The sequence below is a fragment of the Chroicocephalus ridibundus genome, chromosome 8 (assembly GCF_963924245.1).
Source record: "Chroicocephalus ridibundus chromosome 8, bChrRid1.1, whole genome shotgun sequence".
Lineage (NCBI taxonomy): Eukaryota > Metazoa > Chordata > Aves > Charadriiformes > Laridae > Chroicocephalus > Chroicocephalus ridibundus.
Window position 1 is genome coordinate 48,088,771 of NC_086291.1, and position 116,331 is coordinate 48,205,101.

A 116,331-nucleotide genomic window follows, 5' to 3' on the forward strand; every position below is an offset into this window, starting at 1 on the left:
ACAGCATACAAAGGGTTTGAAGGCAAACAAAAGTATGTGAATTCAGGCAACGGTTGAATCATTTTAGTATCAGCTGAAGCTTTGAAAGTGTGATTAGCATATAGTTAGGTGACACTTCTCCTTTGCATCTAAAAATACCGTGCCAGTTCTGGAAGAGAGCAGCCACCAGCAGAGCAAAAGGGTTGCAGAAGCCGCTTTGTGCCATTGTCTACGAGGAGCAAAAGGGCCCCAGGTGCTTCTTGGTGTTGTGGGAAATAGCAGATAGTTTATCGAACAGTTTGATTTTTATGACACTTACCGCAACAAATCCGTCCATGTCAGCCTGAAATTAGTCACAAAACATAGGTATTCACACCACACATCAGCATCCTTTGATAAAAGGCTGTGCATCTCCTGTAGCACTTAAAAACTGATACCTATTTTTAAATGAAGGTGTCCAAATGACTGTTTAAACCCTGAAGTGGGAAACATTTAGAGCCCAGTTCTGTAGCTCTGATTTGCATGAGACCATGCTCCCTAACAGCAGGGACAATAATGAACTCCATGGGCTGCTCCCAATTCGGTTCAGCTGGCAGCGCTGCCTCTCTGAGCCATCACAGCCTGGTGGGGTTGGGATCTGTGCCAGCAGAAATCTTCCCTTCAGTTGTGCGAGCTTTGGATGAGGACTGACTTGCACAGACCTTTAATTGTGAGCTTCCGCAAGATTCACTGAGGAAGGCCGGTTCAGCACATACTGTCCATTAAAGGTCAGCAGGCCAGGGATGAGCTTCACCAGGCAGGAGCGGGCACTGGCCAGGATCAGCCATTATCCTCCAGATAGGCCATAAATTACTTTATCCTTCAGATCAGGTGCTAAAAGCAAGGACCTGAATGTCTGTTAAACTGAGAGGAACACCTGCAATCTGGATATTTCTCAAGTCTAGGCAGGGTCTCTTCCCACCTCTTCCTTCATGGCTGAGTGCTGGCGTGGCACCAGCCCCACTGCAGCCCCACACTCAGCCCCAGTCCCTGCACCCCCATGTGCTTCCCATATAATCTTAGTTGTTGTTCTAGGCAGACGGCTCTGTTTTTACTTAAGGCAATTCTATGCCTTTCATTGTGTTTTTAATTTTCATTTCACCGAGATTCACTCCCACGACTATGCTTTCTGCCTTCTTCCAGCTTTTGTCCTTTATTTTAACGGCTGGAGTCAGAGATGATTATCTCCAAGAAAGAGATTTCAGCTGCATTATGTTGATGGTAAGTGCTGTTTTTCCTGCCCTGTCTAATTTTCCATGCAAGATGCTTTTCGTATAGCTTTAAGTGTTTTATTATTTGCAAATTGGTTGCCACGTCTCCAAGTTTCCCTTTCCCTGCTGCGGTAAGTGCCAGCATTGCTGTAAGGAGGAACTGCAGCCTCTGGGAGGCCCAAAGAAGCAATCAGTTGAACCTAGGAGAGGACCACAAAAACCTCCCACAAATGCAGGCTGCTCTTGGGGCACCGTGACCTCCCTCGGTGGAACCATGGTGGATCTGAGCATCTCTGTCTGCATGCCCCTGGCAGCAGAGACCTTCTTATGCCAGGGCATGGTTCACTGAGAGGCAGGATCACAGGCTTCCCAGCAGCCAGCACATTTGGGTGCTGGTGCGCAAGCTGTGACACCTCCATCCTTGACAGCACATTCTACAGTGTGACATGGAGATCCTCAAACCATCAGTTCTGCTGCCAGCACTTGGAGATGCTCAGGCAGCAGGGAAGCACTGCTGAAGTCCAGGACTGAAGACAGATCCCGATGTCACACAAAGTTGGTACAGGCTGGGGCTGGCCAAGACTGTCTTTCTAGAGCATCGTCTTCTCCATGACAGGAGGCTTCTGAAGATGCCACATGAATCTCCAACCATGACTAAGGTCTCCAGAGAAGCACCTTTCCCCCTCCTTTTAGGGAGAGCAGATCTGCCCTCCCCGGCCTCTCCAGCAGTGCTCTGCATTAGTCTTCCCCACATTTCCTTCCCAGCACTGTTGCTGCCTGCTCATACTTCGGACCGTAAGTTCTCAGCTGCTTATTTGGCCATCTTTCACAGGTCCACAGCAGCCCCACTGGTCCTACAGACCTGTTACACAGGGCCTGGCGATGCCATAAACACTCTCACATCACTTACTGTGCTGGCGCCCAAAGCTAGAGGAGCAGACAACCCTGTAAGGGAAGGCAAGAACATTAGAACAGTGTCCCCACATTACCACAGGCCACCAGCAGCCACAAAATATCCATCAAGGTTCTTGTCCCCCCAGCTGGCTGTGCTTCCCACACACTATGGTGGAAACTTGTCTGACTTCAGCCAAGTCAGTGCTGTAACCTCAGCGTCTGTGGTTTTTCCTCCCTGCCTACTTGTTGGGTCCCTCTATTGCCATAAACTACCTCCTCATCTCTCAGCTCTGAAATACCTCCCAGCGTGCTGAAAACCAGCAGGTCCATGCCCTCACACCATAAACCATCTCATAAGCTTGGGAAATAATATATAGTCAGAGCCATACAATAGAGCAAGCACTACTGAAAGCCACTGCTGGCTCAGCATTTTTATTTTCAATCAAAGCAGCATTTTTTATTTTTTGTAATAGTTTTTCCCCCTTTGGCAATTTCATTAGAAGACCAACAGGAAAAAAAAAACAAAAAACCCCCACAAAAAACTCAACAATCCCTGAGTGAAAGTTATAAGCGGCCTGACACCTGGTAATGAGATATTTCAAGCTATGGCCTGGCACTTTTATGGTGTTTCTAAACCAAGCACTCAATCAAGCAAACTTAGAAAGAATGGAAAGTTTGTTACTCCCAGGCATATGGCTTAAGGTTTTACATCTTACATTTCAGCAATGGAAGAGCACAGTACAAATAAGGCAGGCAAATACCTGGCAAGTAAATACTTTTGCCACAGTATAATTTTTCCCCTCAACAAAAAGGCTTCAAAGACAGCTCCTGAGACAGTACTCAGTGTTCACAATTGACCTGAGAAGCTCTTGGCTCCTCTCATTTGAAATGCCTCATGATTTTTCCTAAAGAAACAGAGCTCAGACAGTCCCTTTGTGTGTCCACCCCGTTGTCTTGTCTTCGCTAGGCAGCTCTGCAACCCACCAGCCAATTTCACTCAAATCTTAAACAGGACAGTAAAGGTCCAAGATTGTCCATTTCCACACGTTCTTACATTAAAACGTATGCAGAACAGATGAGAAATCCTACCACTGTTGCAAAGTAGCATCTAAAAGGCAATGCTGACTAAACCACACAAGTGCTAAGAGTCCAGCAGCTGTTGCAAGGGAGCCCTTCGCCCCACGCTGCCTGGCAGCCAGCATCTGCCCGACACACAGACCCATCACAAAGTTTTCCTTCCCTCACTCCAGAAACGTGGGGAAGAAACAGCAACTCTAGTGGGAAGCCCTCATTGAGCTGGACAATGCTTTTAAAATTCCTGCAGGCTCTCGCTCTCTAAGGGCGAGAAACCTCAGCCCCCATGAGATGAGAAGGGGCAGGGCAGCAGTGTCACCGCCAGACCCCGATGAAGCTGGCAGGACGCAGCAGGCTCTACGCAAGCGAGTAACAAGCACCTTCTTGCACAGCCTCCCACACCGCTCCCAGCTACAAGCACCAGGGATGGGGGCACCTGAAACCATCCAGCGCACAAGCACAGAAAAGCAAGACAAGGATAAGATGAGGAGGTTCACATCAGCAGAAAGGCAGGCAACCTGCACATTCAAGCAACCAACCTTATCTCCATCGCCAATCTCCACTTGGAGCACCCAACTCCTCGGAAGACAATAAAGCTTTCACTGGGCCACCCACACGTCTGCAATTAAATTCCTGTGAGATAATCAGGATGTTTCCACTCCCCTCCTGCTCCAGCCACAGCTCAAGTTAAGATTGTTGGCTTCGGCCAGGCTGCCAGGAGTCCCAGGGGGGCTGGTGAGGGGTGTCTCGCCCTTGCAGGAGCATCTCGCCCTTGTAGGAGCATCTCACCCTCACAGAAGCTCTGCAGCACCCAAAAGCAGAGCAGAGCTGCCGCTGGCAGGCAGCTCTCTGGCACGGAGACGGGGGAGAAGCACCGGCCTCTTCTGCTGTTGTCTCACGTCTCCTGTTTGACACAAGGAAGGGAAGGTTTTCTCAAAGCACAGCCATGCTCAGGCCACTCGCTCATCTCCCACAACAAATGATGCCATCCAAACGTCGGCGCTAATTGCAGAGACAGGAAAATCATCTGCATTCTACCCATAACAATCCATTGTTATTTTTACACACGCACACACAGACGCGAGTAAAGAACCCTTCTCATTTCAAGCTGTGCTATTATGCTAACTACGGAGAAATAAATACGCCACACTGTAGCTAATAAGTGTCATTCACATCAGTATTTATTCCAAACATGTTTCCCCCATCACGTCTGTTCTGCCTGGAACTGCTCATCACTAAAGAGGAGACCTTTATTTCTAGTGATTTAAGCAGACAGGAGTGAGTTAGCAATTAAAGCACACTTTTGTACAGTTTAATTCTTTTTATTTCAGCTATCAGGGAGTGTTATCTGCTATCACTGTATCCTTCTATTTCTGGAGCTGCCACCTACCACCGTTGGGTTTGTATTTCGACAATTTGCAAGCTGGGTTCTCCCACGTGGGCATGGGAACAGGGCTGAGTCCTGACATACAATGGCTGGCGGTTCTCAGCCCTATGCCCCGCACTATAGGCCCGGGTCTCTATCAAGAAAATGGGCTCAGAGTCATTTTTATTCAAACTCCGACACATTCCTGCACTCCAGCTCCCTGCCACCCCGCGTGCATTTGGCTCTCGCCCAGTGCCTGCCGTTAGGTGATGTCTGCGGACGGACGCTGCACCGGGAACTGCCCCACTGCTCCCACGGCCACGCCGGGACCTGCCGGCAGCCAAGTCCAGGTCCAGGCACCCTCGGTTTCCCTTGAGGGATTATTTCTCTGCTCATCAAAGACTGACGAGGACTAAATGTCATTCAAGAAAAGTATTTCAGAGCTAAAAATAGTGTCCTGATTTTTGCTTACCTCCTACAGCAAATGTCTGCCTGGCAGGTAGCAGATGAATTCAGTGGTCCCACCACGCACATCTCATCTTTCTCCTGACAATGCTTCACAAACACGGTAAGCAAGGCATCAAACCAAACTCAGAAACTCCCGCTACCTGGGATGAACTATAATTATTTTTCACATTAAACTGAAAATAGAACCGAGTCAGAAACCCTCCACCGGTCGTGGAAAACAAGCAAGGCTTTGACTTCTGCCCAAGAGGGACAGGTGACCTGCCCATCCGCACCCGGGCAAACACAGGCCTTCGCACAAACACAAGCGACGTGTGCAGTCGGCTCCGGGACCCACAGCCTTCCCGAGTGAGGTAAAAATGATTTCAAACGTGAGGAGCACAGATGCTTACTTAAGTGAGGGGCTAATGTTGCTGCCCTAAGGAATGAATCCCAAGGACTGAATGAGGGCCAGCGCTAATTACCAGCCCACGCAGACTTGTGGATTATATGTCAAGGATCCTGTTATGCAAGAATACAGCTGGGCATGTTATTGCAAGTGAGGAGACGAGCATCCATGTGAACTGCAGAGGTGTAGGGAGAAAAGGAAAAAAAAAAACCAAAACAAAAAACTTTCATTTTCCCCCTGACTTTTTTCATTCTTACAGTTAAAGGCCTGATTTGTAAAGACACTAAAAACCTAAAGTTCTCATTGACGTTCCTTTGCTTTTCAAAACTGCACAGAACAGCGGACCAAACACCAATTAGGGTCCATCCGTAGAGCTGGGAAAGTAGCCCAGAGGTGGATTTCAGCAGCAGCTTTTCTTTTAACCCCATTTGTCACCCGCTTTTCTTCTCCTGCTCCCAGATATAATCCTTGCTCCTTCCTGCTTACAGCCTGCTCCAGCTGAAAGCACAATTTACTTGCATCAGTGGAAGACAACAAGAATGGTTATGCCACGTTTCTTCCCCACAATAGAAGGGGCAAATCCCACTCTAATCTAGCTGGTGAAGATGGAGGGGTGTTGCACATACATGTTCCTATCCAAGATCACGTACCAAGTGTTCTGCTGCTCCTGGCTTTTTCATATTTTCTTATACTGGGGCAAGAGAGACATCTAGAGATCACAGACTGGTACTGGTGATCGCAAGCTTCTGGAAAAACAGTTTTTCTGCAGAATGAGTAGCACGATGTGTTTGCAGAGTGGGAACAATAAATAAAATACAGGGAACAGCAATGGAATACAGAGTAGCAGGAACTCTCTCCATTTCCATGGCTTGCCCTCACCCACTGCTACCCCCAAACTGTGAAGAAAAGCAGCTCCTTGGCAGACAGAAAGTTTGGGGTGGGTCAAATACCCTGCCAGGGCACCCTATCCAAAGGCAGGCAATACTACAGGAATGCATAGGCAATGATTAAGTGCAGCACTAACTGATGAAACGCTCAACAGAATGTAACTAAGCTAAACCTGGAACTTGAATCCTGCCCTTTTAATCCCAAAGCAAAGGCCCACGTCCATCCCACCAGCACAAGTGCACCAACAGCATCACTATTCCCAACTCAGTCCAAGACTGATGAGATGGGGCGTCCCTGAGGATCAGGAAAATTACAGCCCAGAACAGGTAGAACAAGCCACCCATTTCATTAAAACATGCACCTGACCCATCTGCTTTTATAGAGCATTTGGCATCCACTTCAACAATGTTTTATGTCACTATAAAAAGTGTAAGTGGTGGTTGCTGGGTGGTTTCAGCTGGCTGATCTCAAGCGTCCTGCTGCATTGTGCTGTTGCATAGCACTAAAATATGATCAACTACAGCTGGGCGATGACTACTGCCCTGATGCCAACCAGGAACAAAACACACATCCCCGGAGGTTTTGCTTAGACAATTGAGTGTCACAACCAGCGTACAAGGATGGGGAACAGGGCTGTAGGACACGTAACGCAGTTGTAGCAGTCAGCTACATTCAGTCCACGGCAGGAAGCAGACATGAATTTCATTACCTTGTTAGACGGAGGCTTGCCACCGGCTCATCAGAGGTTTTGCAAAAGGAGCTTTAACTTGCTTGCTGAGAGCCATCATCCTTGCTTTGCCCCATTCGTACAGGCAGCTTCACCACTAGCATACCCTCCTGTTCTTGTTTGCTCCCTCACACCTGGAAAGAACTAAATGGGATGAAATTCAACAGGAATGAGGCCTGGGGCCTTTGTTATACCAAGGTGAGGGAAGAGAACCGAGTGTCTCTTCCGGACTTACTTCCCAGCTCAGATTTTAGAAGGTGGAACAATTGTCTTGGTGACACAAATATTATTCCGAAACCGTGGGTAACCACAAGGTAATGGTGGACAGCAGGACTACCCGATCACATTAAGAGTGGTCCTAGCAAAGGTCAAAACTCATTACCTACACCAGAACCACAATATTTCTTTGTACGTGTTCTCCTCTGTTTCTAGTGTTCTTAAGAGATTATTCCTACATATCTCTCAAAATACACCAGACTGGATCAACTTAAAACTAAGTGGAAAGCTTTATGCCTTCAGATATCCTCATTCGCTTTGTGTAAGAAGAGCAGGAGAAGGTCAATGGAATTTATTTTTTTTCCCCAGCAGAAGATGCATCTTTGCATACCAAGCAATAAAGTTTACCCAGTTATTCTTGTCATTTGCTATGTCAGCACTTCTCTCTCTGTAAAAATATTTGCAAACAAAGCCAGGCCGTGAGCTGGTAGTCAAAACAGAACGTACCAGAGCAAAGAGATGGTAAATAGCAGGAGAATGAAGAGGGAAAACAGATAATTCTCTGCGTGAGTAAAACGGCAGCACTTGAGCAGAGAAAGAGGCGTGAGTGAGAACAGAGGCCACCAGCTTTTGAAACTCCTTGGCTCTACTAGAATAGTCCTCTGGACTAAACTGTGGTTAAGTCCACCCAGATATTTACTCAGAGCCCAATATTTGCGTTAATTGGCAGTAAGACACTGAACAATATAGTCTTGTCTTTAATTAGCTAAAACAGCATTAGACAAAACACAAAAAATCTTGTCTTTTGAGATCATGTAATTTTAATTAAAAACCCCAAAATAATAGCTTTGGCAGTCCCGGATCCTTCAAAAATAAAGGATGTCTCCTATCCTCTGCTACCAGCCTCACCTGCCCACCTTGACGTGCGCATCACCATGCTCCCCGTTCCTGCGCCCACACCAGGGCCCCCAGGCCAGCCACGGCGACTTCTCCTTCTCTCACTGCTGTGAAACGACGACTCGGTGCCAAATCCACCGGCACGACTTCTAAAACCTCGCTCATCATCTCAACCCATTTTCTTTCCCTGCTTTCTGCTGCACCATCACGCACATCCTCATCTGTCGTTGCTGGCTTTGGCCTAGACTCCAGCAGGAGTGAAAGAGTCACTAGAATAACTGTTCAGACATTGGAGAACAAGCTTTAATTACAGCATGCGTTTCTGGTGCAAGTAATTGGCACGTGAGTTTGAGACAGAAAACACACGCCCCGCTCAGGGGAAGGGAGCTGATTGAATTACCTGCGGCAGAAAACAAACAAAAGGACGAGGAGGAGGAGAGGAGGAGGAAGCAGGTCTCCAGTGAAGCCACTCACGCACCAGGGTTTTTACCCTGTCGCTGTATTTTGAAGATCCGCGCTTATTCTCACCTCCCCTATTATCCTAAATCAGGCTCTATTGCATCAAAGACAGAAAAAATTATCCTTTAGGACCAGGGTACAGGAGAAGTCAGGATATTTAGCTCTGCAGAAGGAGCAGGGAGACCAGCGGCAATGCCAAAGCCCTCCTGGGACCCCTCTCACACAGTTGGCTCAGCCTCCAGGGATTCAAAGTCGGCTGCTGCCATCTGTTGACACCTTCCCACTGCAACAATAAATAGGTATTTCTCTTAATGCATGGCAGGCGGTTTGAACACGTTTTACCCTATTATTAAACAACAGCATAAGGCGCAATGGCAATCGGCACCTGGAAATACCAATCATGTATCTGACAGCAGAAGTGAGACCAGGCCGTACCCCCAGATGGGTCACCAACCCTCTCCCAGCTACTTCGGACTTGGTAATTTTCACAACTCAGATTTTAAGTTCTGACCCCATTTTACCACCTGTGACCGGGACCACTGATGCCCACCTTCTTGTGATCAGCGGAGCAGGTACGGAGGGACTACAGGCAGCGCAGCACTGCCGGACACTGTCCATACCATCCCCAGACATATCCGTACCGGCCTCTCTGCAGCACAGCAGCCGGGCAAGCGGCCACGCTCACACCGACCAGGTGTTCAGCTTTACTCAGCAAGTGGAAGCAGATCTCCAGCCAAAAGGCCAGGACTTCTCTACACCGGCGGGTACGGAGGTGACACAGCCACTTCCAGGCTCGTTCAGCATTAGACTGCGAGGTACCCAGGGCGACACCAGAGGTAAAGCTTGCCAAGTCAGGGGTTTGCAGCACAGACGCTTCCCTCTGGTGTCAGCCACTCTCCCAGTTTTCCCCACACGAAGGTCAGCTGTCTCTGTCCCATAGGGGGCTCCTCCGTCATTAGCATCCCCCTCTGCTCCACAGGTACCAAACACCTTCTCTAAACGAACACCTGGCCTCGACTGCCGGTTGCAACTTGTACTGGGCCTTTTTTCCACGCTTGCCTCTCCCTGTTAATCCCTTTATTACCCTACATGATAGTTAACTTTTACCTACAAACACTGCTTTCCCAAGGCATACCAGAAAACACCACTGAGGCTTAAAAAAAAAAATACCACTTTCACATTTTAAACGTCTAAGAATTTCTGCAAACCCGTTTAAAGCAGTTGCATTGCAGGGCACATCACAAGCCCATGTGTCAGCTCCGGAGTCCCACGTCAGGAGTTCCTTGGATCCCAGCCAGCAGCCATTGCCCAGGAGCAAAGCTCTCGTCAGCGAGGTGCAACCTCAGAGATCATCTTCTGAACTCGGATCAGCTACATCAGCTTCCACGTGCGGTAAGCCAGCGTGTAGTTACATGTGTTAGACACACCGCGGAAAAGGCGCATCTGCTGCTGCACGCTTCCCTCCAAGTCATTCTTCTTACGTTGGAGCTCTAATTTGCATTTAATAATTCTAAAAAAGTTGTCAGGCTGGCTTGTGAAATAAATTATCAGCCCGTCAACGGAGAATATCGGAAATTCTCTTACTTCAGAAGTCTCTGGGTAGTACAGGACATACAAACCGGTCCAGAAAACCCAAGTGTATGTGCGGGTCCTGTATAAAATTGGTTTAAAACATGAATGTCAAACTATCAGGGAACTTGAAGCCATAGTAAATTCATCTAAAGGAACCCATAAGCATCACTGACCTTCTTCCATCAGGCATCAGAAATGCGAGTTCTATTCTGGACTGATAAAACCCAATATTTTATAAAAAGGAACAGCGGAATCTTGGTGTATCGTCAGGGTTACTCTGAGCAAGAAATACAAAAGCTCGTGTGTGTATCAGTGCTTAGTACCGCAGAATTATGCCCAGTAAGGATAGAAAAAAACCCACCTGTAACAAAATAGCTTGATTTGACAATTTTTTAAAAAAGGGGTCAAGACAGACTACTTTTGACTTTGTAACTACTCCTTGTAATTCAGTGCACAGATATTTATCTTCAGCTAAGCAAATTTGTTTCAAATCAAACTGAGAGCCATACTGATCACATCTGAATGTTTTGATGCCTTCTGCGCCCCATACTTCGTGACCTTAAGCCATGCGTGACTGAGACAGAACAGGTAAACCAGCCTTTTTTATTATTCCCCCGCTCTTCTCAGTCAAGCTGCAAGCCTCTGTTACAGGATGCCAGCGTACACCACCAACCACATACTGTAAGCACTCCTCCATGGATCTGTTCCCAGCTTCTTGTTCCTCAGGGAACAGCCACCACATTCAGCGAGACTCTGCTGCCTGTCTACAAAAACTCAAGACCCTTTGCTTAGCAGTATCAAGGTCTTCTTTTCTCCATAAAAAGTAACAGCCTGAATGAAACAGTTATAAACTATGGAGTTTAAAGACTTCTTGCCTGAAGAGTCACTTCCATCCCAAGGCTCTCCAAAAAGCTTTGTGATGAAGTACCACCTTCAGGGTACAACACTTCTAACTACCTAGCAAGCACCAGGATGTATCACCAAGAAGTAGAACTGCTTCCAGCTGTTTGCATCAGGAGAACCACAAATTCAATAGTTTTAAAGCCTGTTGAAAGAAGTCTGCCACATTTCAATAGGCTCCTTCCTAACAAAGGCTCCAAACAAAGCAAAATAAGGCCAGGCATTTCAAGGACAACGCAGTCAGCCCAGAGGCTGGCTTCCATTCTCCACCACCTCACCGCAGCTCTTCAGCTGTAGTCACCCGCTCCGTGTACTGCTTTGAAAGACATCTGCTGGTTTTTCTGTATCATCAAGTACACGATGCTGTCATGCATCGGATGCCTGAAAAAAAGGCCAACAACTCATTCAATACTAAACATTCACTACCTGTAGGTTCAGATACCCTTATTTCCTTGCTACAAAAAGTAACTTAAAGAAATCCCAAGCAGTTACGTCTTCATGACAACATGTAAAGCAGCTGCACAGCAACTACCCTACCCAAAGCTGGTGTTCCAAAGACTTTCAACTAGAAATTTGATGGGGGAAAAAAAATAAAAATATTCACCTCTCTACCTCAGTTACTCCTTAACACTTTAAGATGTGAAATAAGTATGTGATCTGCAACGAAACTCCAACCATCTTAGTTATTTCCACAATCCCACATCTCCTAACTTTTTAAACCATAAACAGGAAATATCTTCTGGCAAGGCATCTGCTGTTGTTTAGCTAAATAGTCGCATACATGTAACTCTGGAGACACGCATATCTACCCAAGATGCGATCCCACCACATGACAGCCGAGTACGTAGTTGAACATTAGAGTTTCCCTGCTAAGGCTATTCCGTAGAGTGACCTGTAACTGTCATTCAAGTGGTAATTATTGAAAGTACGTTATATTATTAACAGAAATAAAAGTTGTGACCACAGATGGTGCGGAACCCGAACATTATTTACAGTAAAGATGGAACTTAAGCACTACTGAAGAGCCGTCTGTTACAAGCACTATCACAGGTAGCGTTAGAACTCATTAAAATACCGACTGGAAACACCAGAGTCCATTTGAACAATTTATTAGTATCCTCTTTTTTTACAAGTTTTAGAAAAAGAATCCCAGGATTTTGCCTCCTGTGTGTTTTCGCCTAGCCTCCTCATGGTCCATGATGCCAGCTGAGGTTGTCAGTACAATGTACCTGTAAAGAAAGAACAGATACTCAGTTTATCGTTTTGTCCTATGCTCGTGCAGAGTTGACAGCACTAACTTCAATTCTGTGTTACAACAGTACCACCTGTTTCTGTAAGAATGAGCCTAACACAACTAAGATCAGATTATTAGATGATGAAAAAGAAACTCCGTTCACGAGTACAGCCCTGCATCACCCAAAGGACATTTATAGGCTTCTGTTCCCCAAATATTTGCCTCAGTCTCAGCAAGAAGTTCTCCATCATGTTCCCACTGTAAAGTCAGTTTGGCTGTTGTAGCAGCAGCAACTCTATCTACACAAAGTCTGCGCCTATTTTAAGCAGACATTTTTCTTCAGAGCAGGTAGAGTTGCCATGGTGCCAGACAGCTCCTCACCTCGGAGCACTCCATCTCGGTGTTTTGAACGCTGCGCACAGATGCAGATAAGGATCTGGATCGACAACTGAAGCAGCCTTAGTCATTGCTAACGCCAACACTGGGATTCTCAGCACACTTCATCCACACAGCTTCGTGCCTGAGAACCTCTTGTCCCACCACCCTATAAATACTCTTAAAACTCGATATGACAACACACACTAGTAAGTTGTATCGGTACAGCTAAAGCAAGCGGCTCATCACTGGAGCTTTAAGAGCAGAAATGACAAGGAACTGTTCACCCTGCCTTTGATGGGACAGGCTGGCTGAGCCCCTGAAGACTCTTCCAGCTCTGTCATCCTGCTGCACTGAGATTTATTACTCTTGACTCAGTGAATTTTGGGAAGGAAAAACATACCGCACAGTAAGATTTTCTGTGTGTGCAGGTTTAACAGAGGCTCTGAGTCTCTCATCGCTTAATATCTAAACAACTCATACACAATCAGGACGTTTAAATTAAAGTAGTACGACCTACTTCTAGTGACCTTGTAACTACATGACTCCTCCCCATCTGTAAACGGACATTAATAAAATTAAAACAAGTAAGAGAAAAAGTCCTATTTTACAAGTAAACTGTAGATAGATATGGTGAAACCAGTATTTACCAAAGCCAAGCAAAAACAGGTCTTTGATTAGCAGTGCCCCTTTAAAACTGGTTAAAAGGGCATTTATATGGAAGATGGATTTTTAGACCTCCAGACTGATCAGAAAGGAAAGGCATCAGGCAAGTTAACTCAGGCAGTATGAAAGCGTAGTAAAAAACCCAACATTTTTACGTACAAGACAGATTTTACTCTTCTCCATACTTACCCAAACTGACGTGAAGGCAGTAGGTTGTTCTGCCACTTTTCCAAATCCTTCAGCTGAACATCAAATCTGGGACTGATCACACCACACTGTAAAACAGAATTCCATTACAAACTGAAGACCTTTATAAACAGGATTTGCACATTTGTCATTCCGATGTACTGGATGAGAAAATTTAACAACTGCAATTAATATAATTTTGGCAGCAAAAGATTGGAGTACCAAGAAGCACGCTCCATTACCCATAATAGGAAAGAGCGCTTCCTCTCAGGTAAGCCGAGATGCGCACACAGCTATTCAGCTGCTACTTCCTTAGCCTTGCCTCCTCCTCCTCGCCTAAACAGAGTGACTGACACTGCTGCTGAACCTAAACAAACTAACGGCTAGACCTGGGAGAGCACAAAAGCATACTATAAACATTATTAAGCATCCTTTATCATCAAAAATCCTGTGATTACTCAGGGACATTCTACTTCTAATCATCACACAGAGCTAGCAAAAAATACCTGTAGATTTTACACAAGGAAAAACTAACAAGCAGCAAGTCATTGAAGTTTTCAAGTTAATCCTATTACGTACTGACCATGACCACCACTACCACCCCCAGTTACCTCACTGGATCCAATCATCTTAATAAGTACCAAGAACAAAACAGCATACCTTGCTGCCGCTGACAGACATTTTTCTGAAACAATCAACTATTCCCTTATTTCAACTATTGAGAGAAACGTTATATCGAGCTGCACCCTGGAAGATCTGTGACAAAATCATCATAGAAGAGCTCAAGGAACACTACACTCATACCTGACATACAGTATTTTTATTACAGACACATAACACTAGTAATTTGGGTGGTGTCAGAATTCTCTGCCTACTACACTCAAGCAATTTTCAGCTGCAATATTTTTTCATTGTGGAGATACCACCCAACCTATTTTGACCAAGTAATTTTTTTATTTCTTTACTAAAGAGTCACCTCTCACTTGAACAGCTTAATTGGAAACAATGATGCATAACAAGTCATCACAGAACTACACAGCTCAGTATTTTGAGACAAAAGCGTTTTAAAAATGTCCAAAACACACATGAATACTTCCTAGGCCCCAGGAACTTAAAAATCACCAATTAACATAACATTCAGGTTTCCCTCAACCGCAAGTAAAGCCCATCTAGCGGCATGAGGTTTGTCTTCTCAACATTTACAGCTATTAAACATCAACTGGAAAGCAACTCAGTTTCTATCTTTAAGACAAGTCTTCCAGATAGCTTAAACATCAAAGAAACTGAGAAATCACCAGGTAGCCAGAAAGCTTTTAAAGAGAGAAACACGCAGCACTTGCAAGCAGACTTCCCTGAGAACGCGTCTTACATATTCAGAGTTTAAAAGAAATTTAATTAGTCAACTGTACCATTATCAATCCAGAAAAATTAGCAAACATTTGATAACCACTGATAACACCCACATTACTCCCATTTACATGGATCCCACAAATACCACCTTCTTTACTAGTAATTATTTCAGAAATGGAGTAAACATTAAAAAAAAAAAGTCTCATTTAAATACCTTTGTAAGGAACTGAATTCAGGAAGAGGAATCCTACCTTGTTGAGTCTGCCTGTGAGATTGACAACAATCTTCCCAGCTCTGTGATCGTCAATTATCTCAAATTCACCAATGTAACCTACAAAAGATTAGCAAACAGACAAATCAAATATATAATACTTAGCTACATTAATACAACTCAATTAACTATGTTGTACCGAATCAGTCCAAACCTCTTGATTTACTTTTAGTCACAAAACACCTTAACACAACAGCAGTCACAGAAACCATAAATGAGAAAAAAAGTCAGTGCTGTGCACTCCAGACTTACCGTGCTTCATCATCACAGTTAAAAACCGGACGATTACTTTGGAGCACGGCCTAATGAGAACTTGGCGTTTCCCACGTTTCTCTGCATTGTTGATGCTTTTGAGAGCATCGGCTAGAACATTCATGCGCACCATGGTGCCTGCAGGGAAAAGGAGAGGCAGTTACATACACCAGCTTTTCAGCACAGAAATATTGAGCAGTGCACTGTGTTTAAGTCTAATTTTAGACCTAAAAGCTCTGAAAATTACATCAAACCTTAAAAAAGCACTCTTAGGCTAAAAAGCAGATCAATCACATACTCAGGTATGCTCAAACGGATTCACAACTATACTGACAAGTCAGGAAGTCTGACACAGTGATTTAAACTTGGCTTTATCAACACACATACACAAATATTTAGACACCACCATCTAGACAACACTTCATCAGTGTGATGCCTTTTCCAGGTGAATCATTTTGAACCTTAAAACCCAATTACACAATATTAGCGCTCTTCAAGAACTAGGTCATAGATGGTATTAAACGTAACAGATACTGCCCAGTTTACTTATCTGCAAAAACCTGCAGGATGCAAGTGCAACACAGCACTCTGGAAAGGAAACTGGGCATCAGCTCTTGCATTGCAGGGATAAAGACACAAGCCCCCCAAGTACCACAAGGCATGACAACGCTCGGTACCGCGGCCCCACTTACTAACAGAGCCAGTGCTGGCGGACCCACACGGGAAGGTCCCCCGACCCGGGCCACAGGGCCACTCCCGAGCTGGACGCGTCCTGCGGCACACGAGGGCTGCTACCACTAAGCCGGGGACCCCCAACCGAGCAGGCCTGGGTAATTTCTGCCCGCGGGGGAAACGCGGACAGCGCCCCCCCGTCCCGAGGGCCGCCCCCTCGCCCAGGGCCCGGCCCACCACCCGCTCCCCGAGCCCTCCGCTACCTCCTCCCGGGCCGCGCCGCACGATCCTCACTCCCCGCAGTCCACAGACACCGCGACCCGGCTCCCCCGCGCCCTGCCCGGCCCAGCCTCCCACCGCACCGGCCCGGGCCCGGGCCCGGCCGCCGCGCCAGTCCGCGCCCCCGGCTCCCTCCTCGCATCTCTGTGGAGAGCGGAGCCACGGGCAGGAGGGCGCTTCCCCCACCCTGCACTCCGGAGGCTCCGGAGAACGCTAGGGGAGGCGCCGACGGCTCAAAACGAGCCAGGCCGGTCCGGTGCACCCTCAGGGCCCCGGCGAGGCGGCTGAAGGCGACGGCGGGGCGCGGATGGGGCCGGGAGGCGGCGGATGGCGGCTGGGACCCGCCGCACCCCTCAACTCACCGGTGCAGCAAGATGGCGGAAAAGGAAGAGGCCGGGCGCCCGCGCGGGATTATGGGAGGGCCATGGGCGCGAGGTGGCGCGCGGCGCCCCGACAGATCTCGCGAGACTTGGCGTCCCAGCCTTGGCCATCCCCATTGGCCGAGAGCCGCAGATCGCACTTCCGGAGCGACGGCCCGACCCGGGTTCCTATGGCAACAGAGACGCTGCGCAGCGCGCGGCCCTACGGCGCGGCGTGAGGGACATAAAGGAGGCGGCGCCTGAAAACGGGGTTCAGCGGAGGACAACGGAGGAATTCCTAATATCGCTGCTTTTCACCGGAGTTTTAACGGGGCCACGTACGCGGGAAAAGAGCGCGGCCACTCCGCACCGCGAGGGAGCGAGGTGAGCAAGGCCGCACCGCGCGGAGGGGCCGGGTTCATACCCAATCGTGACTTAAAGGAGGAGCGGCCGCGGGTGCCGCAGCACGGACGGGCGTCGGTGAGGGGCGGGGGGGCCGCGGGTGCCGCAGCACGGACGGGTATCGGTGAGGGGCGGGGGGGCCGGCTCTTCACACCCCGCATTTCTTCCCGCCAGCGACACGCCACCCCTAGCTCCCGCTCTCGACCGACACACGCATTTACGCAACTGTCTGTGCGTCCACAAAGAGCAAGACTTCATGAAGTTCCTCTTTAGTCTGTATTTACCTATTCGACAGTTACAATAGACACTGAAGAAAGTTCATTTTAAAACAGTAAACTTTTAAAATGCATTAACACAGGTTTCAGCTTTTTAAAGAAAAAAATTCAGTTTTTAAAAAAGAAGGGAGAAGTCATAGAAAAGCACAAACAATTCAGACAGGCTTATTTACAGAGACAAATCTAGCATATTCAAGGTGATTTTGTATACAGACAACAACATTCATAAAACCAAACGTGCTACATGGCTCCACGACAACAGCAGTTTTCAGAACAATCGGCTGTTAAGGTAACACATACCTTAACTCATTTTCTACAGTCTCAGTGCAATGAGTTGAAATTTATGCTACAGCTAAATAACTGAACTACAACTTTATATATTCCAGACCCCTAGTCAACAGATAATCTGGTATATGCAGCCAAAAAAAGCAAATGGATTCAGTGAGACAATGGGACCACCTTCTGCAGCGATTTCGGGTATGCACCCTCAGCCACGATCATTCTTATTCAGCCAATTGTCCTCCTTCCGCAAGGATCAGTAGTAATAAGCCTCCAAGAAGTGTAAGCTTTCAGAACTGCCTTTCATACTTGCTGTAGCTACAAATTAATGATCAGTGAAACTACCACAGTTACAGAAATGCTATCACGCATTACAATTCTGCTGTTCCTTGAGTCGGGGTATTTATTTACAGGGCCTCTTAGTTTGGCGAAGACACTTAATAAGCGCCGTACACCAAAGGTCAGGATCTTCCCTCTAAGCTCAGCATCTTCCCTCTAAGATCAGCTGCAGAACCTTAGTCAAGCACAGCCAGAGACACAAACCCACAGCAGTTGCTAGAGTGACATTTTCACTTCATCAGGGAGCCAATAAAAAAAAAAAAGCCAGTGAGCGATACAACTTCTATCATCTTAATTATATGTTAATTCTCAAAACTGTTCCCAAGGAAACCTTTTACAGGAGTGAACAGCAGTTAAGTCTTCATTCATTTTTCTTTTCCTTGTGCTTGAGAAGTTTGTTTATCTCCCTTTTCGCCATTCCAACATACTTTGTAATGATCCCGTGCTGGTTTAGTCCAGGAAACAGCAGCAAGAAACTTACTAGAGATTAAAAAAAAAAAGGGGGGGGGGGAAATTACTTAATATTCCTTTAACAAGCTTCTGTTACCTTGCAATTCCATGCTTCCCTTAAACCCCATTAACTGCTTGAAAACTGAAAAATAAACCCCTGCAAACCCTCATATCGTTTCAGGCAGCTAACAAAAAAATTACTTTTTTTGCATGCTGCATACTTACCAATAAGATAGGTCAGAAAGAGATTGTGAACTTGCTGTCCAATCCAGGCAACCACCGCAAGAGAGAAAAGCATGGTCATGAAGTACTGAAAAATGAAAAGGGAACAGTTATCACAGATCTGTTGGGAACTCTCCTCCTCCTCTTCCGTATCCAGCAACACTTCAACATTTAAAACTAACTTGAAATTTGCTGGCTCTTCCATGTGCGATACCTACGCATAGGCTTATTGAAATTGAGATTACAGAGTCTACAATTGTATGTTCTCATTTATTTTCAGACCACCAGTTTTACAGGATGGCAGTTCTTTTCTGTCCACATATCCCTTTGAGTCGCACTACGCCATCCCCATTGACACTTCAGCCTCGCACAGTACCTGAAGCTGTTTTCAGGACAGTAAACTCAGTAGTTCCTGTACCTGACACATTACTAAGATCTAGCTTTTCAGACAGTTTGTGTACACTGGAAAGAAGCTGTGTTTCCAAAAATTAACTTATCCAAAGAAACCGACTTTAGCTTTATCTTAATATCAAGGGTATGCTCCTAACTGCACTGTATTGCGAGTTTTAAGTCATGTATCTTGCCACTCCAGGTTTGAATAAGATGTGTGACTGGCACTAAGTCACAGCCAGAACCGATGGTTCTTGGTTTGGAATGCCAGTTTACTCAGACATGTGCCTTGCTAAAATACTTAAGACAAAACAAAACAAGTAAAATCTTAAGACGATTGAGATGAATTCCTGGAACTCAATACCATTTTAGGCTTCTCTTCCTTCAGTGTGAAGAGACGTTTCCACCAGCCAACAATTCGGCGACGAGATTTTACCAAGTTGCTGCAAATCTCATGAAATCTTTGCTGCTGTTCTGTAGTCCTTTTATTGAAGAAAAAAAGACAGAAATAAGAATTCAAGATTTCATCTAAAATTTAAAAAAATCTTCCACAGTATTTTTCCAGCAGTAAAAATTTATCCAGTACTTATCCTGGCAATTGCTTCGCTTAGTTTTAGACCTTATCTTTATTGAGCATTGTAATGCAATTGCCCATGTAATTTTTCTGTACGCTGACTCTCTTAAATTGATTCCTAAAGAGCAACCGCATCCAAACCAGAAGACCACTGATTTCAATCTGATACCAGTGTGATACACACAAGTCATACACACCCAATACCCACGTGTATTACTTTAGCTTTTATGTTGGTTCATTATTAGAGAACATTTATCCACTAGTCGTCTTAAAGCAGCTACACTAAAATTTACTTTTAACTCAAAATTTAGTTTAAATAAGGTTCTTCTCCAGCTTACTGTTTTTACATAAGCCTCACCCTTCTTCAAATCTGTTTCAATCACATTCCTATTCTCCGCATTACTCTTCTCCTTCACCGTATTTACTACTGCCACTCTTTCCGAACATATAATCCAATACCCTTCATAATTTTAGTTCTCGGTATCTATTACCCATTAATTACTAAAAACTAGTTCAGCAGAAATAACTAGCATCCTTAATGGAGAGTAAAGAATGTGCCTACTCCTTTGACAAAAATTTTATTTTTCTAGATGAGAAGGAATAATAAAGATATGTTGTAGTAGTAACATTTCAGAAAAAAAGAACGATGAAGGACATCTTACTAGTGTCCTCAATTCACATATTATAGATTGCCAATTTCTTAGTAAGAAACTAAGAAACTAAGTCACTTAGTAAGTGACTCTAAGAAGTAATCATTTTAAATTTACAAGTCAGATATCCATTTTGATAAAATTCATGATTTATTTACACTCAAGTAACTGTTTTAATTCAAGCTTTCCTCACCATTTATTAGAGCCAAAGATTCTAGGTGCAAGAGCAGGAACAAGATAATCAGCCAAACAGAGGAACATAACGAAACAGGAGACGCCTGAAAGAACTGATGGGTCCAAGTAGTAGATCATTCTGCAGAAAGAAGATAACAGAAATGAATTCTGGATGCTCAGACTCCAAAATAATAGACATATTTAGTTACCTCTTCAGATTGGCTCACGACTTCAAACAGTAGACCTACCCTCTTGCCCAACCTCAAAAAGATTTTCTATTTGCTCCTATTACTAATAAGAAGAGGTTTAAGTACTTCAACAACTATTACAAAGATATACAGATAAAAAAAATTCAATTTTCTTAACGTACTAGATAAGAAAATGCTACAACACAGCAAGCATAGTATGAAGTTCAGCAGAAGGAAAAATTCATTATTGCTCTCTCAGAAGCTGACATCTAGCAAACTTAACACTGACCGCAAGATGAGGATGAGTGAGTGAACATGTGAAATAACCAGGTAGGGTGAAAGCTCTAATCTTGTTGGTTCTTAAATAAGTCACAGCATTCAGATCCATATGGGCTGTCATTTGCTCTGCCTCACCTGTGAGAGCTAACCAAACCTGTTCTGGACAAGGAGCCGTAAACCTCCAATTAGGACAGTGTTGTGCTTTTACATACGAAGTGTGCCATCACTCAAATGCAGCAGTATGGGTACTGGACAAGAACTAGTTCATCTTTTAAGTGTCTGTTAATGCTCAGCTGTGCCCCGTGCTACTTATCTGCACTTAACAGAACTTCCTGAACATTGAAATAATAAAAAGTAAAGAAATGGCAGTCCATTGCAGGGCCAGTCTTTCTATACATCTGTCACAGTGGTACTGCGCTGAATGTCCAAGTTCATTTTTGATGAAGTACCAATTCAGAATCTGAAGTAGTTCTGTCTACTTCCTCAAAGTACTATTCAACACAAGGTCTTTCCTGCTGCAATAACAGAATTTATAACAGAATACGGTGAAGTTCATGCAATTACTTCTTTTAAAAGTTACTTTTCAGTTTCATTTGATTTCCATCCTCCTCACCTCCCTTGAAGACCATAAAATTTATACTATTCAGAAGACCAATCATCCCTACCTCACCTGGTTCAACGCTTATTTTGGTAACTCCCCTCTTCTCCTTACTCCAAAAACACATGCAACTGCCCAACTCCACAGCTGCCATGGACACTTATCTGTACAAGGCAGGCTGGGGTCATCTTGACTACTACCACGTTAGGTAAAAGCATGTACAAGTGCCTCCAGCAAGCCAGTTCTGTATCTCCAATCCAGAGACAGGCAACATCCTCCCATCCTGTTGACTGAAGGTTACCTGCAGTCTTTCCTTCTCCTCCTTTCTCAAAGGATGGCATAGAGAATGTAAAAAAAACAAGTTGTGCAAAACCCATTGAACTCATCCTAAACACCCCACCAGAGATGCAGAATAGGAAAGTTTGCCCTATGGAAACACATTTTCCAAAACAATATTACTGTTCGTTTGGGGAAAAAAGCCAAAGGAGATAACCGGACTTGACTAAGAAGCAGGATACAAAGGATGAGGGCAGAATATGAACACACCAATGAATAACATACAGCTGAGCACACTAAAAAGCCACAACAACCACTGCTGGCAAATAGCTTTTGCAGAAAGCACTTCTTCCCCTCTGAGCAGGATGTGACTCGTGTTACTTCCTGTACTTAAGGTTTTTGTTTTCAAGAAAGTTCACACACATTCAGAAACAGAACCTGGAGTAACAGCCTTCCTATTAGATTTTTAAAGACGTCTTACTAATTTATTTAACAGCTTTGCTACCTGCCATCAAAGTGCAGTGTTGTCCTAGGCTCCCTCCACAAGCTACTTACAGAAAAGAAAAGGAAACAACACTCATCAGCGCCAGAGGAAACCAGGCTCTCTCCCAGCGAAGAACTTTATCAGTCAGCAAAATCACTTCTCCCCATCCTTGCAACTGCTCTTCCAAGCTAGCAGTTTCTGAAGCCTAGAAAAAAAGAGGAGAAAACTCTTTAATTACTAACCGGAGTATCAAATGAATTCCCACAGTCAAAGTAGCTAAAAAAAAAGTGTCATAATTAAAGACCCCAGTCGCAAACCTTTCTGAGTAATTAGATTACTAATAATATTTTAAGTTTTATACTGAGTTATAAAACTGCAGCAGTGATACTTTAAAACAGTCAAGATCCTAACAAAGTAGCAGCATATGTTATTAGACCAAATGATACCTCCTCCTAGATTTTGCCAAGGTGTTTTCCCCTAATCTCACATTTATGATACTTCCTCCCCCCAGATTAGTAGAAAGTCAAGTTTTAAAGCCTCTCAAGCTTTCAGCATCAACATCTGGAAAACTGCAACATGAGAACTATTTAAAATATATGTATTTTCAAAGACAACTCTACTATCTTAAACTGAAGATTTCTAGTTGCTGTCCAATGCCAGTTTTTTATTACGTGGAAGATAGATAAGAACTCAGAATCCACAGTAGAGGAAAGTTACCCAACTGATCACATTTGGACAGCAAAGAAAGTTTTTCCACAGATTGCCCAAGACAGTGATCTGGTAGCCTTTAAACTCCTCTCCCTACATTATTCCTACATTCCTCCCTACCCATCTTCTGCAAGGTGGCCCTATCTGCTCTGGCATCAACTCACTAAGCAGTTCACCTGAGGTGTTCTACATTTAACATGGCTTAATAGTTTCCCCTCAGTGGGACAAGGGATCTCAGAAATGATAGAACTCAGGTAACCACGATCAGAACCGATCACTACTCAAGCAGTAAGAGGCGAAAAGTCATCAAGACCTGCATATGTGCTGTGCAGAGATAGCAGAGCAGGTTTCACTCTCAACTGCGTGCTACGCTTACCTCAAATCAGAAGCCTGACACCACTAGAATAACAAGGACAGCTAAGTAAAGCTACCATAGTAAAGACAATTTTCTCATACAATACCATTGGAAACTATTTGAAAACTACAGGTCAGGACAAAAAAAAAGGAGTAGAAAACTATCTAACATGCTGCTGAACACCTTCCAGTTATCCTATCTATTTCATGTTATAAACACAAACTGTCACCTGGAGAAAAAATAAGCAGTGTTTGTCCAGAATACATTTTATGGCAAACTGTTTTGCTTTATTACCTCTGGCTGTCTGCATTTAACATCATAACCAAGAGAAAATTTACTGGGAAAGAGACTGGACTATAACAGTGTTATTAACAGCAGCCTGTCTCTAGCAGCCTAGAAGACAACTATCATAAGTTGTTTTCCCCCTGGGCCAGGTAGAGAAAGCTTGAGTCAGCTTTTGTCAACACCACTGAATTCCAGAGCCCATCCATCAAAAGTGCTTTTTCATTAATCAAACAACATAAGCTTCCATAAACATGAACTTCTGCTCCGAAAGGGGCATCCCTCCCGAGCACTGCACTTGGTTTTAGCACTACAGTTCTGTGCACTTTTCTGCAGAAATCCGCACCTCCGCGCTATGGAGAGTTTGCGTCTCCCAGGCTGTACAGCCTCTTGCTGCAAGAAACAGCACCGATCAATAACGCATCCAAAAGCTTCCCTTCTTCAACCCCTTCACATGCTTTTACTCTGATTTTCCCATTTCTTACAGCAGCCGTTTAACATTACAGACATAAACATACATATGCTAGTATTTATTTAAGTTTTTAAGTATTCAAGCCCACCCTTGACATATCTGTTAGGCTAGGCTAATCGCCCAGCTCTTGCCATTTTCTTGCATCGTTGAAGCATTCGATAATACAGCCAAAGGCTGCTGAAACACAAAGACATGAATATTAAACGCGAGCCCTGCACATCAGGTAAAGCCAGACACTGTTATGAGCTCCGGCCTGCCAGCAGCAGCCGTGCCCGCTGCCAGGACGGCGCCTTCTCAGACCCAGCCCCCGCCGGGCCCTCAGGCATAAGCCGATCCCTACACGGGAACCTTTCAGAAGCAAAAGCGAGCGCAGGGAGGCCGTTCCCCCACGTTTCACAACCTCGGGGGGCGAGGCGGCCCTCGCCAGCCCCCGCCGCGAGCAGGCCCGGCTCCCCCGCTTCCCTCAGCCGCCCACAGGGCCGAGCGGCCGCCGGCCCTTCCTCATGCACCGGGAGGCAGAGCAGCTCCCCAGCGCCAGCCCCAGGAGGGGGTACTCGCCCGGTACCGTGCCACCCGCCCTCACCAGCTGGTAGACGCTGTTGTTGTCACCCTCCGCCATCTTGCACCGCCCTCACACCGCCGCCGGCCGCGCCCTCCCGCATCGCTCCGCCGGCCGCCCTTTATAGCCTCCGCGGCCCTTCTCGGCACCCTGATTGGCCTTCTCGAAACACAGCGCGGGCCAATCCCCGAGCTTTCGTCGCGCCCCATCGACAGCCGGTTGGCTGGTGAGATTCGAACAGCGACAGCCGACCAATCAGCGTGGGGCCTCCGCGCCGCCCCTCCCTCCTCCGTCGCAGTGCGGCGGCGGCAGGAGCGGCGGCGGCTGAGGCGGCATGGGCCGGGGCGGCGGCTGAGGCGGCGGCGGGCGGCCCTGGTGGGAGAGGGGCTGGCAGGCTGGGCCGAGCCGGGCCCGAGGCGAGCGTTGGCGGAGGTGTGGCGCCGGCTGTTGCCTGTCGGGCGGTGAGGAAGCCCGGCAGCGGACCGAGGAAGGCGAGCCGGCAACCCAGGCGTCGGCACAGGGATGGTAGCAGTCACTTCCCCACCAGGACTTATAAGGATAAGGCTTTTATTTGAAAAAGCCTGACCCGTATAAGCTGAACGTGTGATTATTAGGATGCAAACGTGATGTGCTGTCTAAAAAAATGTTACCTTGACATACACCGCGTGCATACGTGTCCTATGCTCTAGGCAGAGCCTTCTGATGGAGAATGTTTCAAGGCTACCAAGTAGCCCGTTAGTGCTGAAATAACATGGCACTGAAATAACATAGTCACTAACAAACTTCCTTTGCCTTAAAAGTTTTGCTGTTTTTCCAGCACAGGTATTTATTTATTGCATGCGACCGCTGGGAAGCAGACAGTGTGTCAGCTGTGGACAGCAGAATCGCAAATACAGGATTCCCCCATCACCACACAGGAAACAAGGCCAGGCTGGACGGGGCTTTCAGCAGCCTGGTCTAGCATGAGCTGTCGCTGCCCAGGGCAGGGGAGGTGGAACTGGATGGTCTTTAAGGTGCCTTCCAACCCAAACCATTCTGTAAGTCTATACTGATGAAACAACTCCTAACGTCACGGGAAGGTTCTCCAGCTCTGGACACCACCACTGTCTGACCTGCCTATGATAATCACCATCTGTCCAACAACTTGCTTTATTTTTTTCAGAAGCTGTAGCAGCATGGAAGTAAACACAGGAGAAAAACACTGGGATGTAAATATTTTTTCTGACTCAACTTCCTAAATATTTGTCACGTATGTTAAAGAGCTTAATCACAATCCCTAGAATGTAATGCAATTCCAAAATGAGGGCAAAGAAAATATCATTTCTGGCACCAAAACTGCAATAGTTTTCTAACCCACCTCAGCAGCTCGATGAGGAGGAAAAAGAGAAGCACTAAGGATGATACTGTAAAAGCAAAAGCATGTCCGTACTGAATTGTTTGATCTTTTACAGGGTGTTTTTCAGACTCATTCAAGATTGCATGTAAAGAATAGCTACTTTACTGAACACCTTTGAAGTTCATTTACACTTTGATAAAAGCTAAGAGTATTTCTGTGTGCTGCTTTTCACTTAAAAATGATGGAGTGCACCCTCAAAATCCATAATTGCACCACAGCAAAGCTCAAACAAAAACTAATTTCACAAAAAAGCAATACCAGCAATAATTCTGATTAGTCTTTTGAGAGGTACAGATACAGGCAGAAGGATGATGCATTGCTGTTCCTAGGAGTATTTGCAGTGTCCTGCAGAGGCCACCTCTGTGGCTATTTGACAGGATCAGCCTCCTCCTGGTTTCATCCATTTGTACGATTCTCACCGCAAAACCCCAAGCACTTACCAATGAAAAAAAGCAGGATTTCCATCATCTCCAGCTACCGGCAGATTCATTATCCTCCAGATAGTCTTGCAAATACCAGCTCCCAAGTCAGTCTACCCTTGGAGCTCTTCTCCCATCTTAGTGGGCCCACAGAGGTGCCATTTCCTCATGTGAGTTTCTCCAGAGCTCAGGGGGGAAAGAGGGAGACGCGAGCCCCACGGGACACCCTCATCGCCCAGAGATGCAAAAGGAGACTGGCCATCGCGCTGCAGGGAACAGGACAGCACGGGGCCCTGCCACGATACTCAACGGCCCCCTCCCTGAGCAGCCAGCCCTTCGGAGGCACAACGTGAAGTGAAACACAGATGTGTATGTATATATACATGTATAAATTTAGTTATTAAAATCAGAGTCCTAATGTAGAAAGCAGAGAATAGTAACAGCAGTAGCTCAGAGCGGAAAACCTATTCATCACCCCCCATACATTACCTGAGCTATAGGAAGCCAGTAGTTTTCTGTACGTTTCAGTGACGCAGCTCATGCTGCAACGTGTTGCATCCTTCCTAGGCTGAGATTCTCTCTTAGCAAATGCACAGCAACTTAAATGCCCAAGCTACCTTCAAAGCTCCTTTAAAAGGAGCAGTTTAATTGCTCTGTGCACTTCAGAGACAAATTTTCCATGTTAGGTATGATGAGTGGGTGGAGGCCTAATATAATAAATGCATCTCAAACTTTTTTCTTATGGTATTAATAAAAAATTAGTCTGATGGATGGCAAAATTGCTCTAATCAGCTATGCATTTAAGTACATACAACAGTAGTTTTATGTAATATCTGTGTTTACAATGAAATTCTTCAACTAAAATGTTAACAGTATACTCATGAATGACTATTTTCCACTAAAGAAAAAAAAATCTGCATGTGATAATTGGGTACTGTGTTAAGAAAGCAAAAGATGAATGGCAGGTGTCATCTTAAACTTTTTTCAGGGGTGCGTCTGCTAATTTTAGGAAAAGCTTGCAAAAAAGAAAGGGGAAAAAAAGCACAAAGAAACCTCTGAAGTACTTGAGTGTGCTCAAACAGGATGGCCAAATGTACTAGGCGCAGAACACACTGATGAATAATTGAGGCAAATTAACCTTAAGGACTACAGCATTTAGAGAAACGGAGCTTAAACCTCTCCAACCCCCTCCAGTATTTCTGAAGGAATACTTGTATAGGTGCTTTTCATTCAGATGTCACAAAGCACGAGCGTTAACTATCGCCAGTGCTTTTATAGATATCTCATTCTTTTTTCCTTGGAAAACTAGCTCCCTCCCTCTGATTTATATCTCATTTATACAAGAGACTTGAGGCTTTATGGATATTTGAAAAGTTACAGATAAAAAGTACTACTATTTAAATAGACTAATCACTGAAGGCAAAACTAATTGTTGCAAAGGAACAGATCATGAAGTCCCTACAAAGTACCAAAATAATTTTTTAACTGTGCGTCTGTTATTTCCATTTCAGTTATATTAATTTGACACTGCCGTTATTTTGCCGAAATAATCTAAGACACCACTAATGACTCCAGTTTAACACATCCCAGTGACCCGTCTGGTAGAGCAGTGCCCACATCCTGGCTTTACAGAGGGCAGCGGGCAAGCTAGTAACTGCGTCTTCAAAGGGCTAAGAACATCCCAACCACCAGCCCATGGAACTGGGAGGCCGCATCAACTTAAACTTGATGAACATAGTTTCAATTTGACTTTTAGAAATTAGTCTACAGCATGACGCTTGGTTAACACTTACTGCAGGTGAGCATCATGCAAAAAATTGCCACCAACTGAACAGTATGACTTCCATAGCTTCAGCTGATTATGTAGTTACAAAGACTCGATTCTTGATTTGCATTATTCTAGGTCTGTTTCACTGCAGAGAAAGTGTCTCAGTTTTACTGGAAAAAAATGAAGTAACCTTCTATCTTTATAAGAAACACATTATCTTTTAAAAGATAATGTAATTAATGCAGTCTTATTTAATCTGCATTATAGGTTTAACCAAGACTGTACGAATTTGCCGTATTTTCAACATTTACTGAGAAAAATGTACACAAAAGCACATTAGTTACACAAATTGAAGTCTCTGTAGAATCCTGCTCTAATTAGGTACTTGGTCTGTATTGGGCACTTTATTCTCCCCTGGAATTTTCACAACCAGAAGTAGTTTTGCATACAAGGAAATTATGAATACGTGTTCTTTTTTGTTTTTTTTAAAACTTTATTAAATTATGCAGTAAGAACCCATCTCCACACAAGTGTTTCATTTCTGGATAGCAGAGGTATAATACATGAGCCACAGGTGAGTGCGTTACCCCTCCCTTCCCCCCAGCTTCCAAGAAATAAAACAGCACGTCTAATACACTCTTGTCCCTATGGTGCTCCAAACAGGTTGTTCGTAAGGTTATTTTTTAACTGGAGAAAAAGAAAAAAGGACCAACAGTGTCAAGTGTCTTGTTCTGCGTATGAATGTTCTTCACTGCAACATTCAAACACCTTCTTCCTTGCAATGCACGGTGCGGCAGAGGGGTCAGGAAGCAATGGCAGTGGAATGCATTTGCACAGGTATCCTTAGATATAGAGCCTGGGACTTCCCTAGAGTTAATCAGGCAATCAGAATGCAAAAAAAGGCCGTGTGTCTGCTGAAAATTCTTACACTTCAAAGTGCATGTTCACGAAAAATTGGCAACAGAGGAGAAAGTGAATTCTAAGACCTACTGAGGAGGCAGAGCAGTTAGCATAGTGCAAATACTGAAAATAATACACGTTCTCCTATTACTTACGCCTGGTGTTAGTTTATGTTACCTGAAAATTATTAGCCAAGCTTTCTACTCAGATGAACTGCTGCAAACCCATTCAAGTCAATGAATTTTACGCCAGTAGTAAGCTTGGCTCAAATCCTTTAATACTTAAATTTGGATTGGAAAAATGCTGTATTTAAAGTGTGTTTTGACTCTGAAAAGTGACTAAAATGGCATGAAGGATCTTCCCCTGTTTATTGTTTTTCAGCAACTGTGCGTAATGAATTCACCAAGTTTATAGAAGAGAACCTTTTTATACATTTCTGCTTTAGCTATCAGCACCTGTAAGATCCTGTAGTTGTAACGGAATCGTGTCAGGTTTATTTGCTCTAAGAAAAGGAAGCTGCCTTTTCCTAAAGGTGTCCCACTTTAAAAAGGAAGGAAGAAGTCCTTTAGACAACCGAGACACAAGCAGGACATCGATCTAAGTAAGAAGATGCCATTTTTAAAGAGACTTTTCTGACCATAATCACACTTTGAGTGCAGAACTGATTGGAAAACAAAAAACCTTGTTGGAAGATTCACTATGGATGCATTATTGAACAACCATCTACAGAAGTAATACGGCAAAGGAAAGTTACTTTGCAGAAATCTTTACAGATCTAGTTGAACAAAAACTGGACAGTCCTTCATTTCTTGGATTATACGTATACCCCTGTGAACTGAAGCACTATAATTTACAAGTGTAAACTAAAAGTATTAGGAAAGTGAAGTAAAAAGCGTATCACTCTACCTCCACCAGAACATCACTTTATTGTTTATCTGTCATCAACAATGTAAAACTCTACTAGATACTCTATCCTGGTTTTTAAAAAGGTAAAGATTACATTGGATTAGCTACGTCGTACGAAAGAAACTACAGCAATCACAGTAGAATGAGATTGGAGGGACAATTTGAATTACAAAAAAGTGTACACTGCAAGCAGAGGGAAGTGCACATTAAATCAAATGCCTGTAGGATTCATTACTTTTAAATGCACAGTGACAATTTTGAGAAACTGTACATAATAGAATCACAGAAATGACTTTAAAATAACCAAAATTACATTGTGCATTTGACCATCCAACTCATAAGTAAATCATTGATGTTCTATATTTTCAGTGCTTTTGGAAAATTTTTTTACCAAACAAAATGTAAGTTGTTAATTTGACTAAACTGTGAAGTAGAAGGATTGAAATAAAAAGTATATTGGAAGTACGCCTAGCCTACAAGAATAAGCCAAGAGAGGTGTATGCAGGGAGAGGCTGGGAGGGAGGAGAGAAAGGAAAGAGGAAAGGAAGAAGAGAACAAAGGCTTTTTCTTCTATCTCAGAAGTTCTTCCAATGCAGCGTATATCTGATGTACAGCTCTTTGCTTTCAGTCCATTTCTGAAGTTTACATTTTGTAGCCTTTTTCCGTACTAACTGGTCGACTCAACCAGCGCTGTTGCCACGCAACAAGAGTAACAAGAATCTGAATGCATCAAATCTTCCCTTGCTGTGATTTCTTCATGGCCCCATTTTTTTCTGTTTTTCTTTGAACAGTGTTCGGTGTTTCCTGAATTGTTCACAGGGTCAGGTGGAATTGAGTTCCAAATCACTCTGCGGTTTGTAGCATCCCGATTTCTTTCTGCGGCTAACCCCCAGACACGTTTGCAGTTCTTCCGTAGCAGAAAGACAAACCGTGTTGCTCAAGCGGTGAGCTTTCACCCTTGACCGCGGGGGTTGCAGACCATTGTGTTTAGCGTATCCCTGAGTGCAGCTATCCTGCAGGATTCACTTCCCAGTGCACCGAGATTTCCTAGGTTTCCTCAGATTAAGCCCCAGTATGCATCACCACCGACTGTGGTGCGGCTACGGATGCCTGAGGCCGAGTTGATTCTAGTGGATGTCTGACCTCGCTGAACCAGACCGATCTGCTTTCGCCCTACTCATACCCAGGCAGTCCAACCTTCATACAGCTGAGCCAAGTTATCTAGATTAGTTGCTTCCTTAATCACAAAGTCAACCTATTAAAAAGGTCAAACAAGTAATTAAAAATAAGCTAGATTTTTTAAAGTGTTTAAGCGATCTTAAAATTTACCGTTGAATGTCACCTGCAAACGCAAAACTTCAGTCAAAAAATTCTATAGTAGCTGTAAATTTAACCTTACATCACGTTGTGTAGTCCGCATAAGAAATAGGAAATTGTACTGGAGGGGCAAAAAAAAAAAAAAAGTTGAAGCATGATCTCATTCATAGCCCCTTTCTTGAGAACAGACACCACAGTTTCCCAGAGGCAGGAGCATGGCTGCGTTACGCCAGCAAACACAGACAAGGTCTGTCCTTTAGACAGCTGCACAGATCTCGTGTTCTCCCTGGACATCAACAGCTGTGTAACAAATGTTAGCTTACCAGTATACAAAAGGCAATTTTATCCAATTTATGAGCTTAGATAAATCGATGACACAGAAAACAGCATTTGACAAAAAAAAAAAAATAAATGAATGCAGCAATACAAGGCAGCAGCATACCTTGACTTGCATTGCAAGATCAACGACAGAACTCAAAAGGGTTCCCCCATTCACAACAGGATTTCAGTCTTTCAGGCACACTTCAGCACGCTTACACACGCGCTTCCCACCAAAAGTCAAAGCAAGGACCGGTTTACTGGTACTTTACCATTTTCAACTCACCTGTTCAGCAACAGACATTCTCCTGTTGGGATCCACATCTCGGCCCTCTAACTTGGCTTTGACCCGCTTCCACACGCTAACTGCATATGAATTCCTTTCCTGCACGGCTAAGGGTACAAAAAATGAATTCAGTTTCACATTCTGGCACAGAAGCCCCCTGAGGTGTTTGGTTTGGTTTGTTGTTGTTGCTGTTGTCAGTGGTGGGTTTTTTGGTTGTTTTGCGTTTTTGTTTTTTAAGCCCCGCATTTACCTTTTCCTGTTTTAGGGTCCCTGGCTGTCTTTTTGGGACTACAGGCAACACTTTTGCCAGCTCCTGGGACTGTGCTTGGAGGAGTATCTGCTGATGTGGCGAGATTTTTCTGAATTAGCTTTCTTGCATTCTGCGACATCACCTCTGGCTGAGTTTTCTGCCCTGTATTGCTACGTACAGCTGTAAAGAAGGTTTAAAAGCAGTCAAAGTGGTCAAAATAATATATTATAGACACAAGAAAAGGCACAATTAAATGTGCATCAAATGCAGCTATCTACTTCACTACAAATGCATTTCAAACTTGTATTTCAAACTCTGCACCAGTTGTTCACTTCAATCTTTCTGTTTTCTAATTTCTTTCACTTCATAAACAAGAGGTTTTGTTCCATTGCAAAACATTTATTTACATGAAGCTGATTTTTATGGGCTCTCTTAACCTCTGATTCTCTCATTTTGTACAGCAGTTATAAAATACAATTCTTGTTCTTGAGAGAAATCAGGAACCTGTGCTTCGTCCAAATATTGACAGTAGAATAATCCTTTAAATTGAAAGAGATCCATACTCATAAGGAATTTTATTCATGTTTTGAACTGTAAAGTAATGAAAATTTTGCAAACATGAATGCATTTTAGGGGTTTCAGAATTAACTCCAAAGTCATCATAAATTTTAATACTAATTTCAACGGAAATTACAGTTCAGCTGATATACGTGACAATGCATTCCATGTATTCTGGGCTTTGTCGAGTGAATTCAGATCTCGAAGGCTATGACCAAGCAGTCATTTAGCATACAATGCAGCACACAGTGCTGAATGACTTGAATTTTATAGACATGTATAATCTTATACAGATCGTTTGTATTCCAAAGTTTAATAACAGTTATGATGACGTCTCTAATATCGATTCCCAATGTTTTAATGTTTGTATTTTTTCAAGTATTACCTGCAGCAAAGGTTGGCTGATATGTAGCAGCTGATGTTGGGCTTGAACATTCATTTGATGTATCCGTTACCAAGGGTGATGCAAAACCCACCAGATTATTGTAGACACTAGGAAATATAATGGAGTTGATAAACATTCATGCAACTACTTGAGTTATTTAAAAACTAAAATGAAAGTTAAGTCAAATTTTGCAGAGACTTCTGCATTCTACGATAACCACCACCAAAGGTGGTACGCCACGCTGTGCTTCTGCTATGTACAAGCAGACAAGCAAAACGCCTTCACCCGAGAGAAGGTGACTTTCTTACCTTTGGCTCTGAGTTTTTAGTTCTTTCAAGGTGGGAGTTATTTCCTGCAGCATTTCAACATGTTCCTGACTGCGGACTTGACCCATAACCTGAACTAATGTAAACAAAACTGTCTGAATATTATCTTGCCACGATTTATATTCGCCCAAGAACTGCCTAACGCTATTCTCATAGGGAACGTCTTCACCATCTGCCAAGGCCGCTTCTTCATCCTGTAACAAAGATGTGCAAAAAGGTTAACTACTCAATATATTTTGGCTAAGAGAATAAAGTTGAGCATTTCCTAGCCTTTTCAACCCTTCCATTTGTCATTTGACTACAAACAACCATCATTTTCAGTAGTTACATTTAAAGAAAATAAACTTGAAAAAGATCAAATGTTTTACTGATTAAAAACCACGAGGATTTGTAAAGACAAAGGAAACATTTCAACTGCCAAAATGAGAGCAAATGTTTAATTCAACCAAAGCCTGATTAGCCTAACTTAAGAAATAAAATAAAGAAATAAAGCTTTATGTGTTCTCAGAGGTGAATTTTGTCTTGAATTCCACATGCATAAACACATTTCACTGTTTCTAGATACTTTAAAAATCACAGTGTTATTTTTCTTAAACTATACTGTCAAGGCTTTGAGGAATAAATTTACCGAAGTTTTAGGCATACCTTTGCCATAGCTTTCAGTAGATGTTTGACATCTCCAAGTTGTCTGTTATGACCCGTGAGCACGGTTTTAATACTATCCACCAGGTTCTGGATTGTTTCACAAACTGTTTCTATTTGCTGTTCTCTTTCTGTTTGTACTGTTCTTTGTGTAGATATTTCCTGGGTCAACTGCTTGTGAGCCGAGTGAAGCCATTCAGAGCTGCCAATAGGATGTTCAAGACCAGTGCCCTAAAAATAACAGAAACACTTTTGTATCAGTATCTGGAGATAAAATTCAATTACTGTGTAGACGCTTCTGCCAAGGGTTTAGCAGCTGACGGAATAAACTCTGTAGATCCGCAACCCATTAGAAGGTGTGCATAACATTAATTTAGAATGAAAGACAAAATTGGGAACTCATGATCACAGCGATTTTGTGACATTACATATTTTGCTCTGACCTTTACTTACCACTCTCTGAAGCAGGCGAAGCTCCAGTTCGGAGACTGAACTGTTGAACTGCGATGCAAATGAGCACATTTGTTGACAGCGTTTGAGAAGTTCAAACAATGCAGCATCAAGATTTAAGGCTTCTGCTGTTCTAGTACGTAAACTTTCAAAGTGAATGATATTACTGCAGAGGAAAGTGACCTGAAAATCAAAGCAAGAATGAGAAAAGTTATTCCAATTAAACTGTCTGTTATACAAGCTACATTTGTTCCATACCCTTAGAAGGGAGAGTTTAAATACAGCAATAAAGCCGCTCTGTTACAGTAGCGGTATCATTTCAGGGTCATCCAACCCTGCAGCAATTCTCACAGAGATTATTCATATTGCTTTTAAAGTGGGATTCCTGGAAGGATTTGGCTATCTGTGTTTGCTCTTTAGATGCTGAGGAGAAAAACATAACTCTCAAGTAGGAAATGAAGAGTGAACACACTTCTCAAGTCAATAGCACCATCCTTAATGTATAGTACCTGACTTGCTCTCTGACTTTCTTTCAGTACAAGGTTTCTTCTTTCAGCAATAGTGGCATCAAAATCTTGCAAGACTGGTGCCAGCGCAGGATTAGCACCTCCTGCCCATTTTAAACGCTGCTCAATACTTGCTTCAAGTGCTGCTAGTTTCTCCTGCATTGTGGGGGGGGAAAAAAAAGGTACACAGATGTAGATAATCCATACTGATATATACCACCTTAAGCCTAACTTTAAAAAAGTTACAAGTACATAACACATGCAGACACATTCTTATATGCACATATATATATAAAAGAATGTGGTATTCGTGATTGACAAATGTTAGCTTATGCTGTTTAAAGGTTTATTTTCAGCACACGTCACAACTGTATTTGATTGTTATGGAAATAAAGCCACCTGTCTAGACATTAACCCACCAGAAAAAAAAAATTACAAAAGGAGGTTAAAAGTAATCACATTTCTAGACTAAAATGATACAAAACCATAGCAGTCCTGAATTATTTTACAAATAATCTTCAAAAAATGATTACAAATAGTACGTTCACAACTAAACAGGAAGTTAAAATTCAAGCAGCTAAGCAGTATTTATTTTAAACAATTAAACATTCTATATTACTGATACCCAAAACTCTAAAAAGCTGAGCCAAGCCGCAGCACACAGAAACCGTTAACACACAGGACAACTGATTTGCCCAGATCTACAAAGGAAGCTTCTGACACTTAGATCATCTGTCATTTTACTAGCTAAGTCAGACAAACTTAAAGAATAGAAGCATTATCAGCCTTCAGAATGAAAAGTACTTCCACATATTTGTATTTTCGCTCATGAAACAGATATACCGATATTCCAGAGGGAATATTTTGTGCAAAAATCAACCAACGTTACAGTACACACCAGACAGGCTGAGATCAATGAAAATACCACTAAATTTGTGCTTCGATAGCAAGAGAGATAACATAAGTGTGTGTCAGAGTCATATTCCAACATGCTGCTGAATAAACCCCCCAACAATAGTAGTACCTGGACTGTTGCAATTGAACCTTCAATCTGACTCAGCGTATGAAGTTTCTTTTTCATGCTGGCTAAAATTGCAGAACGAGGTGGAGGAGTCACAGAAATAGCTTGCGGGCGACTGATGAGGAGATCTTCATGCTGCCACTTTAAGATAGCAAGGGGAACACTTGATTATCAACATTGCTCAGCACAAAATACTTTGCTTCACAAACAGCAATTCTAGTGCTTTGGTACACTTTATAAGCAAGAGCACTTCAAAAGGTCTAGGTGTCAGAGGATGATGCCAGCACACTTACAAGTTCTAAATCATTAGAGTGTGTTAAATTCTGTAAGTAAACTATGTTTTGGTGACTTAAATATTTATACCATTAAATCAGTCATTAACTTACTGGAAGTGATCTACACACATTTCCTTGATCTAAAGGAAAACCCAGCAATATTCAGAAACAATTCACTTGTGATGCATTAAAATGACGACAATTTTGCTTACCAGTCTATGAAATGGTTTCATAACTGACATGGAGAAAGCCTGTAGCCTTAACCTACAAATCACTACCCAGTGAAGATCAATGATACAACAATACAACTGGACACCAGCATACAGTTCAAGGGCCACAATGGCATTTATCTAAAGCCTCAGAAGACCATTTTCAGGATTGATACTGCTGCTATTTATATTTTTCCATGAGGCAAACAGCTGAGCAAGGAGAGCTAGTGCATTAAAACTTGGAAGGAAAGGTACAAGATGACATTCAGCAACGCACAACTCTGTTTTAAGCAATCTCCTCCCTTAAATTCATAGTCTGTTTAAAAACAGGGGGAGAATGGGACAACATTGCTATTAAGAAAGCCAATGAACAGTGAATCACTTCTTTTCTAATAAATTATTTAATGGTTATTGAAAAAAGTTACGTGTATTACAAAAAAGAATGTACACGCTGCCACTGTTGCATCTTACAAGGCAGCTAGTCTTCAGAAGCTTGTACATTTATACTTTTCCCTTATACATTTTCAGAATAATTTAAAACCTAAATCAAGGTTTTTGATCGACTACTTTATCAAGTCCATTAAAATACTCTGAAGCTCATTCAACAAAAACAACAGTAACTAAAGTTCACTTTCCACAGACACAATTTGGAAAGAATTAACATGCAGTGCGGTCTTCGGTCTTACCTGGAACATGGCAATATGCAACTGTACTCGCTGAAGACTGGTCTTGCAAGATGAAATACTGGTTTCAAGTCTGCGCACTAGATCATGCTTCTTCCACGCCGTGTCGTAAGAACTAGCTAATACTGTTGCTCTGTTCATGACCAACTGCGAGAACTTGCCAATTTGGATATTGTGCTCCACAGCTTTCTTGCACAGGTCATCCACAGAAACTTTGCTTTCTGCTCCAAAGTCTTTAGCCTCTACCTGAGCAATGATATCCACACCCAAAGCACTGATGAAACTGCACAAAGTAAGTCCCAAAGCTTGATTTGGAAGGCCAATTAAAAGCTGTCTCACAAAGTCAGCTGTAAAAGCCTTGATTGGTTTGGCCATTTGGTCTTCACTAAAACAAGAGTTTCTGTACAGGGCTTTCACATTGACAATTTGAACGGGTCCATTTACCGCATTCTGGTCTTCAAGTGAACTGATTCCTTTAAAAGGAAAATAAATAGTATTTTTGCTATAGACAAAACACTTGATGCATCTAGAAAAATATTATCGACTTATAAACACAGCCACATTACAGGAATTAATTTTTAATTTCTGGATACTTGCCATATATGAAAGGTAAGTTATAGTACAAGTGACCATTTTACATTCTTCTCAAAAAGACACAGGATGAGAAGTAGACAAAGACACTGAATATTTGCTAACATTTATTTACCTGACAATGTTTTAGAAAAGGTACCACAGAGCCTGAAAAATTCTTTAATTGTTTGCAGTCTCTTCAGAAAGAAAATTTCCTCTAGAACCTGCCGATTGTTGTCATCATCAAAAAAGTTAACTTGGGTGCTGCGCGCTTCCCTAATTATGTCAATCTTACGCCAAGCAACAGGTATTTCCATCTTGTTTAGCTGAGCAATACAAAGGAAATAAATTAGGTTTGTTTTTATACAACTTCCACGTTCCTTACTCAGAGTACTCTGAAAAGAACAAATCCATACCTTTTCAATCAATAAACCAAATGCAGTTTCCACTTGAGCAAACATTCCATCAAAGGCTACCAAAAGCATCTGACCAGCTGACATTTTGGGAGTTTCATCAACTGAACCATTTCTTGGCTGAATCAGCTCACCATACTGAGCATGAAGTACTCTTAAAAAAAAAAAGTACACGTTTTTGCTTAGTCTACAGGAAATAAATAGGATTTTCTTAAATTGATTGATCGTACAGCCAGAGCAGATTGGCATTAAGTTGCACCTGAACAAGGTGATATTTTTGCAGGTTCTTCCTACCTGCTCCCCTGCCCTGCTTATTATGTGAATCCTAATGCTGGTCTCATACAAACAGCTAAGGATACCATGTAAGATGGGATCATCCTAAAGGACCAGCTACAAAATACAGATAGAGAATACCGACTGTAATTCCTATAAGCACAGTAAAAGGCTTATGAATAGTAAGTTTATTTTCCTTCCTTGAAAACCGGGTATTGATTTTATAACATATTCATATATAATTGACTGAATGGAGTATGGGGTTAAAAGGTAGAGGATGAGGTCTTGGGTTACGGCTGAGATGGTTTAACAGCTTGCTGCACCTGAAAGAGCAGTCTTATCCTCTCCCCTCCCTTATTTCACTTCTGACCCTCAACGAACAGGCTACGCAGGCTTGCCAGTGAGTAAAGCAGGAAGAAAATTAACCTAAAAGTAAGTTGTCTTCAACTGCTACAGCAGCCTTCATTGTACAACTGATGGGAGTCACCACAACTGGCCCAAGGGAAGCAGCAAGATCACTACTTCTACTCAGCAGGAAGCTTTGAATTGGCTCAGTCATCTACCAAGTGCTTCCCCAGGAAGGTACTGTCTCACATTACAAGATGCACAAGTCTTTCTTTGGTTGTGGTTCTGTTTGTTTGCGTTTCGTTTTTTTAATCAAGTCACTGATTCATTTTGCAAAAGCTGCTCATCAAACCTCCTGATGAGAGGAGTGCCGTGGTTACAAGTTCTCCCATTCACTGTTCCTCCCACAGACCAATGGACCAGTTCCTATTTTTAGCATTCCTTAATTTCGAACAAAATCACAACAACATATTTTAGAAAAAGTTGACTACCAAAAGTCAACTTTAAGCAGATGTAAATGTAAATTACCATAGCCCTGTATGTCTATGTATGTATGCAGATAAATGCTCAAACGCAGAGAGGAAACGTGCACACTTTAGACACTGCAGTCTGCTTAAGGCTATTCTTGGGCAAGAAAAGCCTGTACATCAAACAAATAATAAAATTTAGACAAACTAATGTTCTCCAGTCTTCATTGTCTCATACCTGAACTTAAAAAAAGTAGTGATTTACCTTGCAACATCAATGTAATGAGTGTGTGTTTCTTCCTCTAATCCCATAGCAGCATTTCGTAAGTAGGCCTGAAGAGATTCAACCAACGTTTGCAAAGGGACTCCATCAGTTGTTTGTTCAATAAGATTATCTAATTCATGGAGCATACTTTCTAAAGTATACTCTCCTTTCATTAAGCACCTAAGCGCTTCAGGAAAAATGATCTGTCGGAAGTTTGAGTTCAGTTCCTGTTGGGAAGTAAGTATGAAGACATAAGAAATTCTCCCCTCTCAAAAAGTATCATACACAACATCTTTCTCATTTTAGTATTACATCACCCTGCCATAGACGTTATCTAAAAGACAACATCATAGTGGTCAGCCAAGGGTCAAGATCTACTTTTTTTTTTTTTAAAGAAATCAGGAACACAGTAAGCCCTGTACAAACCCAAAGGTTTGACCTTTGCACAATGTGGCAACAGCTACCTCAATAGCGTCAGCAGCAATACCCTACAGCAACCCTCAGCAGAGGATTAGTGATACAGAGATCACACTTTGCAAATCAATTTCATCAAATTATGTAGCTTTTCTTTTCCATTAGGTAACTATGAGCGAGTTAAATTATTTACTGAATTTATGATTTGCTAAACTGATTGGACTAGGTAAGGGAAAAGAATCAAAAACGCGCCAGAAAGTGATTGTTTTGTTGGTCTCCTACTCACGCCACAGAAATCAGTGCAGGTAAGAAAAACAGTACCTTAAGTGGCATGAAGCAATTTTCCCCAGCAAATGGCATCAGGGGGCAAATACAGCTACAGAAAGAACCAACCAATGCATTCTGTCTCCAAAATTAGACAAGACACATCAAAAAGATTACTTATCTCGGCTCCTCCGTGAGTTACACATTTTACCTAAGAGCTCACAGAGAGGACAACAACGTGTAGGTGAAAGATCTCAGCTGCAATGCAATTAAATTGCATGCATGTTTCTGAAACGTTAATACTTTGAAGAGGGGAGACACAAAGTTACAAAAATCTCAGTGCACTTACACAGGTTGCTAGCAAATTATTTTGGGAATGCAAAATAGTGAACCAAAAGCCTCAAAAAGCTACTCACACCAGCCACAGTTCATAAACCCCTATGTCTTCAGCAGATATTTTACTCAAGCTGCCGCTAATGATTTTTTATTTGTTTTATTGAAGTGAAAACATTTCTGAAACACAAAATTAGAAGTGCATTTTTCTCCTTCCCAATCTTGGAGATAAGGGCCTGTAAAACAGGTTTTCATAGTTTCAAACTACTTATTTTCAGGTGAAAATAAGTAAGGCTTGGCAGGAACAGAAAGCACAGATTAAATGGTTTGGAAGTTGTTCTGGACTGCCAGCAACAGAATAAAAGAACGAAGGCAAGGCATGAAGCTGGTGTGTCTATAATCTGATACTAACTTCTTTCTCATGGTTACTTGACAGCAGTTTTTACAATTTGTCATGTACAGATGAACATGGTTTCTTTCAATCAATAAAAACGTAAATGGCAGAAGTAAATTCCTGTTCAGCTCAGCCAAATACAGCAACCAAGACCGAAGTCCAACAATAAAAAAAAAAATCTCAGCAGTATCATAAGCAAACATCTAGCTGTTTAAGGAAGAAGCTGTTAAGAATGGCTGAGCTAAAGCCCAAGGAGGATGGTGATGCGGAAATAAAACATAACTTAAATGTAAGTATCACCTGAAGTGAGATGTATACTCCATTAGCTAAGTGAACAGCTTCTGATGCCTCAATTGGGTTAGGAATATCTAAATCCTGGGGTACAAGATGGCACTGCTTCAGCAACTGCACAAGGCACGTAACATTCCCACTCATGCTGCAAAGCTCCTCCAAGAACCAAGCTCCATCTCTCGAAGTCAAATCAACCAGCTGCTCTCCAGCACTAGATGCTGCACCTTCCATCATGAGATTTCGCCTAGATGAATTATGACACTTAGTTAGACAACCTGCCTGCTATTGCATTCTCCACGTAATTATGTCACTTGAATACTCCTCTTATGTGGTCTCAAACATGAGCGCATCCAAAACAATTTCACAAGAGACAACTCACCTCGTCAGTGTACAAAGAGCAGAGATGATGACGCTTGCTAAGCTCAGTGAGCCCTCCTCTCCATTTTCGTGGAGGAAAACTTTTATGCAACGTTCAATTTCTTTCAGCTGCTCTTCACAAACAGGTACAGTAACTGCCTCCTGCTTCAAACGCTCCACCTGCCTGATAAGTCTGTTATTTATATCTGCTGCATAGCGCTGTAGAGTCATTTCTGTAGCGGTTATGAACTGACACATCGTTGGAGGTGGTTGAGGAGCATATTGCATTTCATACCTGTAAAGCAAAAGTACAATGACAAATTCTCCTTTCTCAAGCTCTAGCAAATTGCATTCTGCTCTGTGGGTAGGAAGAATGCTCTGCATTTGAACAGTTCCCACACCACCTACTGCATATCAACTCTGAAACACCTCAGCAGTTGACGGCTACCCTAATGACACTTTTCATGAAGTCCTAGAATGCACCATATTTCTTAACTATTTGCAAGGACAGAAAACAATCATAGTCCTTGAGGCAAAGACTGAATAGAAGGTCAGAAATAGGAAGGAAACAGGTTGCAGTGTAAATGCTTGTATATAATATAGATAGATAAACCAAGCAGTAATAATGCTGAAATGGGCTAACTTTGGAGGAAAAGAGATTTTAAAAAATTGCTTGACAATCTGCTTTAATAAAAAAAAAAAATCTTTAGCTGACTTAAGTGATTTTTAAATACTAGAAGTTTCTAAAGCCCCTAAATATCACTACCCTAAAGCCACAAACATGAGTCTTCATTTGTTCATTACAGGGCAACATTACTTGGTTTTCTTTCTGCAGTACACAGATTAAACTCTGGAACAATATTTTTGAAGCAGTTTTTCATATTTTTCTCCAAACTTCTGGAATTACGACTTAATTTGTCTTGGTTTATAATCAGATTGGTCCTCACAAAAGTATTAATTTTCATTAGAAAATTAAAATCCTGAAGTAGCTTGAAAACTAAGTTCTGCAAACAATTCATTATTCTGTCAACTTACTTCCTAAAGATATCCTGACAACGCTCTATCGTCATATTACAGATGAGTTCTTCCATCCAGGTTTTCCATTGCTCAATTCGGTGCTTCTGAAACACAGCTTTTGGATACTGAAGAGCTACTGTTGCATAGTTGTGCAATTGTTCAAGACAACCACGTAAAACAGATCTCCTCTGCTGGAGAAGAGCACCAACTTCCCCCTCCAGTTGCTCACACTGACTGATTAAATGTGCCTGGCCCGCATTTTGTAGAAACGCTGTTGCTGGTACATAACTTGGAGGACCTTTTAAGAAAGATGGTTAAAAATTAAGATTTACTCCTCTCTTAAGAACACATATTTTAGAGTATACAAATACTAGGCGTTAACATCTTTTCAAATATATTCTTTTACTTGTGATAAAGGAGGCATGGAGAATTCATATCGAGAATTTGAGCACAAGATAAGAGAATAATCTTGTGCCCAGATAGGGTAAAACAGGCAAGTTCCTTCAGACAGCCTGGCACAGAAACCTTGAAGTGCTCTAAATCACTCTTTGAAGATCCCCCTTTCATTTATTACATACAGGTATTTGCCTTTAAGTTACAGGATACTCACAGTGCCTCCTGATGTTAAACTCTAGTTATTTTCATCCCATTAAAAAAAAAAATACTATTTTATACCTAGATCCATTTGTGTGCTAATTTCTTGAAGAAGACTTGCAAGTTGCGTTGCCTCTAAGTTACTGAAAGCAGTTTGGTAATGTGTTATCCACTGCTCAAACTCATTCAGCTTCACCTGGATTGCTTCCTGGACCGCTCTTTGTTGAGACTGCAGCTGCGTGTGCTCAGAATACCTGGATTATTGATACCACAGAATCAAGTAAGTACTACAAGAAAAACAATACTTAACTATAATGAATACAAAACTATACTGAACAATACAACCACCTTGTTGACCAGAAAATGAATATATTCTCACAAATTACATAAAACCTTAACAATGTTTTGTTAATAATTAATTCGGCTTTCCTACAAAATAACAAATGCACATGCATATTCATGCAATTCTGAAATCCTTGATAAATTTCAAATAAACTTGAAAACATTTAAGAATTAGAAACTTAGATGAAGAGATTTTTGTGCTATTTATCAACAGCTGCATTATGTAGATTAATTTGATGGGACGCCACATTCAGTGCATTCTGTCTCTTGCCTTGGGTGTCAAAAGTGGAACATGGATGAGCTCGTGTTATATTGACTATGAAGCGTAGGATATAAATAAGATTATTCAGTAGGAAAATGGTTTCAACAGTTCTTCCGTACAAGGAGCGACTTGCTTACTGCAAGAACAGCTTTTACCCCGCTATTAATCTCCCTAAACCACACATTTTTAACATTTAACTCATAAGTATGTTACTAAACCACTGAATGTGTATATATATATATATCTGTGAGATTCCCGACAGAATTCCCAGCTCCTCTGTACCTGTGCTGAAGCGTATGGGAGGGATGATCCACTCCTTCTGCACCTTCCAGAAATTCTGTCTCCTCCAGTAGTTTTCCTTGCAATTTTTCTACATCTGTCAACTGCTCTTGCAGGTTCAGATACTCTTCTAAACTACTGTCCAATTTTGGCAGCACAGCAAGCATTTCATCTCTGTTCTTAAACCAGTTAACCTGTAACCAAGACACAGAGGTTATAGAACTGGACTTAATTCAAACAGGTAAGAGAAAGTAATACGTGGCAGCACTTAACCCTTCATTGATGTTCATCTAGGACTGCCTCCAGGGCTACAAGTGCTAAAGCGTTAACAGACAGTCTTTATTTAGACTGCTTTCTGCACCTCTATTTTTATTCCTCTAGCCCAGATTCAGGCAAAACATTATAACACGTTTTAGAACTAAACACACAGAAAGTGCAAATTAAACACTTGCAAGTTCCATATGAGCACTTCCCTCAATACAAACTCAATTTAGCTCAGTAAAATTTTTGAACTATTTTTAATAAATGACCACTTCTTCCACCACCAGCAAAAAGCAAATAAGTGAAGTGAAAACACAGGGCCTACTATGGTTTTAAAACAGAAAATTATTGTAATAAGCTCACCTTTATCTCAGCCACTCTTGAAGAAAAGAGACTACGCGTTATATCTCTTTCCATTTCTCTTTTGCTTTGCTTGTTCTCAGCCTGCTGCCCACCACCACCGTAGACAGCACCAGCAAATCCTGCTTCGCCTCCTGCTGTCCAGTCCACCAGAGGATCATAAACAAAAGCTTCAAGCAACGTAAGCAAAGTCTCTCTCCCACGCCGCATAATATGAAGGACCTGCACCGTATTTTAAACAGACTCATTCTGATCTTGCATTGTCCTTGCAGAATAGTGGAATTTTAAATGCAAAATACTGTATTTGCGTAGGTACAGACATATGTAACTTACGCCTAACCGGCACAAACACAGGAAGACCACCACAGTAGGTGCAAATGCAGCTAGCCTGTAGTAACATCACTAAAACAGAAGAGTGCATTCTAGCCTTCCACACAAACTCCATAAACTAACAGCAGCCACCTGAGGAAGAAACCTCTCCTTTGCTCAGAGCACTTTTTGTTTTAAAAACGCGCCTGTCATGTTTATAAAGGGCAAGTCCCGAAGAAAGAGGATAAGCAAAACTTCACAAAAAGCGCTTCACGGAAAACATAACATTTTACATCTGCAGCTACAAGTCCTCCTCCCCCCCAAATCATAGCTGTACCACTACCTGCATATGCATTTATCTGACTTTTTCACATTTCTTAAGGATCTGCTATAGGATGTAGTTAAAATAAGTCCAACTAAAATCACACCAGAAAAGATGAAGGCTTTATAAATCAACAGCGGAATGCGTAGAAGTTCTAAGAGAATGTTTGGTAAGTGATAGCCCTCAGTTTTTTTGCAGGTTCCTAACTTACCTGTTCACAAGAAAGCCTGAAAACCCCTTCTACTCCTGTCACTCCAAGTGCCGTTTCAATATTGTGCGTCATCCGGAACGGAACCTTTTCTGGTACCCTAAGGCTTTTCCCTTTAAGATAAAAATTTAAGTTGTTTCTTTTAATTGTCAAGAAGGGAAAACTTTTATTTGAATAACATATAGCATTTTTTAAATTACCTTTTTCAAAGCAAACATTATAATCTATGTGGACAACTTCTCCTGTAGTCATATCTATAAGAACATTATCCAGATGTCTGTCTCCAAGACCAATGATGTAGCCAACCATGGACATAACTGCAGTGGATCTTGCATACGACTTTAAAGAGAGTTTCAGGAAAAAATTATTTGTGGGAATCCTCTGCCAACACATTGGACTGACTACCATCTTAAAACATTATTTTAAGCGTAAGACAAATCAAAACCATCTTATTCCAAGCTGTATTCTATTTGTTGTCTGATGATATCTTACAAGAGTTTTCATGTTTTAGGCTGATAATTCTAGTTTAATAATGTAGTTATCAGGTGTATACCCATTTTTTTTATTCCAGGTGGTACAACCGCATCATTTCCTGCCAAATATTAACATTTCCTGTTACGTGAAACTTCAGCAGTCCTAGCTCACCTAACTCAGGAGTAGCATTGCTTGAACACACCCCAGGCATTTGTTGCCCCTCATCCCATTAAAATACACAATCTTTCAAAGGGAAAATATATTTGTTGTAACTCACCTGTGTAACTCTCCACCATTCATCCGGTGTAGTACATGATGACCAGAGCTCCTTAGCTAGGAGATTCGGGGGAGTTGCTTCCATCAGTTCTTCTAGAACTGCCCTCATGACATTCAAGGGCCAGTCACGACGTGACACATCAAGACTAAGCCCGACCGCTTTTAAAGCGGGTCCAATTTTACTGTAGTAAAGTTCACTGGGTCTAGGCACTATTCCAGGATTCTGAGGAGTCTGGTAAGAATCCTGAGCCTAGAAAAGGTACAAATGCTTGTTTACATATTGCAGCTCTCATTACCACAGAAAAGTATCCCAAATTCAGTTTTGGTGAGAATAACATGAAGTCAACTTCTCTACTGAGGATGACTTTTGAAAGAATTCTGAGCTGTAAAACTCAGTAATTACGAAAACCTGAAGAAACTGAAAACACATTGCTTTAGCCTAACTTTACTCTTATCAACATCAATTTAAAAAAAAAAAAAAACACAAAACAAAACTGTATTTAAAATGAAATGAGAAGGAGATGCAGAACTAAAATAATTTGAAGCAAGGTTAACTCTATTTGTTAAAAACAATTCTTTAATTATCATACCAAAACGGTATATTTATGTTACATACTGTAATAAATATAAATACATATATGCAATTTCATTAACATCTGGTGAAATTCCAAAAGATATGAATACACAGAACCATTCTGCATGATTATGAACAAAACACAATCCTTTAAAGCCTATGTTATTTAGAATGGAAAAGCAAATCAAAATAAATGTTTCCCTTCTGAATTGTGCTAGCTGGCATAAAACATAGTTGTTACCTTTTGTGCTTGTAGAGCAGCTTCTCGCTGTTGCCACCGCTTGTAAAGACCAAACAAAGGTGTAGCTCCATCCACCCACTGGATCAAGCCTGACCTTGTTCCCAGAGGTGTCACAGAGTAGTGCCTCGCGTGGAACCGCGGCGTCTCTTGACGGTTAATGGTAGCAAACATCGTGTTCACAATTGATAAGAACTGCATGATTCTTTCATCTAGATGCAAGTCTTCCAAACCTGCAATACAGTTATTTTGTTTAAAATTTAGTTTCTAGATGAAAAAAAAATTATTCCCTTAAAGCCCAAAACTCAGCGTTTTTTGAAATCCTACTTCATTTCAGACTATGAATAGCTTTATAGATTATGCAGATTAAGGATGAGGTGTTCAGACTATACCTAAATGTTTACATAGCATTTACCTACTAGAAGCACCAGTTTATGACAGGTGTCTGTGAGCAGTACACACAACAGTCACTAACATAATGAATAGGTCCTTCCCTCTCAGGGAAGGCATGAAGTCTCAAAAGTTCTCTTCTGGGTGCTACCTTAAGCTTCTGGAAAAGTGCATCCAGATAATCCTTTCAGTACGCAAGCAGAGCACTGTTTCTCATGCAACCCTTATACAGAAGGGATCTGAAATACCCCTGACTTACAGCTTCGCAATGCAAAAATCCTCAAAAATATACAGTGAGGTGGGGAGGAGAGGGAACAGATGTTCCAAACAGCACTTTCTCCATATCATACAGGCAGAGAGAGCAAAAGTTGCAATGATGCGTCTTCCCGACTTCCGTATAGTCTGATTTATAAGAGGAGACAGTAACTTGTTCAAGAAAACCTCAATTTCTTACCTTTGAACAGGTAGGGATAGTTCTTCCCATCTGAACCCAGGAAAAGCAGCTTTTTAGGTTTGGTTTTGGTCGGCAGAATTGTGATGGTGCTGCCCACACTATGAATTGTGACTGTGTCTCTGGTAGATACTTCTCCAGGAAGTGCTATTTCAGTGTTCATCATGGCAGCCAACCAAGGACTGATTTCTTCAAGCCGTAAAAGGTAACTAGCCCGCTTCTGTGCTCTTTGCTGCAAACTTAGCATAACCTATTCCAAAGAAATTTTTTGGTTTAGGTTGAGGTTGACATTAACAGCTAGCATTAAAAACACCAAAAACCAACACCAAACACCAAAACAGACTTAATGGTAGTCATCTTCCACAAAGGATGGAGATTTTTCTTAAACTACCTTTCATCCTTGCCACCCTACTAATCCACTTATAGCTTAGGATGAAGATAAAAAAATAATCTAAAAAGCACCCTTTATAGAGGAAATACACCCCACCTGGTGATAAGCACCAAAAAGTCACAACAAATCAAACTCCTCAGGAGGTTTGTTCCTGCATTTATAAATATTTGAGCTGTGGTCAAAAGCAGCAGCGTTCAGCAACCTCCTGTTTATGCATCTGCATGCTTACTTGTTCTGCAAAGCAAAAGGGGAACTACAAAAAAAAGTCTATTTGTGCGTAACACCTACGTTCTGTCTATTAGGACTTCTTTTAAAAACTAACAGGTTGGCTCTGGATAGCCAAGTGAATACATATTTTGTTTCTCCTTATACCCATAAAAAACTAGTAAGACAAGATCACATAATTGAAAAACAAGTGAATATTGGAATGGTTGATCATCTGAAGGCTACTGCACAGCCTGAGGACTACGCTTAGATAACCAGAGTATCAACTTGTTAGAATTCAAATCCACTAAACTCAAACGGCATAGAGTTTCAGAAAGACAGTGTTTAAAAAATTTAAAGCCCCCAAAACTGACAGGATCTCAGACAGCAGAAGATACAAGATTCGAAAAAAATAATTTCATTGGGTAGAAATGCAATAATGCAGACAGTCAGTAAGACTTGTTACAGAGTCAACAGTTACTTCGCTTTAGTGCCTAGCATGCCTGTGGTGATGCAGAGAACACAAAGTTTCAGGCCACAATTTTGATACGGCAAGAGAATACTACGGATAAGGTCAAGCACATGGTGCAGCAAGAGTCTCTACATTGTACTCTTAGTCTGTGCATATAATACCTCTTTAAATGGGAGCCAGCTGCTTCCAGGTTTAGCAGGATTCAAAGGATTCTTAAGTTTCTCTAGCGCATTTTCAATTGCATCTCCATAGTTATCCTGAAACCATTTCTCATGAGGAGTTTCTGCAGGAGCTGCAGTGATGCTCCGTACGTGTTCCAAAGCAAATACAATGGGCTTCATTAGAGCTGTATGCTTTTCACGCATGATTGCTATCTTCTCCTCTCTATTAAAAAAAATGAATTTCCTCTTAACTCCATAAAACAAAGTTACTTCATAAGCAGAGCATTAAAATAAGAGTGCAAATTCACAAAGTTTCTAAGAATTCACAAAAATGTTTACATCTCTAAAATGAGGTCTTCAAAGATGACTGCATTAAGAGTATTTCATTCCACACTGAATGCATGTTCCTCCGAATCATACTTTTTTTTTTTTAATTTGAAACATTTGAACTGGGCTCTTCACCACTGGAAACCCTAAGGAGAAGCTCAGAGAGCTCAAATCACCCTAAGCAACTGTTTTGTTTAATAAAAGAGTTCCTAAATACTACTTCCTAAGGGTACAACACACTATAAAGAAGGGGAAGAGTGCTATCTAGGTCACGACGTTCTCCCATTCCATGTAAGCCCTGACTTTAGAATTCAAAAGGTGGTGTTAAGTTTAGCCAGTGAATGGCTTTCATATTCCACAAATCCATTCACAACAGAACCCAGGTGAGAGCAAAAAAGGCTTGTGAACACTGAAAACCAAGAGCAGATAGAGACGTTCTGTTTACTCAAAAAATTCTGTGTTTACAGTAAACTCCAAATAGATTACACCCTTCAACATGCTTGTCCTCATTTCAGCTGACTTGTAAGAAAGATCTCGGAATGAAAAAATATATGATCTCATAATCCACAACTTCATATGCATTGGGTTCTAACGCATCGCTGCTGAGGAAACACCAACATGGATTCACAGGCAGACTGTCGTTGTTTCTCATTTGCTTAGAGTATTAGCTGTAGTGTCACAATGTTCTTGACATAAGGTCACTGGCTTACAAACAAGCAGCTAGGATAGTGCGAATTCAGGAGCAACAACACTGTTGATCAGTTTGACTGTATGCTTCCCCAAGAACAGACATTTGCTACAATTCTCACTTGAATTATTCAGGAAAGACATACTTCCGTAAAGTGTTGTTGTTTTGGACCCTCTTGACTTCATCTTCCAGCTGTTGAATCCTTCTGAGGACATACATGTGCTGTTGCAGTAAAACTCCCAACCAAAGTTCATCCCAAAGAACTGTAACTCTGCGCAGCTCAGCCACTAACATCTGAACCTGTATAAAATAAATTAAGATTCACTTACGTTTAAGAGTACTAGTATGAAGACTTATTCTTGAACAACTTGAAAAAAAGATGACAGCCTAACTGCAAAGGTGCACCAAACTTTCATTAGGCCTACCCACAAGATATACAAAGTACGTGTTTTGTGGTTCAAGTAAGAGCACAAGTAACATATATTTGGATTATTTACCTGCAGTACCATTGTTGGATTTGCAGCAGAGAGCTTCTCCACAATTTTGCTGTAACAATCTTGCATCATTGCTTGATCTTCATTTAATCCAACTTTTGTGTCATCTTTACTACTTTCTTGAGAAGTTGAGGGACTCCCTCCATCACATTCACCACCCAACAGTTCTTCTCCTTGGATATTACCTAGCAAAGTAGGGATGGCAGAAGGCAGCTTGTTCCCTAAATTAAAAGCAGATGTTAAAATGTTATTTACACTGTTCTGGCCTTGAAAAATACATCACTCAATACTACACTTAGCATCAGGTCCCCATATTACATTAAGTACTGACCAAGTATGTGATGATAAAATGGAAAAAACTAACTTATTTGCCAAACTGGTAAATCAAATGAAAGGTATCAGTGAGGTCCCATAATAAAAATGTTGTTAAGAAGCAGTATCAGAGTTACTGAAAAAAAATAAGAAAATCAACAACTTTTATCCGGTATATAAAATATATTAGCTAAAGTGTATTTGAACATTTATTTTTCCCTCCATACCTGAAGTCTGGGATTCACTGCTGAGTGAAATGGTACCCACTATTGCAGGATATAGTATGAGATGAGGAGAATCTTGAGCCACTCGACACAGTAAGTTGCAAATACTCTGACGAACATACACTTCTGGGTGATTCAGGCGGGAGAAAAGCTGAGGAATAATACCTTCAATAAAGAGGAAAAGAAAATGTGCCAATTCATTTCCACATACTTCAAATAAAGCAGAATTTTGTTTTATTTTTAAAAGCAGGCTGGTTTTGCATTAGGAGAACATAAATGTCTAGTTTCCCAATAAAAACTTCTTGTTTTAAATAACTGTCTTTCACTATACAGGCAATAGCTTATTTTCTTCTATTACTCACATACAGATAGCATCTGATGCAATATATAAATCCTTTAGTCAAGCACTAGGAATTGAGTTTTGCACATTGTATCTCTTATTTCATTTGTAAAAAATAAGGAGAGTCATGTTAATAGTTCTTGAAGTTAGCATAACTTGATGTTTCAAAAGAAGTTTTGCAATAGCTGGCCTCCTCTTCTGCTGCCCTCCACACTTTCACTCAATAACCTTTTGTGGGAAAGTCCCTAAACAACCAGAACCAGTAGTGACGAACAACTACTTCTGAGACATCTTTCTCTGAACTGTATTTCGAACTGCAGCTAGGAAAAAATCCCACCTCGTTATTTTAAGGTAGTAATGCAACATAGTACTTCAAAAACTACATCTCCCTTCAATATCTTTGGGCGGGGGAGGAAGGGGGGGTCAGAATCTGTGCTACTTTTCTATTCTAAGATTAAAATGCATGGTGGAGACTTGAACGCCTTTAATGAAATTATTCGTTAAAAACAGGCTCTCCTTTCATAAAATTTTTATTTAAGCATGATGGAAGTGCAATGAATACCTTTCTGCTTGCATTTAGAAAAAATGTGTCAAAATTAATTTTAACAACTAGATAACTTGTACTTACCTCTCCAAGGGGCAGTAGGTGTAGTTTCTAGCCCATGCTCTAGATACTGTCTGAGTTCTCCAGCATGTTTCACAAGCAAGCGTAGCAGTCTTAGGGTTGCCATCACAATAACATCATCAGTGCTTTGCTCAGAAGTATTTCTTAAGTGCAGCCTGGGATCATCTTCATCAAGTGGAACCTTGGAAAGAAAGAAATACTCCTCTAAGCTAAGTATGTAGTTCATATCATCATTTAGAAAAGTTTGTAACTGGATTTCCGCATCAGCACAAACACTAACCTGACCAGCATTGAGTTTGAGGAAAGTAAAATATGCACTGCAGGAGAGTTTATAGAGACTGAAGATTCTGTCCACAACTTTCCTCCAGACTTTAATTAACCCTTCTGTTGCATTTTCATCAAGATCCGAAAGCCAAGGACAACTTGTTAGTAATTGACGCCATATAACATCCACCATATCATCTTCTTCATTGTCTTCATTTTCAGTAATTTGTAGAGTCATATCCTCATCCTAAATGCAAATTAAGAGACAATAGATTACATTAAGTCCTCCAACTATTTCTACAAGCAGAATTGGTTCCTAATCCAGTTTTTGTCTAGGCAACTCATGAAATTGCATTACTTGCTCATATTCCTATAGGCCACAGAACAGGCATGTCACCACTTCACTAACACATGGTTGCTTAGAGAACTCTTGCATTACCCAAGTTAACTTCAAAAGATTTACAAGAGTTAGTATGAATCAGAAGTAGAGGAAAAGTTTCATGCTGAACTTCAACATTTTTTTAAAGCAAGCATATTTATACTTACTTGAATCCCAGCTGGACGACACACTGCCTGCCCAAGAATCCCATAGATTTTCTCTTTATCTTCCTCTGCAATGTTGTCTGGAAGCAAGTTCTGAACCTCAGATTTTTCCCGGGGCAGCAGACGAACACCTTCTCCCTGACTGTAACATTTAATGAATTATTGATCCCCAATATATTCATATTTGTAGAGTTACTGAACCCATTAACATTGTATATATAAAACTTCCCAAAGGAAGAAATCTTCACCCCTTTAACTCAGAATTAAACTCACTTCTTTTTAGAGAGCGCAAGAAGTTGAGAGAACATTCACAATTTTCTGCTCACACACAACTTCTGACCCCAAAGAAGAATAATCACAAATGCAAAGCTAGGGTTTATCTTAAGAAAGAAAACTAGTTGTGCCACACAAATTGAAACGTTAGGATGAATTTACCTGGCATTATCAACTACTTTCCGGCCCCATCTATAAGCCCAACTAGCCAGGGCCGCCCAAGACTTGGCTACTTCAGGTGCCTGTACCGAAGACAAGTGATACAGCTGTCCCAAGATGAAATCAGGTTCTCCAACTCCAATATTTACTGTGATGGGAGAAATAGAGCAGCACGTGTTATGATGTAAAACCTACTTGTAATTTCCTCAACCCACAAAATAACAGCAAAAGATGAGAAAAATGTGAAAGAAATGCAAAATATCATATTAAGGTGTTTGGGTTTTCAATTGTGTAGAGTAGCCTATCGCACAAATGCACACTGTCTACATTTGTAATAGTAAAATAAATACAAGAGTGATGGAGCACTTAAGACTTTATCAATATAATCGGTGCTATCCCTCAGTGGGATCATCAGTAACTAATTTAACAAAAAATGAGTAAGAAACACAACTCTACCTGTAGATTCACTTTCAATCCTAGGATATTCTTCTTCCAGGGTATTAACAGCTGGGAGATCAATCAAAGTATATATGTTTTTAGACAAGGTAGATAGACCAGTGTGATTCTGCTGCTGTCGAGCTCTATACACTTGTTTCAACTGTCCTGAAATCTCCTTCCATTCTGCTTGAATCCATTTAGCCAGAGTGAGAATAGATTTAGCAACTGCATATTCAGCCTTGGCAGATTTGCAAAAGGATATGGCACAAGAACTCAGCATTTCCATGGCATGCGTTGACTGACCTGCATATCATGAAAAGCATGTCCTCAGTAGTGTGTTAACCTTATTCAAAACATTTCTGAAATGCAACATATTCAGATATGGCTTGTAACAATATATATTTTTTACAAAGAAAAATATCTTTTGAAGTCAAAAATGACATGGAAGAAAAGACTTGTGAAAACACTTTCAGACTGAGACAACAGTTAATAGGATGAAATCAGTTCCTAATGATACTGTCCTATTACGATTTCTTTAAGGTCAGGGGAATTAGCCTGGTTATAAAGAAAAGACGCCCAAGTATCTACAACATAATTAGCAAATACTCACCTGCTGTGTATAACAATTTTGTTTTCTCAATATCAAGTTCAGGACCCCATTTTTCATCTATCTGACCAGGTGCAGACAATTTTTTAAAGTGCTGGACTAAGTCTTGTGCAGTGGTAGTTTTTCCTAGCTGAACCTCGCTGCACTGGGCAAGCAGTCGTGTAGCTAGGGCAATATTTCCTCGCTTCCGTGCAAATTTCGCTGCTGTTAAGCCCAGCTCCATTAGATGGCTTTTAATTGGGACTGTTGGTTCTGAAGAAGAAAGCAGAACATTCTAAACAAAATTATTAAACAAACAATAATTGCATCTGGGGTATGTAGCTAATTTCTACCCAATGTATTCTGTACATGGCCATCAGTAAAAAATTGCTCAGCTCTTTCCTATTTCCTAACAGAAATTCCTTCAGAAATTTAGATGACTTCATTTCTGCCTAGAATATTTATACATCCCATCTGAAATATATATCTGAAATATATCCATAGATTATCTGCTGGGCAAAAGAGTAATTTTTTCACTACAAGCATTCTTCGTAACTAAGGAATCTACTTATCCCCTAGCAGAACTACTTTTTCTCCCACTCTCATACCGCACATTTAAATGGCTGTGTTCAGGAACTAAAGTAGTTAAAAGTATGAAGAGATTAGCAAGTCAAGTGTGATTAGAAGACTGAGTATAGAACTGCATTTCAGAATAATTTTTTTTTCTTTTTGACACTGTCTAGATTACAGTAATAACTGAGACACCTAGTTGAACAGCAAGACACCTAAATAACCAAAACTTAGCTTTTAAGAAGTAATGCATCTAAATTAAAGAAAAAGACACAGCCACTGCTTTCAGCAGAAGATTTAAATTCAAATTCTGCATTTACTTTTCGTAATACTAAAATGAAAGCTTATTATACCTTTAAGTTTTTCCATCAATTGATTCTGGTACACTGTGTATCTCAGCGCATGCATCCATGGCCTTACATCATGCTGTTTGCATGACCTCAAAGCATCATTGAAGAGAGGTATGAGACAGTCCTGAAAGAGGCACAGAAGTTGCAGAGTTGTCATCAGAGACATCATCACTAAAATGTATTTTCCTTTACCAAAACCAAAGACCATTTTAGTGCAGAGTAAATATTCTTACTTGTACAGCAGCTACTCTTTATCGTTAACTAATAAAACACAAATATATTTTGTGCAACTCCAGAAAGACATGCTGATTTTGAGAAGATAACACTAGGAATAGCTCAAAATCAAGCAGAATTCTTTTCTGAATAATGTTATTAGAACTAGATCATTCATGCTGGTTGAAGTTTGACATTGAGTTTTTAACTGGGTTAAATAGACTGAGTTTTGATAAATATTTTAAAGTTAAAGCACCACATTACACGTGGGTGTTGTAGGACTAAGTATTACAATGTAGACATATATCAATGCTTCTCTAAAAAGCAACTACCAATGAAATTTTAAAAATGCTGTAACTAGTTGAAAGAGATAGTATATTTATAACTACAGAAAGAAGTCCAACTGAGATGTAAATTTAAAAAAAACATGGGTCAAGGCATGTTAGAAAACTAAATGAGGTCTTTTTACAGTAGAATTAACAACAGTCAAAACAATTAATGTACGTTCCGTAGTCAATACTTCATGACATGACATGGAGGAAAAAGATTAGTCCAATTTAGGTTTTAAACACAGACATACCTCTGATGTCAGCCTGTTGGATACAGTGTTTTCCAAAGCAGAAGAACAATACAACTGAAGAGTGCTCAACACTGGTAAAGACTGAGACACAGTGAGTGTGGAAAGTCTTAAAGGTCCAATAGCTATTCGTGATGTTTGCTTTAAGTATTTAATAAGATTTCTGAAATAAAAGAATCAGATCACTCATTTTTGTTAGACTTTAAAGAGTAATATCAAAATTATTGAAGAAAAAGCAAATTCAGCATCTTCAAAGAGATAAGAAAATCTTGCAATATCACATGCAAGTTATAGTATGATACTTCATTATTAAACTGACAAGAAGCAGTACTTTATCAGCTCAAAGAGCTACATAATCTCCAAATTAAACTTCATCTTATTTTTTCTCAGTGAGCTTATAACTCACAACAGCTGAAACTGGTAGCAAACTACCACAGGTGCTGAAGTACAAAGCAGAGTATGCTTTTCACAAAGTTATGTTTAACAAACTAGAACAGCTTTTCACAGTATATTACATTCATTCAAAGCACATTTCAACTTACTCAGATATTGACTGCCATTTTTGCTCCTGGTCTATGTGGCTTACAGCTGTTGCCAGACACACCGAACTTCTCAAAAGCTGCACTTCAACTGCTTTTTGAAGTTCTCTTGGATCAGGACTTAGCATATTAGGAAGGAGCTTCTTCATGTCTACATGGAGATTAAACAATTGAAACCAACTAGAACTGCCAAATTTTATCAAGTGTAACCATGTGAGAATGCATTTTTGAGAGCACGGAAGTTTGGAAAAAAGCCTTTTTTATATATATATAAAAATATATACAAATATAAAAATGTGTATGTATTCATATCAGAAATTGATGATAGATTACTTATAAACACACACATTAACTCCAGAAAAAACACTTGTATCAACATTTAGAATGACCACTGCCAATCATTTTGAATCTTGAGTCATAAAGGTTATGGTCAGTCCACTGAACACAGCAAACTGCATTCATAAGTTTCAGTCTGTCATTTAGAGAGGCAGACACATGAAGAGGTATTTACTTTTGTATTTGAAGTAATATGTTAACTTATGCATTTATACCTATTTTTTCTTTGGATCCCCCTGCAAGTAGGTTGATATTTTCTCCTGGTAATAATTCTAGTTGTTCAGTGCATTCAGTAAGTTGTCCAGACTCAAAGCTGCTCAAAGATCTGCAATTCAATGTTTATAGTTTTATTTTCCATATTTCTCACTGCATTCCAGTTGCTAAATATCTTACACAGTAAAAAAGAAAGACTCAAGTCTAACTTAAAATGTTACAGAGCACTTATGATTAATTCTAAGCAAAAAATCCCTATTTCCACATAGGTCAATAAAAGGCAATAGTACTGCACCAAATGGATAAATTCAATATCAAAGTGAAAGGAAAAAACACCTCTCCAGCTATGAAGCTTTTCATATTATCATCACACTACATATAATACTCTTCTACCATAGTCAGGAAGGAAAAGGCTGACTTTGGAAGAGTTTAAAAATAAACAAAGAAAACACCAAAACTTTTTTCTCCCCTCTGTACACAGGAAAGTAAGTTTTGGGGCAGAACGTCATGACGCTGTGGTTTCAACTCCGCAGTTTACTTGAAACCAAAATTCCAGAAATACTGGACTATTGTGCAGATCATAAATTTGCTGCTTCAGGCCGTTATGCAATATAAATCTGTGTAATTAACTTTTTTCCCCACCATTGTTCTACATTAGGAAATAATTTGGACATTAAAGATTTTCACAGAACTACACAAAACAAGACACTGAAAGGTTAAGAGGCTTGATGGCTAAATACAGAAGACTCAAAGGTTCAATATTCTTGTTACTATCCACTGAAGAAGGAATTATCTAAGTATCTGTATTAGAAAAGAGAAAAAAAATATTCAGAATGTGAAAACTCCCCTTTCTGCTGAACTATTTCAATCTTATTACTACACAGAGTCCCTTCTCAGCCTGTCAAGTTAAAGTGCTGTGCATCCTCAGCAGCTTTTTGCAGGATGTTTCTGATGATACAGTACCTTACTTCCAGTAATGACTTGGATGAAAAACTAACTCAAACCAGCCCAAATGGCCAAACCTCTGCAGTAGTACATCAAGCACTTATGATGTTTATCAGAAGTACAGTGGGTTCAGTTTACAAAGACATGAACATTGAGCAATGATACATTTTCACACCCGTGACCGCCCTCACTACCCTAATGGATTAACTGCACAACGCTGAGTTATGCAGTAAGAAAAAGGAGGGACCCTTTCTCTGACAGAAGTAGTCACCTTAGCAGACCTGCAAGGGTTTATTTCAAAGCTTCCTTCTATGCCTTTATTTTCAAGTCAAGAAATTTCAGCCAAAAGGATTTTTACAATGTTTACCACAATAGTACAAGGATGGAAAGTCATCAAGTAGTCAAATGAAACAGAAAGGACCCTTAAACCTTGAAGGACTATTTCAATGTCACAAAGATTTTTTTCATGAACCAGACAAATATCAAGGGTTAGGAAATAAATGCACAAAGTACAATTCTAAATTCCATTTCAAAAAACAAACAAAAAAATTAAGCATCCAAGACCACCTCCTTAATATACTTTTTACATTACATCAATGAATTAAAATGTTTTTTAAAAAACTGTACCACTGACAGGCGTTTTATTCTTTACTATTACTTGAGTTGTACAAAAGGATGCACCTTCTGCCAGTAGAATAAATTTGCTATCTTTTACTTTCAGTGAAAAGATGTTTTTCTTGAATACTAAGAAATCTCAGCAGCCAGAAAGCCAGAGTAACTATTTAGAATGACATTACCTCTTTACTTATCTGTATGGCTAGTAAATATCATGGCCAAGATTTCCCCCTTCCAAGAACATAACTTCCTTCTTATCACACCTCTATTTCAATGACATCCAGTTTCTAAAATCCATAAAAACTTCAATATTTCAGTTCTAAGATACTGAACTCTAAGGTACTGTTGAATAAATTAATTAAATCCTTACTTTATGTAGTTAAAGTCTGCTTTCAAATTGATCGAGGTATTACTATTGCTTTTCTTCAAGTCATGGACCATATTTTGCCACTCCTGAACAGCAGACCAGTCAGCAATGGAAATGTAACATTCACATGCTTTGTTACCCAAGTAGTTTATAACTTCAGGTGAAGAGTCACTTGGCTTAGTCAGAACAGTTTTTCTAGTTTCTCCTGCAAAATGAAAATATAGTATATATACTTAAATATATATTTATGCTGATATGCGTTTACGTATAAATTCTATTACTCAAATGTAATTTCTATGTCTTTTGTCAACAAAACCACTTAATTAAAAAGAAATCCAGTAGTTACACATTACACAAGTATTCTTCCAATTTTTTATTTTTTTTTTTTAAAAAAAGAACCTTTTCAAAGGAGGTGTTGGAAAAGTTAAGTCCATATCTGTAAAGAAACACCAAGGAACCAGAAGAACTAAACTAGGAACAAAGAAGGGCCCTTTTCAAAGATGAAACAGAATACTGAAACAAAGTCTCAGTAGTTAAACTCGGAGTAACTAGTGCATTTATGGTACAATTATGTCATAAATACTAAGCTATGATGATCTAATAAATAATTTAGAATTACATTAGTAAATTACAGAATAATTTACCTATTATTTTTAGTTTCGTTCAGCTAGACCTCAGTACCGCAAACCCTCATATCTACACATAATATCGATTTCAATGGCATGAAGTGGTTCAGTTTAACTGCAGACAAATAGGTTTTCAGATTTAAGAATGAGACACTACCATTACCACGGCTCTAGCATTGAGTGTTCTAATGTTTTTTGTACGTACAGTTACAAAACTGTATTTCTCTTAAAAAGAAACCAATAAATACTGACCATTCAAGGAATGCTTTGGGCTGGCATTATTCAGACTGTTTGAATTGGCCAACTTCAGAACAGTTTTGTCAAAGCCTGTTATGCAGCAATCCACTCCTGTCATGGAACACAGGTGCTCCTGGTATTCCGCAGTTGCTTTTTCAAACCTTAAATGGTTTAATATCTTAGTCAGCATTTTACCAAAAGAGAAAAAACTGGTTCTGTAAATAGACTATATTTTAAACATTTCTTTGCCACAATACTCAAAGAGTTCATGTGTCACCTTCAGCAAAAGAAAGGAGTTAACATAGAATACAAGTTTACTGGCTGAATTTCCAGGTTATAGCATAGTATAAAAGCTTTTCCATTCAGGTTCTAATGCTAACTTCAAACCAAATACAGATTGAAGGAGATGAATGAGTTTTATATAAGACTGTCTCACTTCTTACCTGAATGAGTAAAGCTGAATAGTGATTAAATATATATCATTTAACAGAGGATTGTAAAACTGGTTCCAGGGCAACAATTCACACCTTAAACTTGACATTCCTGAGAAACGTCTCAGGTATTACAAAGCTGCAAATTATTTTAAATAATCTTATGAAAATAGGAAAATGATAGTTATAAATATAAACCCCCATGGTTTTTTTTGTTTTGTTTGGGTTTTTTTTTTACACTTCAGGTAAATACTGAAAGGTGTCCCTTTTTCATTTCATACAGAATAAAGGATACATTCCTTTAAGGAGACAAAAACACCAAAATGAAGGCACACCCTATCTGGAACATTGACCCACTTATTTGTATCTGCAGCCAAAGTTTCTACTTCAATAGACACAGAAGTCACTTTTTCAAAGCTGAACTAAAACTGCAAGGCATCTCTCTCGGATTCCCTTTCTTGGCAAACTGTGGCAGATAATCAGATCATGCCATTGGTCAGAAACTTCATTAGAAAATATTTAAATTAATAATATTTTGCAATGGAAAATTAAATACAATATGAAATTAGTATTGCAGTGTACAAAAAACTAAAAAAAACAGCTTAGGAGCACCAATTATATTTAAGTCTTGCTAATTTAGTTAAAACTAAAGGTTCAAAATATATATCTAAAAACGTTGCATGCATTAGGTATCTCTAAAAGACACAATGACTTCAATTGACATGGAAATTAGATCAGTAGCCTTGATTCACACCACAATTTAAAGAATTCGGAAGCAGAACTATGCATACGAAGGAAAAAAATGTCCAAGTTCGTAACATCCAGCTACCCAAGAAAGCTTACCGCCCTTCTGCTTGTTGAGCTACAGAATTGATCCAGGCAAGACTCTTTCCAAGTACAGCAGAAGACCAGACAGCGATACCCTGAATAGCTTCAGGACAGTGAAGCTCACACAGTGCTTCTACCAGCATCATAATTGTCACTTCCAAATCATTTCCCTAAAACCAAACCAAAAGCTTTATTTAACAAATCTCATACAAAATAAGAGCTATATACATGGTTAAACACTTAGAAAGGGTAAAGCAGTATTTCATCGCATGCATCTACAAGTCAGGGCTCTGCATATCCATTCATAACACTGCTTTTGGAAAAGCAGGGCAGCTAAGGGAAGAGCATATGCTGTGAATTCACAGCCTGACCATTGCAAGGTGATGGCCTACACCTATATAAGAATTCATAAGCAGGAAGCAATAAATATCTATCAAACCTCCTTTGGTAAAACATTTAAGCAAATCAGGTCATGTACTGAAAAAACTATTCAACCTTTTTAAAAAGGCTTAACCCCTTTATATCCATTCATCCCATCCCCGCACCTACCTGCTAGTTACTTATAGAGGAAGGATACCCCCACGATACATCCCCCTCCCACTGGTACTCACAGGTAAGCAAAGACACTACACTACCACAAGCTCGGGGAGGTCTCACACTAATACAAGACAAGTTTCATAATGTTTATGCAGAACCTTCCGCTACAGCATTCATTTACATATAGTATCTGACCACATGTATACAGTACATCCTAATCTCTAACCTACTGTATCACTTAACCACAAAAGTCTGTCAATACAGAACTATGAGTTTAAAATGTAGCTTTAAATAACACAGTCTTTTACAGACCACTGACTGCCTTAGCTTAGGTCTTTTAGAATACCACGTGAATATTTTTGCAGTAGTCTACAGAGTCTGAGAAGAGAGTACCTGAGAGATACTATTATTAGTTTTCATTTCTGTGAGTAAATCAAAACCATGCCTGACTGTCACCGCAGGCTGGCCAGCCAGCAATCCAACTCTCATGATGGAAAGTCTAATCCGTGTTAGCCAATCTTGGCATGTCTGACGATTAGTATAGAAGAATGTCCTGATAACCTTTAAAGACAGAAAAGATAAGTTATACAACACAGTTCTTCTCTATGAATCAAAATAGTTATATTAAGTACTTAATATTTATAACAATCAAAGTCAGGACACGTTTATTTTCTCCAGCTGAGTTTTCAATTTAGAGATGAAGAAACAGGTAAAATTCTGCATCTTGAATTTTCTTAAAACAGACAGTCTGAAATCATGCATAGCATGCTACTGGCAAGCTAAAAATCTTGAAATGAACTGACTCTAAATTATATATTATTGTCATGTCAAAGTATAGTAATTAAACAGCTTACTTCAACACTGAAGAACGTTTTGCAGTTAGAACTACACAAAAGGGTACGTTGATTATAAATAATTATTATATTCCTCAAGAAGCAGTTTAAAGCCCCAAATAATTGTGTTACTTTATAACAGGACTGCTGACAATCTACAAATACATGACTGCTACAAATTAGAGGTACTACAGACTTGCTTGATTTGCAGCACTATACAAGCTGGTACTCCAGAAATAAATCCTGTTTTCACATGTTCTCTAGGAATAAGCCAAAGTCAAAGCCAGATGAATTAAGAGTCTCAAACTTTGTTTGAGAAGCTCTTCTGAAGTTCCACAGTTAAGACCTGAACAACCCTGAAAACACTGTTCATTCAATAGACTGTTTCAGGTAACATCAGCACTGTAAGACAGACAAACCTTGGGTGGAGAGGTGAGGGCATTGGCACATCCTTCATAAGCATTGTACATCAACTTTTCCAAGTTCTCCAGATATTGTAGAAGGAGAACAAGCCTAAGCTGGTTGCTACTGTGTCCTTCGTCATTGTCTGCAGTAGTCCACTGGCTAACATCTTGGTCAGGGTTTAATGTATGGGCTGCGAGACTTCTAATAATACCTACACATTTTACCAAAACAAAGGAAAAGAACATTACCAGACAATATTTTATTTAAATATGTCAAGGGATAGCAATGCTGAAGTAAAATCACTCAGAAACTAAAAGTAATTATGCAAGTGGTCTGCCATTGCGCTTCTTGATGTGTCAGACCAAAACAGACTAAAAGTCTATAATCACTGAAAAATAAAGCCATTGTGTTTCTTGCCTTGGACATGAAGCTGCACAATCTCTTATTACAAAAAAAATTTCATTAAAATAAATTAAATTCTTTACATTACCTTCAATTGTTTGAAATGTATCTTGGGCTCTACCCAGAGGAGTTCTCAACTTCGAAAGAACAGTGAACTGAGCTGCTTCCCAAACAGCCCATTGCCAAAGGACTGCATCAGTCTTCAACAAATTACGAGGGATGGCTGGTTGATCTCTCTTGTCTAGTCTTTGACAGCTATAGAACAATCTTTCTAACCAATTATCCTTCCTGAAAGAAAACATCAGTACGTTAATATAAGTTCATGTGATAACAAGTTTATACTGCACACACTTCAGCTACCTATTACTCTCAAACAAATCTCTTATAGGAGATTTGTACGTATGCAAATAGGTGTGTATTTGAAGATATTTATTAAATGCCCCAGAGAAGGGTTAAAAGACAGACTGAAGGTAAAGCGATGTAATTTATAAAGATAATTACAAATTTTAAACTAGATACGGTATGGAATTGGTCACTATTAATTCAATATCCATGAATTTCAGTTTTAAAGGAAGTTCTTACCCAGTTCGGTGAGAGTTTCCATACAAAATAAAGCTAATGACATCAGAGAAATCCTGCGGGTGGAATGTATTACTTGGAGCTTTGCTCATATGACTTCTTATAGCCAAAGAAATTTCTTGTATTTCTGTGTGGGTACGGTTACTGCAGGAAGAGGGGAGGGGAAAAAAAAAAAAAAAAAAAAACACAAAACAAAAATCCAACCCATGCTATAATGTACTTGAATAAATCAAAAAATGTTGTGCAAAAAAGTTATATATGTGTGTGCGTATATATATATATATGCGCAGTGATTGGAACTAAGTACACTGTTCGCTATTAAGAAAAAGTGCCTTAAGTGTTCAGGTGTTTGAGACAAATTGCCGGACATAATATTGCTGAAGCTCTGGATAACATGGACCTTGCAAATATTCATTTTGGCTACCAGAAATGCTGCACAGTTTATCAAATTTGTTATCTACTTCGTGTACTACCCACTGTTCTTAAGCCTGTAACAGTAGAAGATACAGCAAGACACTGTCATGCTTTTTGATTTTAAATTAAGAAAATACAGTGACATTTGGATGGCATTATTTTTCAGATATTCATTATTTTTTCAGATAAATTTCTTTGAATTTTCTCTATATTAAAGTTCTCTCTCAGCTAATCTGAACAACTTACCTCAACACCACATCTAGAGGAATTGACTTCAAAAGTTTTCCAAAAGTTTGTCTTACACGTGCACCACTATGTACTAGTTGAACACGACACACGTCAACGCACCTGCATGACCAAAAAGGAAAAAAGGTCATAACATTTCCACTAACTCCATAATTCAAAATATAGAGAATTTTGTGCAAGTACCTTTGTAAAAGGTCATCTGGGAGGGAGGAAGACAGGGCATGGAGGCTACTACATGCTTGAAGACAAATATTCACATCTTCCAGAAGTGCTGAATTAAGGAGTAAAAAGAAAAGTTATTCTTGCTGGAATTACACAAATTACATATTATTCTGGTTGTGGCAGAACAGTATAGCTCATAGAAGGAGACAGAGGCTTTAAGCAATACCTGATTTAGCTGACTGGTTTTTACTATAACAAGTAAACACCTAGTAAGGAAGTCACTTGCATTACGTGTTACTTGCAGGCCTTTTCTGATGGCTGACAGATTAATCCTTCTATGGTCTCTATACGTTGGCATTATACACCATATATTTCAATAAGAATGAACTATGGTAAAGTTAGTTAGCTAGTTCCTGGCCTTGGGGAGTTACTGCTCTTGCTAGTATTATGCTATGAAAGCATCTGTTCCCATATTTCTATTTCCAGCTTATTTTGAAATCCGAAACAATACGTCACATTATGGAATTATTCCACTACTTTTGATAAAATAAAATGCATTCTTACAAGATTTGGCACATCACTCACGTTTTTGGTAGATCAATTTCACAATCACAAATATTATTTTTGAAAAACATTATTTGCATAAGTAATAGCTAGCTTAAGAAGAATTATAGAAGGAAGTGTAAGTTTTTGCACAATACAAAATGGAAACATCCCTAAAAATAAATGAAACAACAAGTACACTTACAGCTATCAATGGTATATGACAAGGTCCCTTATGTAGTTCATTATGCCATGCTAAAGAGAGTTAATAAGTAAAAATATGCGGTATCTTACTGTTTGCTAAAAGTCCTTTACAAAACTTATGAAAAGATGGGAGTGAAAATAACGGTGCGTATGTTTCCGATTTTTTCATCAAAATAGCCACTTCCAAAGCCCATGTCGTAAGTAGTTTCCTTAAAAACCAAAAGTATTAGTCACTCTATACAGTTACAGAAAGATTATCTTTTAATATAACAAACTACTTCATGTTACAAATTAGTATCATACCTTAACTCGTATTTTTGAAACAAAAGGTTTTCTAACATTAAAAATATCCCTAGCTTTCACAGCATTTTGGTAATACAAGAGTGTACCTATAGTAAAAGGGTACGTTCCATGAGCAAAAACTGCTTTTTCAGTAAAGTTTGATAGCTCTGCTTTTACTGTATAGATTTTATGATTATTTCGATGTTTCTAGTTTTCATGCATAAAAATGAGCTGCTTTTTTCCACAGGTATTTCATTATTAATTCTCATAAAAAACAAATACTCAACTGATTTACCCCAAGTTTTACCGATGAAAATTATCCTTGTTTCTGAATTAAGCCATTCCACTGGAAAAAACTACCCTCCTGATTAAGAAGAAAATGCTAGTTACCTGGTATCTTGAGTAAGGTTATCCTTCTTAAGCAGTAGCCCCAGAAGATTTAGTATGATTGAGAAATGTTTTTTTGTTGCTGTGGTTACAGTACTTATAACCGCTCCGTCAAACAAAGAGGGAGAGGAAGAACTGAGGCTACTGGATATGAAATGGTCATGCCTGAAAAGGCAAGGAAAAACATAAAATATAAAACCACCCCAAGATTAGGGATACTTCCTTAAAGTATACAGGCGGGGAGAAAAACAACAACAAAAACCCCAAACCAAACCCAACCGAAAAGCCCAGCAGCAAAAGTTAACGTACACCCACACAGTAACCACTTTGTATCAAATCCCAAGTACTTTGATCCCTGTCCTAAAAGACCAAAACTACAATTTTACATCAGTCCACGCAGCCCAGTAACCTGGTTTCAACTGTGGCTAGTATCAAACACTTAGTGAAAAAATCACAAAAAGCAAGACACATACAAAGTAGCAGTTAAACTAGTATATTCCCTTAGTTTGACAATACTTTGTAGTAATAATGTGTTTAAATCTGTTGTTTACATTTCATTACCTCTCCTAGATCTCACAGTAAGCTAAATAGTAAATAAACTTTCCTTATTTACTTTCAGTAGAGTTCTCCCTCAGTTATCTCTATTCAAACACAAGACTTCTAATATGCCTTTGAATAAAATGCCAAATTTTAAGCCAGGATATGCTTTCTTGGCTGAGATACAGACTCCCTGCAATTAATGAAAGTAAAAACTGATTAGGGAAGTTCGGGCAAAAGCTTAATTGTAACAGCCCATTTAAATTCATCCCTCCAACACTATTCTATTCAGATCAGTCCATCCTAGTGCTCTTAAAATCCTGCTGAATTAGTAATCTTCGTACCTGGAACAGTGTGAATATAAGGTGTAGAGTACTGCATACTGGACAGCAGGAAAATGAACCGCTATGTCACCATGAACAATCATCAGGTTTTTACTCAGTAGTGCAAACACAGTCGGTGAAAGGGCCCACATCTATAAAACAATTGCAAGATAAGCAAAGAAACATAATACATAGGATCTATTTTTAAGTGTAGTTTCCATACCACTAATTATTGTTTTGCTTCTTCCCAAGGGAAATAATTTAACTCTGTTCATTTCCTGACCTTAATTATAACTATTTTCTTTCCCCTTTTTAAACAACCCGTTAAAAGCAGTTTATGTTTTTAACTGGAAAGATCTGGAACAAGAGTTTTCACATGGCTGATATACTAAAAGAGGACACACTAAACCTGCTTTTATCAGTCTTGATTTTCAAAAATAATGATTATGACAATGTTAGAATCAATCAATTAATAACCCTGATAAGATGCTCTTCCCTAGAAACTGCTTTTCATTTTGCAGCAACTAGACATACAATCCACCCATTCTGTTTCCTTAAGTTTTAATACTGGAAGTTTTTCTAGAACGTAAGTTGAGAAAAAATACTATCGTTTTAATTATAAAGGTGCACTACTGGGGAAATACATTGTGGTGTATTTTAAGTAAAAGAGCGCTTTTACACCTATTGCACAAACTTTATCTGTAGAGTTTTACTCACCCCAATTAATGAGTTTTTAGCATTTCCAATAGTACTTAAAGCAGTGAGGTCAAATATAACAACAAACTTTGCATTATCCACATTTAATATACGCTTCTTGAAAGAGTCATGCTGGATTTCAGAACAGGCCTCAGGAAGATGTAAACTATAGAGAAGACTATTTAGAGCACAGGTCATTTCTCCCAGAATCAACCTGTATGCAGTCTCCAAAACAGGAATGTTCTTCAGGCTCAATACGGCTTGGTATACAGCAAGGGCTGCTGCAATGACCTTGAGAATATAAAATAATTACAGTAATAACTGATTAGCATGAGATCATAAGCTATGTTAATCACCAACACAGAATTTAAAATTCTGCTTCTTTATCTATGAACAGCCTAGTCTGATGCACATGCCTATCTTCAGTTTTCTGTAAGTACTACTTACTTACAGAATGTATTAATTACTTTCTGGATTATCCACGTAACATGCTGAGTACAAAAGTCACATCAACTAAGGACATCTCTATCTGGCATGATGGCCAACTCACCAATTCCTTATCAAACCTAGATGCCAAAACCAAGAACTAGCTACATCTGCCTTTTCAGAAGTTTCATATAGTTAGATAAAAAAATATATTTAAGGTGAACAAAGCTTTACAGCTTAATAAATATATTCAAGAAATGCATGAAGGTTGTTGTAATACACCTGTAGAAATCATCTGCTCTTACCTCTTTCTCCTTATGATAACGAAGAACAAGTAGTTTAGACTCTGGTATAAATAATTTCTCTACAAATGACGATGGTAGTTTTGTATTTATTTGTTCAACAATCTGAGGATAAAAACCAAAATGATGAATACCTTTAACTACCTGAATTAATTTTTATTAGAACAGATTATTAAAGATTAATTAAAATACTGTTTTTCTAGCTTGTATACACTATATTTAGGAAAAACAGCTTCCCAGCAATGCAAGTTATTTTGTATTTGTGAATTTCCCAAATTCACATTCAGAGAATGAGTTATTTTCAGGCTTTAACAGCACAGCTGAGAGAGAACGGTGCATGACTGGTTTAAGAGTTTGTGGCCTACACATAAAGAGCTAAGTTTTGAAGAAGTCTGCTTTCCCAGGTCATGGCATAAGTAGATAATTAGAGCATATTAAGCACTAAGATTCTGAAATTCATCAGGTGATGTTATCAACTGCAGAGGCCAGAGAATGGCACTGTCTGACAGTCAAGCCAGACAGGGAGAAAAAGTAAAAAAAAAAAAAAAAAAGACAAAAACAAAACATGGAACACCCAGGCTAAAACTAAACACCACTTCATCGACAAGGCAAATGCATAAGCAAGCTAGCAGCATAAGCTTTACAGAAAAGAACACAAGCATTTAGAAGAGGAATTTCTTGCTTGTGACCAGGAAAAGAAGAGTTTCAAATATTTATCTAATACACACACAAAAAAAGCAAGGTTGCTTAGAAAATAGTATTTCCCAATGGGAAAATCGCAGTAATAAAAAATATGTACAAACCAGTGTCAACAGATTCAGGACTGAAATGATATAATCAGTGCCACAAGTCTGACAGTTTTCCATTTGATCTAATCCATAGGTGATGACCATGTCACAGTGTATGGTCATACTTGGATCCAGGCTGCCAAGTAAAACACCAACACACTCATTGGCAGCTGTAAGTACGGCTTCAGAAAAGAATACTTGGTTTGCTGCAGTCACACATCTCATTACTCTGTACAGAACCTGGAAAATTAAAAACATACCTAAATTAAACTCCATTAAAAAGAGCCAAGGACTGCATGCTATTTAAATTTACTCATATCCATTTGATATCCTGACCCATCACCTACTCTGCAGCTTGGTAAATTCTCACAGCAAAATATTCTGAATAACGCACATCACAGCATCACACTTCAGAAATAAAACAAAAAGTGAACCTTCAATTGCCTGGTTTCCCTACTTAGTTAAAGACCTGCAAAGACCTAGAAAACCTAAATTCATTATTCAGAATTCTGTTCCGTTCCAACTGATGTCAACAGAACTCCTCTTGTAAAAGACAGGCTAGTTTTCTTTTTTTGAGCTTGTGACACAAGAATCTGCTGCAGATTAAGGGACAAGTTACATAACTGTCTTGGCTTTAGTTGGGAAATCTATACATTTATTTATCCAAGAAGTTCTGAACCTCACAGAACTCTGCGGAGCACAAATTCCAGTTGTGCAGGCAATGCAGCAACAAGATTTTGACTGTAAGCATTTTTATCTTGTTGAATTTTTTTTTTTTAATCATTCACACTCTCTACAGTTCCTGTTAAAGAAGTATGGCAGCTACTTAGCATATTATCTAATATTTATTCAGTTTACATTGTTCTATACTATACTTTAGAACAAGACCACCTTGCTACCAGATTTGATAGATACAATTTCAGCATGGATAAGAAAACCCTACATTTTATAAAATCCAACCCATAATCTGAATTCAGTTTCATAGCAATCTGAATAAGTGGTAACATGGTTACAAAGACAGGTAACACAAGCATGAACCTAGCTGCATGAAATTAAAACGCCTAAAACAGTTTCTGCTATACATAACTCCCATGTGCCACTATGACAATCTATGCCTTCATATTTAATAAAATTCTCATAGCACTTTTCTTCAAGAAAATATATTTTCTCAAAGCTGAGCATATACATATTCATATAAAATTCACAAAACCTAAATAAACTCAACAGTGAATAGCCTAGCTATATGGTGATAAATCATTTCAGCAACAAAAAATAAAAACAGGAACTTCAACTCTTACATCAGTTACATATGCTTCCGTAATTGGTGGTCCTCTAATCGGGCTGAAGCGTTCCCCAATACTCCTCACCACAGTACTGAAAACCCGAAGAAGTGCAGCCAGTTTAGGTAGTGACACTGAAGGAGGAGGAATATCTTCATCTACCGATTCCCCAGAAGCCACATGGCTGAGGTCCTACAGCACAGAAGTTTGATATATCAGTACACATCATTAACAGTTATAATAAATGCACAAAAGATCAAAATATGAGACTGAAAATAATTATATCTATTTTCCAGACATATTATAGATACTATCCAATTATAGACATATTTATCCGATATTTCTAACTTCACATATTATCTGAGGATAGGCACACAACCACAACAAGCAAGTCACAGAGCAGTAATGAGCTCCTGCTCATTAGTTTAGTATCTGAAACAGAGTATTGAGACTTTATCTTGTAAATTAAAACAGAGGCTTAGGATGTTCCTGGCCCCTGGAACATGACCATCCATACTGCTGGACTGTTAGAACAGTTGTCTGCACACTTTTACCACTCCCCCAGACAATTCCCGCCCACAAATTGGAGTCAGGATGTTCGAGTGGCCATTCCCATCCCACTGTTTACATGCAGCTACCTTGATCTGGATACCATGAGTTTACCAGCAGGCTGCTTTGTGCCAGCTGGCATCAGTGCCTGGGAACATTCCCAGAAGTGCTGATCTCATTAGTATAGATATAGCCTTGGTCTACCCCACTGTGAGATAAAAACACACTAGCTGGAACCACCTCCTCTGTGATTTATGTTAACGCATGTTATCTTAAAACTCTTCCGTGACTAAGAATACGCACGTTGTCCAGTTCAGCAGACAAGCTGATAAGCAGCGACTTACTGCAGCGACTAATCGCTATCAACCCTGGGCCCACAGTCAGAGCAGCGCAGGTTTCTGTGGGCTTGACACTGCCAAGGAGGTCTGCGAATCCTGCCTCTTAAAGCTGCACCATCAGAAGCCTTGGTGTACATACAAATACACTAATATAATCAAATTATTACTAAATTACTCTACTTTGAGTAAAACAGATTATGCTGGCCGTACAATTTCACCTATAGGATCTGCATGTTAACATATAAAACACAGCATAATCTAGTTATAAGCATCTAGACCTTAAGAAGACAACCCCCCCCAAAACTCTTCCTTTAATGACAGCAGCAGATAAACTCTATGCCCTGTTAACTACGAAAAAGTCAAAGTCAAAACAAAGTATGTGAAATGAACACACTTTAGTTTTCTATAAGTTCCTGCTGCATTGTTTCCTGCACAATATAATCAACTTCCCATTCATCTACAGAAGCATTAAGAATCCCTCTCCCCCCAATAGTAACTACTTCTAAAAAAAATTCTCAAGTTGAACAATTAGAGAAAACACCAAGGAAGGAGAATGAAATGTCTTCATTGCAGCTTTTTAAAAATGAAGGCATTCCTGTTTGGTTAATTGTTCTTATTTTTATTATAATATGATCGTCTCCATCAACAATGGCTGAAGGCCTGGCTGTGATGCTATTTAAATAGGTCATGAGGATTTGTGTAGAATTGTCATTATTGTACACGTCTTAAGTATACTCCAAAATTTGATCCTCTTTTCCCCAGGAAAACCATGTAATTTTATTTTCTACAAACGGAACACATCCACATGAATCTGAGCTGCGGATTTCTTAATAAATCCACAACAGTTAACTCTGGTATATACCATAAAGTCTCATTTACCTCAGCATAAGCTTCCATATCTTCTAAGAACTGACCCAAGAGTGTGGTAGAAAAAGTAAGATCAGCTACCCAAAAGGGCTCCAAGCTCTGCAGCCATCCTGTATAAAAATACCAGGGCGATTAAAACAGGGGAAGAAGTTAACACACTAAGATTAAATTTTAGTTGCATATTGCTGAGGTAAAAGTTGCTAAAGTAAGAGAAGGTAATCTGCATGACAATTTTAATGTAAGTAGTTTTTAAAATACTTAAGTTGTATTTCTCTCTTTTGTCCCTTTGACAAATTAATTTTAAGGTTCAGTTTCACAGCTGTTAAACATTAAGGATAGAATCTAGGACTACGACACAGGAAACATAAGACTTGCTGTGAATAACTCCAAGACAACTGCTACAGCCATAGGAAGAGGCTTCCCAATTTCTTAAGTGCCAGTACGGTATCTTTACCACAAAGATTTTCTAGAAGTACATAGGAGAAAATACATTATCTGTGAAAGAATATATTAAGATCTATAAACTTACTAAAATTGTTGAAAAGTTACATGAAGCAATTGATGCTTAGATGTTGCATACCCTTTTTCCAGATACAGCAAAAAATGGCAAATGCAAATTTACTGAAAAAATAGGAACAAGGTCTCCTGTTATGCAGCCAGAAACTCATTTTGGTTTTATGTCACCTTTCACGTCAGTAGGACCAGACTTGTGTAAGTAAACCCTCACCATCTGCAAGCCAGAGCAGACTACATTAGCGACTCTTTGCCCAAACTTACCAGACACCTGTTGCGTCAATGAAGGTTTCTGAGTGTGATCTATATGCCACCCAACCAGTATGTCCACTGTGTCCTGGAAAGCAATTTTGAAAAAACGGTTATTTACCCAATTTGCCACACCAACATTTCTACGTGAGCAAGAAGATAGAGAGGACAAAGTAAGCTTACCCTAAAATTGGTGCTGAAAATGTGTGGGTAGCATCGGGACACCAAAAGGATGCACTTGACACATTTGCACAGTAATTCTGGTGTATCCACATTTTCTAGAATGGACTGCAGGCTGGTCATTACAAGCTACAAAGTAAAGCAAAGCCACTAGACATTTCACTTCATTAAAACAACACGTGAAAAAGTTAAAATATTAGACACACACAGATTTATTCAGTGTTGAACACTTTTTAGCAAACTACTTTGATTCCAACAACAGAAACATCTCAATACTCATTCTGCAGGAAGGAAAAAAGTAAAAAGCATCACATATACCGCACAAAAATAATCACTTCAAGTCAGCATTTGCTTGAAATATGGCAGACCCCAGTTCAAGCCTTGGGGACACTGTTTTCTTTAATTTTTTAGCCACAGAACAACTAGTTGTTCTAAGTTCCTCTTTCTCTTGCTGAGGCTTTTTGGCTTTGTAAAGGCAATATTAAATTTGAGCAGAGACATGGATATAGCTGTTCTACACCCAAAATAACAGACCCTAAAACTTGAACGAGGGACCAGATTTGTCTGTACACATGCTACAGCCTCTCAGATCTAATTACAATTCAAGTTAGCAATTGTAAATAGGAGGTAGCACAAAGCAATCAACAGGGTCGGGTTGTGTGTACCATTCCACTTGAGTTCTCTTTTTGGTCTCAACAAGATTCTTCCTCTTAGATCTAGAATATATACTAAAAAGTCGCATCAAAATATATATCATCCTACAAAGACTTGACATATTTTTTGAATGGAATCACAATCAAAGAATCCCATTCAGTCAGAAAGTTTCCTTCCAGTTGTAATTATATTTACTTATCATGTCAACATAGCATTATTTATTGTTCAGTTCAGTTTAAAAAGTCGATTCAGCATTGCACTGGAAGAATCATTAATAACCCTGTTTTAACTTGCAGTCCTACCTGCATTAAAGATGAAAAGGCCTTCTTTTCTCCTACAGTCTCCAGTGCTTTGTAGGTTGCACACAAATAAAGAAGTTTAACTTCATCTTTTGTGGATGAGCTGAATTTGCTAAAAATCCATTTGAAGATCTTCTCAGCCTCGTAGCTCAGAGAAGCACAAAGAAGGCCAAGACAGCAAGCTCCTTCCTGTCTCAGTTCTTGAAGCAATTTGCTACTGTATTTTGGGGAGAGAGAGAGACATGTGGAATCTCCAGACATGAGAGCAGAACAGAAGAAATCACGAACAAATTAAAACATTTTCTAAAGCAGAAAAATATATGCATGAATGAAGCTGCTTCTCTCCTACTTAATGGCAGCAGTGATGAAGCTGAAATTAATAATCTGAAAAATTCTATGAAATATTATTTTTATGGAATAAATCAACTTGATTAGAAGTATGCAATAACTAGGCCATTCTACTTGCAACACACTATCCAAGGAAAAAAATTCTTAACGTACAGCTAATTTTGTGTAATAACACTGAACTAAACACCAAAAAGCCCACACACACCTGAGCTCCCTCTACATATGGTATTAGTCAGATGTAAATGAATTAGATGAGGTTGTAAAAAAAAAAAAAAAAAAAAAACTTATGTTCGATTTGCAAGCTAGAAAACCATAGCAGTGCGCTACTACACCCAGGTGATCAAACATAGGTGAGACAGACTTCATATTATCTACAACATAAAAGCCACACTTGCGCATTCAAATTCTCGCCATTTCAAGTGTACTCTAGCCAGACTAACAGTGGTGTTGTTATACCTAAGAGAGACTTAACTCTCCCCCAGTTCCGTCCTGTTACTGCAATGTCACACCCATGCAAAATTAGTTAATTAATTTCTTTCAACCTTTCCCCCCTCCGTTCCATGCCTACACTGAAATCCAAACATAATGTTGTGATTATTTTTCCTCTTTAAAGCCTTCAAACTGCTTAGTTTTTTCAGCTTACCTTTCATTGAGTACATCATGAATGGCAGTCAGGATATTATCCAGTTGTTTAACTAGTACCTATAATATAAGATACATAAAAGGCATAAGCATAATAATGGCACGGTAACTTCTGCAAACCAGGTCCTGTTTACACCCACATTAAACACACCACTGCCAGTTCTGGTTACTAATAGAATGCTATTATGCTTTCCATGGCCACTGCAGACTAGCATGAACTATATTAAGCAATACTGCAATATTATCCTACATGTTGTATTTCGTATTTATTTAGAGTAGCCACAAAAATACACTGGCAGCCTGCGATCAAGGTTTGTTCTAAGTTTAGTTCTTGCTGATAACGTTACATCACATTCACCATACAGCTCATCACTAGCGTCTACTGAAGACGTAGCCTCCTATACCAGTAATCAATTGTATCAGTAGAATATTTAACTGATCAGAGAATACAATCTGAAGTATTAAAACTTCTCCCTAGGTAATCCTGACTTTCAAAGAAACGGAGTAGTATTTCGAGGCATAAAACATTATTAATGAACCAGTGCTTCTCAGTAAACATAACTAGAAATACTTGTTTTCCTAACTGAAAACCGAAAAAAAAAAAACAAAACCACACATTAGTGAGCTGAGTTGCAAAACAATACATTAGCTGTAACTGCATAAGATATTAACAAGAATTTTTTTTTAAGAGTTAATGAAAAGGTTTGTTCTCTTTTCTTCAGAAAGATATTAATCTTTAACACAGTGGATGTTATCTAGTTTTTCTTGTGAAGTTTTCAGCAACACCACTTTTTGCGGGATGGAGTGGGGCTGGGGGCCAAGAAAGAGGTCCACAGCCTTGGCCCCTCAGAACTCACAAGGACATTTTAAAAACGTGCCTGGAATCCAAAAAAAAGGGTACAAAAGAGACAGGAGAAGGCATCTATACAATTTAGAACCTGGAGCATGATGCAATTACATGACAATGGCACATGACAATAGCACTTTTACTACTTTACTTTGTTGAACACACATTTCAACCTGGAAAATGAAAAGAACTCTGTTAAACTACACTTAATAGTGTCAAGAACTGCAGGAGCTATTGCTAGGTTAAACACTCTCCATTTAAAAGGTTTAGCCTTGACATCATGGATATCACTTGACATCTGATCTTGTACTCATTAGCAAGCTGGAAGAAGTTTAAAGTTTGTCACTGACAAACTTTTAACATCCTGACCACTAACAAGTACAAAGTTTGTCACCACTGAGTTAGATATTAGAATGGCAATTCCAATATGTTCTGAGATATCAATGAACTAAATAAAATGCTGTTACAAAAAAAAAAAAAGGCGGGGCAAAAAAAATGCATTGAGAACACTGGAAGTAATTAAAAAAAACAACCATGGAATAACTGTGGAAAGCATTTACTCCCCAAACCCTTGTATTAACAAGGATTTTGTTTCTGAGCAAAGCCAAGCTATTAGGCTTGCACATGGTCTGCTTATACCTAGGTGCACAGAGTAGTCTCAATGTTTGTCAGGCCTTTTGGAAAAGAGCACAATTACCACTGATTAATTAATATATAATGAGAGAAAGAACCAACTTCTTATAAATATGGATAGACACATAACCCACAGCTGGAATATCACTGCACTGCCCGAAAATGAGTGGCAGGGTATTAAACCCCCACTTCCTGCTTTTTCAATACCTGGAGAACTCCTAAGCTCTCCAAAACAGTGGGGGAGATGCATTAGACAAAATACTCTCAACACTTCACTTCAAAAAAAAAAAAAAGCAGTACTAAAAACATATACCCACAATGCGATACTTCCCCTTCCACCCCCAAATCCTTAAGAAACACTTAAGGATATTAGAGAGTTCAACAATCTATTAAAAAACCCAAAAATGTAATGAAAACAAAGACTTGTTTTGTTCTCTTCCCATAAAACGAAATCCACATACAAAGGTGTTTAACTAGAAAGCTAAGTAACTCTAAGATGAGCCATTCACAAGACTGTATAAATATCTGCATATTTTAAATTTAAAACACAGAAACAGTTCTTGAATAAGACAACATGTTTTACTTTCTTTTTCCTCCACTTCCTTGCTGAAGGATCCAGAGGATGTTGCTAAGACCAGTCAAAAAACCCCACATGCATGCCATGTTTATTCCTGCAGCTTATGCATTCAGTAGTTTGCTTTAAGGCAACATGTCATAAGTAATCAAGAAATAAAAAAAAGTTTCCTGAATGCTGGAAAAACGACAGACAATCCTTCCTTTGTTGTAGAATGAAATTCCTCATATATAAGATATTCCTTGCAGACATAACCCAATACTCAGATTTTTAAAAAGACAGTTGTACAAAACGAGAAATTCTCCAGTGCTATGGAAAGGTAAAAATTACTAACCAGTTTGTTTTCTGGTTGCTGAATGAATTCTTTCAATTGCTTTACAGTAGCCAGTCTTCGGTCTCTGTCGTCTTCCCGAGTAATCCTCCGAAGAAGATTTGACAGTCGAGACTCGTCAGAATAAGACAACGATCGCTCTGAAAAAAAGGCAATTATTTCTTTTCTTTACAGCATTTGATCAGTAATATCTGTATTGTCTGAAATGCATATTTGTGAACTCAGTAAGTCATAATAGTAATTTAAGAAAAGAGTAAAAAAAAAAGCCTGGTTTGTTTTAAAGCCAATATGAGGAAAATTAGATGTAAAGTCTAATTTAGCTACCAAAATATTTCATTTCTTTCAGTGGACAGCCCAGTACCTGGGTAGAACTCATCCAGAACTAAGTAGGACTGGTTTACTTCTACACAAAAACCTGGATTTAGTTCCCTTCTACATAAATGGAACTAAAAAAAAAAAAAGTGTGCTATAGTTAAATCAGATTTCTGACTGAATTATAGAAACAAAAATAGTTCAACAAATAACATTTGAAGAAAACCTTGAAGAAGGAGAACAAGCTGCTTCTTCAAGCAAAGAACCAGATTTAAGCTCAAGCAACTATGAAGAACCAACATTTTCTCTATCATTTTGGCACAAGAAGAAAGATTATGAGTAGTCCTCTGATAGCTAGCAGGATTCTGCTTTGAAAAGGAAAATAGATCTACTCCTCCTCTACAGAGGAACAGAAGTATACTCCGTGCAGAGGTGCAGTGGCTATTGATTTAAGTGAATAATACAGGAGATTTAAGTGAATAATAATACAGCATCTTCCTAAGAAAACATTTAAGTTGACCAATAGCACTACTTATACCAGTGAAGGTCACAACTCAGTTTACCTGATTTAGGCACCAATTACAGTGAGTTCATATGAATAAGTAATTTCCCTCATTTGCAAAACGGAAACAAAGTTTCTTTTGAAAAGTTTAACATTAGATATTTCGTGGTGATTAAAATTAGAGGATTCATGGAACATGATGACGTTTTCTTAGTCACCATGACTCTTATGAGAACACCCAAGACAACCACAGACAGCTTTTTTCTCTGCTACATTACGCATCAGCCATCTGATGGGAGCAGCCATAAAGGCAACCTAGCTATAATGGAAAAATACTGACACAAGATGATGTCTGGGAACTGCTAGCCTGAGAACTTGGAGCATCCTTGAAGGGCAGCTGGGCACCTAAGAATCTGAGACATCCCGAGATACCCTAGATAAGCACAAAACCAAGAAACTGCAACAACAAACTTATTGCCTGGAAAGGTGAAAAACAGACTGCAACAGTGGAAAACATTCTGACAAAGCAGGAATGGGCAACAGCTATTGGCTGCTCCCGCTGGAAAAACAGACTGAGAAAGCCAACATTGGTCTGAGAAAATAGAAAACAGCATCATCTATTGGCTGTTCCAGGTGAAAAACAGCAGTTAGTAAAAGCTACCGGTGGCTCCAGCTGGTTGTGTTCTATAACCCCTTATGTCTCTAACAATATAAAAATAACTCGCTTTCTACCAAAACCAGAGCTTCTCTCCGAGAGCTCCCCCTGCAAAGACTTTGTCACACAAGATCTCCTGGACAGACCAGACCCTCACTGGGAACACCTGACTGACTCCAGGCTCCATGATGCAAATCATCTTTGAAGTGAGACTTTGCCTGTCATCAATCGGCCACAGTTCTGGGAGAAGTCTGGTGAGTGCTGTACTGGTAACACTTTGAATAATACATAGAGGTGTGCATTTAAGTAATTAATCATAAGTATATACTTGCTTTACTAGTGGTAATTTATAGTAACTTGTAACAAAGAAACTTAAGAAACAAAAACTTTTGCGTCCTTGTGTATTACAGAATCCTATGAACCCACCAGTAACTCTTATGGGTCATGACATCATCTACAGGAGAGCATGTCTTCTGTATTACAGTCATGAAGAACATTCTCAACCTTATTTTCATGTCTTTATTTTTTTTGAATTTTAGAAGACAGTAAGAATAAAATAGGCTTTGATAATCTGTTTCTTGCCAGGCATCAGTTTAAGCAATTAATTTTGAAGACAACTGACGTTCTGAAGGATTAGGCAGGCTTAGCAAACATTAAAATAGCAATAGAGTCTGAAGGATCAAATCTACATTTTGTTCCTAGCTAGAACAACTACACAAGACATGTTGAGATGTTATCTGACAGGCATGAAGAGCACTTCTTTTAAGATGTTACTGATTTTACAGAAGGCTAAGGCATACATATCCATTTAGGAAGGATTAGGGTTTTTTTCCCCTTGCTTTATCTGGAAACCACCATCTTTGGTAGTCCCCAGAAAGTCACCATGTCTGATGAGAAACATACAAGGAATCATGATCAGCAAAAACACCTTCTGAAGCAATATCTGAGGTCTTCCTGAGTGATGGTGCCAGACTAATAACTACAATCCCTGCTAGATGACCACTTGCACCTGAAGATCTCCTTGTATTTCTGCCCAGAATCAAGCCAGCAGCTGTAGTCCAAGGCTTGCCTGCCACTGGTCAATACATAGCCATATTTCAGAAAGATGGACCTAGTGCAGTTACCCACCCCAGAAAATTTGATCAACCCTGGAGAAGAAAGAAGGACACAGCCTGCCCAGGGGTTTACCATGTCTAACTTTAAAACCTGGGCAGTAGTAGAAGGTCAGATCAGGGAAAAATAAAAATTTTTGAAAGTACAAAGGGAGTAGCTTGGAAACAAGAATGAAAGTTCTTTTAAAGCCTGGTTACAATGGAAATTAACACAGATTACAGTACACAAACCAAAAAGTGCAACCGCTAGTCATAAATAATTCCATGTGAAAACTATTCTACTAGAAAAGTACTGTGTTCTATATTACTGACTGGTACCTTGAAAGCTCAAGCCGAACCGAATCCACACACATTTATTTCACTACTAGACTGTCTATATGAATCCTCTCAAAACAGCAATTTAAATCTGTCCTCGAATAATTCAATGCACTGGCCACCCCATAATACAGTCCTTTCCAAGACAACAGACATGCCTCATGAGAAAGAAAAAAGTCCATTCCACAGCATTGCTACAGCTGCACTCTACCAACACTAACCTGGATGAGGAACACCCAGTATATGTCACTTCCCTCCTCCAGTTTACACCGATCTCTGCCACTCAGCGAGCACGTGGGAAGCTACACCAGCACAGCCAGGTTAGATCACTAGTTACTGCTCTTGAAGAGCAAGCCAAGATGCAGTGTTTTGGAAAACACTGAAAATTATTTTTACTGAATAACTTTTTATAAAGATACTCTAGATCTTTGCAAGGTCCCTAAAAAAGTCCCCCCTCCTGTCCCCAAAAATGTTGATTGACTCTTCGGTGTCAGATGAAGAGTCAACAGTAAGTATAAGCCTTGGTTTAATTAAAGTCACAACTTGCAACTTTTTAGTGTTGTCTTCTCTGCATTTATCTTTTTGTTTGCAATCTCTTTATAGAAAACTGTAATTTATTTTGAAACATGGTTGTGCTGTTCTACATACAAAAAAAATCCTAAAACCAGAGCTGTATAAATAAAACTACCACTACTAAGGTCACTGGTATGAGACACACATTTAACTGCTGCTAGAACAAGATGTACTGTACAGAATTCTACCAAAAGCAGCTTTGTTTTTATTCAGTTAATATCTGATGAACATTAGCTTTACTCCCTAAGAGAGTAAGTGTTAGCTCTCTGTTGAGCCATAATCATAACCTAAAAATAAAATACAAAAGAATAAACTAAGCAGAGCATGACTGAAGCTATTCTAATCAAAGCACTAGTAAACACACACACGTATGACCTTCCACTTGTGAAAAATCAGCAAGGTCTCAGCCACATGCTAACTCACTCAAAGACGACAGACATTTTTAAAATTGCTTAATGCACACAGTAACAAACAAGGAAGTATAAAATAATTAAAAAATAAGATCCTGTTGCAACATAATCCCACTGTATTTTGAAGATATGAAAAAACCAAAATGACTTGCTGAAACCTACAACAATCACAAAGACAGCGCAGCTAAAGAGGTGAAACTCTTGAAATCTGATATCTAGAGGACAGAATACGTACAGAAGGATACACGTCAGGCAGCAACTTCAGTTATCCAAAATTATAGTTCCTAACACTTTAAGCATTAAAAGAGGTGTGCATGTACCTAGGAGAATAGTCTCAATTTTCTGCTAGTAGTAACTAATAGTAAATTCACACACAACCTCACTACCAGAAGTATTATTTACAGAGCTCCCTATTTCCTCTCTATAGACATAATATAAGACATTAAAAGGACTGAGTAATTTTTATATCATGACACCAGAATGGGATTATAAAGTCAGAGTTTAACCCATTCAAAGATCAGGCTTTTGCAACAGTCATTAACACCACTCACACCTCAGTTCTTTCACCTGCAAAGCACACTGAACACTCTCCTTTGACCTTTTGTCTCCTCTGAAATGTAAATCCCTGAGGAGAAACACTGTGTCTTCATATGTTTATAATGTACCTGGCATAAAGCAGTCACAGTTTTTGTCAGTGGCTCAATTACCACTTACACTAACTAATGCAATAAATGACAGTGCTTAGTCATAACAAATTTCTATTTTCATTCAAAAATCATTGGAACAACTTTTTTTTTTTAAGCTATGATTTAAACCCAAATAGTGGGAAAAGTGAAGCCTTCTTTCTCAAAAATGCATGCCCAGCATTCTTGTATCCTCTTGCAACACCAGATTTACTCTCGCTGCATCACCCAAGACCTTGCCCACATTCTTATGATGCCTCCAGTTCCTCCCTGGCCTCTAATCCTCAGCTGAGCAAGAGGGAGCATGAATTGTGGCTGGTTCAGGAGTACACATCTACTGACTAAGCAGCTGGTATGATGTGACGACTAGTTGACCTGCAGGTGAATGAGAACAGATAACGGTTGAGCTCACTGTTGCAGGTTTTCCCGCAGTAGGGACTCACTAATTAACAACTTTTTAGTCAGCCATCAATTTTCAACAAATCTATGGGCAAATCCTCCTCCTTAGAGCCCTTGATCTCTTTGACAAATTTGGCTAACCTGAATGAGGGTTCAAAAGCTATTTATAGGAAATTGAAAGACTGATAGCATAAGCCATATACTCGAGAGATGTGCCTAACCTATGGAGGAAGTCTCAATGCAGGCAACAGTAAATACAAGACGACAGTTTCCATAAACATCATCTAATCATAAAATAAAAATAAAATCCATACAGATTGCCTAATCATAATGAACTTTTCATATTCTGAACACAAAAGAGGTTGCCAAAAGAGATCCTCTTTTCCTGAAAACCTGTGGTATCCTTACCCTGTGATTTCCTCATGTCTTTTGTGGCTAAAGCACGATTCCCATGCGGAACACTGGTAAAATCAGGATTGGTCACATTGTTAACTCTCAGCTCTTGCCCCAACGACTTCCGACCATAAGTATTTTCCCCAGATCCTCCATTGACACTGTAGCCACCTGTGGAAAAACCAACACAAGATTAAAACAGGCTGTCAGACCATATATTTAGCAGGGAAGTACATATTATGAGTTATTAAATTCACGTGCAAATTAGCAGCCCTATCCTCTACCACCTTCTTTAGCTTCCTTTTTCACTTTCACATGCAAAAACATTTTGTTAAGCCCTGTAAGTTTCCAGGTCACATATTCAGAATCTGATCAGTCTTTTTTTGAAGTGTATGAAAAAACTCTACTGCAATGAAGTTTAACATCGGTTTTGTTGCATTTGGGGTTTTCTTTTTATTACTTTTGACTCTGTATTTTACAAGGCCCTTCATGTCCAACTGCTAGTACACATGGCTAGATGCATTCACTTACTTGCTCCTTGATTATGTTCATCAAATTTCCACTTTGGTTTTTGCTGTAAATCCACCACACGGGTTCAGTAAAATGGCCAAAAAAAGGGAGGAAGCTTTTAAAAAGCCACAGATTATTTATACTATCATGTACAGATTGAACAACTTTCCTTAAAACATACATCAGTCACTATTTTCACACACTACTACTGATGTTATCTTAAATTAATTAAACTCAATCCTACATTCTCCCACTTGAGATACACATGGTACATCTTTAGTAACAATATAAAACGGAAATAAAAGTGTCATCTTGAGTAATGAAATTATTTTTACTCCTAGATCAACAAGAATTTACATACTTAAACCAAATCTTTGAAACCAAAGATTTTTCCAGTCTGCCACACCACTCTGAGGGGCAGGTTCTTCCTACGCCATGCTGTGAAGTCAAACTGCTCCCCTGAGCCTGATGAATACTTCACGATCTATTAGAGCTCACTTTCGAGGCAGGCAGCTTTCTAAAGAGCCTCCCCTGTCTGAGACAGGGAGGAATCAACTAATAAAATTAAACCCAGAACCACCAAAGATATTTCAGAAAAGATATTCCCACAACTGCACCTGTACCAGTCTATAAAAGGAAGCCTGGGGAAAAGGAGAGGCGGCTCTCTGTAAAAAGAGGCAGCCTACTGAGGCTACAGGATGGGTAAAAAAAAAAAAAAGTTCAAATATAAAGGTGAATCTGGACCTTAGGAGATGTAAAGAATGTCATCTTGAAAGCAAAGCTTTTGATAAAAAGAATCTGTGAAGTACTGGTAGAAGATTGTGTATTTCTATACACATAGGACTACCCTACCATTACAGAAAGTCCTGTGCAAAGTCTCAGTTATAATTAGATAATTACAATTACATTAAAGATACTTTGTGTATATTTGGATTTACAACATTAAACTCAATTTTTAAACATAAACTAGCATGTCTGCCACCTTTAACATTATTTTGTCACAACAAACCAACACTGTCCTATGAAGAAAATTACTTCTAACAGCAACAATTATACTTCTGTTCAGTCATATCACTAAAATTCAAAGCAACAAAGAAATTAATTTAACTGAAGATGTCAGATAATCATGCATACAGACGACAAACATCAGCTATTAAAACCTGACATACTACCATATACTATTGGAGTTCTTAAAGTTATTTCATACTTTACCTCTACCACACAAAAAATCCTGGTTTTGGTTGTCTGCAAAGGCACGTAGTATTTGCTACAGCATATTTGACATTGTCTTAAATTAATTAAACACAAACCAATATTCTGCTACTTGACATATAGATGTACACTGCTGGGAACAGTAAGAAATAAACTGTCATTTAGCGTAACTAAAAAACAGCAGGGCAATCATGTTTTTCAGCAATAAAGACATAAATATTACATCACACTCTCTTCAGTTATCTCCTGGTCTGAAAAGATTTTGAAAATTCTAATATACACAAATTCTATTCACTTCCCTTCAAATGTTAAATCTGAAACCAAATAAGAATATACTCAGCTATGTCACTGTTATTAATTTTAACATAAATATGCAGCTAGCACAACATACGAATACTAGTGCAGTATCTTTTCAGCAATAAGGACTCTGAGCACATCATAAAGCTACAAATCGAAAGGGAGGAAAATGTACAGGAATGACGAACTTCTCATCTCTAAGCAAAAATCCAGGAATCTTTTATTTAGTTTTAAAAACTTAAATCTGCAAACTCCCTGTCTTGTTTTATAAAGCAAAGACGACAAAGGGGAAAGATCCAATTGCAGTCTTCCACTAGTTAATGTGAAAGGTTATTAAAAAAAAAAAGAGAGATAGTCAGACTAATCTTACAGATGCAGAGCAAAAGGACAAGACTCAACAGTCATAAGTTGCAGCAAGGGAAATTCGAACTGGATATGAGAAAGCAATCATTTACCAGGAAAGTGGTGAAGCACTAAACAGGCTGCAGAACCTCCCATACTTGGAGCTTTTCAAATCTCAACAACTTCCAGAAATCATTAAGTTGGAAGTCATTTTTATTATCAACACCAGAAACTGGGGGAGGGGGGAAGGAATCTCTTCTAGGTACTTATGACATATGGTTATCCAGGATAGAAAAGCTAGAAATTTTTAAAATGACAATTCCTTGCTGTCAGATTCCAACAGATTAACTGAAGAATCTTAGTAAGCAAAGAAACTATTCTGCATCTGTAAACTTACAATTTTCTCCAAAAATAAAAGAAGAACTAGAGATACCTGGAATTTGGTTTTATAGTAGAGAATATCCTAATCACCTCTTTTTAAGTCACACCTGACCAAAATAGCATAGTTAAAGTGCTGAGCTAGCAGAGACATGCCCTGTAAGATACAGTACTTCAGGGAGAAATAGGTACATTTTTCTTTTAAATGGCAATTTCCCAGCACCTTCACACACTACATTACTAAACTTCTCCAAAACTTACTATTTCACTATATTGCCAGTACAGTCTTTAAATACTAGCACACTTCCAAGTATAAAAGTAACATACTATGCCAGTCTGGGCAAAACACAGTAAAACTCCCCATGTTAGCAGACACACTGACAAATATACTCACTTTCTAAGCAGTTTCTCTGTTCAAGTTAACCAAATCTTAAGGTTCTCAAGGTATGCAGATAAACAAATACCTGTTTCATCCTCCTGCCTCCTACTAACAGTACCTACTTCTTATAAAAAAATAAATTTGCATCAGCGCACCCAGCTGTAACTTCCCTTAAGATGTTCTTTACAGATAGCTACAGGACAGAGAAGTAGGGGGAGTGTGAATTCTTTTTAGGCTCCTGAACAAAAACTCCCACAGTAATATTACTGTGAGATTTTTTTCGAGTCTGGCCTGCCTGAAGAAAATTTACATAGTCTAAAAAGTGACTCTGCAAGTAAAAAAAAAATCTTCCTATTTGATATCTGTATTTGGTGATTAAAAAAAATTCAGAATACAGATTTCTCTTTCATAAAGGTAAAGAGATATGATTTTGAATTTTCAGCTATTTTCTAGAGAAATTCTTTCCATTCTCAAAAAAACACCCAAACAAACAGAAAAAAAACCAGTATGAGCCATACATCGCGCAATCTATATGAAGTCAGGCTGAGGCACATAGAAGTAGAAATTGCCGTCAATGACAAATATAGATTTGATTCCCAAACTAAGATTCCAGTTTGCTGCAGTAAAGCTGCAACTGATAAAATATCAGATTAGTAGGTCTATTTAATTAGGCAGTCCTTTTTCAATACCAGAAGCACTAAATAGTATTCAGGGAGAAATTACAAGTTGCAGAACAAACACATCCAGAACACTATTCTTCAGGAAAAAGTGCGTAATCTGTTAACGCAGTACATCATCTCTTACATTCTTCTCCTAATGCAACTGCATATTTTTCTCACTACTCATATCAGTCGCAAACATTCCTTTGATCCCTGATAAATCTCTCAACAGACTGATACTGTGGCAATGAGTTGTATCAGTTCACTGACACTTTTTGGAAAAAAAAAGTAAATCACCACTGCTTCAAGTTTACTGCCTTTCTCTGAATGTCCCTTCACAATTTACACATGAAACAGCAATCTGTATACCTTTTTCTTCATTCTGTATGTCAGTGTGGACTCTGATATCATCGTGTCTTTGTCGAGACACCACAGCTGAATTTGAGGGTTGTAATCCATAGGAGGCAGAACTGCCCCGATCTCTGGATGAAGAGTATTTTAAATTGTCCTGGTCAGCTGATGCACTGTCAGTTCTATAAAGAGAAAAATATTTTTTTTATGTAGGGGTATAACAGGAGTGGGATTCACATTCACTCATAAATGCAACATATTTAAATGACAATCCCAAATGTATTTTCCTGTGTTAAAAGAGTTGTATGTCTAACCTGCTTCTTAAAACATGACCTCAAATTCACACCGGGATTAGAATTCACTAATTATTACAGCAACATGCAAAGGAAATGCATTCTAGTGCTTCAGTGCCTTTTCTCAGGACATTCTCAAGTCTCTTTTCAGCTAGATGCCTATATGAGATATAAGGACAGATTACTTCCCAGAAGTGAAAAACAAAATACGACTAAGTATTGGTATATACCACAGCTAGCAGTGTCTATCATTAGTGAAAGTCAATACTAACCCACACATGAACATTTCCATAATACGCTATGGGCCTTATTGAGCAATGTAAAACCAATTGTTAAATGGAGGTGGTACTAGCATGTAACTAATAATCAATATAGGAATCCCACATTAAGTTTTTGCAAAACAAAAATTGCAAAACAAGGAAACAGGCTTTACTGTGGAAAAACCTGGAATGTAAATTAAGAGCTGTTACCCTTTAGAGTAAGTGTTTGCAGACAAGAAGCAAGTTAAAAAAGTCTGCCCTCTCATATCAGAAAACTCATTTATAGCCCATAATAAACTTTAAAGGAAACAGGTGAAAATTATGAAACTAACTCTTCTCACTGGACATACTAAGTGATTCATTTTTAAAAATACAGTAACTTCAATATACTAACTTGTGCACACAAGACTTCAGAACCTAAATTCAACCAATCACTTTAAAGGCACTCCTCCAAGCAATAGTGGAGGTTTTACATTAAAACAATACCCATCCAAAACAAAAATCAGCAGAATTTTGTTCAACTCAAGTATATTTGGAATCACTCACATTATTTACAGAGGGCTTTTCCTAAGCAAACTCTAAAGACCTACTCTTTTTATTTTAAGCTTTGGATAGTTCATTTGATTATTTAACAAAAAGTGGGACAGATCATTCCTTTTCATTCCTGTAAATTAACTACAACTTGTGTAAGGATAAACACCACATGTTCTTGGGAAAAAGCCTCATTTTTACTTTTAAAGACAACACTGTGATCAGAACCAGTAGACAAATTCAGGAAAAAGGAATTAAATACATCTGAAGGACAAAAGGGAAAAACACAGATAACATTTTTGAAAAGCAGTTGTTACTTAAGCTGTCTCTGAAGGCTTGCTATTTTCAAATATAGCTCGCCCTCAGCATAACTGGAAGAGTAATACCACGAGGGCTGATATTTGAAAAAACAACTGGAATGAAAGAAACTCCCCCACATATTTTATTCTCTTGAGAATGTTAAAAGACAACATGGAATTTGGAACAGGGTTCAAAAGAAGAAAACTGTGCTTTTGCCCTGTTCTCACAGTGAAAGGCTAACACTAGGTTTGTTTGGCAGGTATTATTCCCTTCTGCTCCATAAGCAAATTCATCTTTAGATAGACACAATAAGACATTTTCCTCATTCAGTATTCACTCTGGCATCACATCTACTGTTTTGTCAAACACTTGCACTGTTTTATAAAACAGGCTATGCTACTCAGGAGTAAAACTTAGTAAAAGCCTCCTCATGACAGTCAGCCAGGATTCTAGAAATACTTACACAAGTTGGACCTTCATCATTCACGTAAATTACACTGAACAACAACAAAGTTCTGCACTCTACCTTCAAATGGTACAAACTTTTAGTGTGTCTACACCACCTGCAAGTTTTCCAGTCTGCTACAGAACACCCAGATTTTCTTCCTGTTCTGAAACCCCGGGATACCTCCAGTTCACTTTGAGGAACAGCAGAGTTTATTAGAGAGGATTCGAATTATTTAAGCCTTTCAATGAAACAGACTGACAAATTTTCAATTGATGAATTTAAGTACTGATGGGTTCCTAACAGTGTACCTCCCCAAAGAGCATCACTTTTTTTAAGGCGATGTGCTGTAGACTGTATCATCTCCAATTGCCAAGCATTAAGTCTGAAATTCTTAAGTCTGAAGGCAAGCTGATTAAACGTAAAATTTTTAAGATTTTTCTGCATATCCCAATCAACTAAAGGACTATACATGTTCTCAGCTAACCTCACTTCCCACAGCACAGTCTTTGAACATTTTGTAAAATTTTCCATTGTGGTAAAATACATAAGCCTATTGTTTTCCCTGGGAAGAACCACACACTCACTTCATACTGTCTTTAGGAACAGTTTTCTACAAGCTAATCTGTTCACACTTCATCACCCAACTTAAAGGTGAGCACAATTTTATTAAAAATTTATATATTCTTCTCCTTTGTTTCAATTCAAGAGCCAAGAGTTCCCACTGAAGACACTGTTCCCACTACAACGTATGTGCAGCTTAGATATCCAGCGGTTTCTGCCCTTTCTTTATGAGGCAGGGAAAAAAACAGTTCATAGAAACATACTGCTTGCAGAGAACTAGGTTCTGTAACCCAGCTGGCTTCTGTGGTCCCTATTGCTTTGAAGGATGTTGAACTGGAAGAAGCTTGCCGTAAGAGTCACACCAGAAGCCAACCCCACCATCTCACGGGCCCACGCATTTCTAGCTGTCCAGTGACACACGCTATTTCTCAGGTGGGAAGCGCATTTAAGAATTGCACTCTAGGCTCCTGCATCAGCACTCAGGGAGTTTGTGGCTTGGGCTCATCAAGACCTGGGGATGTGGCCCTGGTACCTGTCACCTGCACTCCCGTACCAAGGAACACAGAAGCCTGGGTGAGACAGGACACTGCTGTGTAAACTCACAGTGAAGCACAGCCTGTGTGTACAGGAAGAGACATTTAATTTTCAAATCTGTACCAGAAAAAACACCATTTTTCATGTCAGTAACGTAATCATGATTTTGAAAAAGAACCACTTAAAACTCAAAATGCAGTCACTCTATGGACAGGTACTTGCCAAGGTCTCACAATTACCTTTTCCCCCTCCCTTCAGCCCTTTAAGGCACACTGCAGCCCTTCCACCAGGTGACGGGAAGAACTGTACCCCCGGCTTCCTCAACTCATGCCCGCATTGCAGGAGGGCACTTTTCCTGTTCACACAGCAGTATTTCCACTTTAATTATGTTGTGCCAAGCAGATGGGAGGTTATGTGAGAGACATAAGGTTTAGCGTCATCTTTCAGAAGAAGTCTATGTAACAACAGATTTATCAGTTACATATATTGACATTGTAATAGACATGAACAAACATTGTATATTAATAAAATCACAAGATACAATGTTAGCAACAGATAAGCAGAAGTACAAACACAAACGTGGTATTAGACAAAGCTGGAATGGGAAATTGCAAGGATGAACATGACTGTTATTACCTTATACTGTAGCTTCAAAAGCTTATTTGCCACTTTATGCAACACTACTCTGTTTTATTTCCACCTGAAAAGCTCATTGATGGAGACTAAGCAAAGTACTTCAAGAGCTCACATGACAGTTTTCAGCTGTGCCTGGTTCTGGGTGGAAGACTACCTGATTACCACCAACACAGCGCCAACTGCCTGCGTACACTGTTTTAGCAATATCATTTATACAGAAGAGATTGCATTCAGTTTTCTGCAGGGTGATTTTTAACCGGCCTTTATCCATCAGAAAAAGAAAACAGTCCACCCACCTAAATAAGATGAAATGGGCACTAGTTCTCCCTAAAAAAAAAAGCTACTTTATTTTTTTTTTCCAAGGACACATAAAAGGAAAGTTAGACTTTTCCAAAAATAACTATATCTCATTCCATCAAAAGTATCAGCACAATTTGACTAGCCAATTTGTATGACTGAAGAAAGCACGGCTGAGAACAACTGGCTTTAAAAAAAAAATACACCTTTTCATCTAGAAAAAAAGAGAAATAGGTCAATCAAAAATATATCATGTTTCTTTAGTTATATGGAAGCCTTAACAATTTTTGTCCAAGGAATTTCTTTTGAACAGTGCGGTATATACTATTCAATATCTGTAGCTCTTTCAGAACGACCCTGCCATATGGATATTATTTTGAGACAAAAATCACTTAATTATTCTATTTGATTTTATTTCCAAGCACAGGATCTACATGGAAGATTTATTCTGGGACAGCTATACTGTATAAGTTGTATTCAAGTCAGTCAATTTTACTTGCTCTATTTGCCAAGTTTATTTGCTGTAATGCAGATAAATTTTCCATTGCTTAAAATCTTTATCAAGAAAACATTTAAAACTTTGAATCACTGTATCCACTCAAATTAACAGCTTCCCACCAAGTTCCCAACCTTCCTTCCACTGGCACGCAGCTGTGCCAACCTTCTTTTGCTGTGCTCTTCCATCATCACTTGGTCCATCTTGCCAAGCCCAAGCCTGGCTGACCCCACCCCAAAGCCTGCTCCTGTGTTGAGAGAGCACAAGAGTGTAAGCGGCTGTGTTTTCTACTAGTGAAATAACAACTAATTATTTTCCTACTGCAATTCTGCTGTCTTCACTGCTGGACAACTACCTGCAGTCACAACAGCTTTTCAAATCATGATTCTGCATCACTCCCTTCTTGCACAGTAGCTCACCAATCTCCTTCTGTCCTGCAATGAACATTCGGAGGGAATGTCAGGGATATGTATCACGTATATGCACCCCATTCTTCTGTTTCCATATGCATCTTCTGATAGCCAGTTTTGGATACAGGATATTATGCTAGCTAAACCATTGGTCTGACCTAGCATGGCTATTCTTGTATGGAAGACTATCAGCACTCCAAGTTCCTTTTTCTTCCCACTGACACACTTTCATCTTCTTTCATCTTTCTCACATCTCATTCTCCTCTGTCTTCACATTAAAAACAAAGGCTTTCACGTCACAAACTTAGGCTCCCCCATTTTACCAAAAAACAAAAAGCCCTTTGATCTCATACTTTCCCAACTTTATCAGCATATTCACCACACTCAGATGTGAAAGGAGATCAAGAATTACTTGTTGCCAGTTCAGCATCTCCCACACACAGTCCACTGAATCTCCTCCCAAGGTTTCCACTGACCTCTTCACAATGGCACCTCACAACTGATTTTGCATCTCATTCTCTAAATTGCCTTCAGCATCACAGGCTATTTTTTCTCTCTCTCACCCTATCGTACATAACTCTCTCTCTCTCACCCTTTGCGCTCTCCTCTCTCTCTCCCCACTATCCCTGAAGAGATGGAGAAGCCTCACCACTTTCATCCTTCATGATTCTACACCCCTTCTCAGGTAATTTCAGCAATCTCCTCAAACATTTCTATATTGTCATCTTTCAGGTCTCTACATTACACATCCACCCAAACTAAGATTCCAGCCTACTTCTAACAAACATTTTCTGTGTACCTTGTTGTACATGCAAACGCAGAAGAAAGGGTCTCTGTCTCAACTTTCCTTATATAGAGCACCCATCCTGCTTGTCATTCAACGTGTTAATCCAGCAGTATGAACAGACAATACCCACAACTAGTGCTTGCCTTTTACAAAAGACACGCCTCTGCCCTTCACAGCCACGTAAAAAGCACTGCTCTAACCATCACTTTCTTAGCCCATTTACTCTGATGAGTTTCCTTGCTCCCTGCCAATACCTCCCATTCTGTCTTTAATTAAACAGAGGGTACTTGTCCTCAACGATGAAGCACTAGCCAATACTGCTCTCCTGCATAGGTTATAAGCTACCTGGAAGGAGAATCATATTTTACTGTCTTGTCCCATCGTGTCTAGACCCATGGGGACCTAGGTGGTAGCTTAGTTTGGCAAGCACTGTGCTAACAGAAATTAGTAATTCATAACACTGACTTATATTGCATGAGAAGAATACACTTCACTTTCAAGAACAAATTTCAGTACTGAACCTAGTAAGACACTTCTGTAACTTTTCTCAGATGTGAAAGATTTTCTTTTTCGCTTTTCCATATACTCCCCTGCTAACCTACATTTATGATAAGAGAGACAGAGAGGTCTTGTTAATTGAAATCTTACCTTCCTTTTCCCACTTTCACCTAAGAATAAGAAAGCCACAGTGCACCCTACACTTGCTAACCTGCTACCCTGCACTCTCACTCCTGCTTAGTACCGCCACAAGCACGTGAAACTCGCTTTGCCACCCAGAGCATTTCCTATCAAAGGGAGGTACTGCATGTTTCAGTATGTAATTAGCCTTTAGTACTCTACCAAATTTACTCTGCTCACATGCAAGATCTGCACACTGACATGATTTTATTTTTTCCCCCAGAAGTCGTATCGGGAAAAACGCAGCGAGATCTGACAAGCAAAAAGGAAAGAAAAAAAAAAGTAAAGGTCTAGAAAGCTATAAAGATTAGGAGAAGGGTGAACAAGATCTTATCAAGCCTTCTTAAGAAGATCCTCTCTGTTCTCTGTCACATACATCCAACATTTACCTAAAAAGTGTTTGTGTTGCTACTAATTTAGAGTCTGGTTCACCTCAGTGAACACACTAATATGCCCCCATATGTTAGAACAACTTCTTCCTCTGTAATATACAGCTCTATCAATACACACATTGTAGGAAAACTAGTCCATGTGCATCTGACAGATATGACTGCATTCATGCAGGCACACAAAAAAAAAAGAAGTCAAAATCTAATTAAAAACTACTCTCCCTTAAAGAACAACGTGGGCTCTGGCCTTCAGTTTCCCACTGTTTTCACCTCAACTCCCAGTGCTGATTAGCATTACTAAAAATTCAGAGGAATACGGACCTAGTAATGACAGTCGGTCTTGTCATTTTTACACACACAAATGTGTGTTTGAAAACACAATCCATCCGATAATACACCTGTGCATTAGCAGTTCCTTTTTTCCCCATTTAGGAACATGAAACAACTATAGTTTTCATTACTTCGGCCACGTGCATTCCCTGTTCCACACCCTGCAAGAAAGCATTTACCAGTAACATCACCCTCGCTAAACGAAACTAACAGTCAACAGAAAAGAAAGGGGAAGGAAAAAATATCGGTGTATATTTTGTGTTGCAGGGTTTGTCTAAGAGCATACTCAAAACAATCAACGAAAAAGAAATGCTCATTGCCAGTTTTATATAACAGATATCCTTTCAACCATGCATGTGAATCACTTTTAAAAATTACTTAACGCCAAAACAACAAAGACTGATTTAATCTCTGCTTCATTCTTTCAAGCTCTTACTGGAGACTCACAGGTTCCATATCACCAAAGCTATCTTTTTGAAATTTAAGAAAACTTGAGCATAACATACAGAGAAAAATGTCCTCTGTGTTTGGGACTGTGTGAACATTTCTGATTCCCGGGCGCTCTCACCAGATTAAAAAAAAAAAATCATCATATTTAAAGGAAAGGATAAAGTTAAATTCTTACAAGTGACAGGATCAGTGAAAAGGTGTTACCTATTTCTTAGCAGGAGCCCTAACCATATAGTGTGGCGGAAACAGAACTAGGCCCTATCCGTGCTATGAAGTTCCCCTACTCTGCCACACTTTCTCTACTGCTTTCAGATTATTGCTTCTGCTGTGGCTTTTGGGATAATTATTTTAGCAGCCCAGTTTACAGCAGCTGTACTTGAGCAGTAAGGAGGCACCAAACTACAGCATGGGGAATGGAACAGAGTCAGACACAGAGGGAACTAACTTCTTCAGGCAGCCTTATCACCGGGCAAAGCATTTCTGCAGCTACACTCTTACTTTCACCCCTAACACAACTGAACCTATTGCAGACAATACCATATTGCAAAATGTCAGCTTCCTAGACCCCGGTAAGAGGTATTTTTTAGGATAAAAGATAGAACTTGTGACAAATTAACATATCCAACTAGAAAGCATTTATAGAAGCCACCCACTGCAAAGACAAGATATACATCATCCATTTTCTTCCAGGTGGGAAGGTCAAGAGTTAGGGTCCAGAATTCCAGGCTGCAGCCCAGAAATCTGAAGCAAGGTAGTAGTGAAGGAGTAAGAGAGATATCAGACTTCTTAATTCCCCCCCAAAAAATCTAGATGCTATAAGAATATGTCACCAACAAGGCTTGCAAGTTTTTAAGTGAGGGAAAAAACAGTAAGTTATTTAACCAAGTAGTTCAATAACAGAAGAAATTAGAACGTAAATAAACATGCCCCACACCTCATTAAGAATTGGATAGCCTCTAGCGTTAGCCCTAGAGGCTACGCTGCTAGCCGCTCGAGCAAAAGGAAAGCTTCCTTCACAGCAAATACTGAAGTTACATCTGTGCTTCGTAAGATCTACCTTCACATCCACCCAATTTTCCTTGCCCAAATCACACACGACTCAGACTGTCATCTGTAAATACATTCCCAAGCGTGTGCCACACTGTTCTTTGCTGGAAATTTTAAAAGTAGGATCCCATACTGTGTTGAAGTTTCTAAAACACTAAAAAAGCCCCAAATCTTCCACATTAAAATAATAAAAGAAACATCACATTTCTTTACAATTTCTACATGACAATTTTGACTAGCAAAGCAGAGCAGTACAGCAAATACACTAGTGCCAGCGATAACGGAAGGAATCGAGATCTGAAATACACTCTCTGCACTTGACTAAAGAAGTCAACAGACTTTGAATTTCACTGGCTAAGAAGTGCCAGGTATAAGCACACCCTACAACCTAACACCTTGTATAAGCTCTCACTCCAGCCTGCTTACAGCTCAACTACTTTCCCCAGATTAAAAAAAAAAAAAATGAAAATAATCCCGTACTATTTTATTAACCCTCAAAAGACTAGGAGTACTTCTGCAGCCTCTGATCTTCCCTCATTAACTGCCATCTGAGAAATAGGCTGAAAAAAAATGCCGGTATCAAGCCCAGCCCCAGCTCTCGCCCCACCGCAGCCCCCCAACGCTTCAGCCCCCCACTCCAGCGTCTGCCACCGGGAAGGTGGGGAGCGGGGAGCCGCCGCCCACGGACGCAAACCGCCATCCGCCACACACGTTACAGCCACCCCGACCGGGGAGGGACCGAGGGGACACCGGGAGAAGCGGGGGAGGGAGAGGCTCTCACCCGCCAGCTCGGAGCCCAGACCAGGGTCCCACCGAGCCCTGCGCGGTGACAGACCTGTCCCTGTCCCGTCTCTAGCCGCCGGCAGACACGGATCCAGAAATCCCCACCCGCCAGGCCACGGCGGCGGCCGGCCCCCTCCCCGCCACCTAGGCCCGGCGGCCGGCCCGCCGCCACCCGCCCCACGCTAGGCCCGGCGGCCGCCTCCTGCCCGCCCCTAGGCCCAACAGCCAGGAAGTGGCTCCGCCGCCGCTCCGGGCCGCCGCGGCCCGCACCGCCCCGCTCCCCCAGGGCCCGGCAGCGGCGGGGCCGGGCCGAGCCGAACCCAGCCGCAGCGGTCCGCTTGCCCCGGCCCCCCGCGCCCCGCAGGCGGCCAGGCCGCGCCCCCTGCCCCAGCCCTGCCCACCTGGGTTGCCAGTCATTCCAGCCCCGCGGGTGGTAGTGCTGCCTGCTGCCGGTGCCGCTCAGCCGAGACCCCGGGGCTCTGCGGCTCATTACCTTGCCCGAGACGGCATGGCCGGCCGGGCAGCGGCGCGGAACAGGGGCGGCGGAGGAGAAGGAGGAGGAGGAGGACGAGGAGGAGGAGGAGGAGGAGGAGGAGGAAGCGGTGGGGAGAGGCGCGGGCGGCAGCTCCTCACTGGCGCTCGACGGGCGGCTGCTGTCTCACACCGGAGGGAGGGGACGCGGCCGCCGCGACTGCTCCGGCTGCTGCCCGGCCGCGCGGCATGCCGGGATGGCGGACATGAGCCGCCCGCCCCCTCCGCGGGGCAGGCTGGGAGGGCGGAGGCGCTCCGCCTCCGGCCGCTGCGGGACGGGCTTCCCCGCCTGCGGGGAGGGGGGTCCCTGCCGCTGCCTGCCCCGCGGGGCACCGGGCGGCGGTGTCCCCGTGAGTGGGCGTGGGGGAGCGGGCGGCCATGGTCGCCAGCACGCCCCGCGGCGCGAGGGGAGCGGGGGATCCCACAGCCCTCCCGGGTCCTGAGGGGAGCCAGAGGCCTCTGGGCGTGAGGGCGGCCGGGGGATCCCAGCCTGACTAGCGTGAAGGGATCCGGGGTATGCAGGGCCCTGAGGGCAGCCTGGCACCCCTGCACCCTGAGGGGACCAGAGTCCCCGGGGCGTGAGGGGAGGTGGCAGCTCCCGGTCCCCAGCTGTGAGGGGATCCCAGATGCTGGGTCCTGAGGGGAGCTTGTGCCCCTGGGTGCTGAGGGGAGCAAGGTCCCCAGGGCGTGAGGGGAGCCTGGGCCCCTGCGTGCTGAGGGGACCCTGGGGCCCGTGAGACCTGAGAGGAGCCGGGGCTCTCAGGCCCTGAGCAGGCATGGAACACCCCTTCCCTGCTCCCACCTTCCTTCGTTAAGAGGATGTGGACATTCTCCCCCCTTCCCTCTGCAGGGTCTGTGCTGCCCCAAGCCTTGCTGGAGTGTCTGCGGGGAGCTGCGACCCTCTGAACAGGCCGGATCCTCATCCCCACGTTTCTCCCCGTTGGCACACGTCACCTGTTCAGTACTGCCAGGGCAAAGTCTGATGTTTGGCAGTGGTCAACAAAAGGATGGTTAATCCCGCACTAAACACTAACTAAAACCCTAAGGTTTCTCTTCCTCCCAGCTGCTAAAACGCATTTCAAAAGGAAACTAGTGAAATAGTGTCTTTCTAAGCCTGGATTACTTTTCTACGTAAAGCAGTCACCACATTTGCTAGGAGGGCATTTGGTGCCCATCGTGGGGAGAGCCTGCCTGTAAATGGGAAGGCAGGCAAACCTGGGGGGACAAAAAAAATCTCAATTTGGTAGGTATTTGAGTACATTTCCCAAAAAAAGAAGCGAAGACTGTCTCAGGCATATTTTTATTTCTCCTGCAAGACCTGTAAACTTGCGTTAGCTGATTTGATAAACCCAGTTCCTGACCGCAGGATATTGCCTTAGTTATGAAAAATTACAATAGTTTAGTCAGATGCTCAGCAGAGAGGCCTGGGTAGATCAAACTCGTCTTTTAATTACAATATACCTACATTTGAAACCAGGGAAAGACCTGAGGAGACTTTTAAAATTCCCCTGTGCCTAATACACCACGGTTCTGTTGGTGACTTAGCTAAGACAGATGGCATACTGCTGCCTCCGTTGGATTCTGCTGGGCAGCCATCATCCTGCTGATACGGTCTTGTTGGCTTACGGTCCACAAGCAATGCGTGCAAGACATGTACAGATTTCAAAATCAGTTTGGGGACAAAAAAAAAAAAAAATTATATTACAAGGCTTCATTGCAACATAATGCCGTTTTGATGCAATATGACCCAGTGCCCATCAGGCTGCATTTCAACTGACATACGCTTGTATATCTGAAGTGAATCCGTTTTGCAAAAAACATCAATTCCATGAGCCATGATAGATGTTTTTTCCCTTCTTCTTTATAATTGAGATGGACATCCAGAATTATACAATATGCAGCAAAATTAGGTTTTTATAAGTATAGCAACAGTACCCGCTGCAAGTTTGCTCACCCTTCCTGACAAAGCCTAGGAGATCCTCTGCCCCTGGTGATGCAACAGGTGATGATTTTTCTTTGTATTTCAGGACTGAGCAGCATCCCAATGGTAGCAACAGGAATCACTTGAGGGGCAAGGTAACACTGGGAGTGTATTTTTAACTACCTTTCAAATTAATTTAGCAAGGGGAGGCAAGAAAGCAAGCCAGCATACTATGACCAACAACTGGCTGCATATAGCAAGAGTTTAAGAACCACTGATTTACTGTTTGGTACAGTAAATTTTGTATCAGAAATCCTGTATTCTAGAGGCGAATTTGCTGCAGTCTGTGTGGTCTAATTCCCTATTCTGAGTCTAGTTGTCTCCATTTGTAAAATGGATCAGCGAGGTTTAGCTTTCCAAACTGCTGTTGTGCACATCTTAAAACTGTAAAATGCTATGTAGCTGTCGAATGAAAAGACGTACTTGATCTGTTTCTACAAGGATGATTATATTGTGAAATTTGAATGGTGTTATAGATAATAGTTAAAATGCTCATCAACAGTTGTGAGATAGAGCAATAATTGTTTGTATAACACTTTCTCAGTTGCAGATTTCAATCAGCCGCCTTGCAAAGATGGATGAGGCCATTCAGACACCACTTTGTGCATGAAGAAGCCCAGGGAAGCTGAGGCCAGGATTTTCAAAACTGCCTTCTAATTTTCTGTCCTTAGGTTTGGGACTACAGTTTTGTATACTTAGTGGCCAGCACTGACATCAGTTGGAGCTATAGATTCTTGAGTCTTGTTAAAAAAAATAAATAAGGTGTCTAAATCTGGGCCCCCTCAAAATAGAAATAAGTGGACTTAAAAGACCTGTCTTAAATCTCAGAATGAGTCGATGACACTCGCGGAGATACGTCTGCCGTCTCACTCCCAGGCTTATGCTCAATCCACTTCATCAAACTGTCTACATCCATCCTAATGCGGACCTCTGGAGTGACAGGCACTGTGAACCGCACTTTTCCTGCTTTATAATTCATGTTAATGATTTCTCTATTTAATATATAAAAGAGAGCTGTATTAATCTGAATGTTATTTTTAGTTGGAATAAAGTGCTGATTGTATATATTTAATGTGCTGAAATAAAGCGGTAAGCACCATATTGCAACTTTCACCCCTTACTAGTTTACTTCCTTACTAAGCAATATGTCTAGAAAAACCAGCATGTGCTGAGAGTTACAAGTCACTTTTGGCCCTTGGCTCCCCCTGATCTGTGACAAAGCTGCAGATTGAGAGAAAAACCAACAACCACGAGAGGGAAAGAGATGCTGTTTCCTCTTCTGGAAATAGGACAGAAGCCAAGGAGCAAAACAGTATTTAACTAGAGCAGAGAAGTACCAGACGCCAAGATCCTGTAGCTTGTATATTGCAGATGGATGCCTCTTAAAAATTAGAAAGGATTCCTAGAATAGTTATTCCCTATACCTGCCAATTCTACCGCTTTGATGGGAGAATCCTGTTTTTATCAGTCACCTACCAGATTTTCAGTTAAATGGCCCCAAACGCTGTTTTCTGGACGCAGCAGACTCAAAGCACATGTGATGTGTGGCCAATCTGTGCAGGCATCGAGAGCCCGGGGTGTCCAGAACATATTGTACTTGTGGCGCAGGCACAGCACGTCAGCGCATGCACAGTGGCTCCCTCAGGATTCCTACTGTTTCTTCATTAAAAATGTCGGCAGGTATATAATGATCTATGGAGATCGTACTGCCGGGCAAAGATACTGGCTACTGTGAACAAATGGTGCAGTCTGTATTGCCGCCTACTTTGTTTCATCCCAAAATGGAATTTTTCCTTTCCTATGGGGTGTATTAGTACAGAAATCCAATGTACAAGTAAATAGTCCTAATAGCAAGGCATATTGAACCATTCTAGGGTTTTGTGTTTAAAACCTTTTTAATGCAAAAAAAGTCAATCTTGCATTTTAGAATTTCATAACAAATGCACTGTGATTTGAAAACTTACAAAAACCATCTTTTATCTTCTTTTCTTTACATAAAATACTAAGGAAAATATTATTTTACTATTTCTGAGTATTTATAAAACCGCTCTGACTTTAAGTGGGATAGCACATGGAACCATCTGCTCCATTTCCTCAAGGTCTTTTAGAGGATAACTTTTACTGAACAGTATTCCTCTCCAGCAGCGCAACAAATACAATACATTCACTTTCTTAGAACTTGCGTTTTTGCTCTACTGAATTTCTCTAAGGCTATTATATCTTCAAGGCATGTTAAATCTCCTAATTAAGGTAGCATTACGTACAATATATGAGTAAATATTTGAGTTCCTGTCACAGATGTTCATTATAGAAGTCCTTGTCTGTGTGTATGAATGAAGCTGTTTCTTCATTTTCTGGTTATTAACAGTATGCTTTTCTGTTTATTAACCATATGCTTCCTTAAGTGTCCTAGACATCATTTACATATTGCCAGCAACAGTCATATATAAATGGAGCACTTCCATTTAAGTGACTGGTTCCTAAAGAAGTAGTCGTTGGAATTGCTTTCACCTGACAAATATGTAGCCTAAAACAGTTGTATGTCTTGGAATATTTAGGTCTTGAAATGCCCAAGGAAAAGTGTTAGAAAAGTAAATTTTTTTGTCCATACAATCAGCCATACTACATCTGTTAAATTTCAGGCAGGGTAAAAATGGTGAGCTAGCCCAAAGTCGTAGTTTCTGTGCTGGTCTTCAGGAGGGCAGAAGCTGCAGCAATCCTTTTATGAGTGCTGGAAGTCACACAGAATGCCTTAGAGGAAAGTCATAGTCTGCATGCAGTGTGTTATGTAGCTAAATTGACAGCATCATAGCAACTCGGTTAAAAAAATTTCTCAACAGCTCTGAAAATCAAACTCTTCATGGAACAATCTCATGTCTGATTGGTAGGCAGCACTGGCTGAGAATCAAGTATGCTTTTACTCATGCCGAATAAAATGTGTGCCACAAGCAGCGGTTCCCTCTCTTCTGTTCAATCAGACCATGCCGTACCCAAGGTCCTGCCCAAGATGTTCTGTTATCTGCAAGCCAAAGAGCGTGGCTGGAGATTAGTTCATGTTGCTGCAAGAGTTGGCTGTTTTGACTGGCAGCCGTTGGGAGGTTTGTGCCGCTTGCATTATTTCTGGAGAGCCCGGGCAGAAGCTTAATGAGAAACACTGCATCCTGCAAGAGTGAAAAGCTGAATCAGGACTTACGAGCAATTGCGTATTATGAAATGCTGCACAAGGCTGGAACGGAGCTGGCGTTCGCTGTGCTGCACTGCAGAAAAAGACAAAGGTGGAGCAAGAAGCAGTTATCTTTTACCTTGGATGCCAATAGTACAAGACTATTATATGGCAAAGTCCTTTTCAAAAATTAATAGTGTACTTGATGCTTCACCTTTCTGGTGAACCTGAGCATTTCCATCTGCTAAAATAACTGCTCCATCACATAAATTTTCATGCTCTACAGACCCAAGTTTATGTCATGTTTGTTGAAGGAGTAATTTGAAAGAGGCTGCCAGGAAAGTATCAAGCCCTTAAGGCATAGTTAGCCCAGGGAAATTTGTTTGTATGGTGTAATGAATCCAACTTGGTAATTTAGCTCCGTTTGGTGCTTATTGCTGATAGTGGAGTGCTATGAAAATTAAAAGAAAAATCAGTCTAAGAGGTGCAGTACAATTAGAAGTGAAACATACAGTAAACTCCCCCAAGGTATTTATCATTTAATTTTCTCTAATTTTAACTGCTTTTTCTAGGCTCATTTTCCTACCTGTTTTTTAATGTGTTCCCAGTCTCAACACTACCAAGTCCTTATCTCTCCTGTCTTTTCCTTGAAGCCTCTGGAAAAGACTTTGATGATACCACTAGAGATGTCACTTGGGGCATACTTCGAGTGACAGCTCGATAACCAGCCTTTATCAGAAAAAACAGAGTAGCAGAGCACGGAAGTGCAGAGCCATGGGGCCAGACTCAGAGAGAGATTTAAGCAGCAGGTCCTTATCCACCAGAGTTCCCTGCTCTGACCCAGGCGGTCTTCTGTGGGACTGATTTTATATGTGGAGTACAACCAGAATATCTGTCAGTTCTGCACACGTTTCTCAAGTCCCGCTCAGGTTTTCTCACAGTCCTTCTGAAGGGTGTTTTTGTGGAAACTCACAAGTTGAGGTGTTTGGCCACAGAGCTGCCAGTGGGACCAAAAGTTATTACCAGAGGACCCACAGCCCACCTGCTGGCCCAGGGACCACGTAACCACTGCTTCCATAAGAAACCAGCTAAAACCAGCGTCTTTCATGCCACTGGGTGTTTGCATGATAACGTGCTACCAGGGTGGAAAATCACTCATCAGCAGAAAGTGAATGGAGTTGGACACCTTCCCTTGCGGCATGTGGATAAAGTTGGGGTAAATTCAGGGGCAGCAGCAGCAGAAGTTGCTCTGCTCCGGCTCAACTGTGTCTCTTCTGCTTGGCGCTGCGGAGGACGGGCATTGCTGCGGCCGCAGTCACCTGGCACGATCTAGAGCAAACCCAGGAGGGTTCAAAGTCTCCACAGGGGAAGCTGAGGCCCCAGGCACTACTTGCTGGAAATCTCACCTGCACAATTGTTATTGCATGTTATTTTTGTGAGAAAGGCTGTGTCTAAATGCTGACACAATTCAAGCTGAATCAAATGAGAATAAATTGCCTTCTACTGCCCAATACCTTCAGTGCAAAAGCTTGGTATTAATTTGCAGCTGTGAAAAGCTTGGTGTGGGAGAGCTGTCTAGCATTATGTAAAAGGGAATCTGATTTCCCAAATAACATACATGCATTGTAACCACCAAATCATCTTCCTGTAGTGCCCTATCGAAATCACTGCAATTTCCAGCTTCTGTAACAACAGCCTTACAAACCACAGCTTCCTTCAGTACGCAGCTTTGACTCATCCTCAGGCCAGAATGAAAAAATGGTATGTGTTCTTGTGCATAAAAGGCACACATTATTCCTACACAACCTGAATTCTAACTTTTTCCCAATTTGCAAGTTTTTCTTTTGCAACCTTCATTAAGTTCTCTTTATGAGATCTTAGGATGTTAAATCTTAGGCTTTAATCAGAAATAAACAGAAGAAAGACAGCAGATCTTATCATGCAGTACTGACATGTTCTTTTAACCTTTTTTTTTTTTGTGATTTACACATAATTGACACTTCTTAGTCCCCGATACTTGTGGTTCCTCCTGTAAAAAACATGTTATTCTATAAAACTCTGTATATTGTAAAGCTTTCCAGGCAGAAGTTACATCTTTCCTTATGTTTAGCACAGTAAGACCTTGATCTAGTTGGAATCTTGGCACACAAGAATTCTGCTATAGAAGAGTTCAAGATCCTGAAGTCGGTGGGAGCTTCATCATTTGAAGCAGAACAAGCAAGAGCGCATCTCTCTCTCTTTCATTATTTTTCAAGACCATAGTTTACGCCATGCTTTTGCCCAGTTCCTCATAGCACAGCCGTCCCCTTCGGGCCACAGCTTGTGGAGCCGATGCACACAGCAGCGTTACAGCCCTTTCACCCAAACACCTTTTAACAAATACGATAAGCCTTTCATTCAGCTAGAAAGTGATCGATAAGTGACATAAATTTATTGTCATCTTTCACATAAGTTCCTTCAAATTCTTATTTGACATACTAATTAGATTGTTTTCAGCCTATGAATTAATTTCTCTCAGTTCCTTGAACTCATTGCTCGTCAGTCTTGCAGATACAGCGATCATCAAGAATGAATGAAATTAACCTTGAAATAATCAGTAATGCACAAGGATAGTGCTTCATCATGGTGCTTTTTCTTGTTATTTCTGTTCACTGAATATAAAAACAGGCAATGTTTTGCTCTCTCACCTCATTTATTCAGATGTTTTTGTAAAACACTGACACTAGAAGCTGCCCTGCTTTTATTCCATGTCTGATGCGCCCATTAGTTAAACACCTACTCTCCAGATAAATGGAATTCAGCTCCAAGTGTGCAGAGCCGGTCCACCAACCCCATAATGACGTGTTCACAAATCCATAAATCCTGGCTGTACGCTTTCGCCAGCACACAGCTAAAGAACAGGCTAAGCGTTTAAACACTGAGAAGAAAATCCACAATGAGACAAAAAAGTGACACTGAGAAATGTAGCAGCACGAACCAGAGCTGCACAGGTAATTGCTGTTTTTTGAACTGCATTTGTGGGTATGGTGTGTACATACATACACCTATGTTTCCATACACACTATCTGGATCAACTTAATTGATTTCCTTTAAATCTGGAATCCAAGTTGAAAAAAGGAACATCTAAGTTTGAATGAACTATATCCTTTAAATTTTAAACTTCGCAAGATTAAAAATGACACTGAAGCAAATTACAAAGCAACCCATCACTTCTAAGACATACTGAAATCAATTGTTCGAGGTAGTTTTTTAATGCATTTCCCTCGTCTTGCCATTCTCCGCTGCCTGTGAGTGCGTTGGCTGCAGCGCGCTGGCTCCTGAACGCCGAGGGTGCTTTCAGGGTATGGCTCCTACATCGGCACAGCTCTGTGCGCTGAACCATGCCGCTACAGTCCACGCCGCATAAACGCTGCCCCACATACATCAGGGAGATGCACATCAGCATCTGAAAGCAGCTTCACATGTAAGTAACTGGTTTGTTAAATCGGTGAATAGAGAGTGATTTGCATAAGTGACAGGTTATACATGCTTCCTTTTGGTTCCCCAAACCCTACTTCATTACAAATCACATGCCTTAGTAAAATATGTAAATTTGATGTACATTTTTGCAAAATGCCTGAATTGATTAATTACTTCATTTTATTTATATATTTAAATTCTTTTAGCAGGGCTCAGCTGCTCGTAGTACCTGCTGAATGTTTATAGCTCTGTGTTGCACTAAGGTGGTGGAGACTACCTCACTACTCGCAGATTCCTGGCTGTGGGTGGGCTCTGATTTACACAGGGAGGGCCCCATCTCCAAGCTCTGCTATGGCCTTCTGGCCCAGTAGCTGAATGACAGTATATCTGTCTCTTCCTGAGTCACGGCAGGGCATAGACCAACATATTAACGCAAACTGGAAGTGAGGGCTATGCTAATATGTCAGCCTGTGCACGGGAGTGGGGAAATAGGGCAGGGAGCTGGGAACTGCAGCCTCAGCTGCCATCTCAGCATGAACTGCGGAGCTCGTGAGAGGGGCTGTAACTCCCACCTCGAACGTGGAGCTTTATTATTTTATAAGCTGCCCTATTTATTTCTAATTTTTGCCTGCTCGCTTGCATCCACTTTGAAAGGGGTCTTCCCACGGTACTGACTCCCCATTGGGCTGGGTTCCAAGGGTTATTTTCCCTCCTGTCTCAGAAGGAAGACACTCTGGTATGCTCAAACCCACTGCTTGCTGGCCCTTCAGCCCAGCAGCAACCGCTTTCCTGTGTACCAGCTGCTGTAAACCCCCAATGATAATTTCCCTTATGTCTTGGTTTTCTTAGTAAAAGAAAACTTCTGTATTGGCCAAAGTGGTTTGAGCGCACGGTGCCAGCACACGGTTAGGTTCCTCCAGCCTGCTAGTGCCACTTCTGTCACTGGGATGCTGCTGCTTCTAGCGCAACCACTCTGCCACTTGCTGGGAGTCAAAGTGGCACCACTCGACTGGCACAAACTCAGGTCCTGCCCCGAGTGGGGCGCAGCCTTTGTCTGCAGCGTCAGGACACGCAGTCCTGGGAGCTGGTCAAACCCAGGCACAGACGCTCCCTCTCACTGCACACCTCCACACCGCTTCGCTCTCTCCTGCCCTGCACTGGTGGCCAACAGAATGGTTCTGTTTCCCTCTCATTCACACCATTATAGTTATGCATTTTCCTTGGTTTCATCTGTTTTGCTTCATGTAGTATCCATGAAGGACCACCATACTTGCATTCTCTGCCCCGATCCTTGAGTTTGTGGGCTTATCTTACCCCAGCAAGTCAGTGCCTCTTGCTGTTTGTAGACTTGTCTCTGAACAGCCTTTTCTGTAATTATGTCTCCCCAAAATTAATGATTAGGAAATCCTTAAGGTCTCCAGAGCTGCAGTTCACCTACACCATGCAAACACTTACTCCTTGATCTGAAACGGTCTCTTTACTGGAGATAGCAACGGCATGAGGACTACGCAGAATGCAAGCTGAAGACCTGAAGAATAAGAGGATTTTGGATTTGAAGGGCCATGCCAAAAAGCGAGGGCAAGCCTTTGGCTACCTCCCACATGCAAAGTTTGCCTTGGCTTCAAAAGTGTCTGCGGTGAAGCCACCTTTTTATAACCCTGCCCTCAGAGCTGTGCTGGGTCAGTTCAGAAGTCTCAGCACAGACTGTCCCTGGCGTAGCCAGGCTCGACAGTGCAGGTGAGAGGCCAAAAATTAAACAGCTCTCCTCATTCTGAGGAGTGAGTTATGAAATACACATTCCTTGTGGGGCACTGGGAGTTGCTAAATGAGTTTCTGATAGTCTCCATAGCAATGGAAAAGCATACTAAGAAGAGAAACCACAGAGAAGATATATGCCAGAGATATGTCTCCTTGACAACAACCGAGGCACGGGGCTGAGAGCTGCCTGGAGAAGCTAAAGCTGGATCCTCACGTCCTCCTCTTCTGAAGAGACTCAGGACATCAGAAGGGGCTACTCTAAATAAAAGCAACGAGCACCAAAATGAGAATAACTGGAACCACTAACACCAGGAATAAAGCTACCACTGATTTACATGAATTGGAAATATATGTCTGGGTATATCAGTTCCTTTGCCTACCTACGTGAATTATGTATGAGTTTTATATATTCACATGCTGCAAAGTCAAGTATTCAGGCTTACTATAGGCCATGCAGCTGTCTCCAGTCCTCCGGTTTTTTGCCTTATGAGATATTCCCTAATAACATGATCAAGGGAGATTTTTCTGTAGGACCCCTGCCTTGTTCAGCACACTAGGCAGATGATGCCTACTGAATTGGTGAGTCAATATTTTGTCTTTCCCTTGTTGTTCAATAGCTTGCCTCAGGCCTTCTTTATTTCATGCTGTACAAACGTATTCACAAAGACAGAATAAATTCCCTCATGACAATTTTCTGCAGCAGTTATTATAGCAGCAAGGCTAAATGCTACCAAACTGAAATAATGCTAAAAATACTAGTAAAAAAAAAAAAAACAACACACCCACAAACCTGCAACTGCAAAGGCACAAAAGCAGGCAGGAGCAAGCCAAAACTGTTCTACAGCTGTGCCACTCACCAGCTCACCTGCAGCGCTCCAGCAGCCAACTAATCCAGATGTTACTTTTGCTCTCATTTCTCTTTCTGTTTACCCCGATTTTGGGAAGGTTTTCTAGTGGAGAATACCCAAAGGCCCCCTCCCACCCCCCTCGCTCAGCCCTCAGCCCCTCCAGGCAGAGATCGAGTCAGCTGTGGGCTCTGTAAAGGAGCTGCGTTACGGGGGTGTGTCGGGGGGTGTGTGTGTCTAAAAAATATAACTAATAAGTAATACCAAAAAAACAGGGCATCATTCAACTCGGTGCTGGGTTCTCCCAGTGAACTTTGGCACTGAGGGCAGGTACTGCTGTACAGACTTGGGATTATAATTTAAAAACAAAGCGTGGGGCCCTGGTTTATTCTTCAGTCAGGTGCTGAGTATTAAGCAACGTCAGGATTGCAAAGCAGGAAGTTCTGCCACTTTTGTAATAAATAAATAAAATCATAGCCGAGTTGTTTGAGATTTTATTGAAATTAAATCCTATTGTTTCCCGCATCTTGCTTGTAATTGAAGGAAGTAATTGCTCTTTGATTGCTTAGGCGATTTAAAATTAATTCCATTGTTATACCCTACTTCGGTTGTTAGCTGAAGGATGCAAGTCTCCCAGGACGGCTGAACAGCTCCTGCCGTGTTCTTCCTCCCTCCTTCCCAGCTGACTCTTCCCTGCCTTGGAGTTTGCAATATATCCTGGAAACTGGGAGGAATCTATGAATCTTTCTGCGGTGGTGTCAGCAAAGATGGCTTTTGCCGTTTGCTACCAGCAGCCAACTTAAAAAAATTAAAGAAAAAGCACGGTCAAAACCTGGAGCCCAGCAGGCTCTAGTCTGGAAGTGATGCGTCCCCAAGGCAGCTGAGGAGCCCTGCCTTCCTTCAGGCCAGCTGCTGCTGAATCCTGGCAGGTCATTCTGGACCACGGTTTGCCCCTGTGAGAGGGAAAGGGCCACCAAGGCACGAGGATGAATTCAGAGAGCTGGGGCTCATCCTACAGACGTAATTGTGGGTACAGTGTGAAGTACAATGACTCTGACTTTGGGGTCATCCAACTCGTCCCCTGCTAGGAGTCAGTGTTATTATTCCCTTTTATCTTTCGGAGCATATTTTTCATTTTCTGCACAAAAAAAAGTGGACTTGTTTTGTAGTTAGCCCAAAGCTGCCCATACTGTCCCTGCTCCCTGAGGAAGTTTTTCTTCCAGAGCCCATGATGTCATCAGTGACTTGGACCTGGCTTTTCTGGACACTGTGTGCGGGCACTTGTGTGCCAAATGGAAAAGGACAATGGCAAAATACTTCACGGGCTGCCAACAAGACAGACTGCATCGCGCGAGGTGCCTGCCTGCAAAGCCGATTAAATGCACAGCACTCGAAGAGAGCCTCGAAATGCGTTCAGCATGAGAGCACAAACCCACCGAGCAGGCAAGACCCGGAAAGGACAACACATCTGAAAAATAAGGGAGATTTCCTTAATGCCTTTTATCCACGTGTGCAAAGCTGACAGTCTTCATAAGCCCTGGGATAGATCTTGTTCACGTTGTGTCAGTAATACCATTTGTCTTGTGACAAGAAACGAGTCAGTCTGCCTCAGTTTAACCTCGCGGCTCCCCAGCCTGGGGTTTCTCTCCCTGCTGCTGCGACACGGCTGCCTCCGGAGCCAGGAACAATAGCCCGAAACACGGCTCCGCGGTTCCTGCAGCAAATGCACAGAGGACACCATTCCCAATCCAGGCTACAGGGGTTTGCTCAGGCTCTCCAAGGTCAAATATTCTCCTTGAAGTTAGAGGAATCTGTACACAAAGACTGATAAAGCCCAGCGACGGGGGTTGTATGTCCACTTAACTTCAGTTGAGCTACAGGCAAGCAGGACCAAGGGGATGCAGGTCAGGAATATTAATGTGAGCCCACAGAAACTGTCTTTTCTCCTCCCTTTCTTTTTCAGAGTGTTTTTTTTTTCTTTAATTGAAACAAAAGATATGAAAGGGGAACACTAAACAAATCAACAATGAACTCCACATAAAAGGAAGTTTTCATGAATATCCCAACCTCCAGCTCTGTAAGGGATCAATATTCATTCTGTACCAGATGCGGTAAGTATTTCAGTGGCACTAAATGCTATTCAGGCTATTATTAAATCATCAAACAAGAGAGAAAATTGGAATACAATTGCTGTGAATGCTGTTGGGCCACAGACAGATCTCAGCCACGCGTGGGAAGACTCACTTACGATTAAGGACTGTGGTAAGAAGGAGAGAGCAAAGTGTTTCACTTAGCGGTGGGAAGGAACCGCACCGGACACAGGACTTTTGGCCAAGGGAACATCCCACCCCTGGAAGCCAGGCTCTCCCCTAACAGGGAGTTTATCCCCACAGCTCTGTTCAATAGCACAGGTATGTCCCTGCAGCTCTGACACCAGTCCCTCGCTCTTCTGTATGACATCTCCACCAATTCCTTCAATATGTGACAGGTTTATTTTTACTCTAGGCCAAAAAAGAACCTTGAAGTGCTGCAGCAAAAGAGCTACAATGCTGTGCTTGAGCTCCCTAATACTAGAGGGGGCTGAGAACACCACACAACCTTGGCTGCCTTCATTTGAAACAGCGGCTGGATCCAAATTTTGCAAATTGTTTGGATCTTTATGAAAAGCCAAGCTGCAAGCCTTGAAGCAGACAAGTCTGTCCAAAATGTGCAGTTTCAGGTTTGGGGATGTGCCCTGTCACAGAAAGACCACAAACTTGAATAGCTTCTGGTAAGACGTTGAGAAACGTGAAATGAAAAACTGAGCTGGAAAGCAAATGAGCAGAAGCGAGTCAATACACTGCCTGTCAAATATAGAAGTGGTTTTCAAACAGATGATAGCTGAAAGTAAAAAAATACAGATGCAATCAACAGAATTCCTACCTGGCACAAATTTGTTGCAGCAGTGGAGTCACCCCAGGGTTAAACTAGAGTCTGTGGGGTTTCAGGTGATGACTTTTGACAGATGATGAGAATTTCTCCTCCTCATCCCCCAGGAAAGCTGGGCCAGCAGCGATGCACACCCCAAGGAGCACACCCCATGCCAAAGGCTCTCAGTGCTGGCCAGCCTGGGAATCCTACTCCTATTGAACTCCCCTGATTCAGTGCCTCTGCCATGCATTTGTCACCTTCCCTCATTGGACTCTAGCTCCCCCCAGCTCATCACCCACAGCTGAGACTCAGGTCCTGAAGGATACAGGTGGGACTGGTGTTATAACGATGCCAGATGCTCCGTCTCTGTTGGGGGTGGGCTTGCAGGGCAAAACTCTGGCTGTGCTGAGAAAATTCAGGAATAATTCAGTGTAAAGAGATTTAAAGAATATGGTTATGAAAGACTGAAAGAAAATGGCTGTGCTATTATTTTACCTGTCTCTTCTAGGAGCATTTCCTGACTCGCTACGTTTCTGTGGGTTTCAAAGCCGAGTCCTCCTTTTTCACCTCCTCAAACACCTCCTCAGTACCTTTTGGGGGGTGGCAGGGATGAGAATGTCTGGAGTCTCCCTCTGATGGGAGAACGATAAAGTAATGAGATACTGTCAGAGCTCACCTGCCTTCCGCTGGGCAGATGGGAAAATCACATCCCTGTATGTAACGCTGTTTTGTAAAGCACAATACCGATATCCCGCAATATGTGCATGCATTGAGGGAAGAGCAGGCAAAGACTGTGAAGGTTTTAGCGCCATCTTTCCCCAAGGTGACACAGTCAGGGCGCCCACGTCCCTGTGTCCACCCTGGCCAGGGCCGCTGCAGGTCTGTGCTGGCACACGAAATGGGGCGGCCGGTCTCAGAGACGAAAAGGAAAACAAAACCAAGGATGAAACCTTTAACCAAATTCTTTCGGTTCTGAAAAGGAGCTGAGGCCCCTGCAGTCACCCCAGCCCACAGCGTGTTTGCCCCAGCGCCTCCATCTGGACTGACTCCAAGCTCGTGGGTGGAAGACCTGAACCCACGGTTTTCCCCAATCCATGGGGAAAGCCGGCAGGCTGGAAGGGCACTGAAACTTCCCACTCTGCCCATGAAGGGACAGTGCATCCCTCTGCCCATCAGGCACACTGGGCTGAGAAGGTGTGAAATACCAATACTGGTACTGGCAGCGCTTGGACAGGAGCAGGGAAGTCCTGGACCCCCTTCTCTCCCCCCCAACCCACAGCCTATACAGGCAGAGGGGGAGCACAGGGGCTTTCAGGGGACGAGTTTCTATATATCATGACCTGGACAGCAGATCCTACCTTCTCTTTTCTGAGAGGGGCTCATCACTTCCACCACTCCTCGCCTTTCTCCTTCTCTCCACATGTTCCTTCATCAGCTTTTCCTTATTCTCTCAGCCTCCATCTCCTCCTCCACACAAACTGACTTTCCCACCTTCTTTTTATTTAGACCTTTTCCACCTTGCGGTTTTATTCCTCATCTCCCCTTCTTTCTTCTCGCACCTCTCCTTTTCCACTCTCACCCATTATTGTGCCCTGGATTTGTTCTTGGGTGCGGTCCATGACCCTATAGGTTACAGACATTAAGAAAATGCATTTCTAGAAACAACTCCAGCCATTGAGAGCAGCAAGTGGTCAACAGCCTGGGGAAAGCTTGCCATGGGCCAGCAGGGTCAGCTGCTCATTGCCACCCACAGATACAGACCAAGGTGGTGATCCCAGACCTGGATTTAGGTTTCCTTTGATGCCAGGAAGTCCAGATGAGGCTGTGACCCCCATTCCCCTCTGTAGGGCAGATGTGGGTACCTCTGTGGGGTGCTGGATCCCCACGATCCCTCCTCGCACAGGAGCCAGCGTGAAGGGGGCTCCGTTCTGCCATGCCCGTGCAGTTCTTACTATCATCAGCAGATGGCCAAATATTACCACACATTCATAACATTTCATCAAAAAGCCCACATAATTGGGCAGAGAACGCCTTTCCTTGCCAGAAGCATTTATTTATAAAATGGCATATGTACACTTGGCATTTACCTTTCTATATGCAATATTACCAAATGTGTGACAAATGTTAACATTCATTTCCTTCCCCACTCTTGACATGCTTGCCAAAGTAAAGAGCATTAAGCAAACAAGTAGTAGGAGAAAGCTCTGCCCTAAAACACCTAGATATTATTTCTTGTGTCAAATTTATTTTACAATGCAGAAGAAAACCCCAGGGCCCAGACCTTGCTGCAGCGAAGCCAATGTTCGCAGCAGCTGGCAGCAGGTGGCAGAGCGAAGGCGCTGTCGCACAGAGCAGGAGGCAACTGGAATTTGAATGCAGAAGGTGTTTCATTAAAAACAAAAAAAGGCCCAGTGTGGGGCTGTTTTTGCAAATGGTGCAAATAGTTTTATCTAGTTGGAAGAAAAGCACGGAAACCTGCTCTCACGCTGCCTCACGAGGACGGAGGGGCTTTAACTTCATGCTTGAACGTTGCAAAACGTCTGAAAATAATCAATACAGGCACAAGCGCTAACATGACTAATAGGAGCAAGAAGCCAAGGAATAACCTTTCCAGCGTCACCTCAGGGCACGCCTGTGCAGACGGTTGGGCGCACGACTGGGTTGATTCAGCCAGGCCACGTGCCAGACAGTGGAAATGAGCCAGCTGTAGCTGCAGAGGAGCCCGAGCACGGGCACAGCGGTACCCGACTCTCCATCACCTTTTCGGGACCGCGGCAGAAACACACCCACATTTTGCTGCTTTGTGCGGGACTCCCAGGCCGTTGCTGCTGTTGTCTGGCGGATCCACCTCTCCAGGGGCTGGTCAGGAAAAAAAAACACCTTAGTAACTGTCTCTGCGTCCTTTACTGTACATCAGCTAAAGAGGGCAAAAGGAGAGGAAACAGCTCCATCACTCAAGCATGCTTCAAGAGAACAATTTTCCTGAAATGCTGAGTTTTCAGTAGCTCTGGAATTGGCATTTAATCTTCAAGTGATTAAAGATTACTCCAGGTACCAACCATAACCAGACCGAAATGCCTCCTCAGTTGTGCAGTACTGTATTTTACTTTTCCTCAAACTGTTTGAGCTCTGTTCCAGCGTCCCAGCTAGCTGGGTGCTAATATTGGCCACTGGGAAGTCTTTTGGTGTCACCATTACCTGCAGGAAACACACAACTGCCCCATTCCCACACCCCACTTAATTTTTGGCTGTCATTTATCAAGACCAGTGTTACTGGTGGCAGATAACTCTCAGCTACATGAAGGATGTAGGGCAGCTTTCTAAAAATGCGTGATCCATGGACCAAGCTGGCAAAGGCAGCTGAATTCGTGCTGGATTTCTGCCTTTCATGCTAAATCATGAAGATTACAGGTATGCATACAGAGCTTCCATGCTGGCAGCCAGTGCTCCCACCTCATATCTCTGACCACAGCATAGGAGGTACATGGAGATGCTCCAGATGAGATCCTGGGCATAAAACACACAGTAGAGTAACCTACCCTGGCTTAAATGGGGAGTGATGTTCAGAGCTCGCTTCCCTTGAGTAGGAATTTGATCCCTGGTTTGGATGCTGCAGGACAACTCCTGGCAGCTTCTGGCATGCAGCAGAAGCCTTCTGCCAGCAGCGTTCAGGCCCTGGTGCCTGACGGAGACCTTCTGTCTCACAAACAGCATCGCTCCTGAAATAGCATCTGTCCTTGCAATGACATGTCCCTCCCTGCTAACCAGGCAGCAGGTTAGAGGAGATCTCAGACCTCCGTTCCCTCCCTCAGCTGCCCAGACCAAGCACCTTCCCACCCCAATTGCCCTCCCCGCACACCCACTGCCTTCCCCTTCCCAGTCCCCGCTTTGCGGGTGCTCAGAGACCCGTGGCTCTGCATCACCGCTCTCCAGCTTGGATGCGCTCCCAGACGTATCCAGCCATACGTGCTGAGGAGCTGCGAGTGCAGGGACAGCAGCTACAGCACGTCCCTGGGTGTCCTGGGCAGACAGGACTAGGATGTGCCCCAGGAGGTGCACACAGCCTCAGCCTGATTTTTCAGGATTATCAGATTATGCACAATTTTCCACTTTGTGCAATCTCATGTTTTGCTCCGTGTCCACATGCAAGCTTTTGATCACTCTTGAGGAATATTCTTTGCACTATCCTGCAATTTGAAAAGGATTAAAGGTGCTAATGAGGGACCTGCTGAGGAACTTCTTGTCCTACAACAGCTCAAAAGAGAGAGCGCTGAGGGCCAAACCGCGGTCAAGGATGGCATTGAGGTGGTAGATGCTATACTGCAGCGCCTTTCCACCCATCTATGAAAGCCCCCATCTTTGCCACTTAATCTCCAAGACCTGTCTGTCCCTTTATGGGGTCTCCCTGGGGCAGGCACTTGGCTGAGCCAGGCTGGCTGTCCCTCTGCACAGTGGCCGTGCCAGAGAGGCAGTGTTCAACGCCCCCTCTGAACAAGACCATCCCTGAACGGAGGCTGAAGGACAACTTTGCCATCTAAATAACACACTAATACTCTTGTAGTAACTCCCAGGAGGAGCTGCGATACTCTGACTCTTGGAAGGCTGCAATGGTCTCCACGTGCAGACGTCACTTTGCCAGCGGCTGGGACATGCTTACAATCGCGCATCAGCTCAGGCTCCTGCCATTTTGGAGATGAGTCCCTAAAAGTCCTTGTTGTGTATTGTGTTTGTACCTACAGCAACTCATTTCAGGATTTTCCAGCTTTAAAAGAAGCCTGTCAGGGCATGGAGACTTAAAAATCTTCAGCTTAATGTATTTATAGAGTTATCTGTGGCTCAGCAATCTGATTTAATCAATTTGAGCAGATATAATTTAAGTACCAAACTTTTCAATTTGAGAAAATAACTCCTTTTGTCTCCTGAGAGCCCTATTATGACTGAGGGTATCACTGACTTTACGACAAACATAATTCCACTTGCAGACACCAGTGATCCGGGTAGGCACTTTTAGAAACACGCAACTCTCTATATGTCAGAGAAAACAGACCATCTGAAAGTAAAATGGCTCACCAAAGAATAAACAAAGCATCCTGCCAATCTTTTGTGCACCGCGTTTTCTTGGCTGCTGGCGGGGGACTCCCACAGAGGCACATTTTGAGCCCGAGCCCCTTTTTTGATGCCTGTTCCCAGAGAGGGCAAACCCAGAGGGGTGAGCCCAGGA

At 41.0% G+C, this 116,331-nt stretch overlaps 3 protein-coding genes across 5 annotated transcripts; all 3 read right to left on the reverse strand.

Annotated features, from left to right (window-relative positions):
- Positions 1-12,168: 12,168 nt before the first annotated feature.
- RPS15A (ribosomal protein S15a) lies at positions 12,169-16,853 on the reverse strand. 2 transcript variants are annotated; one of them, XM_063344807.1, is made up of 5 exons: positions 16,723-16,853; positions 15,410-15,547; positions 15,138-15,217; positions 13,540-13,625; positions 12,169-12,304 (listed from the first exon to the last, which is right to left on the reverse strand). In XM_063344807.1, exons 2-5 carry the CDS (start codon positions 15,540-15,542, stop codon positions 12,211-12,213), a joined length of 393 nt encoding a protein of 130 aa, XP_063200877.1. In that variant the 5' UTR covers positions 15,543-15,547; positions 16,723-16,853; the 3' UTR covers positions 12,169-12,210. The 2 variants fall into 2 exon arrangements, with proteins under 2 accessions (XP_063200877.1, XP_063200878.1); XM_063344808.1 differs by lacking the exon at positions 16,723-16,853 and adding an exon at positions 16,345-16,714.
- Positions 16,854-17,378: 525 nt separating this feature from the next.
- ARL6IP1 (ADP ribosylation factor like GTPase 6 interacting protein 1) lies at positions 17,379-24,831 on the reverse strand. The gene is made up of 6 exons (XM_063344869.1): positions 24,700-24,831; positions 22,371-22,504; positions 20,494-20,613; positions 19,441-19,558; positions 18,690-18,774; positions 17,379-18,494 (listed from the first exon to the last, which is right to left on the reverse strand). Exons 1-6 carry the CDS (start codon positions 24,733-24,735, stop codon positions 18,376-18,378), a joined length of 612 nt encoding a protein of 203 aa, XP_063200939.1. The 5' UTR covers positions 24,736-24,831; the 3' UTR covers positions 17,379-18,375.
- Positions 24,832-28,766: 3,935 nt separating this feature from the next.
- Positions 28,767-97,071, reverse strand: SMG1 (SMG1 nonsense mediated mRNA decay associated PI3K related kinase). Of its 2 annotated transcripts, XM_063342894.1 has the most exons (63): positions 96,865-97,071; positions 87,252-87,415; positions 83,121-83,276; positions 77,755-77,891; positions 75,368-75,426; positions 74,380-74,593; positions 73,427-73,552; positions 73,259-73,331; positions 72,494-72,591; positions 70,746-70,919; positions 69,463-69,687; positions 68,663-68,764; positions 67,953-68,222; positions 67,257-67,387; positions 66,379-66,540; positions 65,797-65,915; positions 64,981-65,068; positions 64,798-64,899; positions 64,141-64,281; positions 63,647-63,846; positions 63,171-63,367; positions 62,312-62,479; positions 61,397-61,551; positions 60,138-60,283; positions 59,263-59,464; positions 57,335-57,444; positions 56,787-56,934; positions 56,248-56,407; positions 55,458-55,578; positions 54,559-54,807; positions 53,967-54,251; positions 53,514-53,658; positions 53,082-53,220; positions 52,552-52,782; positions 52,275-52,452; positions 51,310-51,471; positions 50,774-50,991; positions 50,422-50,576; positions 49,262-49,484; positions 48,037-48,283; positions 47,196-47,425; positions 46,382-46,630; positions 45,831-45,969; positions 45,634-45,743; positions 44,795-45,013; positions 44,174-44,364; positions 43,369-43,541; positions 42,712-42,991; positions 41,699-41,971; positions 41,329-41,563; positions 39,624-39,850; positions 38,277-38,427; positions 37,997-38,186; positions 37,294-37,763; positions 36,127-36,264; positions 35,106-35,258; positions 34,600-34,779; positions 34,150-34,377; positions 33,487-33,698; positions 33,179-33,285; positions 32,236-32,415; positions 31,986-32,092; positions 28,767-31,319 (listed from the first exon to the last, which is right to left on the reverse strand). In XM_063342894.1, exons 1-63 carry the CDS (start codon positions 96,951-96,953, stop codon positions 31,242-31,244), a joined length of 10,989 nt encoding a protein of 3,662 aa, XP_063198964.1. In that variant the 5' UTR covers positions 96,954-97,071; the 3' UTR covers positions 28,767-31,241. The 2 variants fall into 2 exon arrangements, with proteins under 2 accessions (XP_063198964.1, XP_063198965.1); XM_063342895.1 differs by lacking the exon at positions 87,252-87,415 and having other exon boundaries at positions 96,865-97,019.
- Positions 97,072-116,331: the final 19,260 nt, after the last annotated feature.

Excerpts from the sequence above, each read along its gene's own strand:
- RPS15A (XM_063344807.1), bottom strand. The coding sequence starts at position 15,542 with ATGGTGCGCATGAATGTTCTAGCCGATGCTCTCAAAAGCATCAACAAT. Across the intron at positions 13,626-15,137 it reads TCACAGGCAGACTCAACAAG|TGTGGTGTGATCAGTCCCAG; the intron begins GTAGGATTCCTC and ends TCTGTTTTACAG. Across the intron at positions 12,305-13,539 it reads CTGCCTTCACGTCAGTTTGG|GTACATTGTACTGACAACCT; the intron begins GTAAGTATGGAG and ends CTTTCTTTACAG.
- ARL6IP1 (XM_063344869.1), bottom strand. The coding sequence starts at position 24,735 with ATGGCGGAGGGTGACAACAACAGCGTCTACCAGCTG. Across the intron at positions 18,775-19,440 it reads AGGAAGAGAAGCCTAAAATG|TACTTCATGACCATGCTTTT; the intron begins GTATTGAGTTCC and ends TTCATTTTTCAG. Across the intron at positions 18,495-18,689 it reads CTTTCTGACCTATCTTATTG|TAAGTTTCTTGCTGCTGTTT; the intron begins GTAAGTATGCAG and ends TTTAATCTCTAG.
- SMG1 (XM_063342894.1), bottom strand. The coding sequence starts at position 96,953 with ATGAGCCGCAGAGCCCCGGGGTCTCGGCTGAGCGGCACCGGCAGCAGG. Across the intron at positions 38,187-38,276 it reads TTGGTTTATTGATTGAAAAG|CTAAACAAGATGGAAATACC; the intron begins GTATGGATTTGT and ends TGTATTGCTCAG. Across the intron at positions 34,378-34,599 it reads TTCGCCTGCTTCAGAGAGTG|GGCACTGGTCTTGAACATCC; the intron begins GTAAGTAAAGGT and ends TGTTATTTTTAG.